At 50.9% G+C, this 140,137-nt stretch overlaps 2 protein-coding genes and 2 long non-coding RNA genes across 8 annotated transcripts; 2 read left to right on the top strand and 2 right to left on the bottom strand.

Annotated features, from left to right (window-relative positions):
- The first annotated feature begins 10,353 nt into the window (after nucleotides 1-10,353).
- On the top strand, nucleotides 10,354-20,268 carry LOC105488557 (PIF1 5'-to-3' DNA helicase). Of its 2 annotated transcripts, none has more exons than XM_071101202.1 (13): nucleotides 10,354-10,435; nucleotides 11,590-12,166; nucleotides 13,661-13,793; nucleotides 13,879-14,004; nucleotides 14,746-14,899; nucleotides 14,985-15,099; nucleotides 15,178-15,284; nucleotides 16,281-16,420; nucleotides 17,030-17,136; nucleotides 17,905-17,992; nucleotides 18,148-18,293; nucleotides 19,110-19,301; nucleotides 19,519-20,268. In XM_071101202.1, exons 2-13 carry the CDS (start codon nucleotides 11,609-11,611, stop codon nucleotides 19,576-19,578), a joined length of 1,926 nt encoding a protein of 641 aa, XP_070957303.1. In that variant the 5' UTR covers nucleotides 10,354-10,435; nucleotides 11,590-11,608; the 3' UTR covers nucleotides 19,579-20,268. The 2 variants fall into 2 exon arrangements, with proteins under 2 accessions (XP_070957303.1, XP_011751048.2); XM_011752746.3 differs by having other exon boundaries at nucleotides 10,380-10,435; nucleotides 11,563-12,166.
- On the bottom strand, nucleotides 19,296-28,798 carry LOC105488547 (uncharacterized). 3 transcript variants are annotated; one of them, XR_011626441.1, is made up of 4 exons: nucleotides 28,516-28,798; nucleotides 28,098-28,214; nucleotides 24,160-24,252; nucleotides 19,296-19,585 (listed from the first exon to the last, which is right to left on the bottom strand). It is a non-coding gene; the product is annotated as an uncharacterized lncRNA (long non-coding RNA). The 3 variants fall into 3 exon arrangements; XR_011626442.1 differs by lacking the exon at nucleotides 24,160-24,252 and having other exon boundaries at nucleotides 28,516-28,611; nucleotides 28,719-28,797; XR_011626440.1 differs by lacking the exon at nucleotides 24,160-24,252.
- Nucleotides 28,799-55,994: 27,196 nt separating this feature from the next.
- Nucleotides 55,995-67,521, bottom strand: LOC105488581 (uncharacterized). The gene is made up of 3 exons (XR_003019603.2): nucleotides 64,982-67,521; nucleotides 64,656-64,765; nucleotides 55,995-57,307 (listed from the first exon to the last, which is right to left on the bottom strand). It is a non-coding gene; the product is annotated as an uncharacterized lncRNA (long non-coding RNA).
- A 1,384-nt stretch (nucleotides 67,522-68,905) lies between these two features.
- LOC105488574 (RNA binding protein, mRNA processing factor 2) lies at nucleotides 68,906-108,963 on the top strand. 2 transcript variants are annotated; one of them, XM_011752783.3, is made up of 8 exons: nucleotides 68,906-69,263; nucleotides 95,047-95,124; nucleotides 96,296-96,334; nucleotides 97,185-97,247; nucleotides 97,524-97,674; nucleotides 98,105-98,253; nucleotides 107,610-107,679; nucleotides 107,851-108,963. In XM_011752783.3, the coding sequence occupies exons 1-7, from the start codon at nucleotides 69,177-69,179 to the stop codon at nucleotides 107,670-107,672; spliced, it is 630 nt and encodes a 209-aa protein (XP_011751085.1). In that variant the 5' UTR covers nucleotides 68,906-69,176; the 3' UTR covers nucleotides 107,673-107,679; nucleotides 107,851-108,963. The 2 variants fall into 2 exon arrangements, with proteins under 2 accessions (XP_011751085.1, XP_070955461.1); XM_071099360.1 differs by lacking the exon at nucleotides 68,906-69,263 and adding an exon at nucleotides 69,737-69,829.
- The last annotated feature ends 31,174 nt before the right edge of the window (nucleotides 108,964-140,137 follow it).

A 140,137-nucleotide genomic window follows, 5' to 3' on the forward strand; every position in this document is an offset into this window, starting at 1 on the left:
GCCTGTAATCCCAGCACTTTGGGAGGCCGAGACGGGCGGATCACGAGGCCAGGAGATCTAGACCATCCTGGCTAACACGGTGAAACCCCGTCTCTACTAAAAAAATACAAAAACCTAGCCGGGTGAGGTGGCGGGCGCCTGTAGTCCCAGCTACTCGGGAGGCTGAGGCAGGAGAATGGCGTAAACCTGGGAGGCGGAGCTTGCAGTGAGCTGAGATCCGGCCACTGCACCCCAGCCTGGGCGGCAGAGTAAGACTCCGTCTCAAAAAAAAAAAAAAAAAAAAAAAAAAAGTAAACATAAGGCTGTGTGCAATGGCTCATGCCTATAATCCCAGTACTTTGGGAGGTCCAGGCTAGAGGGTTGCTTGAGCCCAGGAGTTCCAGACCAGCTTGGGCAACATAGTGAGACCCTGTCTCTGCCTGGGACATAGAGGTTGCAGTGATCTGTGATTACACCACTGCACTCCAGCCTGGGAGACAGAGTAAGACTCTGCCTCAAAAAAAAAAAAAAAAAAAAAAAAAAAAAAGGCAGGGCTGGGCACAGTGGTTCACACCTGTAATCCCAGCACTTTGGGAGGGTGAGGCAGGTGGATCACTTAAAGTCAGGAGTTCAAGACCAGCCTAGCCAACATGGTGAAACCCTGACTCTACTAAAAATACAAAAAATTAGCCAGGTATGGTGGCGCGTGCCTATAATCCCAGCTACTTGAGAGGCTGAGGCACAAGAAAGGCTTGAAGAACCTGGGAGGCGGAGGCTGCAGTGAGCCAGTTGCAGTGAGCCACGATCGCAGCACTGCACTCCAGCTTGGGTGACAGAGCAAGATTCTGTCACACACACACACACACACACACAAAGTAGGCTGGCACAGTGGCTCACTCCTTTAATCCCAGTACTTTGGAAGGCTGAGGCGGGCAGATCACCTAATGTCAGGAGTTCAAGACCAGCTTGTCAACATGGTAAACCCCGTGTCTACTAAAAACACAAAAATTAGCTGGGCATGGGGGTGCACACCTGTAGTCCTAGCTGCTCCAGAGGCTGAGGCAGGAGAATCAGTTGAACCTAGGAGGTGAAGGCTGCAGTGAGCCAAGATCACCTACTGCACTCCAGCCTGGGTGACAGAGCAAGACTCCGTCTCAAAAAAAAAAAGGCCAGGAGCGGTGGCTCATGCCTGTAATCCCAGCACTTTGAGAGGCCGAGGTGGGTGGATCATGAGGTCAGGAGTTCGAGACCAGCCTGGTCAACATGGTGAAACCCCATCTCTACTAAAAATACAAAAATTAGCTGGGTGTGGTGGTGGGCGCCTGTAATCCCAGCAACTTGGGAGGCTGAGGCAGGAGAATGGTTTGAACATGGGAGGCCGAGATCGTGCCATTGCACTCCAGCCTGGGTGACAGGGTAAGACTCCGTCTCAAAAAAAAAGTAAACATAGCCAGGCATGCACCTGTTGCACCAGCTACTAGACAGGCTGAGTCCAAAGGATCACTTGAGCCCAAGTATTTGAGTCCAGCCTGGCGAACAGAGTGAGACTCTGTCTCTAAAAAGATTTTTAAATGTAATTCATTATTTTTTTTTATGAGACAGAGTCTTGCCGGGCGCGGTGGCTCACGCCTGTAATCCCAGCACTTTGGGAGGCCGAGGCGGGCGGATCACAAGGTCAGGAGATCGAGACCACGGTGAAACCCCGTCTCTACTAAAAATACAAAAAATTAGCCGGGCGCGGTTGTGGGCACCTGTAGTCCCAGCTACTCGGGAGGCTGAGGCAGGAGAATGGCGTGAACCCGGGAGGCGGAGCTTGCAGTGAGCTGAGATCGCGCCACTGCACTCCAGCCTGGGCGACAGAGAGAGACTCCGTCTCAAAAAAAAAAAAAAAAAAAAAAAAAAAGAGACAGAGTCTTGCTCTGTTGCCCAGGCTGAAGTGCAATGGTGTGATCACAGCTCACTGCAGCATTGGCCGCCTCAGTTCAAGTCATCCTCTAGCCTCAGCCTCCCAAGTAGCTGGGACCATAGGCATGTGCCACCACGTCTAGCTATTTTTTTTTTTTTTTTTTTTGTAGAGATGGGGGTCTCACCTGGATGCCCAGGCTGGTCAGGAACTCCTGGGCTCAAGTGCTCCTCCTGCCTTGACCTCCCAAAGTGATGGGATTACAGGCGTGTGCTACAACACCTGGCCTTTTTAATTTTAGAAAAAAAAAAAAAAAAAAAAAAAAAGCTGAGCATGGTGGCTCATGCCTGTAATCTCAGCACTTTGGGAGGTCGAGGTGGCAAGATCACCTGAGGTCAGGAGTTCAAGACCAGCCTAGCCAACAGGGTGAAACCTGGTCTCTACTAAAAATACAAGGGCTGGGCATGGTGGCTCACACCCGTAATCCCAGCACTTTGGGAGGCCAAGGCAGGTGGATCATGAGGTCAGGAGATCGAGATCATCTTGGCTAACACAGTGAAACTCCGTCTCTACTGAAAATACAAAAAATTAGCCGGGCATGGTGGCAGGCGCCTGTAGCCCCAGCTACTCGGGAGACTGAGGCAGGAGAATGGCTTGAACCTGGGAGGTGGAGTTTGCAGTGAGCCGAGATTGTGCCACTGCACTCTAGCTTGGGCAACAGAGCAAGACTCCATCTCAAAAAAAAAAAAAAAAAAACAAGAGCAAAACTGTCTCAAACAAACAAACAAAAAAATTTTTTTTTTTAGATGAAGTGTGCTTTGGTTCTGTCACCCAAGCTGGAGTGTGGTGGCGAGATCTCGGCTCACTGCATCCTCCGCCTCCTGGATTCAAGCGATTCTTCTGCCTCAGCCTCCCGACTACCTGGGATTACAGACGCATGCCACCACGCCTAGCTAATTTTTGTATTTATAGTACAGACAGGATTTCACCATATTGGCCAGGCTGGTCTTGAACTCCTGACCTCGTGATCTGTCTGCCTCAGCTTCCCAAAGTGCTGGGATTACAGGTGTGAGCCACCGCAGAGGGCACAAACAAAAAATTTTTTTAAAAAGGTAAACGGGCCGGGCGCGGTGGCTCAAGCCTGTAATCCCAGCACTTTGGGAGGCCGAGACGGGCGGATCACGAGGTCAGAGAGATCGAGACCATCCTGGGTAACACAGTGAAACCCCGTCTCTACTAAAAATACAAAAACTTAGCCGGGCGAGGTGGCGGGCGCCTGTAGTCCCAGCTACTTGGGAGGCTGAGGCAGGAGAATGGCGTGAACCCGGGAGGCGGAGCTTGCAGTGAGCTGAGATCTGGCCACTGCACTCCAGCCTGGGTGACAGAGCGAGACTCCGTCTCAAAAAAAAAAAAAAAAAAAAAAAAAAGGTAAACGTAAATTCTGGTTAATGCTATGTATGCTAAAGTGTTAGAAGTGAAATGTACTCGTCTCTATAACTTTGAAGTATATAACAAAGAGATGGATAGATGTATGGATGTGATAAAACAAATACCGTAAAATATTGTAGATTGGTGATGATTATATCAGTGTTCACTGTACAATTCATTCCATCTTTCTGTATATGCTTGGATTTTTTTTTTTTTTTTTTTTTTTGAGACAGAGTCTTGCTCTGTCACCAGGCTTGAGGGCAGTGGTGTGATCTCAACTCACTGCAACCTCCACTTCCTGGGTTCAAGAGATTCTCCTGTCTCAGCCTCTCGAGTAGCTGGGACTACAGGCGTGCACCACCACACCCAGTTAATTTTTGTATTTTTAGTAGAGACAGGGTTTCACCATGTTGGCCAGGATGGTCTCGATCTCTTGACCTCACAATCTGCCCGCCTTAGCCTCCCAAAGTGCTGGGATTACAGGCCTGAGCCACCGTGACTGGCCTGGATATTTTCATGACAAAATGAGAGAACTAAGGTGTGAGAGGAGGTAGGAATGATGAATTACTGCCTAATGGATGAAGTTTCATTTTTCTTTTCTTTGAGATGGAGTCTCGCTCTGTTGCCTAGGCTGGAGTGCAGTGGCGTGATCTCGGCTCACTGCAACCTCCATCTCCCGGGTTCAAGCGATTCTCCTGTCTCAGTCTCCCGAGTAGTTGGGATTATAGGCGCCTGCTACCATGCCCGGCTGATTTTTGTATTTTTAGTAGAGATGGGGTTTCACTTTGTTGGTCAGGCTGGCCTTGAACTCCTGACCTCAGGTAATCCACCCACCTTGGCCTCCCCAAATACTGGGATTATAGGTGTGAGCCACCACACCTGGACTGGATGAAGTTTCCACGTGAAATAATGAAAATGCTCAAAAATAAATTGTGGGGGGAAGTGAAAAAAAATAAATAAATTGTGGCCAGGTGCAGTGGCTCATGCCTATAATCCCAGCACTTTTGGAGGCTGAAGCAGGTGGATCGCCTGAGGTCAGGAGTTCGAGACCAGTCTGGCCAGTATAGTGAAACCCCGTCTCTACTAAAAATACAAAAATTAGCCGGGCATGGTGGCAGGTGCCTGTAGTCCCAGCTGCTCAGGAAGCTGAGGCAGGAAAATCGCTTGAACCCGGGAGGCAGAGGTTGCAGTGAGCCAAGATTGTGCCATTGCACTCCAGCCTGGACAGCAGAGCAAGACTCTGTCTCAAAATAAATAAATTAAATAAATTAATTAATAAATAAATAAATTGTGGTGATGGTTATACATTTGGAAGGTACTTAATGTCATGAATTATACACTTAAAAATAATTAAAATGCACTTTGGGAGGCCGAGGCGGGTGGATCACGAGGTCAGGAGATCGAGACCATCCTGGCTAACATGGTGAAACCCCGTCTCTACTAAAAATACAAAAAACTAGCCGGGCGTGGTGGCGGGCGCCTGTAGTCCCAGCTACTCGGAGGCTGAGGCAGGAGAATGGCGTGAACCTGGGAGGCGGAGCTTGCAGTGAGCCGAGATCGCGCCACTGCACTCCAGCCTGGGTGACACAGCGCGAGACTCCGTCTCAAAAAAAAAAAATAATAATAATAATAATAATAATTAAAATGATAAATATCATGTATATTTTTCCACAATTTTTTAAAAAAAGTTTGAAAGCCAAAGCAAAAAAAACATATTAAGAGAAAATCTGTTGGGACATTCTGTTGCCTTTCCTTGAAGCAGTCTGGGGTATTGCACACAGAAACAGGGTAAGAGATTTGACTTCCCCTGTGTGTAAGTGCGCTAGGCCTATTGTAAGCAGAGGGCAGTGGAAAGAGAGAGCACAGGCTTTAGAAACAGACCTGGGTTCATAATCCCAGCTCTCTCATTTTCTCTCTATGTGACTGTATTTGTTTCTTATTGCTGTGGCTGCTATAATAAATTATCATACATTTAGTGATTTCTTTTTTTTTTTTTTTTTTTTTTTTTTTTTTTTGAGACAGAGTCTCGCTCTGCCGCCCAGGCTGGAGTGCAGTGGCCCGATATCAGCTCACTGCAAGCTCCGCCTCCCGGGTTCACGCCATTCTCCTGCCTCAGCCTCCCGAGTAGCTGGGACTACAGGCGCCCGCCACCTCGCCCGGCTAGTTTTTTGTATTTTTAGTAGAGACGGGGTTTCACTGTGTTAGCCAAGATGGTCTCGATCTCCTGACCTCGTGATCCGCCCATCTCAGCCTCCCAAAGTGCTGGGATTACAGGCTTGAGCCACCGCGCCCGGCCCTAGTGATTTCAAACAACACAAATTTATTATCTTGTCATTCTGGAAACCAAGAGTCTGAAATGTGTCCTACTGTGCTAAAATCAAAAGCTGTTTTCCTTCTGGAGACTCCAGAAGAGAATCCATTTCCCTGCCCTTTCCAGCTTCTAGAGGCCTCCTGCCTTCCTTGTTTTAGTCTGTGGCCCTTGCCTCCATCCTCAAAGCCAGCAGTAACACCTTCATGTCTCCCTCTCTCAACTCTACTTCCTTTGTCATATCTTCTCTGATTCCTGTTTCCTTCTTTCCCCTGTGATTACATTGGGCCACTCACATAATCCAGATTAACGTCTTCATCTCAAAAAACTTAATCATGACTGGGCGTGGTGGCTCATGCCTATAATCCCAGCACTTTGGGAGGCCGAGGCGGGAGGATCACCTGAGGTAGGGAGTTCAAGACCAGCCTAACCAAACATGGAGAAACCCTGTCTCTACTAAAAATACAAAATTAGGCAGGTGTGGTGGCACATGACTATAATCCCAGCTACTAGGGAGGCTGAGGCAGGAGATTCGCTTGAACCCAGGAGGTGGAGGTTTCAAGATCGTGCCATTGCAGTCCAGCCTGGGCAACAAGAGCGAAACTCCATCTCAAAAAAAAGAAAAAAAAAAAAAAACTTAATCATACCTGCAAAGTCCCTTTTGCCAACATAAGATAATATTCACAAATTCTGGGGATTTGAACATGGACATTTTTGGGAAAGGGGGTCATTATTCTGCCTACCATAATGACCTTGAAAATTTTTCTCTCTTTTTTTTTTGAGATGGAGTCTTGTGCCGGGCGCGGTGGCTCACGCCTGTAATCCCAGCACTTTGGGAGGCCGAGGCGGGCGGATCACAAGGTCAGGAGATCGAGACCACGGTGAAACCCCGTCTCTACTAAAAATACAAAAAATTAGCCGGGCGCGGTTGTGGGCGCCTGTAGTCCCAGCTACTCAGGAGGCTGAGGCAGGAGAATGGCGGGAACCCGGGAGGCGGAGCTTGCAGTGAGCCGAGATCGCGCCACTGCACTCCAGCCTGGGCGACAGAGCGAGACTCCGTCTCAAAAAAAAAAAAAAAAGAGATGGAGTCTTGCTGTCGCCCAGGCTGGAGTGCAGTGGTACAATCTCGGCTCACTGCAACCTCTGTTTCCTGAGTTCAAGTGATTCTCTTGCCTCAGACTCCCGAGTAGCTGGGATTACAGGCACCTGCCACCACACCCGGCTAATTTTTGTATTTTTAGTAAAGATGGGGTTTCACCATCTTGGCCAGGATGGTCTTGAACTCCTGACCTCGTGATCCACCTGCCTCAGCTTCCCAAAGTGGTGGGATTACAGGCATGAGCCACCACACCCAGCCAAAAATTTTTCTTAACCTGCTCATTTACTCATATACAATGACGCATGCCACTGATATTCAATGTATGTCAAGACAACACTGAAGAAGAAAAATATCTCCCAAGATTTCTTTCCAGCCAGGTATGGTGGCACACGCCTGTAATCCCAGCACTCTGGGAGGCTGAGGCTGGCAGATCTCTTGAGCCCAGGAGTTTGAGACTAGCCTGGGCAACATGGTGAGACCCTAGTCTCTATAAAATATACAAAAATTTGCTAGGCATGGTGGCAGTCACCTGTAGTTTCAACCACTTGGGAAGCTGAGATGGGAGGATCGCTTGAGCAGGAAGGTCAAGGCTGCCATGAGCTGTGACTGTGCCACTGTACTCCAGCCTGGGTGGCAGAGTGACAACCTGTCTCAAAAAAAAAAAAGATTTCTAAAAGATTTATGGAGATATAATTCACATACCATACAATCTAAGCATTCAAAGCATTTGATTCAATGGCTTTTAGTATAGTCACGGGGTTGTGCAACTATCACCAATCAATTTTAGAATATTTTTATGTTTCTCCCATTTTGAGAAAACAGAGGCTTGAGACATGGAAACCTGCTTAGGGTAGCATCCACTGGAAAGGCATTGCAGTGGCTGTTATTAGCTGACATTCTAGTCCAAGTTATAGCTTTCATGAAGCTAGGCCAGTCACCTTGAGGCAGAAGAATAGGGTCTGAAGGCAGAGAACCCAAGGCTGCTTCACGCCGACTTCCTAGAACTAAATTAAAAGGAAAACCCGGCTGGGCACAGTGGCTCACGCCTGTAATCCCATCACTTTGGGAGGCCTAGGCAGGCAGATCATGAGGTCAAGAGATCGAGACCATCCAGGCCAACATGTTGAAACCCCGTCTCTATTAAATATACAAAAATTAGTTGGGTATGGTGGCATGCACCTGTAGTCCTAGCTACTTGGGAGGCTGAGGCAGGAGAATCACTTGAATGGGGGAGGCAGAGGTTGCAGTGAGCCAAGATAGCACCACTACACTCCAGCCTGGTGACAGATGGAGGCTCCATCTCAAAAAAAAAGAAAAGAAAAGAAAAGAAAAAGAATACCCTGGCTGGACATGGTGGCTCACGCCTGTAATTCCAGCACTTTGGGAGGCCGAGGCAGGTGGATCACGAGGTCAGGAGTTCAAGAGAACAGCCTGGCCAATATGGTGAAACCCCATCTCTACTAAATATACAAAAACTAAATGGGCTGGTGGCACACACCTGTAGTCCCAGCTACTTGGGAAGTTGAGGCAGAAAAATCGCTTGAACCCAGGAGGCAGAGGTTGCAGTGAGCCGAGATCCCGCCACTACACTCTGGCCTGGGTGACAGAGCACAGAGTGAGAGTCCATCTCTCAAAAAAAAAAAAAAAGGAAAACCCTAACTTTCCTTGCCTGAGTAACAAAAGGACCAAAGGCTACTCCCTTTGACCTTTCCTACATGGCAGATGGGAGATTGGCTGTCTGCAACAAATCATACTGAGTGTGGGTCCAGTCTTTGTTTGCAACTTTGTGACTTCACTCTGGCCTCTGAATGGTTGCTGTCTGCAACCAATCAGACTGATTGTGGCTACCACTTCAGTTACATGAAGTAAGCATAAAGTTGCCAATGGGAAACTTCCAGCGGGTATTTGAACCCAAGAAAATTCTGTATCTCAGGTCCCCTCCCACACTGTGGAGTGTACTTTCGTTTTTGATTTTTTGTTGTTGTTTGTTTTGAGACAAGTTCTCGCTCTGTCGCCCAGGCTGGAGTGCCGTGGCACGATCAAGGCTCACTGCAACTTCTGCCTCCTGGGTTCAAGTGATTCTCATGCCTCAGCCTTCCAAGCAGCTGGGATTATAGGTGCCCACCACGACACCCGGCAATTTTTGTATTTTTAGTAGAGACAGGGTTTCACCATGTTGGTGAGGGTGGTCTGGAACTGCTGACCTCAAGTGATCCCCCCATCTCGGCCTCTCAAAGTGCTGGGATTACAGGCGTGAGCCACCGCGCCTGGTGGTACTTTCGTTTTCAAAAAATCCCTGCTTTTGTTATTTTGTTGCTTCATTCTCTCTTTGCTTTGATGGGCATTTTGTCCAAATCTTTGTTCAAGACGCCAAGAACCTAGACAACTTTCAGTCACCACCCTGTACCGCTAACAGCCTGGGAGCAGTGTAGCGTATGTAGTAGCTAAGCCCCGTGGAGTGATTAAGCCAGCAGGTAATCTGGGTTCAATGTTTGGTTTTACTCTCTATATCAGCTATGTGACCTTCAGTAAAATCTCTGGGAGCCTTGCTTTTTCCTTATTTGAAATATGAAGTCCGGGTGCGGTGGCTCATTCCTGTAAACCTAGGACTTTGGGAGGACAAGGTGGGTGGATCGTTTGACCTCCGGAGTTCGAGATCAGCCTGGGAAACATGGTGACATCCTATATATATATATATATATATAGTAGCCGAGTGTGCATCTGTAGTTCCAGCTACTTGGGGGGGTGAGGCGGGAGGATCACCAGAGCCCAGGAGGCAGAGGGCAGTGAGTCACGACCGTGCCACGGCAGAGGTTGCAGTAAGCCGAGATTGCGCCACTGTACTCCACTACAGCCTGGGTGACAGAGTGAGCCCTAGAAAGGAAAAAGGAAAGGAGAGAGCAATTTAATCCTTGGTAGCTATCATTATCTGTAAAATGAGGTAGCCAGACTCACCTGTAAGATCCTTTCCAGCTATGTAATTCCAAGCTTCAATGACATAATAAAGATAATTAAAAGTAAATTCTTTCAACATCCTGTGCAAGAAGAGGGATAAAATTTCCCTGAAGACAGAGACTCTACTCGCTTCCGCTGTACCCTCTAGGACGTGGCACAGGTCTCAGAGTTTCTCACTCATGGGCTTCAGCTGGGTGGGAAAGCCAAAGCGTAAAATGCCCTTTAAAAAGGCAGAGAAGAATGTAGAGTTGGGGGCGGCGGAGGGACTGGGCAGGCCTTGGGGTGTTCTGCCCAGAACTGAACAATGGTACTGTGAGCGTAAACGGGAGTGTGAGGAACCACAGGCAGGTCCTTCCCAAGGCCAAGCCCAGCCTCTGTGTGCGGGCTAGAGGGGAAAGGGAGTGTGCTGGAAGGATGGTTCTGAAAATAATTCTTCGGAGTCGCTTAGGGTTTTCAAACCCGACACCACGCGCGGCCCAGTGGCTGCCGCCGCCGCGGCCTCCTCGCACCACACCCAGCAGTCCCCTGGATTTGGTCGCTCGGCCACCACCATAAACCTCCTTCCTCTGGCAGGCGATTGGTACAGCCCAAGCTCTGGGAGTAGAAACGCAGACACACCCATTGTTACGCCTCTACCTCTGATTGGCTGGAGAATTTAAAGATCCAGTCGGTGATTGGGTGATTTTCTGCCTCTAGCATTTGAAAAATTTCTAGTTTCGGAGCTTCGCCATAGATCTGCTTGTTCATATGAGTGTCGGCGCAAGTGAGTGTCTGCCCAAACCCAGAGGTGGGGAGCAAAGAGCCTGATTCATCTAGGGGTTCCCGCCGGGAGGTGCAGACAAGTGGGTCAGGCGGAGGGAGCATGGATTCCACGGTCCCAGGGTCCCCTGCGATTTCCCTAGCCGAGTATTTTCCACCTCGTCTCCACCTTGCTGGTGGGAAGCGTGAGGGCACTCTGACTTTGACTACCAGCCGCTGTGGCTTATGAAGGGCAAGTGAGTTTCCCTCTCCCAGCCTGTTTCCACGTCTGTACACGGGGGATAGTGAGACCTGCCCGCTGCATATAAGCCAGTGAATGTTACCTGCAAGGCAGAAGGCGCTTATTACACGGCAACCCTCTTTGCATCTCCCCACGGGCGATTCTGCTGCTTCCTGGGGAGAGGACTCTGAGGATTCCTATGCTGGCCCTGGGTCTCAGGGAAGGATTCTTTCTGCGCAGGGACCCCCTTCTAGTGAGGTCCTTGCAGGACACCTGAGGCTCCCTAATCCTGGGTGCCCATCCCCCGCTCTAGAAATTGTTGTATAGCAGGGTGCGTGTGTGTGTATATACAAATTGTATATATTGTTGTGTGTGTATATCTATATAGAAATTGTGTGTGTATATATATTGTATATATGGAAATAGAAATTGTGTAGCAGGGTGCGTGTGTGTGTATATATACACACACACATATGTATAATGTATGCATATATATGTCTTTATATGTATGTATGTTTTTTAATTCACTATGTTGCCCAGGATGGTCTCCAGCTCCTGGGCTCAAGCTATCTTCCTCAGCCTCCCAAAGTGCTCCCAAAGCGCCCGCCACCACACCCGGCTAATTTTTGTATTTTTAGTAGAGACGAGGTTTCACCGTGTTGGCCAAGCTGGTCTCAGAGCTCCTAACAAAGTGCTGGGATTACAAGCGTGAGCCACAGCGCCCGGCCCAGCGTACATTCTAAGAGTGGATTTTCGGTTAGCCCAAAGCCCTTTCTCCGTCTCTGTGACCTCCTCGTGTTACCAGTGACAGTCCTCGTGATCCTGTGTGGCCTTGACCTTGCGCCCTGTTGCGTCCTTTATAGCATCCATTACGTTCCCTATAGCATCCATTACGTCCCCTGAATCCTCAGGACCACTGTGCTCCGGTGTCTTCGCAGACCTGCAGAGACGGTGGCGATGCTGTCGGGCATGGAGACGGCGGCAGGGGAATACGAGGACTCGGAGCTGCGGTGCCGCGTGGCTGTGGAGGAGCTGAGCCCGGGCGGGCAGCCGCGAAGGCGCCAGGCCCTGCGCACCGCGGAGCTGAGCCTGGGTCGCAACGAGCGCCGCGAGTTGATGCTGCGACTACAAGCGCCAGGGCCCGCGGGGCGGCCGCGCTGCTTCCCTCTGCGCGCCGCGCGCCTCTTCACGCGTTTCGCCGGGGCCGGGCGCAGCACCCTGCGGCTCCCGGCCCACGGCGTCCCTGGGGCCGGCGCAGTGCAGCTGCTGCTCTCGGACTGCCCCCCAGACCGCCTGCGCCGCTTCCTGCGCACATTGCGCCTCAAGCTGGCTGCGGCCCCGGGTCCCGGGCCGGCCTCCGCCAGAGCGCAGCTGCTGGGCCCAAGGCCCCACGACTTCGTCACCATCAGCCCTGTGCAGCCCGAGGAACGGCGGCTCGGGGCGGCCACCCGGGTTCCGGACACTACGCTGGTGAAGCGGCCTGCGGAGCCCCAGACTGGGACCGAGCCTAGCACAGTGAGGACGGGAAAGAGGGGACACCTTTAGGAGTGGATGTGCCATTCTTTTAAGATATAAGAGACCTAGAGACCCAAGTTTGGGGGAAAACCTGTGTGGGTATTTGAGGGCGCTGCTGGTTATCTCAGATACGCATCTGACATCTGAGTATGACAGTGGTGTGGGAATTGTGCCTGTGGTCGTTATAGTATAACCCGAGATGGTGTAAGTCAAAACAGGAAATGGGACCTGGCTACATTAGAAGAGAAAGCAGAGGCCAGGCGTGGTGGCTCACGCCTGTAATCCCAACACTTTGGGAGGCTAAAGTGGGCGGATCACCAAAGGTTAGGAGTTCTGAGGCCAGCCTGGCCAACATAGTGAAACCTCGTCTCTACTAAAAATACAAAAATTAGCCAGGAGTGGTGGCGGGCGCCTGTAATCTCAGCTACTTGGGAGGCTGAGGCAGGAGAATAGCTTGAACCCGGGAGGCAGAGATTGCAATGAGCCTAGATCGCGCCACTGCACTCCAGCCTGGGCGACAGAGCAAGACTCTTCCTCAAAAACAAAACAAAACAGAAACAAAAACAAAAAAACAAGGCGGGCACGGTGGCTCAAGCCTGTAATCCCAGCACTTTGGGAGGCTGAGATGGGCAGATCACGAGGTCAGGAGATCGAGACCATCCTGGCTAACACGGTGAAACCCCGTCTCTACTAAAAAAATACAAAAAACTAGCTGGGCGAGGTGGCGGGCCCCTGTAGTCCCAGCTATTCGGGAGGCTGAGGCAGGAGAATGGCGTAAACCTGGGAGGCAGAGCTTGCAGTGAGCTGAGATCCGGCCACTGCACTCCGACCTGGGCGACAGAGCGAGACTCCGTCTCAAAAAAAAAAAAAGGGAGAGAGAGAGGAAAAAAAACAGAGAAGGCTTGGAAAGGAGACTCCAGAAGGAATGCTGGGAGAGGGTCCCTAGGCCCAGAGGAGAGGAGCTTATGGAGACAATGAAGTGGTCATTCGTGTCCTGGGCAGCCAACTGTTGAAGCAGATGAGGGGAGCAAAGTCTGGTGGGTTTGACAATTTTTGTGGGCTGGGGCAGGTGAATCATAGACCACCAGGGTTTGACACTAAGCTGGCAAGAGGACAGAGATAGGACAAGAAGGGGCCCTGGCTAGGCAGATTTTGCTTGGGTGTTTTGATGTGAGAAACAGGTTTGTGATAGGAAGAGAAACTTAGGTGACAGGATGAGAAGGATTAGGGAACCCAGAGGAAGGAGCTGAGGGAGGGTCTGGACCCCACTGGGGTGGTCTGTCCAGGACTAGACAATGGGGGTCTTCAGGGCACAAGGAGAGATAGAGACTCCAATAGTTGCTGGCAAGCTTTCCAGGGGAACCCAAGAGCTCCAAGGAATGAAGGCAGCAGAGGACAAAGGGTTACCAGGCCCAGCCCTGAATGTGGGCCAAGAAGGGTGGGGGCAATGGCTAGTGGGTGGGAGGATGTTCTGAGATAGCTCTATTCCCCCAGGAAGCCCCAAGGTGGCCCCTGCCTGTGAAGAGGCTGAGCTTGCCCTCCACCAAGCCACAGCTTTCTGAAGAACAAGCTGCTGTGCTGAGGGCCGTCCTGAAAGGCCAGAGCATCTTCTTCACTGGGAGTGCAGGTAGTGGGGGCAGAGAGGAGGTAGGGGGACAGTGGTGGGGTGGGATAGAGGAACAGGGAGACCTGTCTAACTTTGCCCCGTCCAGGAACAGGGAAGTCATATCTGCTGAAGCGAGTCCTGGGTTCACTGCCCCCCACAGGCACTGTGGCCACTGCCAGCACTGGGGTGGCAGCCTGCCACATCGGGGGCACCACCCTCCATGCCTTTGCAGGTAAGTGGGAACCCCTAGGGCTTGAGCTAAGAGCAAGCCCAGCTCCTGGGAAGGGAGAGAGGGGAAGTCTGCATTAAGAGGGGGTTTTGGGGGCTGGGCATGGTGGCTCATGCCTGTAATCCCAGAACTTCAAGAGGCCAAGGTGGGAGGATCGCTTGAGCCCAGGAGTTTGAGACCAGCCTGGCCAACAGAGTGAGACCCTGTCTCCACAAAATTTAAAAATTAGCGGCCGGGCGCAGTGGCTCATGCCTGTAATCCCAGCACTTTGGGAGGCCGAGGCGGGTGGATCACAAGGTCAGGAGATCGAGACCATCCTGGTTAACATGGTGAAACCCCATCTCTACTAAAAATACAAAAAAATTAGCCAGGCATGGTGGCAAGTGCCTGTAGTACAGCTACTCTGGAGGCTGAGGCAAGAGAATAGCGTGAACGCAGGAGGCAGAGCTTGCAGTGAGCCAAGATCGTGCCACTGCACTCGAGCCTGGGTGACAGAGTTACACTCTGTCTCAAAAAAAAAAAATTAGCTGAGCATGGTGGTGTGTGCCTGTAGCCCCAGCTGCTATGGAGGTTGAGGTGGGAGGATTGCTTGAGCCCATGAGGCCAAGGTTATAGTGAGCCAAGATCATGCCACTGCACTTCAGCCTGGGCAACAGAGAGAGACCTTCTCGCAAAAAAAAAAAAAAAAAAAAAAAAAGAGAGAGGGTTTGGGTATTAGCCCAGGCTAAATAGTGTCACTCACAGGCATCGGCTCAGGCCAGGCTCCTCTAGCCCAGTGTGTGGCCCTGGCCCAAAGGCCAGGCGTGCGGCAGGGCTGGCTGAACTGCCAGCGGTTGGTCATTGACGAGATCTCAATGGTGGAGGCAGACCTGTTTGACAAACTGGAGGCCGTGGCCAGGTCAGTATGTTCAGAGGGCAGCAGGTGAAAACTGGGACCTGGTGGTCTTCTGTGTGCCCCTAAAGCATCCCATGCTCCTCTCCAGAGCTGTCAGGCAGCAGAACAAGCCATTTGGAGGGATCCAGCTCATCATCTGTGGGGACTTTCTGCAGCTGCCACCTGTGACCAAGGGCTTCCAGCCCCCACGGTTCTGCTTCCAGGTACTACTCACCTCCTAGCTCTGCTCTCCTTAGGGGTCTGCTCTGCTCCTTGACCCACCCCCACCCTGCTCCCATCAGGCCAAGAGCTGGAAGAGGTGTGTGCCAGTGACCCTGGAGCTGACCAAGGTGTGGAGGCAGGCAGATCAGACCTTCATCTCTCTACTGCAGGCCGTGAGGCTGGGCAGGTGAGCTCTGCTGGATGGGGAAGGGGCTATGGGATGAGGATCCAGGCATGGGCCACAGTGGAACACAGGGAGGGACCCAGGGAAAGGGGAGAATGGTTACCCTGAGGAGCAAGCACTCCATGCAGGAAGAGCAGCCTTGGGCATGGCACTGGGCAACTCGGGATGGATTGTAGTCAAGACCTTCATGGCCCCATAGGAGATGGTCGCTCTGTAAGTGCCGGGACCCAGCCTCCCTCAGGGTTGGGTCTCCATCACCTAGCACAAGGCCTGGCATTAAGTAGGTGTCAGGGGGTGGGCGCAGTGGCTCACACCTGTAATCCTAGCACTTTGGGAGGCTGAGGCAGGTAGATCACGAGGTCAGGAGTTTGAGACCAACCTGGCCAACCTGGTGAAACCCAGTATCTACTAAAAATACAAAAATTAGCTGGGTGTGGTGGCACGCGCCTGTAGCCCCAGCTACTTGGGAGGCTGAGGCAGGAGAATCACTTAAACCCAGGAGGTGGAGGTTGCAGTGAGCTGAGATCACGCCACTGCACTGCAGTCTGGTGACAGAGCGAGACTCGTCTCAAAAAAAAAAAAAGAAGAAAGAAACATAAGCTAGATTTTTCACCCAAGGTAGCAGGCAAGTAGACAGAAGATTGTACCCTGGAGGCCAGTCTGGGTCCTGCAAATCTCCTGCCTGTGCTCACTCATCATAGCCAACTTCCTCAGGAGCATTATGGGGTAGGATGGTGGCCAGCTCTGACCTGGGGCAGCACAGGGAAGGGTGCCTACCTGTGATCAAAGCTCAGTACCCTGCCCCTGCTTATTCCCCATGTTTGGCGTCCAAGTTTGGAAGGGACAGGTTGGCCAGCTTGAGGGGGCAGCAACTATTCCCTGGTGCCCTCTTCCAGTCCCAAGGCCTGACCCATGGCCTGCTGCTTGAGACATCCTGCCCATGTTCCCACCTTCCCTGCTGCACAGGTGGGCTCTGCCCTGACAGTCCAGCCCCCACAGGTGTTCAGATGAGGTGACCCGCCAGCTCCAGGCCACAGCTTCCCACAAGGTAGGGAGAGATGGGATTGTGGCCACGAGGCTCTGCACCCACCAGGATGACGTGGCCCTCACCAACGAGAGGCGGCTTCAGGAGCTGCCAGGTGAGCAGGGAGCCTGGGCTGGGCAAGACCAGCTGGGAAGGGTTATAAGCAGATGTGGCCCCCAGGCAACCAGGGCCTCTGGGTCCTAGGCCCCCAACCTCTGTAGTCATAAAGATCCTTATATTTGCAAATGCAACTGTGACTTTGAGAGGTATGATGAACTAAATTCCACAGCCCCCCAGGCCTGAGCTGCCTCTACTCCTTACCCCTATGCTCTGGTCTAACAGTTTTTTTCGGGAGGCTGGGCACAGTGGCTCACACCTGTAATCCCAGCACTTTGGGAAGCCAAGGCAGGCAGATGACCTGAAGTCAGGTGTTCAAGACCAGCCTGCCCAACATGGAAAAACCCCGTCTCTACTAAAAATACAAAAACATTAGCTAGGTGTGTTAGTGGGCGCCTGTAATCCCAGCTACTCAGGAGGCTGAGGCAGGAGAATTGCTCGAACCCAGGAGGCAGAGGTTGCAGTAGGCCAAGATCGCGCGATTATACTCCAGCCTGGGCGACAGAGCGAAACTCCATCTCAAAAAAAAAAAAAAAAAAGTCTTTTTTGGGATACTGAGTCACAAGTCAGTGATTTGTGATCTGCTTGCGCAACTCTTTTTCTCCAGGTAAGGTACACAGATTTGAGGCTATAGACAGCAACCCTGAGCTGGCCAGTATCCTGGATGCCCAGTGTCCCGTTAGCCAGCTCCTTCAACTAAAGCTGGGGGCCCAGGTGAGTGGGAAGCAGGACCTAGCCCCTGGGAGCTTCGGCTGTCCCTCATGGGCTTTGCTGATCCCTACCCCTCTGCCCAGGCCACTCTACAGCCAGTGGGTCCAGCTTTGACCACACTGAAAACCTCCCTGCCTCCTGTTCCCACCCACCTTCCCATCTTCAGCTTTCTACTGTTTTTCTCTACCTACACCAGGAGGTCCTCCAAGCAGTATTGTTTTGGGCAAGTTTCTTTTTCCTGAAGCTCTGTCCCCTCATCCCTAAAACTGGGGAATGAAATACCTACCCCACACAGCTGTCTTCTGTAGTATACTTTATAAATAGGAGAGAGTCCTGATTCCTCCCCAGATGTTAGGGGTGGGCAGAAGATTTTCCTTAGGGCACCCAAGGGGAAAATACAGGCACAGTGTATCTGAGAGGGGTGGCAGGACCTAGAGGCCATCCCTCAAGATTTGTGGTCCACACATGTACCTATAACAGAGCCGATATTTTCAAAGCCCTGTAATAGAGGTTGCCTTACTGATCTCTTACCACCTCCTTCTGGGGCAAATGGAGCAAATATTATTCCTCTTTGACATAAAGGAAAACTGGGACCGAGGAAAATAAGGCAACTTGCCGCAGGGGTCACAGGCAGCCAGTGGCAGAGCTAAGGATTGGGATTCAGTGTCCCCACGGCAACTCCCTGCCCTCAGCCTCTGAGAACAGCAATGGCTAAGCTAAGACCAGGCATGGGTAGGGGGGCTGCTGTCCATTCCTCTCCCTCCCTTGCAGGTGATGCTGGTGAAAAACTTATCGGTGTCTCGGGGCCTGGTGAATGGCGCCCGAGGGGTGGTAGTCGGGTTCGAGGCAGAAGGGAGAGGTAAGTGTTGGGAGCAAACTACAGGGTTTGCAGCATGGCCCCCAGAATGGTGGGGGGAGAAAAAGACTAGGAAGGAAAGCTTCAAAGGCCCCCCTGCTCCTCACCTCAGAGCCCTGAAGCAGAGCTAAAGTTAGACTGCTTCATGCCCTCCTTAGGGCTACCCCAGGTGCGGTTCCTGTGTGGAGTCACTGAGGTCATCCGCGCTGACCGCTGGACGGTGCAGACCACCAGGAACCAGCTCCTCAGCCGGCAGCAGCTGCCCCTCCAGCTGGCCTGGGCGATGTCCATCCACAAGAGCCAAGTGAGCACCGGTGTGGGGGATGGGGACAGGGCAGGCAGAGGGAGGTCAGGCATGTTGGGGTCTATGTGTCTTTTTTTTTTTTTTTTTTTTGAGACGGAGTCTTGCTCTGTCGCCCAGGTTGGAGTGCAGTGGCGTGATCTTGGCTCACTGCAACCTCCACCTCCCGAGTTCAAGCGATTCTCCTGCCTCAGCTTCCTGAGTAGCTGGGACTACAGGCACGTACCACCATGCCTGACTAATTTTTGTATTTTTAGTAAAGATGAGGTTTCACCTTGTTAGCCAGGATGGTCTCGATCTCCTGACCTTGTGATCCGCCCGCCTCGGCCTCCCAAAGTGCTGGGATTATAGGCGTGAGCAACTGCACCCGGCCCTTTTTTTTTTCCCCCCACCATTTTCTAAGCCACTACTAGATACGTTAAATTGTATAAATTGTATACAACCATTGTATAAAGTATAGATATAATGAATAATCAATACTGTTTTGCACAGAAAAAAACCAGAACTCAGAGAGGTTAAGGAACATGTCCCATGTCACACAGTTAGTGAGTGGCAGCCTGGATTCAGCTCCACGCCTGTCTGACCCAGAGCCTGAGCTCTTTTCTTTCACTCCATCCCTCAACTCTTACCTGGATCTGTGTCCCCCAGTTCCCCTCCTACTCAGACCGCCACCTGCTGTCATGCTCTCTCTCTGTCTAGAGACTCTCTGGACTGGACAAGGAGATCCAGGGGCAGTAGCAGGGCTGGTAAAGAGTCAGGCCCTTCAGGGCAAGGGACTTCAGGCTGAGCTGGCTCCCTCTCTGTCCCTGCATCCCCCAGGGCATGACCCTGGATTGTGTGGAGATTTCTCTGGGCCGTGTGTTTGCCAGTGGCCAGGCCTACGTGGCCCTTTCCCGGGCCCATAGCCTGCAGGGCCTACGTGTGCTGGACTTTGACCCTGTGGCGGTTCGCTGTGACCCCCGAGTGCTGCACTTCTATGCCACCCTGCAGCGGGGCAGGGGCCTCAGTCTGGTGAGAGGGAGTCATCTAATGGTGGGCTGTGGCCATAGGTGGGGTGGGAGCTAGGACAGAGGGAGGGCCCAGTGGGACCTGGGGTGGGGGCAGGAGAGCCCTCTACTGGCTCCTTTGGGGGTGAGGGCAAGAGGAAAGAGATGAGATGCTGGCCCCCAGGTTATGGCCCTGGGGAACAGCACAAGCCCATGACTGGGCTTCTCTGGCTCTGATCCAGGAGTTCCCAGATGATGATGAGGCAGCCTCAGACCAGGAGAACGTGGACCCAAACCTCTGAGCCTCACCTGCAAAGAGAAGACAAAGGGTGGCCTCCCTGTCCTCCTGCTCCCTAGTGGGCCAGGGCCCCAGGGAATAACTGGAGGAGGCGGGCAGTGTCCCCTTCTGTATTTTTTAGGGGCTCTCAGCCTCCTGGCAGGGTTAAAGGGAGAGTGCTTTAAATCCATGTACCAGCTGTGCTTCAGTTTGCCCTGGGTGAGTTGCTTCAGGGTCAGAAGTAACCCTTTCTGTGCCAGTTGAGAAAGAGCCTGTGTGGTAGCTGGTGTTAGAGGACAAAGCTCCCTGCAAGGGCTGGACACAGAGCTGCAGAGTCGTGAACATCCCTCCTTTCGGGCTGCAGAAGGGAGCGGCAATGAAGACAGGTGCTCTGGAAGCAGCGTCAGGGCTTTCGGAGGGGACCTGGGGGGGACTCAGGCTGGGTACAGCCTCCAAACAGAGAACGGAACTTAGGTATGTCTCCACGGCTAGGCCCAGCCTAGCCCAGCCCAGAACAAACACCCTTCAGAGCCTAACTGAAGAACATAAGCTGCAAAATGTGCACCCATATTTTAAGCTGCTTTTTCAAGGGATAAATAGTGTTTGGGGACATTGAAATGGATGTTCTCAGGTTGTATTTATTTTGGACAAATAAACTAGAGAATTGTGTAAAAAGTGTGCCTCTTGCCTCCTCTCTCTCCGTCTCACTTGTACACGTGCACATAGGCATTTGCTTAGGCCACAGTGGCTGAAATCACACCCTTCTGTGGGGTGGTCTTAGTATCACTGGTCATTTGAAAAGCTGAGTTATCTGATGTTGGTGACTAGCAATAAAATGACATTGTCACTGGGCATGGTGGCTCACGCCTGTAATCCCAGCACTTTGGGAAGCTGAGGAGGATGGATCACCTGAGATCAGGAGTTCGAGACCAGCCTAACATGGAGAAACCCGTCTTTACTAAAAATAGAAAATTAGCCAGGCATGGAGGTGCATGCCTGTAATCTCAGCTACTCAGGAGGCTGAGGCAGGAGAATCTCTTGAACCCAGGAGGCGGAGGTTGCAGTGAGCCGAGATTGTGCCATTGCACTCCAGCCTGGGCAACAAGAGCGAAACTCTGTCTCAAAAATAAAAGAAATGACGTTGTCCTTTGGTGAGTTACTATCACCCAATAGTCAGACAAGGACATACTAGAGAATTCACGTGGTGGGAAACAAACAGGCCTGCTATATGTTGCTGCATTTGCTAGGATCCTTGGTTGAAATTTCTGTTTGAGCCTTGCTGATCTCCCCAGCTTGAACCTGATCATCAACAAATTAACTTCAGTTTTTCAAAAAGCCTGATAGAAACAGGGATCCTCATAGGTTAGCCAAAACTAAGATTCTCTGCTTGTGAGCAAAAAGGTATAAATTCTGGGTGGTAAACACAGGTTATGGTGGAGGCACACATTGGCAGCTACAGGTGTCAGATTCATAAAAAAGATGGTCAGGGCCGGGCGCAGTGGCTCACGCCTGTAATCCCAGCACTTTGGGAGGCCGAGGTGGGCGGATCACAAGGTCAGAGATCGAGACCATCGTGGATAACACGTGAAACCCTGTCTCTACTAAAAATACAAAAAAATTAGCCAGGCATGGTGGTGGGTGCCTTAGTCCCAGCTACCCTGGAGGCTGAGGCAGGAGAGTGGTGTGAACCCAGGAGGCGGAGCTTGCAGTGAGCTGAGATGGCGCCACTGCACTCCAGCCTGAGCAACAGAGAGAGACTCCGTCTCAAAAAAAAAAAAAAAAAAAAAAAAAAAAGATGGTCAGATACTGTGGCTCATGCCTGTAAGCCCAGCGTATTGGGAGGCCAAGGCAGGTGGATTGCTTGAGCCCAGGAGTTCGAGACCAGACTGGGCAACATCATGAAGCCCTCTACCAAAAAACAAAAATTTGCCAGGCACAGTGGTGCACCTGTAGTCCCTGTCCAGGAGGGACTCCAGAGGCTTGAGGTCAGGAGTTCAAGACCAGCCTGGCCAACATGGTGAAACCCTGTCTCTACAAAAATTAGCCAGGAATGGTGATGCTACCCTCCCTGACCTTGAGGAGTCATTTTTTTTTTTTTTTTTTTTGAGATGGAGTCTCGCTCTGTTGCCAGGCTGGAGTGCTGGAGTGCAGTGGCGCGATCTCAGCTCACCACAACCTCTGCCTCCTTGGTTCAAGCGATTCTCCTGCCTCAGCCTCCCGAGTAGCTGGGATTACAGGCACGTGCCACCACACCCAGCTAATTTTTGTATTTTTAGTAGAGGTGGGGTTTCACCATGTTGGCCAGGATGGTCTCGATCTCCTGACCTTGTGATCCACCCACCTTGACCTCCCAACATACCCGGCTGAGTCAATTGTTTTTCTGTGGCACAATCTCTTTTCTCTGTTCCAAACAGAAGACACTCTTAGGAGCAGAAAACAAGCCCACCAGAGTGACACCTCCTTCCCCTACCCCACAACAAGTGGGCAACCATGGGGGTCTTTAAATGTGGTGCCATTTATATTTCAGATGTTCCCAATTTCCCCATACAACACATCCCTTCTCCCAGGTCCATCTGTGAGCAGGTCACACTGGGGCCCTGCCCTCAGGGCAGTTATAATCTGGTTGCACTTTCTTCTTTCACTCTTTCCTTCACTGAACACACGGTTTGGGGACCACCCAGTTCAACCCAGATAGCACTATCTCGTATTCTCTAACAGCTCTGCCTCTTTGGAGTTCTTGGACAGAAAGAGGAGAAACTGACTCCGGATAATTGAAGCAGGAAAGGAAGATAATGACAGCTATCTCAAAGAACTGATACGAAGCCCAGAAAACTAGCCTTGGAAACAAACAGCAATCAGAAAGGCTAGAGCCACTGGCAGTAGAGCTGGGAGCAGTCAGGCCAGGAAGACCTTTGCAGCCACCACCAGACACCGAGCATAGCTGCCAGGGGCAGGACCTCTGCATTCTGCTACCTCCTCCCCCAACTCAGTCCAGACCTAAAGGTGGGCATGGGGCTGGTTGACCTTGGTCTCCCACGCAAGTCCTGTGGCCACTGGTAAGAGGCCGAATGTTTCATTAGGTTGCAAGAGGGCTTAGTGATTCTGCCCAGGATGACTCTCCCATCATCCCCCAAGGTGGGGTTGCTGAGGATGTCTGAGGGTCCGGTGATGTAGTTATCTTCTGCATCCTCACCTGGGACTCCTCTCTCTGACCCCACCCTCCACACATGACTGAGGCATCCCACTCACCCAGCCCCTTCCCCTTCCCCGGGAGCTGATCACAGCTTTTTCTGGTCTCATATGCATCTGTTCTGCTATATAAGATGTCTTTCTCATGAGACTACCTGGGCACCAGGAAGTCCTCTCCTTAGCAATCCCTTCTCATTGTGAAGATGCTCTCTAGAAGGGCCCCAGAAGCAGACAGGTGAGTTCCATATGGTGGGGGAGCTCCAGACATTCCTGACCTGCACACCAGATCACAATAGTGGGTTATTTTATGAGGTGTACAAGAAACCTGGTGGTTCTTTCTTTTCTTGACACCTAATTTAACTTAACTTTGAGCCTGTATCCCAAGGGGTGTAGGGAAACCCTATCTCAGTCAGACAGGGGCTCCTCAATCCCCAGGGTCCCATGAGAGTGAGGCTTATAGGAGCCACCCTCAACTTCAGGGCCTGCCCTGATCACCATCCGTAGGCAGTAACTCAGCCTGGGCCCTGGGATGGGGTGGGAGGCTTTCTGAGATTCTCCAGGTACCTCATGCCAGGCCCTGCAGGCCCCTGCCACCTCCCTGCGGTGCTCCCAGGGGACCCTTTGACCACTTGACCCTCCCCAGTCTACGGAACCCTCCTTCTCTCTGCCTCTCCTTCCCCTCAGCATCATCCTCTCAAGGAATTGGACCTGCAAAGCAAAGGCCAGGAAAGACTGTGTCCTCAGATAGCTTCAGGATTTGAGGCAAAGAAGCACAGGGAGGGCCATATACGGTGGCTCGCACCTGTAATCCCGGCACTTTGGGAGGCTGAGGTGGGCGAATCACTTGAAATCAGGAGTTCGAAACCAGCCTGGGCAACAGGGTGAGACCTATCTCTACCCAAAATACAAAAAACTAACCAGGCATGGTGGTGCGTGTCTGTGGTCCCAGGTACTCGAGAGGCTGAAGTTCGAAACCAGCCTGGGCAACAGGGTGAGACCTATCTCTACCCAAAATACAAAAAACTAACCAGGCATGGTGGTGCGTGTCTGTGGTCCCAGGTACTCGAGAGGCTGAAGTGGGAAGATTACTTGAGCCCCGGGGGGCAGAGGTTGCAGTGAGCGGAGATAGTGAGCAGAGAGCGTGCAGTGAGCGGAGATAGTGAGCAGAGAGCGTGCAGTGAGCGGAGATAGTGAGCAGAGAGCTTGCAGTGAGCGGAGAGCGTGAGTTTCAACCATGCCATTGAAACCCAAGCTGGGTAACAGAGTGAGACTCCAGCTCAAAACAAAACAAAACAGAAAAAACAACAGAGAGAGAGAGAGAGAGAGAGAGAGAGAGAGAGAGAGAGAGAGAGAGAAACCCAGCACATGGAAAGGGGCAAGGGAATGAATAAAGAAATGAGAAAAGTAGAGAGCTTACCCTTAGGCGACCAGGACTTGCTTCCTGCCCAAGAAACCTGCCCTCATATAGCAGGGTGTGGGTGGAAAAACTCCAACTGCTTTTTCCTGTTCTCTAAACAGCAACAATTAACACAGAGAGAAGACTTCTGTGACTAAATGCAGGGATTTCTCCCCATCAACAAACAAGCAATCAATTCTACATCGGACACTAGCTGGGTGTCCTCTAATTTAATTCTGAAGCTATCTACCTGGAGGCAGCCTCAGATCCCACAGGTTGAGGGCTCAGTCCCAAAACTGACAACCCCTTCAGACCGTCACAAGTCTGGGCCTCCGGAACTTCTGACCGACTGGCTTTAAGTTGGGGTTCCCAAGACCACCCTCTCTGGGTTTGATTAATTTGCTAAAGCGAGTTACAGAACTCAGGGAAACACTTTTATCACTCCCTTAGAAAAGGATATGTGGGGGAAGGGACATGGAGCTTCCCTCTCAGGGCAAGCCACCCCCCAGTGATCTCCACGTGCTCAGCTATCCGGAAGCTCTTAGAACCCTCTGCTTTTGGGCCTTTTATGGAGAATCCATTATGTAGGCATGATTGATTAACCATTGGCCATCAACTTAACTTTCAGCTCCCTCCCCTCCCCCGAGATCATAGGGTGGGGCTGAAACTCCCAACCCTCTAATCCCGCCCTGGTCTTTCTGATGACCAGCCCAATCCTGAAGCTGCCTAGGGGCAGACGGCCATCAGGCAATCATCAGCATACAAAAAGACACTTATCACTTTGGAGATTCCAAGGATTTTAGGAGTTGCTTGCCAGGAAATGGGGATGAAAACCAAATGTATATTTCACATTCTCACAGGCTGTGCCACTGATGGGGGCGGGGGGCACCCCTTGACTTCTGTTTCCTTCCTAGTTGCGGGGATTTCCCACTCTCCACTCTCCCACAGGAAGGTTGGAGTTGAGTTTGCCAGGTGAACGAGTTGGAGAAAGGCGTTTGGACAGAGGAATTACACAGTGCAAATGCGCAGAGATGTGAATTATCCCTGATGGACCTATGGTACACTTTAAAGGCCTTAATGCAAGACAAGGTGGTAGTGTGGGGAGGCTGGCCTGGCCCTGAGGGGGCTGAGCCCGGAGTAGGGAGCTCAGCCCAGGGCAATCCAGCCCCCAGCTGGCAGGCAGGCAGGGGGCCAGGCAAGAGGGGCCAGGTGATGGCCCTCAGAAAGATAATCCTATGACCTGACTTGTCACAGTTCCTGCCACTTCTCAAAGACATTCACCCTTGGAGGGGGAGTCCCACTTCCTGCTGTCCCTCCACTTGCCTCATGCTCCCTCCTCAGTGTCCCCTGGGATCTGCATCTGAGGGTGGTGAGCAATTTACAGGTCAGCCTCCCTGCTAGGATGAAGCAGATCCCTTGATCCCAAGAGACCCAGCTGAGACGTCTTTGTGTCCTCACAACCCTCAGCAGGATGACTTGAAAGCAGATGCTTTGTTAAATGTTTCATAAGTGAACAAAGGCTTGGACAGTGACCTGAGAGGTAAGGAATGTTTACTCCCATTCTGCAGAGGAGGTAGCTGAGGCCAGGAGAGGTTCTTAGTGGCAGAACTGGAACTAGAATAGAACCCTGTGCCCTGTGCGCACCTTCACCCTGTCTTCAGTGGGGTGCCAGCTAGGCCTGACCCCATCCTTTCTGAGGTCCTAGTGTATTTTTCCCAACCGCTCTGGGCCAATGATCTTACTCCACCCCCAATCCCAGAGCAGCCGGGCCCTCCCGGTCCCCATGCACCATTGACCACTAGGTGGCGCCAATTGGTCATTTAGTCCTTTCCCAGGGGCCCGCAGAGCCTTTGTCTCCCAATCTCTGGGCTTAGGTGGGGGGTGCATGGACACTTCAGGAGGTGGGGGCTGAGTTAGTGTAGAGCAGGGAAGTTTTAAATCATCTTCCATCAGATTATCTGCTCTGTGCTCATTAACCCTCTTGGTTTATTTTTGTTTTTGAGATAGGGTCTAGCTCTGTCACCCAGGTTGGAGTGCAGTGACACAGTTAGAGCTTGCTGCAGCCTCGAACTCCTGAGCTCAAGCAATCCTCCTGCCTCAGCCTTCCAAAGCATTGGGATCATAGGGGCGAGCCACCATGCCCGGCCTCATTAACCCTCTAGTTTGTTTTTCACAATAACCCTGAGAGGTTGGGACAATTGTCTCCATTTTATAAAGAGAGAAGCCTAATTTCTTTTTATTTTCTCTCTCTTTTTTTTTATTTTTGAGACAGAGTCTTGCTCTGTCACTCAGGTTGCAGTGCAGCGGTGTGATCTCAGCTCACTGCAACCTCTGCCTCACGGGTTCAAGCGATTATCCTGCCTCAACCTCCCGAGTAGCTGGGATTACAGCCGGCCAATTTTTGTATTTTTAGTAGAGATGGGGTTTCACTATGTTGACCAGGCTGGTCTCGAACTCCTGACCTCAGGCAATCTGCCCGCCTTGTTCTCCCAAAGTGCTGGGATTGCAGGCGTGAACTACTGCGCCTGGCTGAGAAACCTAACTTCTGAGAGGTTAGGTGACTTGGCCATGGACACATTGCAAGCTGTGTCTGGAACCCAAGTCGCAGATACAGGGTCCTGGGATTTTTTCAAAGTCAGCAGAGAGCCCTGAAGCCAGATTCCTGTGTTTAAACACTGGCTCCATCACTTCCCGACTGTGTGACCGTGGTTATTCTGCTTAAATGTGAGCTCTGGTTTCTTCGTTGGTGACATGGGGATAAAGCCAATCAACAATGGATGGAGTTAGGAAGACAGAAGAGCTGGAGTCAGGCCAGGGATGCAGCAAACCCTCAAAGTTAGCTCTTATTTATTTGTCTTGATTATTGTCACCTGAAGGGGCCACCCCTTCAACCACCCCATCAACCCCCTCTTGAGCAGCCTCTGGGGAATAACAAAGAAAATTCACAGCAGCCCAGAGTAAATGAATGCCGTCTTTCACAAAGCCTTCCTTCCTGTCTGGCCTCCAGGATGACCTGGGCTGTGCCCACCCACCATGGGGAAGGGGAGGATGAAATCTCCCCTCTCGGCCGGGCGCGGTGGCTCAAGCCTGTAATCCCTGCACTTTGGGAGGCCGAGACGGGTGGATCACGAGGTCGGGAGATCGAGACCATCCTGGCTAACACGGTGAAACCCCGTCTCTACTAAAAAGTACAAAAAAAAAAAAAACTAGCCGGGCGAGGTGGCGGGCGCCTGTAGTCCCAGCTACTCGGGAGGCTGAGGCAGGAGAATGGCGTGAACCCGGGAGGCGGAGCTTGCAGTGAGCTGAGATCCGGCCACTGCACTCCAGCCTGGGCGACAGAGCGAGACTCCGTCTCAAAAAAAAAAAAAAAAAAAAAAAAAAAAAAAAAAAAAGAAATCTCCCCTCTCTGCCTCCCGCAACACACATGAGGTCCGGGTCCTAGTCGGTTAGTGCACTTGGGCATAATCCCCCCTCTTCTCTCTTCCGCCCATCTTCTCATGAAATTGACCTCGACAACTCTACAGTGGAATTTTTTTTTTTTGAGACAGAGTTTCGCTCTTGTTGCCCAGGCTGGAGTGCAATGGCGCGATCTTGGCTCACTGCAACCTCCCCCTCCTGGGTTCAAGCAATTCTCCTGCCTCAGCCTCCTGAGTACCTGGGATTACAGGCGTGTGCCACCACACCCGGCTAATTTTGTATTTTTAGTAGAGACGGGGTTTCTCCACGTTGGTCAGGCTGGTCTTGAATTCCCAGCCTCAGGTGATCCACCCACCTCAGCCTCCCAAAGTGCTGGGATTACAGGTGTGGGCCACTGCGCCAGGTCTACAGTGGAATCTTTAGACCTAGTTTACAGAGGAAATCAAGGCTACAGAAGGTGGGTGGCTCTAGGTCATATGGCTGTAAATGGATGGGCATCCAGGATGGATCCAGGATGGGCATCCAGGTATCTGAGGCCTCACCTTAGTGTTCAGGGCCTTTGAATAAAGGACCAAACATGGGATGCTTCCTTTCCCCCATCTCTGTCCCCAAAACTCCACAGGCCAGACTCCATTTCCTTAAGATTCCAAAAGCATCACCTGCTGGGACATAAATGGCAGGGAGGGGCCCTTGAGTCCTTGGCCCAGGCAGACCAAGATGGGAGGGGTGGGGCTTGAAGGTTTAGAAGGTGACCCTGAATAGGGAATTGGAACCCCAAGTTCCTGAGGAGTCCTGGGACGGGGGCTGTGAATGAGACAGCCAGCCCATCTCCCACTCTTCCCCCGCAGCTCCAGCTCCCGCCTTCAGCCTCAGCCTCCAGGCAGATGCCTGCCCCAGGGGTGCCCCCTCAATCCCCGCCCCCAGCGGGTGTTGGGTTCAGTAAGCAGAGCCCCAGCTCACCTGGGAAGGTGCAGAGTGAGGAGGGCGTCCAGTTACAAGCTGGGGCTGGGAGGACAGGCAGGGGCAGCCCGGGGGCAGGGGCCAAAGGTCTGGAAACTGATGGTGGGGGCAGGTGTCAGGAGAGGTCTCAAGACAGCCCCCCTCCCTGCAGACCTTATCCCCTTGCCTCCCAGAAAACCTTCCCAGTCCTGGCATCTGAAGACCTGGGCATCTCCCCACAGACTGGGCCTGTGCCTGGTAAACTGTGAAGGGCTCTGCACACTCCTGGGAGGTTGTTCTCTCTTTCAGCTCCACTCCTTTCTCCCCTCCACACAGATGGCCTCCTCTCCCGCCCCCCAACTGGGCCCTGGCACAGCACTCCATGCCTATTTAAGGCAAATCTCCTGATCTCCTTTTAAATAACATTCGCTCCTTGTTGCGGAGAAAGCAAGCAGGGCCTGAGCTCAAGGAAAGGGGAGGAGACTCAAATATCCCATGGGGTGGGTCGTGGGGGAGCATGGATGGGGGAAGCAGGTATGTACTCCCCCTCCCAAAGTGAGCCTTGAGAAGGTCCTTTCCCCCATCCCCCCAGTCCTGCTGGTCCCTCATTGCATAGGCCCTGGATTGGCTCGAACCCCTTCAGAGGGGCTGGGGCACTCCCAGAAGGCTGGGACAGGCAGCTCTTGCAGGAGTTGGGGGAGGGGCATGGGGGGATATATGCTTTGGCTAAAGGAGGGGCATACCCAGGAAGACCGGCAAGGGCCTTGGAGGGTCTGGGGTTGGATGGACATCTGACCTTACAGCCCACCCAGTGTGAATGATGCACCAAAACTGCTCTTTGTTAGAACATGAGGCTCAGAGAGGCCAAAAAACCTGCCTAGGGTCACACAGCCCGAGTAGAAGGGTCTGAAATCCATGCTGGCAGGCTCTAGATTTAACGCTTTCTCCTCTGCCAGGTCTCCTTGTGCCAGGGACTGTATGTGACACATGACTTCTAGGCCCTTTTCAGGCATCATTCAAAGCCCTGAGCACACACCCTTCCTCCGCCTGCCTCCCTCTCTTCTGCCTCCTCTCCAGACCCACCAGAGCTGCCTTTCCCAAGTCTTGGATCCCTGACTCAGGCCTGCCCCACTCCTACTTCCTTCTCTCCCCCTTCCCCTCTTCCTAGTCTTTCCCCCAGGTGGCTGCCTCCCTGGCCTCCCTTCTAAGCATCACTAATCCCCCTGTGGTCCTCACATGACTGAAATGCCCTCTCCAGGGTTCAAAAAGATGGTCAGGGATCTTTTACAGATCATGTTGCCTGCTCGGGACCAGGCGCTCACTCCTCAGGCATGTGAGCCCCAGCAGGCTGGCCCCACCCCTGTCAGGCTGGACTGGGGGCTGGGGGACCAGAGAGAGGAAGAAGCCCTAGCCTGGCCTTCCTCTGCTCACTGAGAGCTGAAAAAGCCATAGTGGTCAGTTGGTCCAGTGGCCTTATGTCACAGACGAGCAAACTGTGGCCCAGGGAATGGGAAGGCAGGCCCCGAGGTCCCCACAGTGAAACAGAAGCTGAGCTGGGTCTGACTGGAGCCCGTAATAACTTAAGGTGGGGGCTTCATCCTGGGAAAAGAGTCTATTATAGGAGGAAATTCAGCCACTGTCACTGTCACAGTGTTAGCATGCTTGTTGGGTGGGGTGGCAGTGGGGGCGCCTGGAGGTGGGAGTATGTGGGGGTGAACTTTGGGTTTAATGGGGGTGTACTTGATCTTCTCAGGGTCTTTCTAGCCTGGCTCTACCATTAACCTCTTATGTGCCATTGTGGCAAGCCCCTTTCCCTCTTTGGGCCCAGTTTCCTCCTGTAAAATGAGTTGGAGAGATCTTTGACATCCCTTCCAGCCCAGACCTCATGCATTTCCCATCAGCCCAGCCTCATCTGCCCACCTGCTTCCAGGCTCCTGCCCTGGCTGAGGCTTGTCTCATAGCCTGCTGAGGCTCCCATAACCTCTCTCAGAATGGTCTCTTTCAGCTGGGCGCAGCAGCTTACGCCTGTAATCCCAACAATTTTGGGAGTTCAAGTCCAGCCCAGACAACATGGTGAGATCTTGTTTCTACAAAAAAATTAAAAAAAAAAAACATTAACTGGGTGTGGTGATGCATACCTGTAGTCCCAACTACTCAGGAGGCTGAGGCAGGAGGATTGCTTGAGCCCAAGAGGTCAAGGCTGCATTGAGCTGATCGTGCCACTGCACTCCAGCCTGAAGGACAGAGCAAGATCCTGTCTCAAAAAAAAAAAAAAAAGGGCCGGGCGCGGTGGCTCAAGCCTGTAATCCCAGCACTTCGGGAGGCCGAGACGGGCGGATCACGAGGTCGGGAGATCGAGACCATCCTGGCTAACACGGTGAAACCCCGTCTCTACTAAAAAAATACAAAAAACTAGCCGGGCGAGGTGGTGGGCGCCTGTAGTCCCAGCTACTCAGGAGGCTGAGGCAGGAGAATGGCGTGAACCCGGGAGGCGGAGCTTGCAGTGAGCTGAGATCCGGCCACTGCACTCCAGCCTGGGCGACAGAGCGAGACTCCGTCTCAAAAAAAAAAAAAAAAAAAAAAAAAGGGGAAAGAAAGAAAGAAAAGAAAGGACTGGGCAGTGGCTCACACCTGTAATCCCAGCATTTTGGTAGGCCGAGGCAGATGGATCACTTGAGGTCAGGAGTTCAAGACCAGCCTGGCCAACATGGTGAAACCCTGTCTCTACTAAAAATACAAAAATTAGCCAGGCGTGGTGATGCAAGCCTGTAGAGGTTGCAGTGAGCCAAGATTGCACCACTGTACTCCATTCTGGGTGACAGTGAGACTCCATCTCGAAAAAAAAGAAAAGAAAAGGAAAGAAAAATTAGCCCAGTTTGGTAGCACACTGGTAGCACACACCTGTGGTCCCAGCTACTTGGGAGGCTGAGGTGGGAGGACTGCTTGAGCCTGGGAGGTCAAGGCTGCAGTGAGCCAAGATTGTGCCACTGCACTCCAACCTGGGTTACAGAGCAAGCCTTGTCTCCAATAAATAAATAAATAAAATAAAATAAAAGAATGGTCCCCCTCCCCTCATTACATGCATTCAGCACATCCCTCCTGCAGTCTTGGACCCTGGCTGAGTTTCCTCATCTGCCATGCAGCAATGACAACCCTCCCTTGGAGGGTCTGTGGTGTGAACACCCAGTGGAACACACTCGTGGGGCTTGGGAAATGCTGATGGCTTGACCAGCAGTCCCAGCTTTTCTGCACTGGACAGAAAGTCTGCTCGTCCCACCCCACTCTTCTTCATCAAAGTTGACCAGGTCCTCCATGTTTGGTTCAAATCTTCTTTTCCTCCGAAAAGGCCAGTTCAGTTCCCCTCTGTGAACTGGAGCTCCTACAGGGCTGGACTTCCACTTGCCTGCCTCCATCTGCAGCTCCTACCATCCTGCGGGAACACAGAGCTAGGGGCTCCTGGAGACCAGGACACTTGATGAAGAAGTGGCTGGGTCTGTGGGCTCATTCCCACAGAACATGACTCCTCCTGCTCCAGAGCTGTTTTTGACACGGGATTATCTTTGACCCTCAGAAACATCCTTGCTGCCAACTCTAAAAAAGCTCAGAGTTGGCCAGGTGCGGTGGCTCATGCTTGTAATTTCAGCACTTTGGGAGGCTGAGGCAGGTGGATCAGGAGGTCAAGAGATTGAGACCATCCCTGGCCAACATGGTGAAATCCCATCTCTACTAAAAATACAAAAAAATTAGCTGGGTGTGGTGGCATGCACCTGTAGTCCCAGCTACTTGGTAGGCTAAGGCGGAAGAATTGCTTGAACCCAGGAGGCAGAGGTTGCAGTGAGCTGAGATTGTGCCACTGCACTCCAGTCTGGCGACAGAGCAACACTCTGTCTCAGGGAAAAAACGTGATAAAAAACCCAGAGTTGGGCACCAGGGCATACATTCTGCTGGAGGTTTTAGACCCCATCTTACCCTGTTTCAGTGATTGACCAAATGAACGTTCAGGAACAAATGACCTTCCCCAAAGGCACAGGAAGGTATACCTGGCAGGAAATACAAGCTGTTAGAAGATACCACTAAGGGAAGAGAAGCCAGAACCTACAAATTTGGTAACTTCCTACTCTGGGGTCTGAACTCCATCAGCCACTTACTTCAAGCCTCAGTTTTCTCATCAGTAAAATGGGAATAATGATACCGATTTCATCCTACATGAGAATTAAACGATATATGCAAAGTGCTTTGCTTTGCATATATCAGATAGAGCCCCTGTTTCAATAAGAACTGTAGCTACTATTTTGTTTTTGTTTTTGTTTTTTTTTTGAGACGGAGTCTCGCTCTGTCGCCCAGGCTGGAGTGCAGTGGCCGGATCTCAGCTCACTGCAGGCTCTGCCTCCCGGGTTTATGCCATTCTCCTGCCTCAGCCTCCCGAGTAGCTGGGACTACAGGCACCCGCCACCTCGCCCAGCTAGTTTTTTGTATTTTTTTTAGTAGAGACGGGGTTTCACCGTGTTAGCCAGGATGGTCTCGATCTCCTGACTTCGTGATCCGCCCATCTCGGCCTCCCAAAGTGCTGGGATTACAGGCTTGAGACACCGCACCCGGCCTATTTTTTGTTCTTTTTATTTTGATTTTTATTTATTTTTTGAGACTGAGTCTCGCTCTGTCATCCAGGCTGGAGTGTAATGGCGCGATCTCCGCTCACTGCAACCTCTGCCTCCTGGGTTCACACCATTCTCCTGCCTCAGCCTGCTGAGTAGCTGGGACTACAGGCGACCGCCATCATGCCCGGCTAATTTTTGTATTTTTAGTAGAGACGGGGTTTCACCGTGTTAGCCAGGATGGTCTCGATCTCCTGACCTCGTGATCTGCCCACTTTGGCCTCCCAAAGTGCTGGGATTACAGGCATGAGCCGCCGTGCCTGGCCTGTTCTTTTTTTTTTTTTTTTTGGAGACGGAGTCTTGCTCTGTCACCCAGGCAAGAGTATGGTTGGCACGATCTCGGCTCGCTGCAACCTCCTGCCCCCGGGTTCAAGTGATTCTCCTGCCTCACTGCCTCAGCCTCCAAGTAGTTGGGACTACAAGCACATGCCACCATGTCTGGCTTCTTTTTTTTTTTTTGAGGCGGAGTTTCACTCTTGTCGTCCAGGCTGGAGTACAATGGCACGATCTCAGCTCACGCAACCTCTGCCTCCCGGGTTCAAGCGATTCTTCTGCCTCAGCCTCCCGAGTAGTTGGGATTACAGGCGCCTGCCACTGCACCCGGCTAATTTTTGTATTTTTAGTAGAGATGGGGTTACATCATATTGATCAGGCTGGTCTCGAACTCCTGACCTCAAGTGATCCGCCTGCCTCAGCCTCCCAAAGTGCTGGGATTACAGGCATCAGCTACCGTGCCCAGCCTCGGCCTAATTTTTTGTATTTTTAGTAGAGTCAGGGGTTTCACCATGTTGGCCAGGCTGGTCTCAAACTCCTGACCTCAGGTGATCCACCCGCCTCGACCTCCCAAAATCCTGGGATTACAGATGTGAGCCACTGCACCTGCCCGGCCCATTTTTTGTTCATTTATGAAATGCCAGGCCTTGAGCTAAGCACTTTGCATATATTATTATGAAGTGACGTAAATGAACAAAAAATTCATTGACAAAGTGGGAGGGGAGTGTGTGGAAGTAGAGAGGCACAAAGGCAGAGGTTGCTTAGCTAGAGGTGGGCAGGCAGTAAATAGCTAGAGTAAAATCACAATGTCCCAAGTATGGTGCTAAGCAATCGACATACATGATTTCATTTATTCGTTTATTTTTATTTTATTTATTTATTTATTTATTTATTTATTTATTTATTTTGAGGCTGAGGCTTGCTCTCTTGCCCAGGCTGAAGTACAGTGGCATGATTTCGGCTCATTGCAACCTCTGCCTCCCAGGTACAAGTGATTCTTCTGCCTCAGCCTCCCCAGTAGCTGGGACTACAGGCATGCAGCCCCACATCCGGCTCATTTTTGTATTTTTAGTAGAGACAGGGTTTTGCCAAGTTGCTCAGGCTAGTATCGAACTCATGAACTCTCAAGTGATCCGCCCACCTGGGCATCCCAAAGTGTTGGTATTACAGGCGTGAGCCACTGCACCCAGCCCATTATTTCATTTAAATCTCAGCTTCTTCCTCTGTCACAAGTAGCGGTTTTGAACAGAAGCTTCCCAAGTCCTTTCTAGTTTAGTGAGTACTTACAGAATGTTTTAAATCTACAAAGTATTTTTCACTTTATAGAGCCGATCACTATTTAGTTCTGTGTTCTAATAGTTGTTAGTGGCCGCACAAGTAGATGTGGAACTAGAACAAGGGAGGATGGCTCGATTTTTCCCCAGAGCCCAGTGGCAGGCGGCTCAGAGCCGGGTGGGCAAGAGATGAAGGCCCACAGGGGCTAGAGAGGGCACGCCCCTTGAAGGCAACGACGTCATGGAAGCTTGGCTCTGGCTTCCAGCCAGCATCCGGTTCTATCTGGTTGTGCTGGGGCCCAGAGGACTGGGCCTGGAACTCATCAGCCCCACCTGTCAGCCCTCCCCTGGCCGGCAAGCAGGGGCCTTTGGTTATCACTAAGGAGAGTAAGGCTGAGGGTGAGCTGAACATGGCTGCAATCCAGAGGCCCAATATCCTCTCCCTGCTGGGCACCTCAGGGGAGGGAGCTGTGTTCCTCAGCCAGGCACCCGCAATTTGACCGAGCTCTGTTATGTGACAGGCACCATGAAATATGCAAAGACCTCATTTATTCATTCAGTAAATATTTATTGAACACTTAACAGTGTGCCTGGCCCTGAGCTACTTCCAGGAAATCACAAAAATTCCTGCCTGGCCAGGCGTGGTGGCTCACGCCTGTAATCCCAGCACTTTGGGAGGCCTAGATGGGAGGATCCCTTGAGCCTAAGACTGTGAGCCCAGCCTAGACAACAAAGTGAGATCCCATCTCTAAATTTTTTTTTTTTTTTTTTTTTTTTTTTTTTTTTTTTGAGACACAGTCTCACTCTGTCTCCAGGCTGGAGTGCAGTGGTGCTTAGTAGAGACAGGGTTTCACCATGTTGGCCTGGATGGTCTCGATCTCTTGACCTCATGATCCACCCACCTCGGCCTCCCAAAGTGCTGGGATTACAAGCGTGAAAAAAAAAATTTTTTTAAGGTTAAAAAAGTAAAAAAAAAAAAAAAAAAAAAAATCGGGCTCTATTCTAGTAGAAGACGCTATAAAGTAAAGCAGAAACGTGATGGGAAATTAAAAAGAGAGTGATTCACTTCACATAGAGTAGTCAGAGAAGGCCCCTTTGAGCTGACGGAGGAAAGTAGAACTAGAAAGACCATTCTAGCCGGGCGCGGTGGCTCACGCCTGTAATCCCAGCACTTTGGGAGGCCGAGATGGGCGGATCACGAGGTCAGGAGATCGAGACCATCCTGGCTAACACGGTGAAACCCCGTCTCTACTAAAAAATACAAAAAACTAGCCGGGCGAGGTGGCGGGCGCCTATAGTCCCAGCTACTGGGGAGGCTGAGGCAGGAGAATGGCGTGAACCCGGGAGGCGGAGCTTGCAGTGAGCTGAGATCCGGCCACTGCACTCCAGCCTGGGTGACAGAGCGAGACTCCGTCTCAAAAAAAAAAAAAAAAAAAAAATAGAAAGACCATTCTAGACAAAGGAAAAATTATGCAAAGGCCCCAAGGCAGGAAAATTTGGAGTGTTTGGAGAGTTGCAAGACCAGCAGTGGGCACACGCACACACTAAGCTCTTCCTCAATAAATGCCCGCTAAAGAAATTAACGAATGAGGCCCGGCGCGGTGGCTCAAGCCTGTAATCCCAGCACTTTGGGAGGCCGAGACGGGCGGATCACGAGGTCAGGAGATCGAGACCATCCTGGCTAACACGGTGAAACCCCGTCTCTACTAAAAAATACAAAAAACTAGCCGGGCGAGGTGGCGGGCACCTGTGGTCCCAGCTACTCCGGAGGCTGAGGCAGGAGAATGGCGTAAACCCGGGAGGCGGAGCTTGCAGTGAGCTGAGATCCGGCCACTGCACTCCAGCCTGGGCGACAGAGCCAGACTCAGTCTCAAAAAAAAAAAAAAAAAAAAAAAAAAAAAAAAAAAGAAATTAACGAATGATTGTAAGGATTTCTGCTTCCAGGCAAGATGATTTACATTCCCATCTAAAAACAATTAAAATACTCCCCAAAGTATGTGAAACATGGTTCTCAAAGCATTGAAGCCCAGAAGATGAAAAATAGTGATTCCAGAGAGTCAGCAAACAAATGAGGAGAACCCTACAAATGCCCCACCTGGCTGCCTAAAGAAAATTTCCAGGGCCGGGCACCTCGACTCATACTTGTAATCCCAGCACTTTCAGAGGCCAGGGTGGAAGGATCATCTGAGACCAGCCCGGGCAGCATAGTGAGACCCTGTGTCTGCAAAAACAAATGTAAAACAGCCAGGCATGGTGGCAAGTGCCTGAAGTCCCAGCTATTTAGGAGGCTGAGGCAGAAGGATCACTTGAGCCCAGGAGGTCAAGGCTACAGTGAGCTATGACAATGCCACTGCACTCCAGCCTGGGTAACAGAGCAAGACCCTGTCTCCAAAACATGATGTTAATAATTAATTTGGCCAGGCATGGTGGCTCCTGCCTGTAATCCCAGCACTTTGGGAGGCCAAGGCGGACAAATCACCTTAGTTCAGGAGTTCGAGACCAGACTGGCCAATATGGTGAAATCCCATCTCTACTAAAAATACAAAAATTAGCCGGGCATGGTGGTGTGTGCCTGTAGTCTCAGCTGCTCAGGAGGCTGAGGCAGGAGAATCGCTTGAACCTGGGAGGCGGAGGTTGCTGTGAGCTGAGATCGCGCCACTGCACTCCAGCCTGGGCAACAGAGCGAGACTTCGTCTCAAAAAAAAAAAAAAAAAAAGGCCGGGCGCGGTGGCTCAAGCCTGTAATCCCAGCACTTTGGGAGGCCGAGACGGGGGGATCACGAGGTCAGGAGTTCGAGACCATCTTGGCTAACACGGTGAAACCCCGTCTCTACTAAAAAATACAAAAAACTAGCCGGGCGAGGTGGTGGGAGCCTGTAGTCCCGGCTACTCGGGAGGCTGAGGCAGGAGAATGGCGTAAAAACCCGGGAGGCGGAGCTTGCAGTGAGCTGAGATCCGGCCACTGCACTCCACCCTGGGCGACATAGCGAGACTCCGTCTCAAAAAAAAAAAAAAAAAAAAAAAAAAAAAAAAAAAATCCATTCGATAGGAGAGTATTACAAGAAATTAAACACAAAAATTTTAAATAAATAAAGAAAAGAAAAAAATCCAGTACCTAACAAAGTAAAATTGGCAATGTCTGACATCCAACAGAAATTAGCATATATACAAAGAGACAGGAAAACATGACCCTTAAGAAAAAAAAAAATCAATTTAAATCTACTCAAGGTGAAGCATGGTGGCCCATGCCTGTAATCCAGCACTTTGGGACTTGAGGTCACAAGTTCGAGACCAGCTTGGCCAACATGATGAAATCCCATCTGTACTAAAAACACAAAAAAATTAGCAGGACATGGTGACCCACCTGTCATCTCAGCTACTGGGGAGGCTGAGGCAGGAGAATCTTTTGTACCTGGGAGGTGGAGGTTACAGTGAACTAACATTGTGCCACTGCACTCCAGCCTGGGCAACACAGCGAGACTTCATCTCAAAGAAAACTATAGACTAATACCTCTTATTAATATGGATGCAAAAATCCTCAGCAAAATACCAGGAAAGTGGCCAGGTTCAGTGGCTCACACCTGTAATCCCAGTGCCTTGGGAGGCTGAGGTGGGAGGACTGCTTGAGCCCAGGGGTTCAAGACCAGCCTGGGCAACAGATTTTGTGTCTAGAAAAAAAATTTTTTTTAATTAGCTGGGCATGGTAGCACATACCTGTAGTTCCAGCTACTTGGGAGGCTGAGGCAGGAAGGATTGCTTGAGCCCAGGAGTTCAAAGCTGCAGTGAGCTATGATCACACCACTGCACTTCAGCCTGAACAACAGAGAGAGACCGTGTATCAAACAACAACGAAACACTAGCAAACCAATTCCAGCAACATATACAAAAAATTATACCATGACTTGCCGGGCGCGGTGGCTCAAGCCTGTAATCCCAGCACTTTGGGAGACCAAGACGGGCGGATCACGAGGTCAGGAGTTCGAGACCATCCTGGCTAACACGGTGAAACCCCATCTCTACTAAAAAATACAAAAAACTAGCCGGGCGAGGTGGCGGGCGCCTGTAGTCCCGGCTACTCGGGAGGCTGAGGCAGGAGAATGGCGTAAAAACCCGGGAGGCAGAGCTTGCAGTGAGCTGAGATCCGGCCACTGCACTCCAGCCTGGGCGACACAGCGAGACTCCGTCTCAAAAAAAAAAAAAAAAAAAAAAAAAAAAAAAAAAAAATTATACCATGACCAAGTGGAATTTATTCCAAAAATGCAAGGTTGGTTTAACATCCAAGTATCAATCAATGTAATATACTTTACTAATAGAATAAAAAAAAACATGATTATCTCAAAAGACATAAAGAAAGCATCTGATGAAATACAAAACCCATTCATGATTTAAAAAAAAAAAAAAAAAACAATAAAATACTTGGCTGGGCTTGGTGGCTCACACCTGTAATCTCAGCACTTTGGGAGGCTGAGGCAGGTGGATTGCTTGAGCCCAGAAGTTTGAGACCAACCTCGGCAACAGAATGAGACCCCATCTCTATTAAAAAAGAAAAGAGGGCGGGGCCCAGTGGCTCATGCCTGTAATCCCAGCACTTTGGGAGGCCAAGGCAGGAAGATCACAAGGTCAGGAGTTTGAGACTAGCCTAGCCAATATGGTGAAACCCTGTCGCTGCTAAAAATATTTAAAAATTAGGTGGGTGTGGTGGTGCGCGCCTGTAGTCCCAGCTACTGGGGAGGCTGAGGCAGAAGAATTGCTTGAACCCAAGAGGCAGAGGTTGCAGTGAGTCAAGATCTTGCCACTGCACTCCAGCGTAGGCGACAGAGTGAGAACTTTGTCTCAAAAAAAAAAAAAAAAGGCCCTGTGCAGTGGCTCACACCGGTAATCCCAGCACTTTAGGAGGATGAGGTGGGTGGATTACGAGGTCAGGAGTTCAAGACTGGCCTGGTCAAGATGGTGAAACCCCATGTCTACTAAAACTACAAAAATTAGCCAGGCCCAATGGCAAGCACCTGTAATCACAGCTACTCGGGAGGCTGAGGCAGGAGAATCGCTTGAACCCAGGCAGCAGAGTTTGCAGTGAGCTGAGATTGAGCCACTGTATTCCAGCCTGGATGACAGAGTGAGACTCCATCTCAAAAAAAAAAAAAAAGGAAAGAAAAGAAAAGAAGTCCCGGCATGATGGCTTATGCCAGTCATCCCAGCACTTTGGGAGTCCAAGGCGGGTGGATCACCTGAGGTTGGGAGTTCAAGAGAGCCTGACCAATGTGGAGAAACCATGTCTATACTAAAAATACAAAAAAAATAGCCAGGCGTGGTGGCAGGCAAGCACCTATAATCCCAGCTACTCAGGAGGCTGAGGCAGAAGAATGGCGTAAACCCGGGAGGCAGAGCTTGCAGTGAGCTGAGATCCGGCCACTGCACTCCAGCCTGGGCGACAGAGCAAGACTCTGTCTCAAAAAAAAAAAAAAAAGGTTAAAAAGGACGGGCACGGTGGCTCATGCCTGTAATCCCAGCACTTTGGGAGGCCGAGGTGGGCGGATCATGAGGTCAGGAGATCGAGACCATCCTGGCTAACATGGTGAAACCCCATCTCTACTAAAAAATACAAAAAAATTAGTTGGTCGTGGTGGCAGGCATCTGTAGTCCCAGCTACTCGGGTGGCTGAGGCAGGAGAATGGCATGAAGCTGGGAGGCGGAGCTTGCAGTAAGCTGAGATCGCGCCACTGCACTCCAGACTAGGCAACAGAGTGAGACTCCCTCTCAAAAATAAAACAAAACAAAACAAACAAATAAACAAAGGGCCGGGTGCGGGTGGCTTATGCCTGTAATCCCAGCACTTTGGGAGGCTGAGGTGGGCGGATCACCTGAGGTTGGGAGTTCGAGACCAGCCTGACCAACATGGAGAAACCCTGTCTCTACTAAAAATACAAAACTAGCCGGGCATGGTGGCACATGCCTGTAATCCTAGCTACTAGGGAGGCTGAGGCGGGAGAATCCCTTGAACCTGGGAGGTGGAGGTTGAGGTGAGCCGAGATCACGCCATTGCACTCCAGCCTGGGCAACAAGAGTGAAACTCCGTTTCAAAAAAAAAAAAGAAAAAAATCACAATTCCGTTTACAATAGCATCAAAAAGGATAAAATACTTAGGAATAAATTTAGCAGTAGAAGTATAAAACTTATACCTTGAAAACAACAAACAGGCCGGGCGCGGTGGCTCACGCCTGTAATCCCAGCACTTTGGGAGGCCGAGACGGGCGGATCACGAGGTCAGGAGATCGAGACCATCCTGGCTAACACGGTGAAACCCCGTCTCTACTAAAAAATACAAAAAACTAGCCGGGCGAGGTGGCGGGCGCCTATAGTCCCAGCTACTCGGGAGGCTGAGGCAGGAGAATGGCGTAAACCCGGGAGGCGGAGCTTGCAGTGAGCTGAGATCCGGCCACTGCACTCCAGCCTGGGTGACAGAGCGAGACTCCGTCTCAAAAAAAAAAAAAAAAAAAAGAAAACAACAAACAACATTAAAAGAAATTTTAAAAGACATAAATAAATAGAAAAAAATGCCATGTTAATGGATTCAGATACTTTTTTTTTTTTTTAATGGAATCTTGCTCTGTTGCCCAGGCTGGAGTGCACTGGTATAACCTTGGCTCATTGCAACCTCCGCTTCCCAGGTTCAAACGATTCTCCTGTCTCCACCTCCTGAGTGGCTGGGAAGACAGGCACACGCCACCATGCCTGGCTAATGTTTGTATTTTTAGTAGAGACAAGGTTTCACCATGTTCACCAGGTCAGGCTGGTCTTGAACTCCTGACCTTAGGTGATCCACCCACCTTGGCTTTCCAAAATGCTGGGATTACAGGCATGAGCCACCATGCCCGACCAGGATTCAGAGACTATTTGTTAGGATAGTAATAGTCCCCAGATTGATCTACAGATTCAATGCAATCTCTTTTTTTTTTTGGTTTTTTTTTTTTGTTTGTTTGTTTGTTTTTTGAGACGGAGTCTCGCTCTGTCGCCCAGGCTGGAGTGCAGTGGCGCCATCTCGGCTCACTGCAAGCTCCGCCTCCCGGGTTTACGCCATTCTCCTGCCTCAGCCTCCTGAGTAGCTGGGACTACAGGCGCCCGCCACCGCGCCCGGCTAATTTTTTGTATTTTTAGTAGAGACGGGGTTTCACCATGGTCTCGATCTCCTGACCTTGTGATCCGCCCGCCTCGGCCTCCCAAAGTGCTGGGATTACAGGCGTGAGCCACCGCGCCCGGCCTCAATGCAATCTCTTATACAATCCTAGCTGACTTCCTTATATAAATGGACAAGCTAATATTGAAATTTATATGGAATTGCAAAGGACCCAGGATAGCCAAAACAACATTGAAAGGGAAGAAAAAGTTGGGCAACCTACACTTCTGATTTCAAAACTTATTACAAAACAACTAATAGTAATCAAGATTATTTAATACTGGCATAAGGATAGACATATAACTCGATGGAATAGAGTTCAGGCAGGAGAATCTCTCAAACCCAGGAGGTGGAGGTTGCAGTGAGCCGAGACTGTGCCACTGCACTCCAGCTTGGGCGACAGAGGCTAGAAACAAATTCTTGTCAATTGATTTTCTTTTTAAAATTTTAATATTATTTTTAATATTTATTAATTTAATTAAGATGGGATCTCGCTTATGTTGTCCAGGTTGGTCTCCACCTCCTGGCCTCAAGTGATCCTCCTCCCTTGGCCTCCCAAAGTCCTGGGATTACAAGTGTGAGCCATGTGCCAGCCAACTCAATTGATTTTCAATAATGGTGCTCAGGTCAGGCGCAGTGGCTCATGGCTATAATCCCAGCACTTTAGGAGGCAGAGGTGGACAGATCACTTGAAGTCAGGTGTTTGAGACCAGACTGGCCAACATGGCAAAGCCTTATCTCTATTAAAATTGAAAATTTTTAGCCGGGCATGGTGGTGCACATCTGTAATCCCAGCTACTCGGGAGTCTCAGGCAGGAGAATTGCTTGAACCGGGAGTCAGAGGTTGCAGGGAACCAGGATCACAGCACTGCACTCCAGCCTGGGTGACAGAGTGAGACTCTGTCTCAAAAAATTAATTAATTAATTAAAAGTGTAAGTGCCCTATATATGTGTACTATTTATTATCTTGTATAAGTGCCCTATATAGGTTTACCATTTATTATCTTGTATGCTGTTTGTTTGTTTTTTTCTTCTTTTTTTTTTGAGATGGAGTCTCGTTCTGTCACCCAGGCTGGAGTGCAGTGGAGTAATCTCAGTTCACTGCAACCTCCACCTCCTGGGTTTGAGAGATTCTCCTGCCTCAGCCTCCCGAGTAGCTGAAACTACAGGCATACAGGCATGTGCCACCATACCCAGCTAATTTTTGTATTTTTAGTAGAGACAGGATTTCACCATGTTGTTCAGGCTGGTCTTGAACTCCTGACCTCAGGTGATCTGCCTGCCTCGGCCTCCCAAAATGCTGGGATTATAGGCATGAGCCACAGTGCTGAGCCTGTATGCTGTATTTTATTTTATTTTTTTTTGAGATGGAGTCTCACTCTGTCGCCCAGGCTGGAGTGCAGTGGCACAGTCTCGGCTCACTGCAACTTCCACCTCCTGGGTTTGAGCAATTCTCCTGCCTCAGCTTCCTGAGTAGCTGGGACTACAGGCACGCACCACCACACCCGGCTAATTTTTTTTATTTTTAGTAGAGACGGAGTTTCACCATGTTGTCCAGGCTGGTCTCGAACTCCTCACCTTAGGTGATCCGCCTGCCTCAGCCTCCCAAAATGCTGGGATTATAGGCCTGAGCCATAGTGCCGAGGCCTGTATGCTGTATTTTATTTTATTATTTATTCATTTTTTTTTTTTAGATGGAGTCTCGCTCTGTCGCCCAGGCTGGAGTGCAGTGGCATGATCTGAGCTCACTGCAACCTCCACCTCCCAAGTTCAAGCTATTCTTCTGCCTCAGCCTCCTGAGTAGCTGGGACTACAGGCACGCACCACAACACCCAGCTAATTTTTTGTATTTTTAGTACAGATGGGGTTTCACCATATTGGCCAGGCTGGTCTTGAACTCCTGACCTTGTGATCCGCCTGCCTCACCTCCTAAAGTGCTAGGATTACAGGCATTGAGCCACCGTGCCTTGCCCTGTATGCTATATTTTTATGGTATTTTTTTCTATGTTTAGATACACAAATACTTACTATTGTGTTACAATTGCCTACAGTATACGGTAACATTGTTTGTAGGCTACGGTTTGTAGCCTAGAAGCAACAGGCTATTTCATATAGCCTAGATGTGTAGTAATGAGCTATACCATCTAGGTTTGTGTAAATACTCTTTGTGATGTTTGCACAACAAAATCGCCTAATGATGCATTTCTCAGAACACATCCCCATCGTTAAGCAACATGTGACGATACTATGGTCAGGGAGTGGACCACATACTATGAACCTGGCTGGTCATGCATCCTACAGATGGAGGACAAGTGCTAGGAAAGTAGTGAGTGTACAGGCCACAAGATGACCGCCACACAGCAGGATGTCAGGAGATACTACAAAGATGCTGGCTGGAATTCAGGTCACCTGTCCTGTGTGGTACTCAAACTTGTGCCTTTTTTTTTTTTTTCCAGACACTGTCTCACTGTTTCCCAGGCTGGAGTGCAGTGGCACGATCATGGCTCACTGCAGCCTCAAACTCCTGGACTCAAGGGATCCTCCTGCCTCAGCCTCCTGAGGAGCTGGGACTAAAGGTGTGCGCCACCACACCTAGCTAATTTTTTTTTTTTTTTTTTTTTTTTGAGATGGAGTCTCGCTCTGTCGCCCAGGCTGGAGTGCAGTGGCCAGATCTCAGCTCACTGCAAGCTCCGCCTCCCGGGTTCACGCCATTCTCCTGCCTCAGCCTCCCGAGTAGCTGGGACCACAGGCGCCGCCACCTCGCCCGGCTAATTTTTTGTGTTTTTAGTAGAGACGGGGTTTCGCCGTGTTAGCCAGGATGGTCTCGATCTCCTGACCTTGTGATCCGCCCGTCTTGGCCTCCCAAAGTGCTGGGATTACAGGCTTGAGCCACCGCGCCCGGCCTTTTTTTCTTTTTTCTTTTTTTTTTTTTGTAGAGACAGGGGTTTCACTGTACTGTCCAGGTTGTATTGAACCCTTGGGATTAAGCGATCTGCCTACCTCGGCCTCCCAAAGTGCTGGGATTACAGGCATGAGACACTACACCTAGCCTTCTTGTGCCTCTTGATTGGGGCAGCAGGTGTATATAAGGTTCAGGTGAGCAGCAGTGGGAGATCAGTGGGATAAGAAATCACCCCCGGCGGGGCAGTCTGGGAAGGCTTCATGGAAGAGATGCTTTTTGTATCCGGCCTGTGAGGGAAGTTATGTCCTGTATTTACATGGCCTGTAAAGTTTACTAAATGCTTTTCATCCTGTCAATTTCTCTGTAATTAGCATAATGATACCCTCCTTTGCACTCGTGGGGAAACTGCAGAGTGGAGACACTGCATGACTTGACCACATTCATGTAGCTTGGCAGGGCAAGACGTGAACTTCAGCGTTTTGACTCTGGAGCCCTGACTTGTTTCCTGTCCAAGTCTGACACCAAGAGGGGAAGGTTCATTGGTGAGTGTTGAGCAGGATTGAAAGGGAAGGGAAGGAGCTTAGGTGGTATCTCTGGGCCCCTCTGCATTCCATGTCCCCCAGAAGATGCCCACTCTCCAGCCTGATTCCAGATACCCAGAGACCACCTGTGAGCTGTGCCACGGACCTCTCTCTTGACCTCCAGTCCTGCAGATCCAGCAGCGGGCAGGATCTCAGACTCAAACTGTGAATTTACCAGAGTCCTGCAGAATGTCGAAGAAACCTCAGGACCCACCTCAACAACCTAAAGATAACAATAACCATAAAAACCACGATCACATATATGGGCCGGCCGTGGTGGCTCATGTCTGTAATCCCAGCACTTTGGGAGGCCGAGGTGGGCGGATCACCTGAGGTCAGGAGTTTGAGACCAGCCTGGACAATATGGTAAAACCCCGTCTCTATAAAAATAGAAAAATTAGCTGGGCATGATGGTGGGTGCCTGTAGTTCCAGCTATTCAGGAGGCTGAAGGAGGAGAATCACTTGAACCCAGGAGGCAGAGGTTGCAGTGAGCTGAGATTGCACCACTTCTCTCCAGCCTGACTTCTCTCTAGCCTGGGTGACAGAGCGAGACTTTGTCTCAAAAAAAAAAAAAAAAAAAAAAAAAAATCATGTATATGGCTGCTATATCATACACAGTACTGAGGCCTCGAGTTTTGTGGAATATGTAGCACAGCATTTCCTCTTCACACACGCTGTAAGGTGTAGATACTATTACATCCCCACTTTACAATTTGGGGAAACTGAGGTTCGGATGTTTACTTATTGTCCAAGTCACATAGCTGTTTTTTTGTTTTGTTTTGTTTGTTTGTTTTAAAGAGACAGAGTAGTTCTCTGTTGCCTGGGCTGGAGTGCAATGGCATGATCAAAGGTCACTGCAACCTCGAATTCCTGTGCTCAAGTGGTCCACCTGACTCAGCCTCCCAAGTAGCTGGAACTAGAAGGGCATGCCACTACACCCAGCTAATTTTTTATTTTATTCTTGTGTAGAGACAGAGTGTCACTATGTTGTCCAGGCTGGTCTTGAACTCCTAGCCTCAAGTGATCCTCCTGCCTCGGCCTCCCAAACCACTGGGGTTACAGGCATGAGCCACCATTCCCAGCTTCCACTTCGGGCAGTCTTCTCTGCCCTAATCTCTCTACTGCGCCAGGTTCCTATTTCCATCTGCCCGAGAGAGATTTCCTACCACATCCGGCCAACTAGCTGGTCCCAAGTGACTGCCTCCACATTCCTCTGGGTCCTGTCCCCAGGGCCCTCTGTCCAGGCCCCTCCCACTTGCCTCCTGCAAGGCTCTCCGAGACCCAGTGCTTCCTCCTCCCTCCACCTTTATGGCCCTGCAGTTGTTATGCCCTGATGACTCTTGGTCTAGCTTCCACCCAGGCCTCGATCCAATTCTTGCCTTGTTCATGAGAATGCCTCTCTGTTCACCTGACACTCCAACTACACCAGGCCCTGTGTACCCAGACTTTTCTTACTCATGTCCTTCCCTCTGTCCAGAGTACTACCCATCTTCAGGTTCCATCCCAAGCAGTGGTCTTCCAGGATCCTTCCCAGCTGGCTAGCTGAAAGATGCAAGTGGGCTCTCCTTCCCCTTGGGTGTAGTTCTCTGTGCTCAAGGCAGGTTCATCAGTGGCGGGGTCTGATGTAGTCCTTGGTGCACAGCAGATGTCCCTTCAATATGTGTAGTTGGAAAGAGTGGTGAGTCTCATCCAACTCCCCCATCTTACAGTGGAGACACAGAGCAGAAGGGATGTGCTTGTTCTACTATCACCAGCCAGGAGACAGGGCCTAGGATGGGATTCCCCCATAGGGCTCCTCCCCGAGCTAGGCTTTTTCTGCCACTCACTTTGAGAAGGAATTCCTCCAGGGAGAAAAGAGGTCAGGTGGTGGCCTTCTGCCAGCCAGCCCTCAGTCATTGTCCCAGACTGCAACCGTCTACTCCAGGAAGTTGCTGGTTCCTGCCGTATCTCTCAGAGCCTTCCTAGTGGCCATCCCACAGTTCCCAGCATCTCTAGCAACTGGTCACTGTCGAGGCAGAAAGGCCCTTGGGGATTATCCATCCATAGGGTTCACAAAGTCCTCAGGTTTTCAAACTCTGCCCTCTCTGGCTGTGCTCAAAACTCGTTTTTTTTTTTTTTTTTTTTTTTGAGACGGAGTCTCACGCTGTTGCCCAGGCTGGAGTGCAGTGGTGCGATCTCGGCTCACTGCAAGCTCCGCCTCCCGGGTTCCCGCCATTCTCCTGCCTCAGCCTCCTGAGTAGCTGGGACTACAGGCGCCCGCCACCGCACCCGGCTAATTTTTTGTATTTTTAGTAGAGACGGGGTTTCACTGTGGTCTCGATCTCCTGACCTTGTGATCCGCCCGCCTCGGCCTCCCAAAGTGCTGGGATTACAGGCTTGAGCCACCGCGCCCGGCCTAAAACTCTTTTTTTTTTTTTTAAATTTTTTTTAGGCAGAGTTTCGCTCTTATTGCCTAGGCTGGAGTGCAGTGGCGCAATCTCAGCTCACTGAAACGTCCGCCTCCCAGGTTCAAGCAATTCTCCTGCCTCAGCATCCTGAGTGGCTGGGATTACAGGCGCCCGCTGCCACGTCTGGCTAGTTTTTTTGTATTTTTAGTAGAGACGGGGTTTTGCCATGTTGGCCAGGCTGGTCTTGAACTTCTGACCTCAGGTGATCGCCCATCTCAGCCTCCCAAAGTGCTGGGACTACAGGCGTGAGCCACCGCGCTGGGCCGCTCACAACTCGTGTGTGTGTGTGTGTACATTTTGGGAGCAGGCATGCAGATAATGCAGGGCAGATGAGTCCCAAACTGGGGCTTAGCATGGGAGGGTTCTAGACTTTGCACAGAAAAGAATTCAAGGTGGGCCAGTAGTAGAAGAAAACAGCTTTATTGAGCAGCATGTTACAGCTCTGGCAGTGTTACAGCTCCGTGCCTGCTCCTGCAGAGCAGGGCTACCCCATAGGCAGTGTGCTGACAGTAGCAGCTCTGGGCAGTTTTGTGGTCATATCTACATCCACTTTTTTTTTTTTTTTAAGACGGAGTCTCTCATTGTCACCTGGGCTGGAGTGCAGTGGCACAATCTCGGTTCACTGCAACCTTTGCCTCCCAGGTTCAAGAGATTCTCCTGCCTCAGCCACCCAAGTAGCTGGGATTACAGGCGCCCACCACCATGCCAGGCTAATTTTTTGTATTTTTAGTAGAGATGGGATTTCACCATGTCGGCCAGGCTGGTCTCGAACTTCTGACCCCAAATGATCTGCCCACCTCGGTCTCACAAAAATCTCACAAAGTGCTGGGATTACAGGCGTGAACCACCACGCCTGGCCTATACCCACTTTTAATTACACATAAATTAAGGGGAAATTTACACAGAAATTTCTAGAGAAAGGGTGGTAACTTCTGGGTGTTGCCATGGCAATGGCAAACTGACATGGAACACTGGTGGGCATGCCTTATGGAAAGCTGCTTTCACCCTTTCCCTGTTTTAGCTAGTCCTCAATTTGGTCCACTGTTCAAGCCCTGCCTCTGAAGTCAAGTCCTGCCTCCTACCTCACAGAGAGGCCACCTAAATCTCAATGGGGGTCTAAGACCTGAATGAGGTGAAGGATAATTGATCTGTTCAGCTCCTCATTATAAAGGTATAATACATATACTTTAAGTGCTCTCTGAGGCATGGGTTGCTCCTATAGCCTGGTTTTGTAAATAAAATCTTACTGGAACACAGCCATACCCACTTCTTTTTGTATCATCTGAGTGCTTTCCTACGATACAGCTACAAGGGCAATGTTGAAGACTTGCAACACAGATCCAACTGTGGGGCTTGCAGAATTCTCTAACTGTTGGCTGCCATTAAAATGATGACCATACAGATTGTTCACAGAATTTTTTTTTTTTGAGACAAGAGTCTTGCTCTGTCGCCCAGGCTGGAATGCAGTGGCATGATCTTGGCTCACTGAAATTATGTGCCTTCGGGGTTCAAGCAAGCACATCTGGCTAATTTTTGTATTTTTAGTAGAGACTGGGGTTTCACAATGTTGGGCAGGCTGGTCTCAAACTCCTGACCTCAAGTGATCTGCCTTCCTCAGCCTCCCAAAGTGCTAGGATTACAGGTGTAAGCCACCATGCCTGGCCTGTTCAAGGATTTTGTAATGCCCCTCTGCCTCTCTTTTTTATTCCTTTTTTGAATTTTTTTATATTTTAAATTATTATTATTTTTCAGACAGAGCCTCAATTTGTTATCCAGGCTGGAATGCAGTGGTGCAATCACAGTTCACTGCAGCCTCCATCTCCGTGGCTCAAGCAATCGCTCTGCCTCCGCCTCCCGGGTAGTTCAAACTACATGTGTGCACCACCATCGCTGGCTAATTAAAAAAAGAAATTTTTTTTTATTTGAGACGGAGTTTCACTTTAATGCCCAGGCTGGAGTGCAATGGCACGATCTTCGCCCACTGCAACCTCTGCCTCCCGGTTTCACGCGATTCTCCTGCCTCAGCCTCCCAAGTAGCTGGGATTACAGGCATGCGACACCACAGGCATGCGACACCACACCCAGCTAATTTTGTATTTTTAGTAGAGATGGGGTTTCACTATGTTCGTCAGGCTGGTCTCGAACTCCTGACCTCAGGTGATCCACCCACCTCAGCCTCCCAAAGTGCTAGGATTATACTGCACCTGGGGAAAAAAATATTTTTTGAGACAGAGTCTCATTCTGTCACCCAGGCTGGAGTGCAGGGACAAAATCTCAGCTCACCGCAGTCTCTGCTTCCCAGGCTCGAGATTCTCCTGCCTCAGCCTCTTAAGTAGCTGGGATTACAGGCACCTGCCACAACGTCCAGCTAATTAATTTTTTTATTTTTATTTCTTTTAGGAGAGCCGGGGTTTCACCATGTTAGCCAGACTGGTCTTGAATTCCTGACCTCAAGTGATCTGCCTATCTCGGCCTCCCAAAATGCTGGGATTACAGGGGTTAGCCACTGCGCCGGGCCAAATTTTTTTTTTTTGTAGAGATGAGGTCTCACTATGTTGCCCAGGCTGGTATGAAACTTCTGGGCTCAAGAGATTCTCCCACCTCAGTCTCCTAAAGTCCTGGGATTATAAGTTTGAGCCACTGTGCCTGGCTATTTTTTTTTTTTCTTTTTTTTTTTTTTGAGACAAAGTCTCACTCTTGTCCCCCAGGCTGGAACGCAATGGCACAATCTCAGCTCACTGCAACCTCCGCCTCCCGGGTTCAAGCGATTCTTCTGTCTCAGCCTCCCAAGTAGCTGGGATTACAGCTGCCTGCCCCCACGCCTGGCTAATTTTTGTATTTTCAGTAAAGACGGGGTTTCACCATGTTGGCCAGGCTGAGTCTTGAACTCCTGACCTCAAGTGATCCGCCCACCTCGGCCTCCCAAAGTGTTGGGATTACAGGCGTGAGTCACCACGCCTGGCCTGTGACTGGCTATTTATATAAACATATATATATATATGTGTGTTTATTTATATTTATTTTATCATTAATATTATTTGAGACAGAGTCTTGCTCTGTTGCCCAGGCTGGAGCGCCTGCCACCATGCCTGGCTAATTTTTTGTATTTTTAGTAGAGACAGGGTTTCACCTTGTTAGCCAGGATGGTCTCGATCTCCTGACCTCGTGAGCCACCTGCATCGGCCTCCCAAAGTGCCGGGATTACAGGCGTGAGCCACCGCGCCCAGCCCCCTTTTTTTTTTTTTTCCCCAAGAGACAGGGTCTTGCTCTGCTGCCCACATTGGAGTGCAGTGGTCCAATCATAGTTCATTGGAGCCTCAAACTCCTGGGCTCAACTGATCCTCTGGTCTCAGCCTCCCAAGCAGCTGGGACTACAGGTGTGCACCACAGTGTAGAAATGTTAAAAAGAACACAGCAGACTGATCACGGGCTAATTTTTTTATTTTTGTAGAGATAAGGTCTTGCTATGTTGCTCAGGCTGGTTTTGAATTCCTGCCCTTATGTAACCCTCTTGTCTTGGATTCTCGAAGCACTAGGATTACAGGCATGAGCCGCCGTGGCAGGCTGACTTTATGGCTTTGCAGCACAGTATCACTCTGCCTCCAGGGCCTTAAATGATCAGCTTTGTGTACCTTTGTTGCGGCATCTCCCTCATTTGCTCCCGTCCTTCTTTTGCCTGTCAAGTAAAAATTTTCTTCCTACCTCAGGACCTCTGCATATGCTGGTTTAGCTGGTTCTTTCTAGTCATGCAAGTCCCAGCTCAGATATCCAACACCCATTAAGATTATTGGACCTGGCTAGGCACAGTGGCTCATGCCTGTAATCCCAGCACTTTGGGAGGTCGAGGTGTGAGGACTGCTTGAGTCCAAGAGTTCAAGATCATCTTGGGCAACAAAGCAAGACCCTATCTCTCTTTTATTTTTGAGACAGAGTCTCACTCTGTCGCTCAGACTGTAGTGTAGTGGCACGATCTCAGCTCACTGCAAGCTCCGCCTCCCAGGTTCACACCATTCTCCTGCTTCAGCCTCCCGACTAGCTGGGACTACAGGCGCCCGCCACCACGCCCGGCTAATTTCTTGTATTTTTAGTGGAGATGGGGTTTCACTGTGTTAGCCAGGATGGTCTCGATCTCCTGACCTCATGATCCGCCCACCTCGGCCTCCCAAAGTGCTGAGATTACAGACGTGAGCCACGATGCCCTGCCGTAAGACCCTATCTCTTTAAAAAATGAAAAAATTAGCCAGGCATGATGGTGGGCACTTGTAGTCACAGCTAATTGGGAGACTGAGGTGGGAGGATAGCTTGAGCCTGGGAGGCAGAGGTTGCAGTGAGCTAAAATCACACTGCTGTATTCCAGCCTGGGAAACAGTGAGACCCTGTCTCAAAAGAAGAAAAAAAAAGGCCGGACATAGCTGGCTCATGCCTGTAATCCCAGCACTCTGGGAGGCCGAGGCGGGTGGATCACCAGAGGTCAGGAATTCGAGACTAGCCTGACCAACATGAAGAAATCCCGTCTCTACTAAAAATACAAAATTAGCTGGGTGTGATGGCGCATGCCTGTAATCCCAGCTACTCGGGAGGCTGAGGCAGGAGAATTGCTTGAACCCAGGAGGCAGAGGTTGTGGTGAGCCAAGATCGTGCCACTGTACTCCAGCCTGGGCTATAACAGCGAAACTCCATCTCAAAAAAAAAAAAAAAAAAGATTGCTGAGCCCAAGTTACTCCTGGGCCTAACCCCGCTTCACATAGTACTTACTATTAATATAATGTGAAATATTTTGTTTGCTTTCTTTTTTTTTTTTTGAGACGGAGTCTTGCTCTGTTGCCCAGGCTGGAGTGCAGTGGTGTGATCTCAGCTCACTGCAACCTCTACCTCCCGGATTCAAGTGATTCTCCTACCTCAGCCTCCAGAGTAGCTGGGACTGCAGGCGCCTGCCACCATGCCCAGCTAATTTTTTGTATTTTTAGTAGAGATGGGGTTTCACTGTGTTGGCCAGGGTAGTCTCGATCTCCTGACTTTGTGGTCAGCCCGCCTCAGCCTCCCAAAGTGCCAGGATTACAGGCATGAGCCACCGCACTCGGCCTGTGTTTGCTTTTTTGTTGTTGGTCTCTCTGAATATAATGTGGGCTCCAGGAAGACAAGCGTTTCTGTCTCATTCACCGCTGGAGCCCAGTGCCTATACCAGTGTCTGGTGTAGTAGGCAGTCATGGCACCCCACCCAATAACTTTTTTTTTTTTTTTTTGAGACAAATTCTTGCTCCATTGCCCAGACTGGAGTGCAATGGTGTAATCAATGGTTCCCTGCAGCCTTGAATTCCTGCGCTCAAGGGATACTCCTACCTCAGCCTCCCAAGTAGCTGGGACTACAAGTGCCTACCATCATCCCCGGCTAATTTTTCTTCTTTTTTTTTTTTTTTTTTTTTGAGATGGAGTCTCGCTCTGTCGCCCAGGCTGGAGTGCAGTGGCTGGATCTCAGCTCACTGCAAGCTCCGCCTCCCCGGTTCACGCTGTTCTCCTGCCTCAGCCTTTCGAGTAGCTGGGACTACAGGCACCCGCCACCTCGCCCGGCTAGTTTTTTGTATTTTTTAGTAGAGACGGGGTTTCACCATGTTAGCCAGGATGGTCTCGATCTCCTGACCTCGTGATCCGCCCGTCTCGGCCTCCCAAAGTGCTGGGATTACAGGCTTGAGCCACTGCGCCCGCCTCTGGCTAATTTTTCAATTTTCTGTAGCAATGGGGTCTCACTATGTTGCCCATGCTGATCTCAAACTCTGGGGCTCAAGGAATCCTCCTGCCTCAGCTTCCCCAACTGCTGGGATTACAGGTGTGAGCCACTGCATGGCCCCAGTAACCATTTATTAAATGAATGAAATGATCCCTGGTCAGGGTGTCGAGAGATGTGGCTTCTCTTTCCGGCTCTGTTAACCCACTCACTGAGCCACAATTCTCTTCTGTGGGCCTCAGTTGCCTTCTATGTAAATTGGAGCTTGAGAATTGGATGAGATGCCCCTAACCTTTTCGTTTGAACATTCTGTTTTGGAAGCACTTGCTGGGGATCTGCCATTGCTAGGTCTGGTGGTAATAGTTTATATTTGCCCTGGCGCGGTGGCTCAAGCCTGTAATCCCAGCACTTTGGGAGGCCGAGACGGGCGGATCACAAGGTCAGGAGATCGAGACCAGCCTGCCTAATACGGTGAAACCCCGTCTCTACTAAAAAATACAAAAAACTAGGCGGGTGAGGTGGCGGGCACCTGTAGTCCCAGCTACTCGGGAGGCTGAGGCAGGAGAATGGCGTAGACCCGGGAGGTGGAGCTTGCAGTGAGCTGAGATCCGGCCACTGCACTCCAGCCTGGGCGACAGAGCGAGACTCCGTCTCAAAAAAAAAAAAAAAAAAAAAAAAAAAAAGTTTATATTTGACTGTGGGCCTCAGGCCCAGTGCAGGCCCTGGGGATAGGCGAGAATGTCTCTACTGAGGGATGAGGGAAGAAATGGGTGGGGAAGTAGGACGAGAGACTCAGAATCAGGCTGCAGGGCCAGGCAGAGCTGGGCAGGTAGGAAAGGCTCCTGCAGACGTGAGAGCTGTAGGCCAGGGGCCAGGGAGGAAGAGAGAGGAAACTCTGCTGTTGAGGATAGGATTAGGGTGGTGGGGAGGGCTCTTTTACTTTTAGCCTATAAGCCTCAGAGTTGTTTGAAATTTGTGTAAAAAGCGTGTATTATATTTGCAAGTGGAAAAATTAAACGGCACTTTTTTTTTTTTTTTTTTTTTGAGACAGAGTCTTGCTCTGTCACCCAGACTGGCGTGCAATGGTGCAATCTCGGCTCACCACAGCCTCCACCTCCCTGCAACCTCCGCCACCCAGGTTCAAGCAATTCTCCTGCCTCAGCCTCCTGAGTATCTGGGATTACAGGCATGTGCCACCACCCCCAGCTAATTTTGTATTTTTAGTAGAGACGGGGTTTCTCCATGTTGGTCAGGCTGGTCTCGAACTCCTGACCTCAGGTGATCCTCCCGTCTCAGCCTCCTAAAGTACTGGGATTACAGGCATGAGCCACCTCACCCAGCCTTGCACATACTCTTTGACTCAGCAATTACACTTCTAGAAATTTCCCCATAGATAGAAGCATGAGTGAAGTGATCTGCATACAAAGCTATTCACAGCAGCCTTGTTTAAAATAGCAAAAGAGGTTGGATGTGGTGATTCATGCCTGTAAACCCAGCACTTTGGGAGGCCACAGCAGGTGGATCACTTGAGCTTAGGAGTTCAAGATCAGCCTTAGCAATATGTCGAAACCCCACCTCTACAAAAATAAATTTTAAAAAATGGCTGGGTGCAGTGGCTCACAACTGTAATCCCAGCACTTTGGGAGGCGGAGTCAGGTGGATCACCTGAGGTCAGGAGTTCAAGACCAGCCTGGCCAACATGGGGAATCCCTGTCTCTAACAAAAAAATACAAAAATTAGCCGGGTGTGGTGGCACACGCCTGTAATCCCAGCTACTCGGGAGGCTGAGGCAGTAAAATTGCATGAACCCAGGAGGTGGAGGTTGCAGTAAGCCAAGATCGTGCCACTGCACTCCAGCTTGGGTAACAGAGCAAGACTCTGTCTCAAAATAATAATAATAAATAAAATTTAAAAATAAATTAGCCAGGTGTGGTGGCACATGCCCGTAATTCCAGGTACCAGAGAAGCTGAGGTGGGAGGACTGCTTGAGCCCTGGATGTTGAGGCTGCAGTGAGCCAAGGTCGCACCACTGCACTCCAGCCTAAGACACAGAATAAGCCTTGTCTCAAAAATAAAAATAAAATATCAAAATAGTAGAAACAATCTAAATGTCCATCAGTAGGTGCAAGCTGGATAAACCAGACATATTCATGAAATGGACCAATGTGGGGATGTTAAAGAGAACATGGGCCGGAGGCAGTGGCTCACACCTGTAATCCCAGCACTTTGGAAGGCCGAGGCAAGCGGATCACCTGAGGTTCGAGACCAGCCTGACCGACAGGAAGAAACCTCGTCTCTACTAAAAATACAAAATTAGCTGGGCATGGTGGTGCATGCCTGTAATCCCAGCTACTCAGGAGGCTGAGGCAGGAGAATCGCTTGAACCTGGGAGGCGGAGGTTGTGGTGAGCCGAGATTGCACCATTGCACTCCAGCCTGGGCAACAAGAGCGAAACTCCGTCTCAAAAAAAAAAAAAAAAAAAAAAGAGAGAGAGAGAACATAGCAGGCTGGGTGCAGTGGCTCGTACTTGTAAGCCCAGCAGTTTTGGCGGCCAAGACAGGAGGATCCCTTAAATCCAGGAATTCAAGATCAGCCTGGGCAACGTAGTGAGACCTTGTCTCTAAAACAAAGAAGAAAGAACATAGCAAATCTATAAGCACAGATGTAGAAATATCTCCAAGATCTTTACTAAGTAAAAGAAACAATGTATGCAGGATGTTACCATTTATATGAAAAATGACACACACGAGCCAGGCATGGTGGCTCATGCCTTTACCTAATCCCAGCACTTTGGGAGGCCTAGGCAGGAGAATCACTTGAGCCCAGGAGTTCAAGACTAGCCTGGGCAATATAGGGAGACCCCGTCTCTACAAATAAAAAAAACAATTAGCCAGGTATGGTGGCATACACCTGTAGTCCCAGCTACTCAGGAGGCTGAAGTGGGAGGATTGTTCCAGCAGGGGAGATCAAGGCTGCAGTGAGCTGAGCTCATACTACTGCACTCCAGCCTGGGGAACAGAGTGAGACCCTGTCTCAATTAATAAATAAATGAATAAAATAAAAAATAAAAAAAATGTTTATCTTGATAATTCTTGGAAGAAAGCTGCATTTTATTTTGTTTTTTATTTTTCTTAAAAAATAAAAAAATAAGGCCAGGCGTGGTGGCTCATGCCCGTAATCCCAGCCGAGGTGGGCGGATCACCTGAGGTTGGGAATTCAAGGCCAGCCTGACCAACATGGAGAAACCCCATCTCTACTAAAAATACAAAATTAGCCGGGTGTGGTGGCACACGCCTGTAATCCCAGCTACTTGGGAGGCTGAGGCAGGAGAATCACTTGAACTCTGGAGGTGGAGGTTGCGGTGAGCTGAGATCACGCCATTGCACTCCAGCCTGGGAAACAAGAGCAAAGAAAGAAATAAAAATAAAAAATAAAATAAAATGCACATATAAAATATATGATATATATAACATATATAACATATATATTAATAATAAATATACATTAATAATTTTTTTTTTAGCCATGGGGGTCTATGTTAGGCCAGGCTGGTCTTGAACTCCAGGTTTCTAGCAATCCTTCTGCTTCGGCCTCCCAAAGCGCTGGGACTAAAGGCGTGAGCCACAGTGCCTAGCTTAAAACTGCATTTTAGACTCTAGACCTCAATTCAAACTTAACTCCTTTGTTATGTTCTTGTACCAGAAGTTGGGAGAGTCCTGGGTTCCGATTCCAATCCTATCAGTTATAGCTGTACATCACAGTCCAGGTTACTTAACCTCTGTGCACTGGAAATATAAAATAAGGAAAAATCATTTCATGGAGCAGCCAGGAGAGATAAATGAACTCAGGGATGAGACATGCCTAACTTTGTGCCCAGCACATAGCTGGCCTTAGCGGCCTTACATCATCAGGGTGCAGGGGCCATTATCCTCTTCTCTACTGAGATCACCAATCTCTACAGCCTTTCCATATAAGTTGTTGGTTTCCTACATCTTCAAGGTACTCCTAGAGGCCTGGCCTACTGGGCAAAATCCCCTTCCCAAAATATTTCACCACCCTCATTGCCAAACAGTCTGGAAGAGGGCTCAACCAAGGTTTGAGGTGACAGGAATCAGAGTCTGGCGCTAGGAATGGGTTGGATGTCTGCCAAGGCTGCTCTAGGACAGGGAACATGGGTGTGCTCTATGGGATTGTAGAACCCAGGGCTGTTATATATAGAGGAGTTGGGTGGAGGCACAGGGAGAGAGATTTGGGTTTAACTAATTTTTTTTTTTTTGAGACAGAGTCTTGCTCTGTCATCCAGGCTGGAGTGCAGTGGCACGATCTCGGCTCATTGCAACCTCTGCCTCCTGGGTTCAAGTGAGCACGCTTGATTAATTTTTGCTTTTTTTTGTTTTTTTTGAGATGGAGTTTCACTCATTGCCCAGGCTGGAGTGCAATGGCGCAATTTTGGCTCACTGCAACATCCGCCTCCCGGGTTCAAGCGATTCTCCTGCCTCAGCCTCCCGAGTAGCTGGGATTACAGGCATGTGCCAACATGCCTGGCTAATTTTGTATTTTTAGTAGAGATGGGGTTTCTCTATGTTGGTCAGGCTGGTCTCAAACTCCCAACCTTAGGTGATCTGCCCGCCTTGGCCTCCCAAAGTGCTGGGATTACAGGCGTGAGCTACCGTGGCCAGCCTAACTTTTCTTATTTTTAGTAGAGATGGGGTTTCACCATGTTGGCCAGGCTGGTCTCAAACTCCTGACATTAAGTGATCTGTCACCTTGGCCTCCCAAAGTGCTGGGATTACAGGTGTGAGCTGCCACACCTGGCTGGCTTAACTGAATTATGTGTGTGTGTGTATATGTGTATACATACATACATATATACACACATACATATGTATACACATATATATACATACATATACATATATATATATTTTTTTTTTTTTGAGACGGAGTTTTGCTCTCGTTACCCAGGCTGGAGTGCAATGGCGTGATCTTGGCTCACCGCAACCTCCACCTCCCGGGTTCAAGCAATTCTTCTGCCTCAGCCTCCCAAGAAGCTGGGACTACAGGTGCGTGCCACCACGCCCAGCTAATTTTTGTATATTTAGTAGAGACGGGATTTCACCATTTTGGCCAGGATGGTTTCAATCTCTTGACCTTGAGATTCGCCTGCCTCGGCCTCCCAAAGTGCTGGGATTACAGGTGTGAGCCACCATGCCAGGCCTTTTTTTTTTTTTTTTTTTTTGAGACAGAGTCTCGCTCTGTTGCCCAGGCTGGAGTGCAGTGGTGCAATCTCGGTTCCCTGCAACCTCTGCCTCCTGGGTTCAAGTGATTCTTTTGCCTCAGCCTCCCAAGTAGCTGGGATTACAGGCGTGCACCACCACACCTGACCTGAATTATATATTTGAGAGGACATTATGCCAGGCACTATGCCAAGGACTTCCTATATGTCATCTCATTTGATTGCACACAAACCTTATGAGATAGGTACTATCCCCATTTTACAGATAAAGAAACCAAGGCTCAGAGTCCCTGATCACTTGTCCAAAGTCACAGAAACAAATATAAAATGTATCAAAGTTTGGCCGGGCGCGGTGGCTCAAGCCTGTAATCCCAGCACTTTGGGAGGCCGAGACGGGTGGATCACGAGGTCAGGAGATCGAGACCATCCTGGCTAACACGGTGAAACCCCGTCTCTACTAAAAATACAAAAAAAAAACTAGCCGGGCGAGGTGGCGGGTGCCTGTAGTCCTAGCTACTCGGGAGGCTGAGGCAGGAGAATGGCGTGAACCCGGGAGGCGGAGCTTGCAGTGAGCTGAGATCCGGCCACTGCACTTCAGCCTGGGCGACGGAGCAAGACTCCGTCTCAAAAAAAAAAAAAAAAAAAAAAAAAAGAAGTCAGGGCCGGCCGGGCGCGGTGGCTCACGCCTGTAATCCTAGCACTTTGGGAGGCCAAGACGGGCGGATCACGAGCTCAGGAGATCGAGACCATCCTGGCTAACACGGTGAAACCCCGTCTCTACTAAAAAAATACAAAAAAAAACTAGCCGGGCGAGTTGGCGGGCGCCTGTAGTCCCAGCTACTCGGGAGGCTGAGGCAGGAGAATGGCGTGAACCCGGGAGGCGCAGCTTGCAGTGAGCCGAGATCCGGTCACTGCACTCCAGCCTGGGCGACAGAGCGAGACTCCGTCTCAAAAAAAAAAAAAAAAAAAAAAAAAAAAGAAGTCAGGGCCGGGCGCGGTGGCTCACTCCTGTAATCCCAGCACTTTGGGAGGCCAAGACGGGCAGATCACGAGGTCAGGAGATCCAGACCATCTGGCTAACACGCCCAAACCCCGTCTCTACTAAAAATACAAAAAAAATTAGCTGGGTGTGGTGGTGGGTGCCTGTAGTCCCAGCTACTCGGGAGGCTGAGGCAGGAGAATGGCATGAACCCGGGAGGTGGAGCTTGCAGTGAGCCGAGATCACACCACTGCACTCCAGCCTGGGTAATAGAGCAAGACTCGGTCTCAAAAAAAAAAAAAAAAAAAAAAAAGGCAATTCCAGACTGCAGCCAAGTGTGGATTCCACTGGCTTGGTTGACCTCCAGAGATCTTTTACGTTTTACAGGCTGAAGTGCAATGGTAGTATCACAGCTCTCTATAGCCTCCACCTTCAGGACGAAAGTAATTCTACCTCAGCCTCCTGAGTAGCTGGGACCACAGGCACACACCACCATGCCCGGCTAGTTTTTGTGGTTTTTTTTTGAGACATTGTCTTGCTCTGTCGCCAGGCTGGATTGCAGTGGTACGATCTTGGCTTACTGCAAGCTCTGCCTCCTGGGTTCAAGTGATTCTCGTGCCTCAGCCTCCTGAGTAGCTGGGATTACAGGCACACACCACACACCCAGCTAATTTTGTATTTTTAGTAGAGATGGGATTTCATCATGTTGGCCAGGATAGTCTCGATCTCCTGACCTCATGAACCGCCTGCCTCAGCCTCCCAAAGTACTGGGGTTACAGGTGTGAGTCACTGTGCCCAGCCTAGTTGTTGTTGTTGTTGTTTTTCTTTATAGAGATAGGGTTTTGCTATGTTGCCTAGGTTGGTCTCAATCCTTTAGCCTCGAGGGATCGTCCTGCCTTAGCCTCCCAAAGTGCTGGGATTACAGGTGTGAGTCACCGTGCCTGGCCCTAAGCCCCTTCTGCATAGGTTCTATGACCTGTGGTGCCCTAACACAGCACTGGGAAGTATTCCTTTGGGTTAGGCATTGCCCTCTCCCCCTACTGCCTCCTTAAATTTCTAAGGCCTTAGAGAGGATGAGTGTACCCTTCCCCTCATGGGCAATAGACTCTTCTGGATGGTAAAAAAGGCAGTAGAGGCGGGCATAGGCTCACACTGCCACCTTCAGTGGTGAGGGTAGAGACAGCTCATCTTCCCTCCTCACCCTATCCCACCTCATTCCATGTGGAGCCCCTGTCCCTGAGACTGTCAGTTGCCCTACTGGACTCTAGTCAAGTGTAACAATTCCTACTTTAAATCCCTTAGAAAAGTAGCCCGGTAGAGCCAGCCTCCCGAGAATGCTGGGCAATTCTGCAGTTGGTTTGGCCCAGAAGGCCCTCTCACAAGCTCTGGGAGGCCAGGGACTCAGGCAGGGAAGCAGGCCAGAGAGGCTTTCAGTGACCTTTGGTTCCCTGGGAAGGACTCAAAACCAGTAAAAGTTTAGCAAGTGTCATTAAATTGTTGCCAGAACTTAAAACTCATTTTTAAAAATGCACACACACACACACTTTCTAGAGGATAAAAGATCATTTGGGGGGGTATGTATGAAAATATCTTTGATTAGGTTTGATTTTCTTTTTCTTAGAAAGAAAGCCTTTAAGCTACCTGCTTTTGAAATTAAACAAAGTATTAAGTGAATTCAGTACTTTGCTGTGTAACTTCAAGCTAGTTGATTTTGGCCGCTGAACCTCAGTTTCCCCATCAGCAAAGGCTGTGGTTTCATAGGAACTGGCAGTGAAGCAGGGCGTGGGCCCTGTGGTTTCATAGGCCCTGGGTGCTGAGAGGGAGGTATGAGCAGGGAGCTCAGGGTTCAGACAGAAACCTTTGGCCTGCCCAGACATCCCTTTGGGGCTTCTCTTTGTTTTTCAATCCTGGGTCCTCTCCTCATTCAGGTTCCTGGCATCTCACTTTCCCCCCCATCTTGGAAGAGAGGAAAAGCAGCCATTGACATGTTAGTGTAAAAATACTGTAGGGTAGGGCGTGGTGGCTCACGCCTGTAATCCCAGCACTTTGGGAGCCCGAGGCAGGCGGATCACAAGGTCAGGAGTTTGAGACCAGCTTGATGAACATGGTGAAACCCTGTCTCTACTAAAAATACAAAAATTAGCCAGGCATGGTGGCGAGTGCCTGTAATACCAGATACTCTGGAGGATGAGACAAGAAAATTTCTTGAACCCAGGAGGAGGAGGTTGCAGTGGGCCAAGCTTGCACCACTGCACTCCAGCCTGGGCAACAAAGCAAGACTCCGCCTCAAAACAAAACAAAACAAAAAAACTGCTGTCAGAGGTATTTCCTTAGCAACCCTAGCCTTTCAATCATTCAATATTCATTACTGAAGCCCCTCTGCCAGGACCTGAGCTGGGCTTCCAGGATTTGATTCAAAGATGAAGAGATGCTATCCCTGTCCTCAGGTGGTCCCCCGCTAATTTTCAGCTATGTGGTGGGGACAGAAGAAATAATGTCTTTGGGAGAGGGTGTGCAGGGAGGAGACACCACCTCTCAGGAAGGCTGGATCTGAAGTGAAGTTCTTGTGTTGTTCCTTTGCTGACTTTACAATCCCTCCTGTTGTCTGTCCTGGGGCTTTGAGGACTTCAAAGAACTTTCAGCATCAGGATCTCATTTAATTCTTACAGAAGCCTGGGGAACACTCATGAGAGCCTGAAAGGTGTCTCTAGTTCTCTAGTTTTACCTTGAGAAAACAAAGCCTTGGAGAGATTAAACTATCTGCGTATAGTCACACGGGTTGCCATGGTGACCTGGACGCAGATCCTGGTCTTCTGGCACAGCTACTTTGGAAATACTGTTTGTCTTAGATTGGAACCTGGGATCCAGGTTCACGATGTGGCCCAGAGGAAGGCAAGGAGAGAAAGGGAGAGCTCAGGGATTTGGGGCTGAAATTAAGTGGCTGCCTGGGCTCGGTGGCTCATGCTTGTAATCCCAGTACTTTGGGAGGCTGAGGTTGGGCAGATCACCTGAGGTCAGGAGTTCGAGACCAGCCTGGCCAACATGGTGAAATCCTGTCTCTACAAAAATACAAAAATTAACCAGGCATGATGGTGGGTGCCTGTAATCCCAGCTACTGGGAAGTCTGAGGCGGGAGAATCACTTGAACCTGGAAGGCAGAGATTGCAGTGAGCCGAGATCGCACCATTGCACTCCAGCCTGGGTGACAGAGCGAGACTCCATCTCAAAGGAAAAAAAAAAGAAATTACTCAGTCTATGACCTTGATGTGCAAACTAGCAGTGGACCCAGGGCAATAATCACAACCTCCAAGAGCTCTTATCTTACTTAACACATTCCCTGCAATTATGCACTAGTATTCCCATTTTACAGATGAACTGACTGATACTAACTGGCGACTTGCCCAAGGTTACAGAATCAGAATCCTATCACAGGGCTATGTCATGCTTTTCCCACCATCCATTCCATCTACCAGTGGCTAGTGAAGCTCCCCTAATCCTATAACTAGGGTTAGCAGGAACAATAGAAAGATTATATTAACTGCTTGGGGCAGCAGCCTGTCCCCTTTCCCTCCAGAGACCAGTTGCACTCATGTGGAGCTTAAACCTATAAACACTGGGCGGGTGTGGTGGCTCACACCTATAATCTCAGCACTTTGAGAGGCTGAGGCAGGCAGATCACTTGAGGTCAGGAGTTCGTGACCAGCCTGGCCAACATGGTAAAACCCCATCTCTACTAAAAATACAAAAATTAGCTGGGCATGGTGGTGCACACCTGTAATCCCAGCTACTCAGGAGGCTGAGGCAGGCAGGAGAATCGATTGAACCTGGGTGATAGAGGTTGTGGTGAGCTGAGATCGCGCCACTGTATTCCAGCCTGGACAACAGAACGAGACTCTGTCTCAAAATAAATAAACAAAAACCTAGAAGCACCAAGAAAATATACCTCAGATGGCTGGGTGTGGTGGCTCACACATATAATCTCAGCACTTTGGGAGGCCAAGGCAGGCGGATCACTTGAGGCCAGGAGTTTGAGACCAGCCCAGGCAATGTGGCAAAACCCATCTCTACCAAAATACAAAAATTATGGCCAGGCACGGTGGCTAACGCCTGTAACCTTAGCACTTTGGGAGGCTGAGGCAGGCGGATCACTTGAGGTCAGGAGTTCGAAACCAGCCTGGCCAACTTGGCGAAACCCTGTCTCTACTAGGGAAAGTTAGCCGGGCGTGGTGGTGGGATCCTGTATTCCCAGCTACTTGGGAGGCTTGACCCGAAAGGCGAAGGTTGCAGTGAGCCAAGATTGTGCTACTACATTCCAGCCTGGGTGACAGGGCAAGGCCCTGACCCCCACTCCCCCAAAAAAATGAAGAAAAAGAAAATATAACTTAGACACATCTCAGCCTTTAAGCTTCAAGGTCATCCTTTCTACCTGTCTTTCTTCTTTTCCTTTTAAATAAAGAGGGGATCTTGCTATGTAGCCCCGTCTAGACTTGAGTCTGGCCTCAATTAACCCTCCCAGCTCAGCCTCCCAAGTGGCAGGGACTACAGGCACACATCACCAAGCCCAGCTTCTACCTGCCTTCTTATTGCCTAGGCTTTCCTGGTGGTGGGAAACTTGGGGTCAGAATGGGGGCCTGCCCTGAAGTAGTCAGGTACACTCTCAGGAGTTGAGTTCCAAGGCAGTGTTTCCCAGGAGTGAGGCCATCTCTTTTCCCTACCCTAAGGATGAAATATTGAAGGGTGATGTATGTACAGTACATCAAAGAGAAAGGGCCATTGGCTTCAGATAGCCCAGAAGCTCCAGGAATAGCCCAGTATTGGTTCAGCAAAGGTTTATTGAACAACTACTACTGAAAATCCCACCATTATCTGCTCCTTGCTGGAGGCCAGGGGGCTGCAGAGGTTAAGGAGTTCTACTTACTCACTCAGTAGCGTTTACGGCCACTCCTTCGAGTCAGAAAGCTTCCCATGTGGTAGGTGAGACTTCAAGACAAGGTATTCCCAGGCTCAACAGGACACAGAGAAGGAACTCTGAGAGCACAGGGGAAGAAGAATGGGTACTGGGAAAGGTCTGGAAGCTGGGGGTGGAGAGTGAGGATGGGAGGATTCCAGATAAAAGGAATAGAAATTCCAGAAGCTCAGAGGTGATATGGAGCACAGCAGTGGGGGAGGCCTGGGGCACTGAAGAGATTACTAGAGGCTGCACTACTAGGTCATAGCTGGGGACACAGAAATATAAGTTCCTACCCGTCAGATGTCTGGAAGAGCTGTACACCCCTAAATCCTCTCTCCAGCCTCCTTCTTCAGATCAGCTTCCAGGTCAGCACCGATGGGTACGCATGATTACTCATGAAGGTGCCGGATGGGTGGGAGCTTTGTGTTTATATAATCTCCAAATCCACGTGGGATTGGAGATTCTGCCATTTCAGGGTCTGTAGGGGTCCACAGAGAGGGAAAAGACAGTTGTTGCCTCCAAAGGGCTTAAGGGCTGGTCATATACAGGAAATTTTCTGAGGCATTAAGAATGCTCATATAAGAGGCCAGGCTCATGCCTGTAATCTCAGCACTTTGAGAGGCTGAGGTGGGCAGATCACTTGAGGCCAGGAGTTCAAGACCAGCCTGACCAACATGGTGAAATCTTGTCCCTACTAAAAATCCAAAAATTAGTCAGGTGTGATAGTAGGTGTGGTGGCAGGCACCTATAATCCCAGCTACTCAGGAGGCTGAGGCATGAGAAATGCTTGAACCTGGGAGATGGAGTATGCACTGCACTCAAGCCTGGGTGACACAGCGAGACTTCGTCTCAAAGAAAAAGAAAAAAAAATAATCCTCATATAAAGTTTGCCTATGAAGGCAAAAGAGAAAAAAAACTAGAAATAATACAAATATCTAACAAGAGACAGGTTAAATAAGTAATAACAATCTAATAAGGGTTAAGCAATTATTACAAATTATGAAGAACTTAAGAAATGCAGGCTGGGTATGGTGGCTCACGCCTATAATACCAGCACTTTAGGAGGCCAAGGCGGGAGGATCACTTGAGCCTGGGAGTTCAAGACCAGCTTGGAACAACATAATGAGAGGCCAGTCTGGGGAAAAAAAAAAAAAAAAAAAAAAATTAGCTGGGCGTGGTGTTGCACCTGTAATCATTGCTACTTGGGAGGCTGAGGTAGAAGGATCACTTGAGCCCAGGAGTTCAAGGCTGGAGTGAACTGTGATAGTGCCACTGCACTCCAGCTTGAGTGACAGAGCAAGATCTTGTCTCTAAAACAAGAAAAGAAGGCCGGGCGCGGTGGCTCACACCTGTAATCTCAGCACTTTGGGAGGCCGAGGTGGGCGGATTACAAGGTCAAGAGATCAAGATCATCCTGGCCAATATGGTGAAACCGTCTCTACTAAAAATACAAAAGTTAGCTGGGCATGGTGGCGCGTTCTTGTAGTCCCAGCTACTCAGGAGGCTGAGGCAGGAGAATCGCTTGAAACCAGGAAGTGGAGGTTGCAGTGAGCCGAGATCACGCCACTGCACTCCAGCCTGGAGACAGTGCAAGACTGCATCTCAAGAAAAGCCCCAAAAGCCAAAAAAAAAAAAAAAAAGAAAAGAAAAGAAATGTAGTGATGGGGGTCAGTTGTGGCCCCTGTGTCATTTGTCACCTTTTTGGGCCTTAGCTCTCCTATCTATGGAGAAAATGGAGACCAGAATGGAGAAGAATGGTGACCAGAATTAAGATGAGATGTTCTTCTTTAAAAAATTCAAATTAACCATATAATGGCTGAGTTCAGAAATCTGGCCAGGCTCCTTCTCCTGGAAAAAGCATGGGAAAAGCAGGATCTTGAGGGAAGGGAAGATTTGGATTGATTAGGGGGAGCAGGGGAGGAAGGGGAGGAGGAAGAGTATTCCTGGGCCAAAGTTAGAGATAAACCTGATAGGAAGACCTATTCTAGGGGAGGGGGTGGTGATCAAGCCTACAGCCAGATTGGACTGAGGCCTGTGGAGGATGGTAGGGGTATCTGAGGATTCCCAAGGTTGGTTCTACCTGGAGATGCCAAAGGCTGGAAGCACCTTAAAAACTCTGGGTAAAGGTCTGGCTCCTGCAGGCAGCAGTTCCCCCTTCCCAGGGCCTAAGCCAAGTGTTGGCAACAGGGCTGATGGGAAACCAGGGTGCTCCTGGCCTTGCCACCAGCAGAAAATGGTCCCCGGCCCACAGTAGGTGCTCAATAATTATTTACTAAAGAAATGAATATGTCATTGGAAAGACATTGCTCATCTCTAGGCCTCAATTTATCTGTGAGATGGCAGGTCAGGATGGAGATTACAATTTACTGGGGAGACTAAACCACAGCACAGTGATCCTGTGGTGCTAGCCCTAATTCAGGAGGTCTACACACAGGGTTCTGAGGGTTCAGGCACTTGTCCACGGTCTGGGATCCTAACCAGTCCGTGACTGCAAATCCAGCTTTTCTTTTCTTTTTTCTTTCTTTTTTTTTTTTTTGAGACGGAGTTTTGCTCTTGTTGCCCTGGCTGGAGTGCAATGGCACAATCTCGGGTCACCCCAACCTCCGCTTCCCGGGTTCAAGCAATTCTCCTGCCTCAGCCTCCCGAGTAACTGGGATTACAGGCATGTGCCACCATGCCCGGCTAATTTTTTGTATTTTTAATAGAGATGGGGTTTCACCATGTTGGCCAGGATGGTCTCTATCTCCCGACCTCAGGTGATCTCCCCACCTTGGCCTTCCAAAGTGTTGGGATTACAGGAGTGAGCCACTCGCCCGGCCCAAATCCAGCTTTTCTGAGTGCGTCGCTTCCATACTAAAACCTAGCTGCTAAGACCTAGCTTGGCGGGTTAAGCCAGGACAGAAACTAGGCGTCGGGCGGTAGATTACACTAGGTGATGCCCGACCCGGGCCAGGGTCCCGCGGGATTCCCCTCACTTCTCGCCAGTGGCTTCTAAGGCCGGATGGCGCCCCTGGCAGGGACCCCCGGGGTCGCAGCACGAGTCCAGGAGAAGGGGCACTGAGGAGGGACCCAGTTCTTCCACGGCTCAGCCGGCTGCGGCGCTTCCAGCGCTCCCCGAGGTGGGTGCGGGTTTCTAGGGCGGCTGCAGGGCCGGCCCCTATCGGCTGGGTTTTCAAATACAAAGGAAAACCGACCCAGAGGCCGAGCCCTGACCTGCGCGGGGGTGGGGTGTGGAGTCACGATGACCCCGCCCGAGCCTCCAGGCTGCTACATCCGTCCTTAGCCTTCGGGCTCGCAATAGGAGGTAGGGAAAGGTGTGAGGGGCACTGAGGTCAGGGGACGAGCGAGAAGACCCGAAAGCCAGGCGTGCTGAGGGCAAGGTGGGCAACAGAACCTTCTTGGTCATTCGAGGCACCCCTATCTAATGACCATTAGGGTCCCAACACTCGACTCCCCACCTAAGTCCTATTCAGATAGTGACTGGGAGGGGAAGGGAGTTTGAGATCCTAAGTCCCACCCTCTGGGCTGGGAGCCTGAGGCCAGAGAGGGGAAGTGATTTCCTCAAGGTCACTCAGCAAAACAGCGCCCAGCCCCGGCCAAAGCCCAGGTGTCTCCCAACCCCCTCCCCCGGCCATCATCCGCAGAACCCGGCTCCCTGGAGCTGATGTCTGGGCGACTGGATTTGGGGGCAAAATGAGTGCGTTGGACACCCCAAAACCGCAGGTCAAGATACAAGGGGAGTCGACGGCCCGGAAACCTCGCTGCGGGCGTCCCAAGCGCTAGGCCGCCAGGGCAGGGCCGTCCAGAGACTGGGGCGCTGGGTGCCGGGCACTGGGCTCCACCTCCTGCGGGCTGGGGCGCGCAGCGCGCGGCCCCTTTAAGAAAGTTCGCTGGGCGAGTTCATCAAAGTTTAAAAACTTGCCGTGGAGAAGGGAGCAGGGGAAGAGGAGAGAGTGAGAGCGCTGACCCAGGCAAGAGAGAGGGGAAAGGCCCGGCCGGAGGCCGGCGCGCCGCGGCCGGGACCGGGGCGAGCCCGTGGTGGGCGGTGGGGATTGGCTGCGCGTTCCCCCGGAGACCGTGCGGCAGGCGGGGGAGGGGGCTGGCCGGGCCCCAGCTGAGGCCGGTTCCGGCCCCCGCCCCCCGCCACCGCCCGGCGCCCGCCCCCTCCCCTGGCGCCCGCCCCCCGCCGCCGCCGCCGCCGCCGCCGCCGCCGCGGGCGCACTCGCCGGTCGCAGTGAAAAGGCGGAGGCGGCGGCCGCTCCAGCTCCCACTGCCTCCCCCGCCGCACCCCCTCCTCACCTCCTGCACCCGCCAAACTTAATGTGACCCTGGCCCGACGCGGCTGCTGCCCCTCTCACCGCCCCGCGGGTCCCCCGCCACCCGCTCCGCACCCGCGAGCGCACCTCTCCCCGCGCCCCTTCCCACTCCCCGCGGGGCCGGCGCCGCGCTCGCCCTCGCGTTCCTTCCCGCCGCCCCCTCCCCCGCACCATGAGCAACCTGAAGCCGGACGGCGAGCACGGCGGCAGCACCAGCACCGGCTCCAGCGCGGGCTCCGGCGGCGCCCTGGAGGAGGAGGTGGGTCGGTGGCCCCGGGACTTGCCGGGTGAAGCGCACGCGAGGCGGGCTCTGGAGAGGGCGAGCGGGGCCGGGGTGGCTATCGCTCCCAGCGCCTTCCCGCCGCTGCCTCTCGCCCGGGGAGGAGCGGCCCGTGTCCGCGGGCGGGGGCGTGCGGCCTGGACTGCCCCGCCGGACAGGCATTGTCTCCCCGCCCTCTCGGGCTTGAGGCGGGCCGCGCGCGCCGGCCGCCGTCCGGGCGTCCCGCAGTGGGCGAGAGGCGCCGCGTCCGTTCCACGCCTGCCGCCCGCGCGCCCCTGGCTCCCCACCCCGGACCTGCTCGCCGCCCTCCTCCGAGGACGCACCTCCCGCGTGGCCAGGACCGCGCCTCGGCGGCACGGAGCTGAGCGGGATTAGCACGGCCCGAGGGCAGCACCCTCACTCCACTGCCTTTTCCACCCTGACCCCCTCCCCGTGACCTTGGAGGCTTGGGCCGGCCGACTGGCCGGCTTCTCGGTTCACGCGAGCTGTTGTCATGGGGGTGGGCGGGCTTTCTTCACAGCCCCAGAACCTGGGCTTTAGCAGAGGTGAGCCCACAGTTTAATTAGTTTGGAAGGAGATGACTAAAGACACTCAGTTCCTCCTTCTCTTCTCTCTGGGTTTGTCCTGGCAGCCAAGCCAGGACCCCAAAGCTGGCCTGGGTGGGATCCTGCCAGGAGGGGCGAGATCATGTCGTCCACCGGCCATGTGCGAAAGGGAGGGAGTGTGAGGCGGCTCCGTGGAACTGCCAGCAGCTGGGTGGTTAATGGATGGTAGGGAGGATGTGTGTGCGGGGTGGGGTGCTGGATAAAAGCCTCAAAGCTATCAGTGAATAGGGACGAGGAGCTAGGCTGCCGGAGACAAGAACTGGAGTGAAAGGGGACAGGCTTCGCAGGGCCTCTGGCCTCTGCTGCGTCATTCCAGGGGTGAGAGACCCTTCCTGCCCCTGCCCTGGCGTGTTCTCGCCCAGGAAACCAAAGGCTGGTTATCCACCTTGGGCGTCCTTCCCCTTGGCCTGGGGGAAAAACCGCAGAGCTCCTGGTGTGGACTGGTGTTGCCTCCTCCCCTTGTGCTGAGGGGTTGGTGCAGAATGGCGCCGGTGGTCCTCGGCTGGGCTGGGCTAAGCGCCGCCGGCTCCCACTCGGCAATTCAGAGACCTTCAGCTAGCCCCAGTCGATGAGAATCTAGGTCTGGATCCCCACTTTTTGGCGGAAGGGGAAGGGAAGAATATACAGCTGTGACATCTGTCCGCTAATGGTTTGAGTGTGGTGGGTTTGTTTGGGCTCCACCTTGCCCTCCTTGTACCTTGATGCCAACCGGCCCTTGGCTTTGGGGATCTTGCCCCCATCCTGACTCTACCTGGCTGTTCAGAATCTCCCTTGACAGTTGAGGAGGGTGACAGGGTTGCTAGTATACTTGGAGTCTCTGCTTGGCCCCCTGCCATGGACTGAAACTGGGGGAGAGCATGTCTCTTATGAAGCTGGGTGGGGACCCAGAACCCCACTTCTGCTAAAGGGTCGACTTCAGTGGGGACTTCACACTGCCCAAGAGGCAGTAACTGGACAAACTCTCAGACCCACTGCTGTTGGGTGAGAAGGGTGACCCATGTGGCCATTCTAAAGTCTTGAAAAAAGCGTTTGAGGTTTTAGCCACTCCTTTCTAAGTACCTTTTCTGGGAAAGAGGGCAGGATCTTCAAAAAGTGAAATCCCTACCATTTCTCCTTGGGGATTGAGATGGCCTGCGGCCCTATGGTGGTTTAAAGTGAATGCACTTGCGAAAGGGCATGGTGGGCTCGCATTTAGCAGAGGTCCAAAACGAAGGGTTCTGAGGGTCTCCTGGAGCCCAGTGTCTGTCTGGTCTGGTAAGGGAAAGGGTTGTCGCCCAAGCCCTGGCCTAGTCTTCTGAATAGTGGGCCATGAGCTCCTCTGCTGGTGGCTCCATCTTGGATTGGTGGTGTAGGCTGGAACTGGAATCCTCCCTGTAGTTTAGATGCTCCCTAGGCAGTCAGTTCTGCAACCCCTAAGAGCCACCATCTGGAGAATCAATGTTAGCAGTGGTGGTTTACTCCCATGGCTGACTCAGGCAGGCTCTTCCCAGTCAACTATTGGAGACTAGCGAGAGCAAGCCCAGGAAACCAAGGAATGCTGCTGCACACCATAAGACCTCAATTCCTAGAGGTGCTGGGTCACTGGAGAAGGGAGTGTATTTTCATGGTTCTGGGAGTTATCAGTGGGGCTGCCTGTCCTGAACTGCTTTGGATAGCCTTAACTCTGCCTGCTTGCCTGCCTTACCTATAGGCTTTATCCATGTCATACCCATTAAGTTCTCTTTCTGGACCCAGGGGTTAAGGATACAAGGGAATAATTCTCAGCCTAGGAGGTGAGAAGGACTTGCCAGGAAGTGGTGGTATGTGAAATGCAATGGTAGATAAAATAAAGGCATATCAGCACATGGTACCATGGTGCTCCTGAGAGATTAGAGGTCAGTCTTCACAGACATGTGAGTGAGTAGGAGGAGCCAGGTTAGACCTGGGGGGGTGGAAAAGGCATTCCAAGAGGAGGGGGTCGCATGTGTAAGTGAGGGGGTAGGTTTGTGTAACCACATGGCTTGTTTGGGTGACTACCTGGAGTTTGCTATATTGCAGCAATATCAGGCAATGCAGCCATAATGAGAGTTTGGGTTTAGGGCAGTAATGACTGTGGGATTATGGGAAAATTGGCATTTTCCTGCCACTTGGGAAGATGTGTTCAGAGCTTTGATACCCTTTGAAAGCTAAGGAGGGCAGTAGGGAATTAAGGGGAGGAGCTGAATATCCCTCCCAATCTAGACGCTCCGCTGTCCTGCAGGTAAGTCTTGGCTGGAGCTGGAGACCACGTGAGGTAATACAGTACATGAACCTGCCCAGGGCAGGCTGTGTCAGTGCTGCCAAACTTCCGACCTAAACATGTCCTGTCTTAGTGATTCTCAAGGGATAACTGGGCAGTTACCGTGTCTCTGAGGAGGGGTAAATGTGATTTTTATTTTGAAAGTGGAGACCTTGCTTCCTGTTTGCCTTCCGTATCTATGAGTTCCCCATCCACAAATCCAGTTGTAGATAAAAAATACAATAATCAAAAATAATACAGGCCGGGCACGGTGGCTCCAGCCTGTAATCCCAGCACTTTGGGAGGCCGAGACGGGCGGATTACGAGGTCAGGAGATCGAGACCATCCTGGCTAACACGGTGAAACCCCGTCTCTACTAAAAAATACAAAAAACTAGCCGGGCGCGGTGGCGGGCGCCTGTAGTCCCAACTACTCGGGAGGCTGAGGCAGGAGAATGGTGTGAACCCGGGAGGCGGAGCTTGCAGTGAGCTGAGATCCGGCCACTGCACTCCAGCCTGGGCGACAGAGCGAGACTCCGTCTCAAAAAAAAAAAAAAAATACAAATAAATATAACAACTATTTACATAGCATTCACATTGTATTAGGTATTGTGAGTAATCTAGAGATGAGTTAAAGTATCCAGAAAATGTGCATAGATTTTTCTTTTTTTAAATTTTTTTGAAGGGGAGTTTCACTTGTCACCCAGGCTGGAGTGCAATGGCGCGATAGCTCACTGCAACCTCCGCCTCCCAGGTTCAAGAAATTCTCCTGCCTCAGCCTCCCTAGTAGCTGGGATTCCAGGCGCCCGCCACCATACCTGGGTAATTTTTGTTTTTTTAATAGAGACGGAATTTTACCATGTTGGCCAGGCTGGTCTTGAACTCCTGACCTCAGGTGATCTGCCCACCTCAGCCTCCCAAAGTTCTGGGATTACAGGCCTGAGCCACCGTGCCCATCCTTTTTTTGTTTTTGAGACAGACTCTGTTGCCCAGGTTGGAGTGCAGTGGTACGATCTCGGCTCACTGCAACCTCCTCCTCCCAGGTTCAAGTGATTCTCCTGCCTCAGCCTCCAGGATTGCAAGTGCACACCACCATGCCTGGCTAATTTTTGTATTTTTAGTAGAGATGGGGTTTCACCATGTTGGCCAGGCTGGTCTTCGACTCCTGACCTCAGGTGGTACACCCAGCTTGGCCTCCCAAAGTGCTGAGATTACAGACATGAGCCACTGTGCCCGGCCTGTGCATAGGTTATATACATGTTTTATATAAGGGACTTGAACATCGGGAGATTTTGATATCCAAGGGGGAACCCTGGAACCAGTCTCCCTCAAATATCGAGGGACAACTAACGGTACAAGGTGATATTAAGTTATAGTAATTTTTTTTTCTTTTTTTGAGATGGAGTCTTGCTCTGTCGCCCAGGCTAGAGTACAGTGGCGCGATCGCCGCTCACTGCAAGCTCCGCTACCTCCCAGGTTCACGCCATTCTCCTGCCTCAGCCTCCCGAGATGCTCCGCTACCTCCCAGGTTCACGCCATTCTCCTGCCTCAGCCTCCCGAGATGCTGGGGCTACAGGTGCCCGCCACCACGCCCGGCTAATTTTTTTGTATTTTTAGTAGAGACGAGGTTTCATCGTGTTAGCCAGGATGGTCTCCATCTCCTGACCTCGTGATCCGCCCGCCTCGGCCTCCCAAAGTGTTGGAATTACAGGCGTGAGCCACCGCGCCTGGCCAAGTTATAGTAATTTTTAAAAACCGCTTTTTTGAGGTATGATTAGCATATATAAGGCTGTATGTTTAGTGTATACAACTTGATGAGTTTGGAGACTGTTAGAGTAATTTTTAACTAGGAGGCACCCTGGAAGAGGGAGAGTGGTATTTATACTATTGGGTTGAGGGAGGATATAAGTTTCTAAGAGTTAAAAAAGTTTTTGCCAGCTTAACGGTAAGCTATAGAAAGGCAGGGGTTAATGGCAGCTAAGGGGACTACAGTTTGACCTGAGGGGCTTGGCCCTTCCCTCCACCTCATCCCAGTGTGTCTGGGACAGGCCTGCTTCTTACAGGCCTGGTACCCTAGAGCCCATCATGTGTCCTCAGAGGGGTGTCAGGCAGCAGCCAGGGCCCTGGGACCATTGGGTGCCTTGAAGTCAGCCCTCCCTGAGATGTGGGTGAACAGGTGCTTAGACTTGTGTGGATGGAACAGGGAGGGGGGCGTGGGAGGTGGGGGAAAGGCACTCTAGATGATTGCGAGGTAATTCCTAGATCCAGTGTGCTATTTGGGCACCTCCCTTTTCTTTAACATCAATAGCATTTGAAAGCGTCTGAGACATCTTGGTCTGCGGCTTTTTTTGAATATGAGGGAAGCGAGGCTTCTCTGTTTCTGGACACTCACCTAGAAGAAGGGCCAGGCAGATAGCAGTAGGAGGTCAGGTTCCCCTCCTCCCTGGGAGTTATCATGGATGTGTCCCCTCTGCCTAAGTAATCTAAGGGAGAGGCTGTACTAATAATAGTGAACCTGTATATTGTATTTATGCCAGGCATTGTTATATGTCCTGCACCATTTTAACTCTTAATTTAATCTTTGTAAGAGTATTATGAAGTACTTACATTATTATCACCATTTCATAAATGAGGAAAGTGAGGCACAGAGAGGTTAAATAACTTTCTTGTAGCTATTAAGTGGGGAGGTTGGGATTTGAACCCAACCTGGTTCAAAGAGTTTACTCTTAACCATCCAGTATACCTGCTATTGTGTTTTATATTAGGGATTTTGGTGAGACTTGAAGGTGGGGGAGAAAAGGTATCTGCAATTTTCTTTTTTTTTGAGATGGAGTCTTGCCCTGTCACCCAGGCTGGAATGCAGTGGTGCGATCTGGGCTCTCTGCAACCTCCGCCTCCCGGTTCAAGCGATTCTCCTGCCCCAGCCTCCTGAGTAGCTGGGATTATAGTCGTGCACCACTACACCCAGCTAATTTTTGTATTTTTAGTAGAAATGGGAAATGGGGTTTCACTGTGTTGGTCAGGCTGGTCTCGAACTCTTGACCTCATGATTGGTCCACGTCGGCCTTCCAAAGTGCTGGGATTACAGGTGTGAGCCACCACGCCCAGCCAGGTATCTGCAACTAAAGTTTCTAACAGCTGAGTTTTGGGTGATGCCAACCAGAAACCCAGAGACTGACTCCGGACTAGTTTCCTTTGGGTTGTTGGTGGCATCCCAAGACGGGTGATGGGGGGTGTCAGCCCCTGCTAGGAGGAGCCTTTTATCACAGATACTCTTTTTTTTTTTTTTTTTTTGAGACGGAGTCTCACTCTGTAGCCCAGGCTGGAGTGCAGTGGCCGGATCTCAGCTCACTGCAAGCTCCGCCTCCCGGGTTCACGCCATTCTCCGGCCTCAGCCTCCCGAGTAGCTGGGACTACAGGCGCCTGCCACCTCGCCCGGCTAGTTTTTTGTATTTCTTAGTAGAGATGGGGTTTCACCGTGTTAGCCAGGATGGCACAGATACTCTTTAGAGTTGTCGTTGCACGAAGATAATAAACCAAGCCAGTTTTATTTTATTTTTTATTTTTATTATTTATTTATTTTTTGAGATGGAATCTCGCTCTGTCTCCCAGGCTGGAGTGCAGTGGTGCGATCTCAGCTCACTGCAAGCTCCGCCTCCCAGGTTCATGCCATTCTCCTGCCTCAGCCTCCCTAGTAGCTGGGACTATAGGTGCCCGCTGCTACGCCTGGCTAATTGTTTGTATTTTTTTTTTTTGAGACGGAGTCTTGCTCTGTCACCCAGGCTGGAGTGCAGTGGCGCGATCTCGGCTCACTGCAAGCTCCGCCTCCCGGGTTCACACCATTCTCCTGCCTCAGCCTCCCAAGTAGCTGGGACTACAGGCGCCCACCACCACGCCCGGCTAATTTTTTGCATTTTTAGTAGAGACGAGGTTTCACCGTGTTAGCCAGAATGGTCTCGATCTCCTGACCTCGTGATCCGCCCGTCTCGGCCTCCCAAAGTGCTGGGATTACAGGTGTGAGCCACTGCGCCTGGCCTGTTTGTATTTTTTAGTAGAGACGTGGTTTCATCATGTTAGCCAGGATGAGTATTTTTTTTTTTGAGCAGAGGCAGGGTTTCACCACGTTGGTCAGGCTGGTCTCAAACTCCTGACCTCGTGATCCACCCTCCTTGGTCTCCCAAAGTGCTGGGATTACAGACATGATCCACGGCACCCGGCCTTAAATTCTTTTTTTAGTAAATGGGGTCTCGGCCAGTCGCAGTGGCTCATGCCTGTAATCCCAGCACTTTGGGAGGCCAAGGCGGGTGGATCACGAAGTCAAGAGGTCCAGACCATCCTGGCTAACACGGTGAAACCCCGTCTCTACTAAAAATACAAAAAAAGAAATTAGCCGGGCGTGGTGGCGGGTGCCTGTAGTCCCAGCTACTCTGGAGGCTGAGGCGGGAGAATGGCGTGAACCCGGGAAGCGGAGCTTGAAGTGAGCCAAACTCGCGCCACTGCACTCCAGCCTGGGCAACAGAGCGAGACTCCGTCTCAAAAAAATAAATAAATAGCTGGGCGCGGTGGCTCAAGCCTGTAATCCCAGCACTTTGGGAGGCCGAGGCGGGTGGATCACAAGGTCAGGAGATCGAGACTATCCTGGCTAACATGGTGAAACCCCGTCTCTACTAAAAATACAAAAAACTAGCCGGGCGTGGTGGCGGGCGCCTGTAGTCTCAGCTACTCGGGAGGCTGAGGCGGGAGAATGGCGTGAACCCGGGAGGCGGAGCTTGCAGTGAGCCGAGATCACGCCACTGCACTCCAGCCTGGGAGACACAGCGAGACTCCGTCTCAAAAAAAAAAAAAAATAAAATAAAATAAAATAAATGGGGTCTCATTGTCGCCCAGGCTGGAGTGCGGTGGCATGATCATAGCTCACTGCAGCCTCGATCTCCTGGGTTCAAATGATCTTCCCACCTCAGCCTCCCTAGTAGGTGGGACTACAAGCACCATGCCCGGCTAATTTTTTTTTTCCCCCCGAGATAGAGTCTTGCTTCGTTGCCCAGGCTGGAGTGCAGTGGCACGATCTCAGCTCACTGCAATCTCCGCCTCTTGGGTTCAAGTGATTCTCCTGCCTCATACTCCCGAATAGCTGGGATTATAGGCACCTGCCACCACACCCGTCTAAGTTTTGTATTTTTAGTAGAGATGAGGTTTCACCATGTTGGCAGGCTGGTCTCGAACTCCTGACCTTAGGTGATCCGTCTTCCTTGGCCTTCTAAAGTGTTGTGTTATAGGTGTGAGTCACTGCACCTGGCCCCTTTTAATTTTTTATAAAGACAGTGTCGGCTTTGCTGCCCAGGCTGGTCTCGAACTTGTGGCCTCAAGTGATTGTCCTGCCTTGCCTTCCAAACTGCTGGAAATACAGATGTGAGTTGCCAAGCCCAAGCAGTTTTATTTTAAATTCTCTACAAATGGCACGCTTCCTTATTTCCTGTACCTGGGGGTGACTGCTTTCACATAGTCCTCCACTACCCTTTGCTTTGGGCATTTTAACTAAAGAAATGATTCTTGCTCTAAAGAGCCATTTGGCTGATATTCTGGGGGGCATTCTTTTGTGTCTCCTTGTCTCTTTCTTTTCCACATATGGGCAGCCTGTTTAGTCTGCCCCAGAGAGAACCGGCTTGTATCCCACTCACGGAGGCCAGCCAGGTACTTTGACTCATGCCTGTAATCCCCTGCATTTTAAGAGGCCAAGGCAGGAGGATCACTTGAGCCCAGGAGTTCAAGACCAGCTTGGGCAACGTGATTAAACCCCGTCCTTACAAAAACAAAAAATTAGCTGGGTGTGGTGGTGCATGCCTGTAGTCCCAGCTACTCAGGAGGCTGAGGTGGGAGAATGGCTTGAACCTGGGAGGCAGGGGTTGCGGTGAGCTGAGATTATGCCACACTGCACTCCAGCCTGGGTGACAGAGCGAGACCTTGTCTCAAAAGAAAAAAAAAAATCCCACTCAAGGCTGGGACATGCTGGCTTCCTCTCCTCCCCATGTCCAGGGTGGGACTGACAAGTGCTGTAAGTAGAGGAAGCCATGGCTTGTGGATGCTGAGCCTTTGCTTGGCTCTCATGCTCTCAACCCTTTTATCCCACGGGTCCTCAGGACACTCCTGAGAACTGGAGGCAGAGTGAGTCCCGCCTGCCCTGAGTGCTGAGCTCCTGGTCCAAGATTACCCAGAACTGAACTACAGAGCTGGGTACTGGATCTGCTCTGGCATTGGTTATGGGTAGCAGCATCTGGTGTCATGTCACTTCCTCTGTCATCCGCCCATGGCTGCCCCAGAAGGATCCACATGCCTCTGGCAAAATAATGAGGCAGTGGGGCAGAACCTGTCCCCTACACTTCAGAAACGATGCTGCCTAGCTGGGCATGTTGGCACATGCCTGTAGTCTCAGCCTCTCAGGAGGCTGAGGTGGGAGGATCGCTTGAGCCCGGGAAGTCGAGGCTGCAATGAGCCACTATCCCACCACTGCACTTGAGCCTGGATGATAGAGCGAGAGACCCTGTCTTAAACAAACAAACAAAAAAAGTAAAAAACAAAAAAAACATGGTGGCTCACGCCTGTAATTCCAGCACTTTAGGAGACTGAGATGGGCAGATCACTTGAGCCCAGGAGTTCGAGACCAGCCTGGGCAATGTGGTGAAACCCTGTCCCTATTAAAAATACAAAAATTAGCCGGGTATGGTGGTGCACACCTGTAATCCCAGCTACTCAGGAGACCGAGGCAGGAGAATTGCTTAAACTTGGGAGGCGGAGGTTGCAGTGAGCTGAGAGGCGACAGAGTGAGACTTGGTCTCAAAAAACAAAAACAGGCCAGGCACAGTGGCTCACACCTGTAATCCCAGAACTTTGGGAGGCTGAAGTGGGTGGATCACGAGGTCAGGAGATCAAGATCATCTTGGCTAACATGGTGAAACTCCATCTTTACTAAAAATACGAAAAAAAGAAAAAAAAAAATTAGCCGGGCATGGTGACAGGTGCCTGTAGTCCCAGCTACTTGGGAAGCTGAGGCAGGAGAATGGAGGGAACTCAGGAGGCGGAGTTTGCAGTGAGCTGAGATTGTGCCACTGCACTCCAGCCTGGGCAACAGAGTGAGACTCCATCTCAAAAAAAAAAAAAAAAATGCCACCATTAAGTGGGAACTGTGGGCAACCCATGAGGCTTCATATGCCAGAACCCGTCCACTGCCTGCCCAGGCACCGGCTTGGCCTCCTTGTATTCTGCTTCTTCCTGCATTCCACCCTTTGATGGAGAGAGTATGGTTACCTCTGATACGTGCCAACACTAGACAGGTGGCAGGATTGTTGGGCCTTCCCTTCCTGAAGAGTGCACTGGTGGCTGTATCAGCGTTGGAGGCCTCTGGAGTGCAGCAGAGCCTGGGCGTGGTGGGAGCGTTTGCCTAGGCCCATCTGCCTTGGCTGTCAATCACTCACGGCCAACTGAGCAGAGGCTCTTGACTGTCACAAGCTATCAAGGCCGCCTCCAACCTCCAGGGAGGACGGGCAGGGCCTGACTTGGACCAGGCCATGGCAGAAGTCTGGAGTACTTAGCCCTTCTTTGTGGTTAACTGACCTCCCCCTCCCCAACTATCTTACGCTTTTAGTGCAGGTGGGGGCGGGGAACTAGGAGAGGATACTGGCATAGGAGCTGAGACCATTTCTTTTTTGTTTTTTGAGACGGAGTCTTGTTCTGTTGCCAGGCTGGAGTGCAGTAGCTCAGTCTTAGCTCACTGCAACCTCTGCCTCCCGGGTTCAAGCGATTCTCCTGCTTCAGCCTCCTGAGTAGCTGGGATTACAGGCACCTACCACCACACCCAGCTAATTTTTCACACTTAATCTTAGCCAAAAGGCAGAGAAACGATCTGGCTAATTTTTTGTGTTTTTAGTAGAGATAGAATTTTGCCATGTTGGCTAGGCTGGTCTTGAACTCCTGACCTAGTAATCCACCCACCTCGGCCTCCCAGAGCGCTGAGATTACAGGCGTGAGCCCCTGCGCCTGGCCCATTTTTGAAGAACTGTTGATGAAAAGGCTCTGCACCTTCCAACTTTTGCCTAGACTGGTCCTTTTTTTCTTTTTCCTGACACAGGATCTTGCTTCATTGTCCAGGCTGGAGTGTAGTGGCATGATTATGGCTCAATGTAGCCTCGAGTCCTGGGCTCAAGCAGTCCCCTAGCTTCAGCATCCTGAGTAGCTGAGATCACTGGTACACGCCACATGCCTGGCTAATTGTTTTTTTTTTTTTTTTTGAGATGGAGTCTTGTTCTGTCACCAGGCTGGAGTGCAGTGGTGTGATCTCGTCTCACTACAACCTCCACCTCCTGGGTTCAAGGGATTTTACAGTAGCTGGGACTACAGGTGCACACCAACACGCCTGGCTAATTTTTGTATTTTTCTTTTTTTTTTTTTGAGACGGAATCTTGCTCTGTTGCCTAGGCTGGAGTGCAGTGGCGCAATCTCAGCTCACTGCAACCTCCCCCTTTGTAAGTTCATGCCATTCTCCTGCCTCAGCCTCCCGAGTAGCTGGGACTACAGGCGCCCGCCACCACGCCCAGCTAATTTTTTAAAATTTTTAGTAGAGATGGGGTTTCACCATGTTAGCCGGGATGGTCTCAATCTCCTGACCTCGTGATCCTCCCATCTTGGCCTCCCAAAGTGCTGGGATTACAGGCGTGAGCCACCGCCCCTGGCCAATTTTTGTATTTTTAGTAGAGACAGGGTTTCCGCATGTTGACCAGGATGGTCTTGATTTCCTGACCTCCTGATCTGCCCGCCTCGGCCTCCCAAAGCGCTGGGATTACAGGAGTGAGCCACCATGCCCGGCCCCTGGCTAATGTTTTGACTTTTTGTAGAGATGAGGTCTCACTGTGTTGCCCATGCTGATCTTGAACTCCTAGGCTCAAGTGATCCTTCCCACCTCAGCCTCCCAAGGTGCTAGGCCTATATGCGTGAGCCACTGCTCCCAGCCTGGTTCTTGTTCTTTTTTTTTTTTTTTTTTTAAGATGGAGTCTCCCTCTGTCACCCAGGCTGGAGTGTAGTGGCCCGATCTCGGCTCACTGCAACCTCCACCTCCCTGCTTCAAGCAATTCTCCTGCTTCAGCCTCCCGAGTATCTGTGATTACAGGCGCACGTCACCATGCCTGGCTAATTTTTTTTATTTTTAGTAGAGACGGGGTTTCACCATGTTGGCCAGGCTGGTCTCAAACTCCTGTCCTCAGGCGATCCACCCACCTTGGCCTCCCAAAGTGCTGGGATTACAGGCGTGAGCCACTGCACCTGGCCAGTTCTTGTTTTTTTTTTTTTTTTTTTTTTTTTTTTTTTGAGATGGAGTCTCGCTTTGTTACCCAGGCTGGAGTGCAGTAGCACCGTCTCAGCTCACTGTCAGCTCCACCTCCCGGGTTGACGCCGTTCTCCTGCCTCAGCCTCCCGAGTAGCTGGGACTATAGGTGCCCGCCACCACGCCCAGCTAATTTTTTATATTTTTTTAGTAGAGACGGGGTTTCACTGTGTTAGCCAGGATGGTCTTGATCTCTTGACCTCGTGATCCGCCCGCTTCGGCCTCCCAAAGTGTTGGGATTACAGGCGTGAGCCACCGCGCCCGGCCTCTTGTTCTTGATGTATAGTCATGGCCATATCCAGGCACAGCTTGCGATGGAGGGTCCTACTATGTTTGTGGCAGGGAGCTGCAAACCAGAATGCAGGTTGCAGAAGCAGCTTCTACCTCTGAACAGAAACATTCTCCTGACAGGAGCATCATGTTAGGAAACATCTCTCCTGTCAGGTTTCATTTGCCTTTGTCAAGTGATGGGCTAGGTGTGGTGGGCTCGGGGCCGTGTGTTCATGCCAGCATAGCATCATGTGCTTTTTTTGGAGGTATTGATTTAGGAGCTGGCAGTGAGGGGTGTAGGAGTCCTCTAGCCCAATGCCTTGAATCTAGTCCCTTCTGTGAGGTATTGTATGGCAGTGGTGGCAACTGCAACCCTTGCCAGGCACACAGGCAGGCAGTAGATCCGTGTTAGCTGGCCACACAACACCAAGAAGGCTGCAGGAGGTGGGTGGGCCTGGGAGGCTTCCATGCCGGGGTGCCCAGTGAACTTTGCCTCCGAAAGCCAAGTCCTGGCCCCTGGCTCTGTCTGAAGCCTGATGGAAAGCTTGCTTCAGCCAGCCTGCCCTGACACCAAGTTTGCAAGCACAGCTCATTCTCTGTTTGGTCTAGTTCCCTAAATGAGGTGTAGGTGAAGTGCACACGACAGGCTTTGACCAGGTGTGTTCCTGCGACATTAAGCCTTCTCTTCCTGGGGCTGGAAGTGGCTTGGAGAATGAGGTCTGAAGCCGCCTTAAAGATGCCCAGCCCTGTCCCTCCTTTGAGAGAACTTTTCACCCTGGCTCAGTTCCCCCTAGTCTCTGTTTCCCCAGCCCCTACACACACACACAGTTGGAAGTCTAGGACACATCACACATTATGGGGAAGAGCCCCAAACTTTTCAGACAACTTGGACTTGAGCCTCAGCTCTGCCACTGGCCAGCCAGGCACCTGATCCCTGAACTAATCTCTGCATCTGTAAAATGGGGACCCCATACGTGTTCTACCTGTTGCTCAAAGGACTGTGAGCTTTGCCTGCTGATGGTTTGTGTAAAGGAATGAAACTACAAGGTGCAGCCCAGGATGGGGCCTTATAGGCAAGCCCTGATAACATGGAATTTGGGGCAAGAGTTAGGATAGCAGGGGCAGGCAGAACACCAGATCCCACCTGAACCTGGGACTTGTCCTTACTATACTAGGTCAGGCTGTGGTGACACTGGTAAACTCCAGGGCCAAGTATCCTCTAGATGGGGGCTTCTTGGAAGGGGATCTGGGCATGGTCCTTGCCTGGGTAGCTGAGCCACCTCAGAGCTCCTTGCAGGAAGCATGGGAAACATGTTGTGAAGTGTGTGGATCTAGGTTCACATCCAGTGTTTGGCTGTGTGCTGCTTGCTGTCTTCCCCTGTGTCGTTATTCAGAGCCTTATAAGTCCTGGGTCTGCGGGCCATGTCGCCACATTCCATCCACCTCACGTCAAGTGGCCATACTCAGAGGGCCTTCTTTCCTGTGGGAGGCGTAAGAGCAACCTGCTGGTGCCAAGCCTAAGCGCGGGACCCAGGCAGGACCCAATTCCCCAAAACACTCCCACCCCACCCCACACCCACCATGGCGACCAAGACCACACCAAGGGTGTGACTGCCCTGAGGTTTCTGTTCAGCAGCCCTAACATTGGCTCTGCAGAGACGCCCCTCAAGCTCCCAGGCCCAGCTTGGTCTAGGGCCCCGAGCTGGCTCCTGACTTCCAGCTCTGTCCCCTTCTCTTTGTTCACACCACTTCTTTGCCTTCTTGTGGGCAGAAGGAGTCACTGAAGCTCTGAGCAGATGGAGGACAGTGACTGAGTCTTATCCGAGACTCGGTCATGTTCTTCTACTGCCCTTTAAAATGCCCGGTGTCATGGAGTGTCAGTGTGTGACGGGACCTGAGGCAAGTCTCCTCTCCTGTAGCTGAGGCTGACGAGAGAAGGCCACAAAGCCACCTGCCATGGCCGGTGACAGGGCTGGGTCTTCAACCTGGGTTTCCTGACGTTGTTTTGAGGTTCTTTGTGTTTTGTTTGAAGTCTTGTCAGCGGGTGTCTTCTGAGCTGGACCCTGAGTGCAGTGTCCTGGTTCTCAATGGGGTCTCTTTCCCTTGGGGAAGCCAGATCGGATCTGGGTGTGACGATGATGGCAGCAAATTCTAAAAACCTGTTCAGTGTCTTTATAACAGGAAAGCCGTAAACTTAGAAATGTAGGCTGCAGCTCATGTGCTCTGTGGTCTGGGCTGGTAGGGATGGCTGGGCCCTGCTCCAGCCACCCACCCCCAACCTCCCTGCAGCTAGTGGGGCACAAGGCCACTCACACTCAGCTGTGGGAGTTGGCAGTCTGTCATTCAGTCTTGTCGTTGGCCTGTAACCATGAAGGACTCACCATGGCATCATCCAGTGGGACCACCCCCCACTCCCCTGCCACCGCCACCATCACACCTACCCCAACCTTTTGCAAGATACTGTGTCTGTCCTCTGTGCTCATGAGCCGAAGACCAGGCCAGGTGCAGTGACTCACGCCTGTAATCCCAGCACTTTGGGACTATAGGCATGAGTCACTTTGGGATTGCAGGAGGGTCGCTTGAGCCCAAGAATTCGAGATCAGCTTGGGCAACATGGTGAGACCCCAACTCTACACGAACTTAAAAAATTAGCCGGGGGCTGGGCACAGAGGCTCATGCTTGTAATCCCAGCACTTTTGGAGGCTGAGGCGAATGGATCACTTGAGGTCAGCAGTTTGAGGCCAGCTTGGCCAACATGGTGGAACCCCATCTCTACTAAAACTACAAAAATTAGTTGGGCATGGTGGTGGGTGCCTGTAATCCCAGCTATTTGGGAGGCTGAGGCAGGAGAATCACTTGAACCCAGGAGGCGGAGGCGGAGGTTGCAGTGAGCCAAGATCATGCCATTGCACTGCAGCCTGGGCGACAGAGTGAGACTCTGTCTCAAAAAAAAAAAAAAAAATTAGCTGGGCTTTGTGGTATGCACCTGTGGTCCCAGTTCCTCAGGAGATTGAGGCAAGAGGATCGCTTGAGTCCAGGAGATCAAGGCTGCAGTGAGCCATGTTTGTGCCACTGCACTCCAGCCTGAACAAACAGAGCAAGACCCTGTCTCAAAAAAAAAAAAAAAAAAAAAAAAAAGCTGAAGGTCACTTGTTCCTGGGTAGCTTGGGCTGGCGCCACTGGGTCTGAGTGGGTTGGTGTGAGATCAAGGTCTGCAAAAGAGGATTCACTCGTGAGCTGGGCACTTGGGGACACAGGCTGTTTCTGACATGCTCGGTAACTGCGAGCAACTGGCTCGACCCCTAGGCCCTGGTTTCCTTGTCTAAAAATAAGGTTTCTTCCAGCTCAGATGTTCTGTATTTGGGTTGCTGCTGAGGGCTGGGAGTTGGGGAAGGATGTGGGAGGGGCTTATAAGAGGCTCATTTTTCCCTTTTTGGATTTCCCTCCTCTTCTGACCCCCTTCCCAAAGTAGTGTTTTCCATCCAGATGACTCCAGGAGAGCTCACTCAAAGCAGTGGGTAGGGGACTTCTGAAGCACGCGCATTCGTTACTTGAACGTTGTGAGTGGGCAGTTGAAACAATTCTTCCTTTCCAGATTGAATTCTAACTTTTAGAGATCCTAAAGGGTTGCTGCAAAAGTCTTTTTTTTTTTTTTTTGTAGGATATTTCTATTGCCTGTAGTGAGATTTTCCTGGGGTGTCTTCTATCCAAGTCCCAATACTGTGAGGCAGGAAATTACAGAAGGCCAGAGATGGCCTCGAGGGGTGACAGTTCCTGGTGGGTTGGTGGGTTGTCTGTAGGTGGGGAAGATTGGGGAGTGGTTCCAGTGGTTTCTTGCCTCAGTGTCCTTGGTGGAGAAGGGTCTGTTTTCTTTCTTTTTTTTTTGAAATGGAGTTTACTCTTTTTGCCCAAGCTGGAGGTCAGTGGTGTGCTCTCGGCTCACTGCAACCTCCGTCTCCTGGGTTCAAGTGATTGTCCTGCCTCAACTTCCCGAGTAGCTGGGATTACAGGCGTGCGCTACCATGCCCGGCTGATTTTTGTATTTTTAGTGGGAACGGGGTTTCACCACGTTGGCCAGGCTGGTCTAGAATTCCTGACCTCAGGTGATCCGGAGAAGGATCTGTTTTTTAGGTGGTGGTTCCTGGTGTCTGTGGTCCTTTCGTGGCTATTCTAAGGCTGGGATTTGTCCCCTAGACTTAAAGCATAAGAGACTTTAATATCCCTGAGCCTACCACTGTTTTTGAAAACAGTGTTTGCCTTTTCCTTTTACATTGCTAATAAAAGCCAGCACTTATGGAGCTTGTCCTCATGGTCACAGTATCTGAGAAGCTGGATCCCTCAGCGTCGGGCTTGTCCTTCCCCTTGCAGAGGGGGACGTGCTTCTGGTGAGCGGCCAGGCCGCAGCCACTTCTCACCAAGTGTGGGGTCCCCATGGTCGTGACTCCTGGCCAACCCGGCGTCCCAGTCCTGCTCTTCATGGAGGCTTTGCTCAGCTGCTTTGGCCCCTCCTTCTCCCCCACCAGCCTGTTCCCTATTCCTGCAGGACCCCCGTGTGAGCTGGGCCCTGTGTGTGCCCTGGGAGGACGGACCCTAAGCATCTGCTGTCCGGGTCACTGGCCTTTTGTGGCAGCAGCTTGAATGCCAGGTCTGCCTATGGCAGTGTCCAGGGCCAAGAGAGACAACTACCTGAGCTGATAGAAACAGGCCGAGTAGGCCAGGCGTGGTGGCTCACGCCTGTAATCCCAGCACTTTGGGAGGCCAAGGTGGGCGGATCACTTGAGGTCAGGAGTTCAAGACCATCCTGGCCAACATGGCAAAAACCCGTCTCTACTAAAAATGCAAAAATTGGCCAGGCGTGGTGGCACAATCCTGTAGTCATAGCTACTCGGGAGGCTGAGGCAGGAGAGTCGCTTGAACACGGGAAGTAGAGGTTGCAGTGAGCTGAGATGGTGCCACTGCACTCCAGCCTGGGTGACAGCAAGACTCCATCTCAAAAAAATTCTAAAATAATTAAAAAAAGAAAAAAGAAACAGGCTGAGTCCCTTTCCACACAAGCCTGCATTTGTGCTGGTGTCTTGGGTGCTTCTGATACTTTGCTCCTGAAGGGTTGTTTAATTTGGTCTTTTCTGAAGATACTGAAACAAATGTCAGTTTGTATGAAGGAAGAACATCACCGACATGTAGATGGGAATGGGTTTGTTGGAGCCCCGTCTTCCTACTTCTCTTCTCTAAAAAATGACCCCTTAACCTCTGGGCTGGAGAGGGCTGTGGAGGAAGAACATATGGATGTCAGTTTGCAGCTCACACCTTCCTGAAGGAGAGGGCTGGGTGACCTGCGCAGCCTGGGCAGGCTCCTCCGTCGTGGTGGGATTAGACAGCATGGTCCAGAAGCTCCTTCTAGACCTATTGCTACTGGAAGGGGATTCCCCATTCCAGGGGCCTCCAGAAACAAGGCTGAGGATGGGGAGCTCTACTTCTTGTGCCACCCAGGTGCTGCTCTCCCCTTCCCCAGGACCCAGGACTGAGTTATGATGCTGGAGCTGAGAGTGAGACTGAGGGGCCTCCCAGACTGTGGGGAGAGGTCAAGAGGTGGCTCAGGATGGGTGAGGTGGCTCACACCTATAATTCCAGCACTTTGGGAGGCTGAGGCGGGAGGATCACTTGAGCCCAGGAGTTCAAGACCAGCCCAGACCACACAGTGATGCTCCATCTCAAAAAAAATAAATAAATAAAAATAAAAATAAACGTTTAATTTTTATTTAAAAATAAATATAGGTAGCTCCTAGGCACCCTAGGTCTAGCACTGGCTGGAGGGAAAGAGCTCAAGAACACAACACACAGGCCCTTCTCCCCAAAGGAGTCAGGCTTATAAACAATTGGCAACAAAGACCTAGAGGACTCCAGGAAGTGCCAGTGAGTGAGAGCCCACTCACTGGCACTTCCTGTGACTCTAGAGGGAAGATAAGCAGCAAGACTTGCTTCAGAAAAGAGCAGCTCTGGGTGCCCCCAAAGCTTTGCTGGGCAGATACACAGTTGTGCCAAAAGTTGGTCAGTTCCCCTAGGTAGGCCTGGCACTGACTGGGACGTCCAGCAGGGCTGGGTCTGCTCCGGTGGGTCATGAGAGCCACACAGCCACGTGTGTGGTATTCTGTATGGGTACTCAACCCTGGCCACGTTCTTTGCCTATATTGTTGCTTGCAGCAGGTTCCACCAGAAGGATTGTTCCTCAACAAGTATCTTTGACTGAGTTCTCAGGATCATCCTCCATCCGTTCCCCAGGTCTCCCCTATACCTGCTCCATCTGACTACAGGCGTACCTTCCAGCTGTGCTGAGGACCTGACTGTGCTCCCAGCATTTCTGCTCTTACTTCCCATAAGGGTGATTTTTTGGAAGGGCCATGGTTGCTCTTCACATTTTGAGTTGCTGGATGCTTCTGCAGAAGGGATGAGAGTATGGAAGGAGAAGGGCCCACATGAATGTGTTTGGTGCCTTCCAGCAGCCTGAGATTGTGAGAACCACCCCATGCACTCTTCAAATGCTTTAAAACATTTTGTATATGTGTTGAATTCTTGTAATAAACCCATGAGTTTACTATGAGTTAAACCCAATAGGCAGGACATGAGTTCTTTGGTTGAGCTTTGCTTCTTGTCATCAACTAGCTGTTGGTGCCTGAATTCTTGGCTGCATCTAACCTTTTATTTTAGTTTTTATTTTTATTTTTTAGAGGTAGAGTCTTGCTCTGTTGCCTAGGCTGGAATGCAAGTGTTGTGATCATGACTCACTGCAGCTGCGAATTCCTGGGCTCAAGGGATGCTCCCACTCCTGAGCCTCCCGAGTTGCTCAGACTTCAGGTGCCTTCCAGCACGCCTGGCTGATTTTTTTGGGGGGATAGAGCCTTACTATATTGCCCAGGTTGGAGCATCCAGCCTGTTTTCCTGAATGTCAGGCCCTGTTACCCTGACATAGGTACCACGGTGGTCCCCAGTACTGGCCTGAGACACAAGACTAGTTGGCTGGACCTTGGAGAAGTAACTGCATGTCTCTGTTCCTGCCATTGCTGAAGGATCCTGGCTGTGCCGTCAGCTTGCCTTGTCACCTTGTTCTTGGCTTCAGTTTCCCCATCTATAAAACGAAGGGGTTGAACTAGCTGATCTCCGTGATGTGTCTTGTATTTCGGACATTACCTCCCCTGGGGAAGAGAAAAACTAAAGACTCTAGTGACCACCTTAGGACATCTCACCCACATTCCCAGCTTCAGTCTGACCTGGACCCAATCCAGCTTCAGTGGACAACCTTAATAAGTGACTCATGGCACTTGATGAGGGAGGTCCTTGTGCAGGTAAATGCAGGAGCCCTAAATGAAGCCAGCATTTTATTGCTCTCACAAGTAATGGAGAGAGTAAGGTGAGCTCTCAGTCTTGGAGGTAGATGGTGTTTGTGTTGTGAAGATAAACTGAGGCCAGGCATGGTGGCTCATACCTGTAATCCCAACACTTTTGGTGAGGCCGGAGCAGAAGGATTCCCTAAGCCCAGGAGTTCAAAACCAGCCCAGGCAACATAGTGAGATCTCATCTCTACAAAAATGGAAAAGCTAGCCAGGCATTATGGTGCACACCTATAGTCCCAGATACTCTGGAGGCGGAGGCAGGAAGATCTCTTGAGCCTAGAAGTTTGATGCTGCAGTGAGCTATGATAGCACCACTGTACTCTAGCCTGGGGGACAGACTGAGACTCCATTTCCAAAAAAAAAAAAAAAAAAAAAGAGGCCAGACATGGTGGCTCACACCTATAAATAATCCCAGTACTTTGGGAGGCCAAGGTCAGGAGTTCCTGACCTCAAGGAACTCCTTGAGGTGAGGTGAGACCAGCCTGACCTTAAGGAACTCCTTGAGGTGAGGAGACCAGCCTGGCCAACATGGTGAAACCCTGTCTCTACTAAAAAAAAAAAAAAAGAAATAGCTAGGCATGGTGACAGGCACCTGTAATCCCAGTTACTTGGGAGGCTGAGGCAGGAGAATCACTTGAACCCAGAGGGCGGAGGTTGCAGTGAGCAGAGTTTGTACCACTGCACTCCAGCCTGGGCGACAGAGTGAGACTCCATCTCAAAAAAAAAAAATAAATAAAATAAATAAATAAAAATAAGAAACTGAGATTCGGAAAGATGAAGTGGCTTCCTCAGGCCAAGCATGAAGCTAGGAAGCAAACTCCAGTGTAACTGAGGTCTGTTCTCTTTGCCATTTTTTTTTTCTTTTGAGACAGGGTCTTGCTCTGCTGCCCAGGCTGGAGTACAATGGCGTGATCTTGGCTCACTGCAACCTCCACCTCCCGGGTTCAAGGGATTCTCGTGCCTCAGCCTCCCAAGTAGCTGGGACTACAGGTGTGCACCACCACACCCAGCTAACTTCATATTTTTAGTAGAGATGGGGTTTCATCATGTTGGCCAGGCTGGTCTCAAGCTCCTGACCACAAGTGATCTGCCCTCCTCGGCCTCCCAAAGTGCTGGGATTACAGGCGTGAGCCACCGTGCCAGGCCCTCTCTGCCATTTATGGTATCGTTCTGCTATGCTGGATCACGTCGGGTCTCTGGCTGTGAGTTTCTTCTCTGCAGGAACTGAGGTGTGTAGAGATGGGGGAGGTCTCCAGTGCTTAGACCTGACTCTAGGGACATTGGGAGATGGAAATGTTTTGAGGCTTGGTTCCTGCCCTAGCTTTCTGAAGTCAAGGTGAGGGATACCTCAGACTGCTGGGAACTATAAGGCGAGGGGTCCTAATGGCCACTGTGGGACTTCAGAGGAAGGAAAGGGGAGCTGAGGACGCCAGAAAGACCTGAAGGCTGGATACCTTTAGTTAAGGAGTGAGGAAGGGGTGAGCCGAGGGGGCAGTGCAGGCAGCTTTGTGGATGCTTGTCAGGGCCCTGGAGTGGACGGGCTGGGCAGGCTTGATGGAAGCAGTTGTTGGGCGGCTTTGGAACCTCTTGTCCTCCCCACGTGTGGCTGGTCAGCCTGCAGAGCCCACGCTTTCCCTGCTCCTGGTTTGCCAGTTTCCCCTTTTTCTGCCCTCCTCACTCTGGTGTGGCTGTCATCCTAAACAAGTGTCATACTGAGTGGACGGATGGCAGCACTTACCCACCCATGAGGCTGATGAGGCTGCCCTGTGCCGCTCCCCGTGCCCTCACAAACAGCAGAGTCAGGGTGCCTGGTCTCAGGAGCCCTGCTCCTCCGTGAACTTAGCTGTGTGCCATTGACAAATTACTGAGTCTTTCTGGGTCTCAGTTTCCCTGTCTGTACAAGGGGGTGGGCTTTGAGATGTCATCTGCTGGGGTGGCTGGAATCGAGTAGGAACCAAGGCAGGTGTTTGGGGGTCACACTTGCTGTGACTTAGCCTCCCAGACTGCTCCCCACAGAGCATCTGTGCTCAGGCAGACAGGGGCCCACCAGCTCATCCGTGACTGCCTTGATCACCTGAGAGGTGACCAGGGACAGGATGGGAGCTGTGGGGTAGCCTTTTGGACTCTATAGAACCTGAAAGATGGAACCCTGAGGAAAAGGGTCATCGGGCCCAGAGGGAATCCTGGAAACGAGTCTTGAGCCGGGAAACAGCCCCTACACTCACCCCACCCCACCTCAAGCAGGAAACTCTGTGCTGAGAACTTGCTATTTAAGAGGCCTCTGGGGAGGTCTGGCCAGAAGGGAGGCATTTGAGGGAGGGTTTAAAATTAGCCCGGGTGAAATGTGTGACCCCTGGGGAGAGCTGAAGCAGAGGTTTCTGTGGGTCTGCTCTGGTCTGGGTCTTTGACCCAAATCATGTCCTGCTTTCCTGGGGAGGAAGGGGAGGAGAGAAGGGTGCTGATCTAGGTCCCTCCATCAGGGCACTGGCGGCTGCACTCTTGGCCCATCCTCTGGGGGTGAGGTGTTGCGGGCCGACCCTGAGCCATCCAGAGGGCTTGGTGCTCAGGTCCTGTCATCCTTTCCCCGCACCCATCACCTCTGCCAGGCTGGGCGTGTAGTAGGAAGACTTGGTTTTGGTTTTTTGTTTTTTTTTTTTTTGAGATGGAGTTTTGCTCTTGTTGCCCAGGCTGGAGAGCAGTCGTACGATCTCGGCTCACTGTAACCTTCGCCTTCTGGGTTCAAGGAGTTCTCCTACCTCAGCCTCCCTTGTAGCTGGGATTATAGGCATGTGCCACCACATCCGGCTATTTTTGTATTTTTTAGTAGACACGGGTTTCTCCAAGTTGGTCAGACTGGTCTTGAACTCCCAACCTCTGGTGATCCGCCTACCTCGGCCTCCCAAAGTGCTGGGATTACAGGTGTAAGCCACCATGCCCAGCCTTTTTTTTTTTTTTTTTTGAGATGGAATCTCACTCTGTTTCCCAGGCTGGAGTGCAGTGGCATGATCTTGGCTCACTGCAAACTCTGCCTCCTGGGTTCTAGTGATTCTCTTGTCTCAGCCTCCCAAGTAGCTGGGACTGCAGGGATGGGCCACCACACGTGGCTAATTTTTTGCATTTTTAGTAGAGATGGGGTTTTACCATGTCAGCCAGGCTGGTCTCAAACTCTTGACCTCAAGTGATCCGGCCGCCCCAGGCTCCCAAAGTGCTAGGATTACAGGCATGAGCCACTGCACCTGGCCGAGGCCTGGGTTTTGAGTTCCAGGTCTGCTGCCTTTAAAGAATAAGCCATGTGACCTTGGGCAAGTCACTTCCGCTTGAGGATTCACACGCACAACTCGAGGCCCTTACATCAAAGGCAGAGAGGCCTGCTGGGCTCGGATTGGGAGCTCGGTTTGGCCCATCCTGGAGCCTCGGCTGTCCGGACCTCCAAATACTGCCAACAACAAGGCAGGATAATAGTGGTGTCTCCCTGGGACATGAGCTGCCAGGGCTGTGAGGTGTGAGGTGCCATCACCCCAAGCCCAGGCACAGAGGCTGGTATAGTGGTGCCTCTGCTGAGGGAAAGACGTGTCCCAGGGGATAAGAAGCATCCCAAGCGGCCTGAGATTCTGCTGGATGGGCTTGGCAAAAGCTCACATGAGGGAAGAAGTTTCTCTTCACCATGGCTGAGAGTCATTCTTGTGTGGGTGGGAGTGGTGACACCAGTAACCGGCAGCTATCCTGGCTGGTTTCCTTTGACATTCTTGGCTCTGTTGAGTTCTCTGGGTGCATTGGGTGCAGTTTGGCCTAACACTGCTCCAGCTCCCTGATACAAGCCACTGATAGAAGCCATCGTCTCAGAAAGGCTGCTGTCTGGGGTCAGCGGGCCATCACTAGAGCACGGAGCAAGTTCTTTGGTACTCTCAAGAAGGAGATGTGACCCACTGTAGGGCAACTAAATGCTTTCAAGAATGGCTGCATGATGGGGTGAGACATGTGAACTTCTAAAATCTGCAGTGGCCAGTTCAGAAGACCTGTGCTTGGCTTCGCAGGAGGAGATGTGGCCCAGAGCAGAAGTCAAGCGTGTAGGGATGCTCTGCTTGTTCACATTTTTCATTATTCAGGAAGCCACAGTTTCAAAAAATGTTTTTAATGGATCTAAGCTATGGAAAATCTCCCCTCCCCCATCACAATTTTTGGCTGATCAGGGCTTGCTAGTTTAGCATCCAGTGCCAGCAGCATTTAAATAGCAGCAGTGGCTACAGCCACAGGATGGACACCTGGTGTTTAGACCTGGCTTGTAACTATGTTGGGGGCAGTGCTCAAAACTCACAGCATCTGCTGGGCGTGGTGGCTCACTCCTGTCATCTCAGCACTTTGGGAGGTCGAGCTGGGTGGATCACTTGAGGTCAGGAGTTCGAGACCAGCGTGGCCAACATGGTGAAACCCTGTCTCTACTAAAAATACAAAGAATTAGCTGGGCATGGTGGTGCGTGCGTGTAATCCCAGCTACATGGGAGGCTGAGGCAGGAGAATTGCTTGAACCCAGGAGGCAGAGGTTGCAGTGAGCTGAGATGGCACAACTGCACTCCAGTCCGGGTGACAGAGTGAAACGCCATCTCAAAAAAACAAAAAAAACCTCACAGCATCAAATGCTTCAACTGAAGCTGGCAAGATCTTGGCGTGTTCTTCAAAACTCAGCGTAATGGTTTTGACTCTTTACCCATTACCCTGTTCAGTCAACATTTAGTACCATCACCATGCTAAGAGCAGGGAGAGAGACAGGAGTATAAGGTGTTTCTTGACATTGAAGGCCCCACATCTTGTGTAGGAGCAGGAGATGGATGAGAAAGTGCCAGGACCTCTGCCGAAATCACTGCGGGGCATAGTGGGCATGGGACTCTGTTTCCTTTACATCTTCGCTCCTCCCCTCAACTAGACTGGAGCCTCTCTACCAGAAGGCCAGGGGTATCATCTAGAAAATAGATACTTTTTTGTCTGAGGGGCCAGTGGTGCAATGGATTAAAAAAAAAGATACATTTTTACATGTACATTTTTTGGGGGTCAGGCACTGCAGCTTTCTTCAGGTTTTTTTTGTTTTTTTTTTTTTGAGACGGAGTCTCGCTCTGTCGCCCAGGCTGGAGTGCAGTGGCGCGATCTCGGTTCACTGCAAGCTCCGCCTCCCGGGTTCACGCCATTCTCCTGCCTCAGCTTCCCGAGTAGCTGGGACTACAGGCGCCCGCCGCCACGCCCGGCTAATTTTTTGCATTTTTTAGTAGAGATGGGGTTTCACCGTGTTAGCCAGGATGGTCTCGATCTCCTGACCTCGTGATCCGCCCGTCTCGGCCTCCCAAAGTGCTGGGTCTTCAGATTCTTAGAGGAGGCTTTGGTTTGAAAAGGCATACTGATTAGCATGGTGTGGTGGTGTACCCCTGTAATCCCAGCTACTCAGGAGGCTGAGGCAGGAGAATCTCTTGAACCCAGGAGGTGGAGGTTGTAGTGAGCTGCGATCATGCCACTGCCGTTTAGCCTGGGCGACAGAGTAAGATTCCGTCTCAAAAAAGAAAAAAGGGCATGCTGGGCTGGATTTGTACCTTTATCGAACAGGGCTTTCTTTTTGCCTCTGTTCACCAGCAGACTCAGTCTGTGTGCAGAGGCATCTGGCAGACTCTGCATGATGCCTCTGGGATGTACCCAGAGAAAGAAAAGGGCTTTGGGAAATTCAGTGCTGTGAAATAATGTTAATTTGCCTTGGGTGTCCAAAGAGGCCCAGGAAAGGCTGAATTCCTCTAAACTCTAGAAGAATTCCAGTGGCCGGCCTGAAGGAAGAGCTGTTGTCATCCCTGTCCGTCTTGGGCAGCCTGGCCCTGATCACTGGTCTCTGTCCCCAGGTCCGGACACTGTTTGTCAGCGGCCTCCCTGTGGACATTAAACCTAGAGAACTCTACTTGCTCTTCCGGCCGTTCAAGGTGAGTCAGGACCTGGCCACCCCCAGGTGGAGCCTGGCACCCTGGAGAAGCAACAGGGTCGGGCTAGGCAGCAGGGTGATGTGGGAAGGTGTGGCAGAAGCTGTGGGGGCAGGTCCAGCCCTCTGTCCTGGTTCTGCGAATTCACATGCTGCCTTCTGAGCCTGTTTGCTCGCCAGTTAAATGGAGACAGTAAAAATTTTTTTTTTCCCTTGAGACAGAGTCTTGCTGTGTTGCCCAGGCTAGGGTGCAGTGGCGTGATCTCAGCTCACTGCAACCTCTGCCTCCTGGGTTCAAGCAGTTCTCCTGCCTCAGCCTCCCGAGCTGGGATTACAGGCACGCACCATTATGCCCGGCTAATGTTTGTGTTTTTAGTAGAGATGGGGTTTCACCATGTTGGTCAGGCTGGTCTTGAACTCCTGACCTCTTGATCCACCCGCCTCAGCCTCCCAAATTGCTGGGATTACAGACGTGAGCCACGGGGCTTGGCCTTTTTTGTTTTGTTTTGTTTTGAGACAGAGTCTCGCTCCGTCGCCCAAGCTGGAGTGCAGTGGCGTGATCTTGGCTCACTGCAACCTCCGCCTCCCGGGTTCAAGCGATTCTCCTGCCTCTGCCTCCCGAGTAGCTGGGACTACAGGCACCCTCCACCATGCCTAGCTAGTTTTTGTATGTTTAGTAGAGATGAGGTTTCACCATGTTGGCCATGATGGTTTGGATCTCTTGACCTTGTGATCTGCCGCCTCGGCCTCCCAAAGTGCTGGGATTACAGGCGTGAGCCATGGTGCCCAGCTAACAGTAAGAATCTTTAAATATATGTGGTTATATAAAGAATCTTTGAGATTCAATGTAGCCTTTTCAGTTTGCAGATGAGAAAACTTAAAAGGTAAGGTCTGTGCTCTCGGGTTACTAGTTAATGGAGCAAATGGGAATTTCTGCCTGAAGTGATGAGTGCTGCCGCCTTATGCCCACCCCATGTGCCAGATCGTGTTCAGAATGCAGGGCGGTGGACGCTTGGTAGTGGTGGAGGTCAGGGTGGGTTGATGTTGACAGGGAGAAGGGTGTGAGAATGATTCAGGGGAGCCCTGGGGAAAGTGGGGGCTGATGAGGTGGCAGCGCTGGGTTAGCACAACACACGCTTCTGACCTTCCGCGGTAACAGCCACCTCTCTCTGCAGGGGTATGAAGGGTCCCTGATCAAGCTCACCGCGAGACAGGTAATTTCTCTCCTAGGGTTTTCTTCCTCCCAGCCCAGACTGATTGCTGAGCTTCGAACAGGGGCCTGTTAACCTTTCCCTAATCTAGAGGCATCTGGCGGTAGAGACTTGCTCCATGTTGTCCCGTTTCTCACAGAGCAGCCTCTGTAGGTCCCACTGTCCCTTTACTGGCCATCTGAGCCCAGCCAGCTCCTGGTCCTCCCTGTCTGTTTCTTAGGAATCTGGGAACCCGGCTGGCTGAGGATAGTAGAGCAGTTAGCTGAGCTCTGGTTTTTTTTTTTGTTTTGAGACGGAGTTTTGCTTTTGTTGCCCAGGCTGGAGTGCAATGGCGTGATTGAGCTCTAGCCTTTGATACAAGGAGGCCAGGGCCTGCTAGCCTTCGGGGGTTGTTTGGGGTCTAGACTGATTCTTGGGAAAATGAAGTTGGAGCAGTTTTCAACCTATTGCTCCTTGATAGAACCGGAGTCTTCCCATGCCCTTGATACATTGATGTCTCCTTTCTTGCTGGGGAAAACACTGGGACTGACTTTTAGTTATCTGCATGCATTAAAAACAATACTTTTACTAAAAGGGCAATGTTTAATTCAGTGGAATTAAGCTCCGTTGGCATCATTTCCCACAGGGTATTCCTGGGGAGGGAGACTTGACTTTTGGTGCACGTTAAGCTGCTGTTCCACTGAACATAGGGAGGACGTGGGCTGGAGTTTTGTGGGGGCTTTTTTTCCTTTTGTATTCTCATCAGCAGGGCAAATACTGTTTCCACATAGGTGATACTCTTTTTTGTTGTTATTTTGGAGGGAGAGGTGGAATGCTGGGAGAGATATAAGGTGTTCTCTTTTTTTCCTACTAGCCTGTTGGTTTTGTGATCTTTGACAGCCGGGCAGGAGCAGAAGCGGCCAAGAATGCGCTGAACGTGAGTAGGTGGAGAATGGGTCTTCTCTGACCCACAGCCCTCTTAGGCAGTGGGTGTGCAGATGTATCTTATTTCCCAGCCATCCCTGGGCAGAGTCCTTGGCGAAACTGTGCCAAAGGCCATTACTCAAGGCCTGAGCTGCCTTTCCTCTGCCTCAGCCACTGTGTGGGCAAGTCTTCCAGGTGAGCTTGTTTACGGGGCTCTTCTCTACTGTCTGCCATTAACACTCTGGGTCCTCCAGAGTAAGCCTTTCTCTTCTTTTCTCTATCCATGTAGGGTATTCGTTTTGATCCCGAGAATCCACAGACCCTGAGGCTAGAGTTTGCCAAAGCCAACACCAAGATGGCCAAGAGCAAGCTAATGGCAACCCCAAATCCCAGCAACGTGCACCCCACCCTAGGAGCACACTTCGTCGCACGAGACCCCTGTGAGTGGCACTCTGAGCTGACAGGCCCTCATGGGGTTGTATTCGGGGCAGACTTACAGACTCTTGCAGAGGGAAGCCCCTTTTCCAGGAGGCTTTTTGTGTCCATGGCCAACCATTTTTGAAACACCTGGTTTTCCTCCCTCCCCTGCAGCCTTCCTAGAGCTTCTGAGCTGCCAGGGCTTCCAGCTTCCCTGAAACCTTCTTTGATTTTTCATTTAAGATGGGCTGAGGCCTGCCTGAAAGCAGGAGGATGCACACCATGACAGGCCAATTTAATGTGGCTTCCTTGCCTGGTCTCGGGTTCCTTGGTGGTTGGGGGTGGTCTGGCCTCAGTGTGGGGCATATGGCTCAACCATAGTGCTGGGTCGCCTTCTCTGTTTGGAAGGGGAGCGAGTGTTCTGATGGTGGAGGCCGTTGTCTCCTGTTGTAGATGACCTGATGGGGGCTGCTCTGATCCCTGCATCCCCAGAGGCCTGGGCCCCCTACCCTTTGTACACCACAGAGCTGGCCCCAGCCATCTCCCACGCTGCGTTCACCTATCCAGCTGCCACTGCCGCTGCTGCCGCCCTCCACGCTCAGGTAAGCCCCTTCAGGTTGGGGAGGGCGAAGAACGAGGGCTCTTAGCTGGCCAGACTTTGCATGTGCCTGGCCACTTGGCCGCTGCTGTCCCAGAGCTGCAGCAGAACTCTTGTCTTCCTTGATGGTTTGAAAGCCCAGACCTATTTGTCCCTGCCCTTGGGTTTAGGATCTGATGGGGAGGGACAAGATAACCCACGAGTTCCCGTGGAGGATGCCAGGCAGCCCAGCTGCGGTTCCCCAGCCCTGAGCACTCCTGCCCAGCCACCGACTGTGTTCTCCCATGGTGATGGGACTATGACTCCAGTCCTAACCTGGGTATGATCTCTGGAGCCAGACCATCTGCCTCTGCCCTTTCCTGTCTCTTTCATCAAGCTCTTACAGATTGCTGTGCCTCAAATCTTTTTTGTTTTTTGTTTTTAGTCATGTGAAAAATGGGAATGCTTGGATAATCTGCCTTAGGGTTGTTAATGAAAGTTAGATGTCAAGACGAAGTGACTAGTGAGTGCTAGGATGTAACCTGGAGCACCCTGAGAGCTCACTGAGTGTTGGCTCTCGCTTCCATGAAGTCTGGCCACTGTTCACTGTGAACCTGTGCTGGGCAGGAAACAGGGAGTGAATGCTTCTGGGGAGAGTCGGGGCTATTAGAGCAGGGCTAGGAAGGCTCTGTGTGGGGTGCTGGGCTGGGTGCCCAATGGGCAGGCAGGGGGTCAGGCTCTCTCCCCTGGCCATGCAGGCACTTCCTCTCGTCTGATTTGGCCACAAGTGCAGGTCACTGGAGCACACTGCAGGGGAGGTCTCTTCCCACTGTGTGTGTCGGGGAGCAGGGGGGTGCCTCACAGTGGCAATGACAGGATGTGGCCAGGCAGCCACAGGAAGGGGCTGGGGGGTAATTTTGAGCCCATCTCAACCTCTGACCAGCCAGCTGATGAGCGCTGATCCCCAGGAAGAGCTGCCTGGCCAGGGTGTGCTGTGTTGCTGCGAAGGAGAGAATCCAGGTTGCTGGGACCTGGCTGGGGAGCAGGAGGGGATGAGGAAGGAAAGCAGGAGAAGCCAGAAAGGAGGGTTCACAGGAGCCAGAGCTGAGGCGGGAAGAGTCGGGTGCTCTGCCCGAGAGCTGTGTGCACGTCCATTTTCAGGCTCTTCCAGGGGCTTAGTGACACCTGGGTTTGTCTAGTTCCAAAGCAGAAAGGGGCCGCTACCCTAGCAAACTGTTTTCCCCAGCAGGGGAGTGCTCCCTGGCTCCACAACGTTCAGTTGTACTGAGGGGAGAATTGTGGTTAACCTTGGCACTCTTCCCCAGCTGAGCACCACAAATAGCTCAAAAATTGATCAGAGAATAAGGAAGGTGGTAAAGACCTTCCCCTGGAGGGAATTGTTGGGTATTTACTGCAAACTGGGTTCTGTGGCTGGAAGAGAGCGGGCAGCAGGGAAGCCTATCCTGTCTACCCTGACCTAGGCAGTGACTTGATGCTTCAGGTCAAGAGGATGTTTAACTATAAGGCCCTGGGAGTCACTGAAAGGAATCACAGGCTCCCACCTCACTGGGCTCCTCACCTCTGATCCCAGCTTTGGCACCAGTTAGCTACGTGATCCTCACCTCTGGGCCTCTGTGTCCCCATCTGTAAAATGAGAGGGATAGACCAGATCAGGTGGAGAGGTTCTGCCCCATCCTCTGAGTTGCTAGGCTGTGACAGAGGTTGGGAGCCAGGGACAATGAGTTTGTCAAATGAATCAGAGAGGGCACCTCTTCCCAGCCAACTGGGGGTGGCACTGCTCTCTCGCCCTGAGCTCCATACCATAGGGCTTCCTTCCTCCTGTTGGCTTCCCTCCCAGTTTTCTCCCACCCCGTCCACACTCTGCAGCTGTCCAACTCTGGCCTAAATCCTGGTTCTCAACAGCTGTGGGACGTAGGGCACGTTACCCACCGTCTCTGTTTCTGTAAAATGGTGATGATAATGCCTACTTGATAGGTGTGTTGTTCACATGATGGCGTGGAGTCACATGATGGCATGGAGGGAGTGCTGTGCAAGTGCAGATGGTCATCATTGTTATTTAATATCATTATTGTCTGGGTCCCCTTGGGTCCTCTTGGAGGCTGGAGGCCTCTTTGTGCCTGAGTTCCTGCCTTCTGGCCTTCCTTGGACAGGGACTGGGATACAGGCCACCCACCCCAAAGGACAGTGGCATTTTTGGGGAGGCGGGCTAATGGGAAGAGATTAGACCAGGGAGTCATTAGTTCTGTCCTTGCTACTCAGACTCTCTGGGCAGCCATTTCCTCAGTAGTAAAACGGGTTGTTTTACTGTTTGCCGACTAAGAACATTTTATTATTTTCCTTCCAACAGGCCCACTGCTTGCCCCCTGACAGTGCTGCCCCAGAGATGGGGGATAATAGTGTCTAAATAAAGGAAATATGGGCTGGGCGCGGTGGCTCGTGCCTGTAATCCCAGCACTTTGGGAGGCCGAGGAGGGCGGATCACGAGGTCAGGAGATCGAGACCATCCTGGCTAACACGGTGAAACCCCGTCTCTACTAAAAATACAAAAAATTAGCCAGGGCCGGGCGCGGTGGCTCAAGCCTGTAATCCCAGCACTTTGGGAGGCCGAGACGGGTGGATCACGAGGTCAGGAGATCGAGACCATCCTGGCTAACACGGTGAAACCCCGTCTCTACTAAAAAATGCAGAAAACTAGCCGGGCGAGGTGGTGGGCGCCTGTAGTCCCAGCTACTCGGGAGGCTGAGGCCGGAGAATGGCGTGAACCCGGGAGGCGGAGCTTGCAGTGAGCTGAGATTCGGCCACTGCACTCCAGCCTGGGCGACAGAGCGAGACTCCATCTCAAAAAAAAAAAAAAAAAAAAAAATTAGCCGGGCGTGGTGGCGGGCGCCTATAGTCCCAGCTACTCAGGAGGCTGAGGCAGGAGAATGGCGTGAACCTGGGAGGTGGAGCTTGCAGTGAGCTGAGATGGTGCCACTGCACTCCAGCCTGGGCGACAGAGTGAGACTCCATCTCAAAAAAAATGAATAAATAAAAATAAAAATAAATAACTAAATAAAGGAAGTATGGGCACTGTTGATCTTTAGTGGATTGTTCTGAACCCAAAAGACCAATAGGACTGAGTTTTTCTGTGCCTGGGGGCAAGGAGGTGACTTCAGGAGAAGGCAGCAGCTAAAAGACAAGGGGATGAGAACAAGTACCTCTGTTATCTACCCCAGCTGCATGCCCTTTGCCATTAGCCCAGCCTGAGCCCACAGCTACGTGGCTGCGGAGACCAGACCTGCAGGAGGGGTCCTGGAGGTTGTTTGGTCCTGCTCTGTCTTGGCAGGAGGCCACCTTGCCTGGCCTTCTAACCCTCTTGATGGAATCTTCCCCTTTAAGAGGGTGAGGCACAAAAGCAACTGTGGATGGCAGGCCCAGTGGGGTTCAGCATAGAAAGATGGTGGCCTAAAAAAGCAGGGGTTCTCAGTGCATCCCAGGGTCCTCCCAGACTGGATTTTATTTTCCATTCCAAACTGAGGATATGTGGGTCTTCCATGGCTTTTTCTCCCCCTTAAACTGGTTCATCCATTTACCAGTGACCTTAAGGTTACATAAACTCCCTTGCCTCTATTTTCTTATCTGTATAATGGAGATGATAATAGCATCTACTTCATAGGGTTTTTATGAGGATTAAATGAACTTAGTATATGATATCTACCTAGAACAGCATCGGTCACAGTGGAAGTGCTTCATGAGCAATAGCTATTATTGTATTAGCATATCTGCATTTATGGAAAAAAAAAGGCAGTTTTGTTCTCTTCCCTTTGGCTTATCATCCAATCCCCAGAAAACCTGTACTTTTAATTCTTCAATTTGGTAGGTAGTTTGGAGCAGGTGTGTAAGTAAATCTATAGGTATGAATCTTAGAAAAACTATAATACATATTTAATCTTTTAAAAACTTAAATATTAGCGTCAGGCACAGTGGCTCACACCTGGAATCCCAGTACTTTGGGAGGCTGAGGTGGGCAGATCACCTGAGGTCAGGAGGTCAAGACCAGCCTGGCCAACAAGGTGAAACCCTGTCTCTACAAAAATACAAATATTAGCTGGGCGTGGTGGCGGGCACCTGTAATCCTAGCTACTCGGGAGGCTGAGGCAGAAGAATCGCTTGAACCCAGGAGGCAGCGGTTGCAGTGAGCCAAGATAGTGCCACTGCACTCCAGCCTAGGTGACAGAGCAAGACTCTGTTTCAAAAAACAACAACAACAACAAAAAAACAACTTAAATATTAGGACTTAAAAAAAATATTAGTAAGTGTAGCTCTGCATTTTGGATGCCTGGCTAGTATACCATTGTACGAATGTGTGCACCTCCCTGTAGATGGTAAGTTGGTTTGTTTGTACAGTTTTTGCTTACTGATAGCTATACAACAATGGATATCCTTGTGCGTACTTCTCGGGGCACCTCTTCTGTTTTGTTTTCTTTTTTTTCTTTTTCTTTTTCTTTTTTTTTTTTTTTGAGATGGAGTCTCACTCTGCCGCCCAGGCTGGAGTGCAATGGCCGGATCTCAGCTCACTGCAAGCTCCGCCTCCCGGGTTCACGCCATTCTCCTGCCTCAGCCTCCCGAGTAGCTGGGACTACAGGCGCCCGCCACCGTGCCTGGCTAGTTTTTTGTATTTTTAAGTAGAGACGGGGTTTCACCGTGTTAGCCAGGATGGTCTCGATCTCCTGACCTCGTGATCCACCCGTCTCGGCCTCCCAAAGTGCTGGGATTACAGGCTTGAGCCACCGCGCCCGGCCTTTTTTTTCTTTTTTTTGAGACGGAGTTTCACTCTTGTTGCCCAGGTTAGAGTGCAATGGCACTATCTCGACTCACCGCAACCTTTGCCTCCCAGGTTCAAGCAATTCTCCTGCCTCCGCCTCCCTAGTAGCTGGGATTACAGGCATGTGCCACCACACCCGGCTAATTTTGTAGTTTTAGTAGGGACGGAGTTTCTCCATGTTGATCAGGCTGGTCTTGAACTCCCAATCTCAGGTGATCTGCCCGCCTCGGCCTCCCAAAGTGCTGGGATTACAGGCATGAGCCACCGTGCCCGGCCGTTGTTTTGTTTTCTTTATGATAAATTCCTAGAACTATGACAAGGTCAAAGTGTAGACTTACCAATCTGGGTTAAATATTGTTTTAATTTCGGATGAGTGAGGCTTCCATAGTTTTGGTTGTTTATATCTTTTTTTTCTTTTTCTTTTTTTAGTTATTTTTATTTTTTTGAGACAGGTTCTCACTCCATTGCCCAGGCTAGAGTGCAGTGGCATGATCTTCGCTCTTTGCAACCTCTGCCTCCTGGGCTCAAGCATGATCCTCCTGCCTCAGCCTCCTGAATTGCTGGGATTATAGGTGTGTGCTACTAAGCCCAGCTAATTCTTGTATTTTTTGCAGAGACGGGGTTTTGTCATATTGGCCATGCTGGTCTCAAGGCTCAAGAGATCCGCCCACCTCTGCCTCCTAGAGTGCTGGGATTACAGGCATGAGCCGTCGCGCCTGGCCTTATATTTATTCTTATGTAGGTTCATCCTGTTTCTTGCTTTCTGGTGCATCTTCTCAACTGGTCAGTCCCAGGATCTGAGAGAGGGCTGAATTTGCATCCTCCACTCTTTGTTTTGAAGCAGCCCTCTCGGAGCCTGTGGGGTGGACTCTCAGTAGCCGCCTCTCCCCCTGGGCACAACTGGAGGCCCTGAAAGGACACTGTGGGCGCCCTGTCTTGCTGGCATGGTCCCCCGCAGGTCTCCTGTTCGGAGCTGGAGCAGAAAGAAGAGCTCTAGGAAGGGACTGTGTGGCTTCTAGAGGACCCAGGCCACTGGTCTGTGGAAAAGGAAGTGGAAAAGCAGCCCTTCTAAATGCATTCTGTCTGCTTCAGTGGCACAGCTGTCCCAGGCCCAAATATGGGAGCTTTCCTCTACTTTTTCCCCAAGGAGTCCCTCAAGCTGGAGGGAAAGTCGCTGCTTGGGAAGTAGGAGTCCGAGCACCTTGTAGCGAGAGTGTAGGGCAGGATCCAGCAGATTTGCTGAGGGCGGCCTTAAGCAGTCATTCAGAGGCCTCTGCTTCCCAGTGGTGAAAGCAGGTGGGTTGCAGGCCTCCTGAGCTCTTTCCACTCTGTCATCCATGTTCTCCCCTTGTCCGGCCCTGTGGGACACCCAGCCCATCAGAGACTTCCTTGCTGTAGGGCTGTGCCAGCTGGAGGCTACATGAAGGGCGGTGGTCAGGGCCCACTAAGAGGCTCCCTGAGCTGGTGCCAGCCGCCGGCTTCTCTGGTAGCAGCATTGCTGGTTTCCTCGTGTGTCCTTCTCTTGTGGAATAAGTGCTAGTGTCCAGCCAGGCGTCTTAACTTCCTGCCGAGCTCCTGGGAGGATGTGGTGGCTGGAATTCTGCGGTGTACAAAACGGCACCTAGAATTTGGCGGGGATAGGACAGGTTCTTAGGAAGCTTCCATCAGCCCCCAGATGGCCTGGCATGGCTTACCCAGGAAGCAGGAGTTCCCAGCAGCCAAGTGGGTAACTGGGTCTGCCTGCTCCAACCTTAAGGGAGCTGTCTGCAGACCCAGCTTCTACTCCTTTCCTACCACACGCTCATGTGCTGCCCCTTCCCTTCCTGAGGGGACTCCAGCTCCCCTCCCTGGATGCTCATCCCCCAACCCCAACTGAAGGTCCTGTGTTGTCCTGTCCCCCCACCCCCACCTCCTTCTCCCTGTCCTGGGTCAGGCTGGGACAGACATGCTTCACCGTGCATAACTGGGGCAGGCGGCCTTCCCTGCGGTCTTGGCAGTCAGCATACTTGCCTTCCAGATGACTGGCCCACGGGGAGGAGGGAACGTGTCATTTTCTTGGCCAGTCTCTGGGAACCCAGCTTTGGAGCTACTTGCTCTGTGGGGCCTTCTGGCAAGTGCCGGGGTTTAGGCAGCTTCCAGGCACTGGTGAGGATGAGCTCAGATAGCTGCCACCCGCCTGACATAGACCTCTAGACTTAGAGGCTTGTGATGGAGGGCATGGCACAGCAGGGGCAAAGCTCAAAATAGGGGAGCCTCAGCGGGTCTCATCCATGGCTTCTCAGAAGAATCAGGACAGATGGACAGATGTTAGAGAGTCCTTACCCCTTGGGGTCCACACGGACGTTGGGTTTTTTTTTTTTGTTTTTTTTGTTTTTTTTGTTTTTTTTTGGAGACTGAGTCTGGCTCTGTCACCCAGGCTGGAGTGCAGTGGCTGGATCTCAGCTCACTGCAAGCTCCGCCTCCCGGGTTTACGCCATTCTCCTGCCTCAGCCTCCGGAGTAGCTGGGACCACAGGCGCCCGCCACCTCGCCCGGCTAGTTTTTTGTATTTTTTTAGTAGAGACGGGGTTTCACCGTGTTAGCCAGGATGGTCTCGATCTCCTGACCTTGTGATCCGCCCGTCTCAGCCTCCCAAAGTGCTGGGATTACAGGCTTGAGCCACCGTGCCCGGCTTTTTTTTTTTTTTTGAGACGGAGTTTTGCCCTTATTGCCCAGGCGGGAGTGCAATGGTGTGATCTCGGCTCGCCGCAACCTCTGCCTCCCAGATTCAAGCGATTGTCCTGCCTCAGCCTCCCGAGTAGCTGGGATTACAGGCATGCACCACCATGCCCGGCTAATTTTGTATTTGTTGTTGTTGTTGTTGTTGTTGTTTTCTTTTTTTTTTTTTTTTTGAGGCGGAATCTCGCTCTGTCGCCCAGGCTGGAGTGCAGTGGTGCGATCTCGGCTCACTGCAAGCTCCGCCTCCCAGGTTCCCGCCATTCTCCTGCCTCAGCCTCCCGAGTAGCTGGGACTACAGGCGCCGCCACCACGCCCGGCTAATTTTTTTGTATTTTTTTTTTTTGTATTTTTTTTTTTTTTTGAGACGGAGTCTCGTTGTGTCTCCCAGGCTGGAGTGCAGTGGCGTGATCTCGGCTCACTGCAAGCTCCGCCTCCCGGGTTCACGCCATTCTCCTGCCTCAGCCTCCCAAGTAGCTGAGACTACAGGCGCCCGCCACCACGCCCGGCTAGTTTTTTGTATTTTTAGTAGAGACGGGGTTTCACCATGTTAGCCAGGATAGTCTCGATCTCCTGACCTCGTGATCCACCCGCCTCGGCCTCCCAAAGTGCTGGGATTACAGGCTTGAGCCACCGCGCCCGGCCTAATTTTTTTGTATTTTTAGTGGAGACGGGGTTTCATTGTGTTAGCCAGGATGGTCTCGATCTCCTGACCTTGTGATCCACCCGTCTCGGCCTCCCAAAGTGCTGGGATTACAGGCTTGAGCCACCGCGCCCGGCCTGTTGTTGTTTTTCGAGACGGAGCCTTACTCTGTCGCCCAGGCTGGAGTGCAGTGGTGCAATCTCAGCTTGCTACAACCTCCATGTCCCGGGTTCACGCCATTCTCCTACCTCAGCCTTCCAAATAGCTGGGACTTCAGGCGCCCACCACCACGCCTGGCTAATTGTTTTGTATTTTTAGTAGAGACGGGGTTTCACTGTGTTATCCAGGGTGGTCTTGATCTCCTGACCTCATGATCCGCCCACCTCAGCCTCCCGAAGTGCTGGGATTACAGGCGTGAACCACTGCGCCTGGCCTGATTTTGTATTTTTAGTAGAGACTGGGTTTCTCCATATTGGTCAGGCTGGTCTCGAACTCCTGACCTCAGGTGGTCTGCCTGCCTTGGCCTCCCAAAGTGCTGGGATTACAGGCATGAGCCACCGCGCCTGGCCTTGTTTTAATAGTGACAGTGTCTCACTACGTTGCCCAGGCTGGTCTTGAACTCCTGAGCCCATGTGATCCTCCCACCTCAGCTTCCCAAAGTGTTGGGATTACAAGTGTGTGCCACTGCACCTGGCCTTACTGTATCTTTGCATCCTGTCTTACCTGATCCTCACAACCACCCGTGTCTTCATCATTTCTGTCCTATAGCTAGATGAGGACACTGAGACCCAAAGAAGTTAAACAAAAATGTACGAGGCTCATTCTCTTCCTCCTCCTCCGTGGAATTAGTAATTCCGTGCTGTGTCAGTAAAGGGGAAGGGCGGGTTGCTGACACCACTGCCCTCAGCTGCCAGGGCTCCTGCCAGTATAGTGGCCCATTTGGATTGGGCTTATTGGGGTATGAGACGCCTGCGTGACCTTCTTTCGCTGGAACCTGTGTCCTGCAGAGGAGGCACATCAGGCAATGCACTCCCCGGATAGAGAAACTGATGCTTAAAGGTGAGTAACTGGCCTGATGTCTGCCAGCCAGTCAGTGACAGAACCAGGACTCCAACAGAGATACCGACAGCCATGGTTACCGGGCTTCCTGTTGAGGGAAGGGATGCACAGCTGGCTCCTGACACTGGCTTCTCTTGCAGGTGCGCTGGTACCCTTCCTCTGACACCACCCAGCAAGGATGGAAGTACCGTCAGTTCTGTTAGTTCTTCAGTAAGTGTTGGCCCCAGAGGCCCAGGACAAGTGTCCTAGACTCCGGCTCCCTGCAGGGCCGTGGTTCCTCCCTCTGCCCGGGTCTCAAGAGCTTAGCCGAGCCCAGAGCAGGCCTGGCTTTAGCTCTAGTCCCACGCCTCTGCTCACGGCCGCCTCTCTCCCTCCCTCCAGGTCTGGTCACCAGGGAGGTGGTTCTGGGAATCTGGTGGTGCCGGGACAGGCACCCTGAGTTCCCACTGCCCCTGGGCGGCCTGTGCAGAGCTGCTGCTGCCCTCCAGAGACTGTGAATCCTAAGCCTGACTCAGTGGACTGCTTCCTGTTCCCCTCCCTCCTTTTCCTCATCTTGTTCTGCACCCTCAAGCCTTTCTCCAATGCCTCCCAGGAGGATTTGGGGACCTTCTCGCTGGGGCACCCAGATCCAGCTCGGAGACCTCACTGGGACCTGGCCAGGCCTGACCTCCCGCCCAAACTTGCTTCTGTAGCTCCCCCTTGAGGAAGCGAGGCATTTAATTTTGCATGTTTTCTGGCATGAATTAAGACACTTCCACTTGTGTATATGTGAGTGTACAGTTTGTTCTCACACTGTCACCATAGCGACAGGTCCTGGCTCCCAGTGGTTCATCCTGCCTGGCCCCTCTCTCCTCACCCCACCCCTACACCCACCCTGCTTCAGGGAGGCCCAAGCCCCGTGGCCCCACATGCTTCCAGGCTCGGCTCCCACCTCCACCCAACAGATAGATGGGGTTTGCTTTTTCATTTCACACTGGGCTCCTCCGCTCCTGTCTTCTCGGATGGGCCAACAGTTGTAAGAAAGCCCTCTCTGCCCGTTCTGTTCACCTCTCCACAGCGCACCCGGCCTGCCACTGCTCCTCATTCTTTCTAAACCTCGAAACAACCAAAACGTGAGAAGTATTTTTGTACCCTGTGTAACAAAATATTTATGCATCATAAAGGATTTTTCATGTGTGTACCATTAATTATTAAAGCGACCTCGTTCGCCCTGTCAGATAAGTTTAATGTTTAGTTTGAGGCATGAAGAAGAAAAGGGTTTCCATTCTTCAGCAGTACGCCTTTGCGTCAGGCATTTGTTTAAGAAAATGAAATGAAGGAAACACTGTGCAATGTTTTTTGTTTTGAGCATATCAGTGCTTTACTGTCAGCCGCAGCTGTGACCGTCTGGCCATTTCAGACTTGGGAGATGAGGCGGCTGTTGTCATTGCTGATCCTGTGAGAATGTGAAACTGGATAATATATGAAATGCAAAATAAAACAAAATCAAAATGACTGCTCTCTGGCCTTTGCTTCCCCCTTCCGTGGACGCAGACTGCCATTGGGAAGGCAGAGCCAGAGAGACGTGGAGTCGGGGGAAGGAAGTGAAGTGGGCCTGGCCTGCTGGCAGCTGGCTTGTGACTGTAAAGGTGGCGGGGGAGGACCTTGGAGCTCCCTTAGCCTCTTTGGCCTCCCTGTTTGTAAGCTGGAGAAACAAAGTCCTAGGGAAAGTGACTTGCCTCAGGGCCTGGCAGCTGTGGCTTCACTTCCTCAGTTTCCAGGCTGTCAGGGTAGGGAGAGACTCCCTGCACCCAGAGCAGGCTCCCAGGTGGGACCTTCCTTTTCTGGGGCACAGTGATCTACTTGGCTTAACCATTTACGGCCTGTGGTCTTTTCGAGCCTTGCTCTAGTAGAAGAGGACTGAGGTTTGGGCTGTTGGGCTCTGCCAGGTGGTATCTGTCCTTGGCTTGCCTCTTGTGAGGCTGTGCTGGCGGGAAGGCTAGGACGTGGAATCTTGCCCAGAAGGGGTTAACCTTATCCACCCTGTAGTCTATGGGCTGCAACTCTGATTCCTGGAGCAGGAGCAAATGGGTGTGAGGCTCAGGGAAACTGTGCAGTGCTAAGAGCCCAGGCTGGCCTGGGCCAGGTGTCAGGAATGCCTGCCATGGCCCTCAGGCTTCCCTTTTGTGACTTAGGGTCTTCGGTTCCTTGTCTGTGAAGAGGTGGCTTGAAATGCTTTCCAGCTCTTACTGGAGGGCTGGTGCACTGAACTCAGGGTTTAACTGTTTGTTTTTTCATGCACTCCTGGAAGAGCTGCCCTGCACCCCACCCCACCTCAGACCCAAAGCCGTGCCTGGACAGGGAGGACAGCAGGGGCCCTGGAACCCCCCTCCCAATAGGTGTTGCTCCAGCCTTGCTCTGAGCAAAACTAAAGTGGCTGTGGCTGGCTGTGGTCACTTCCTCACTTGCTGGTCGGGTGACCGCTCCCTGCCTTACTCCCCTATCTTGAATCGCAGTCCTGCACCACGGGTTGGCTTGGGTCTGAGATGTCACTGCTGGCGATCCAGGTGCTGTGAGGGAGGAGGAGGAGGAGCCTGGCCAGGACCAGGCCCTGCAGGTAACCCTGGGTGGCTGTGGGTGTTACCTGGACCTCAGAGGGTGGCTGTGTTCATGCCTGGAGGAGTCTGGGGTTACTCGTCTGCCACGCTGTGCCCCTTGCCTCGCTGCAGTATCGGACCAGCTGGCAAGGCTGCCCAGCCTTCAGCCCCTGCCTGTGCCAGTGGGGAAGCTGCTCTGAGCCCTGCGGCCCCCACCCAGGGCCACCCAGGGCTGACCTACTTCATCTGTGTCAAGAACCAGTGGGTCTTCCTGAGGTGGTGAATTATTTAGTGAAGGTGCCTGAGCCTTTCTGAGAGGGGCTAAGAAAGCTGCTCTATAATTTACAGGCCCCTGTGCCTGCGGCTTCCCTGGGGGGCCTCCTTCACGCTTTAGCCAGCAGGGCCCAGGCCTGGGTCTGAGAGGAGGAGGAGCCGGGGAAGGAGGAGCCCTGCAGCCATTCCAGAGGGCGCTCTCAGCCGGACTGGGGGCTTTTCTCAGCGTAGGGCCTCTGCAGAAAGGACTTAGTGGACAGTCACGTTTAGACTGAACTTGGGTTGAGGAGCCGTCAGTAGATCAGGGCTTCCTGGCTGAGGTCAGAAGCATCTGTGTCCTGATTCCCTGTCCTGCTCTTTCCAGAAAGCAGCTCGTTTCCCCCAGAGGTGTTGAGTCCTGATCGCAGTTGAAAGTGTTCCTTCCCATCTGAAAGGCAGTTGGGCATCTGGGAACCACCAGGTTTCTTCCCCCCGCCTCTCCCACCCATGGATGATGGAGTCTCACTGTCGCCCAGGCTGGAGTGCAGTGGCGCGATCTCGGCCCACTGCAACGTCTGCTTCCCGGGTTCAAGCCATGCTCCTCCCTCAGCCTCCCGAGTAGCTGGGATTACAGGCATGCACCACCACACTCGGCTAATTTTTGTATTTTTGGTAGAGATGGGGTTTCACCATGTTGGCCTGGCTGGTCTTGAACTCCTGACCTCATGATCTGCCTGCCTTGGCCTCCCAAAGTGCTGGGGTTACAGGCGTGAGCCACTGTGCCCAGCCTCCACCAGGGTTCTTTTGGTGTGGGGTCCCTTCCCAGCAGTGATGAAATCCCCCCTTCATTGGCAGGAGAGGCTGTCTTTCCATCTAACCCCCACCCCCTCCCTGTAAGCACACAAGTGAGGCCAGTACTAAACAGATGCTTGTGAGCCACTGGGAAGCCCCTGTTCCCCCCATGCCCTGGCCAGAGCCAGCTCTCCTTGCAACAGAGATGGTGCTTGTCATCCTGACTGGGCCATCCTTGGGTGCTGCTGCCTAGCCAGCATTTTTCTTTTTCTTTCTTTTTTTTTTTTTTTTGGAGACAGGGTCTCTCTGTCACCCACGCTGGAGTGTGGTGGTATGATCATGGTTCACTGCAACCTCTGCCTCCTGGGCTCAGTTAAACCTCCCACCTTAGCCTCCAGAGTAGTAGCTGGGACCACAGGCACACACCACCGTGCCTGGTTAATTTTTGTATTTTTTGTATTGACCCAGGGGTTTCACCATGTTGGCCAGGCTGGTCTCAAACTTCTGGGCTCAAGTGATCCACCTGCCTCGGCCTCCCAAAGTGCTGGGATTACAGGCATGAGCCACCATGCCCAGCCCTGGCCAGTGTTTTTAAGGGATGTGACTTATCTTGGAGCTTTCCCAGGCAGGTTCCTAGGTTCCAGGCTGTGTGGCCTGACATGATGTCCCTGGGGATCAGTGCAAGGTAAGAGTGCAGGCTGCATGGGGTCCAGAGTTCTGGGACAGGGGCGGGGGTCGGGGGGTTCCTCCCTCGTGCCCACCGTTCCACCCCACCCTGCCCTACCCTCATGTGCCTCCAGAGCTCCATTTTCCGAGGTCTGGAATAAAGCCTCTGGATCTTGAGTTCTTTGTCAGAGGGTGGATATCCCTGAGAAACCAGGCTAAGTCCCTCAGAGGAGGGAAGTAGGGAAAGTGCCAGAAGGGGACAACCAAAGGGAAAGGTGGAAAATGGGAGGATAAAGACTCCTGCAAAGGTATCAGGAGGAGGGAGCAGAGCCACCCCACTCAGCTGCAGGCCTGCCCTGCCTCACATCCTCTGCCAGCCTCCACCCAGGTGGAGCTGCAGGAGTGCAGGCCCCACCCCAACACCTGCTCTCAGGCAGAGGAGGGGCTCGGAGAGCAAGGCTGGACGGGATCACTGCCCTGACAACTTTCCAGCACAGCCGGGAGAGGGACATGTGCTCCTGGTCCATTCTATACCCCCTCCCTCACCTCCTTGACCGTCATCCCCCAGCTCCCTGGCCTCTGGTTGGGGTGAGGGAGCGGGAGCCTCTGCGAGAGTTTGGAGGGAGGTGAGGTGCCCTTGGCCATTGTCTTCATGACCTTCCAGCCATCCCCTTAAATCTGTTCTTCTGAGGGGCCCTTCAAGTGACCCCAGGAAACCAGGATCGGACATTGGCATTGAGGATTGAGTCCACCCAACTCTCCCATTCACGATGGAGAATGTGAAGTGCAGAGGTGAGTGGTTTGCCCTAAAGCAAGCCCTTTGTTGTTATGGAGACAGTGGCCAATGCATGCTCCACTGGTGTCTCCTGTCTTCCAGCCAGTCCAGCACCCCACACGGCAGGCAGGCAGCAGACACCTCACCCCACAGGCTTGGAAGCCTCTCCCTGCAGTGCTAGAGCCGTGGTTACAGCTCAGAGATGCTGGCTGCAGACCTCTTCTTGGCATGCCATACTTTCTTGTCTTCTGTCTTGGTCTAAATATGACCCCATCTTTCCCTAGGGCACTGGGTCTTACTCCCTGATTAAGGGACAAAGAGAAGCCCTCTGTGACCCATCTAGCCTCAACCTAGCCTTGTGTAGTCTCTGGCCTTTAACCCAGTGATTAGGGTTGTTGGACATGCAGGATCCATCTGGCTATCAGCTCGTGTAAGAACCAAGACAGTGTATCTCCATTTCTGCCTGTAGTAGAGAAAATGCAGTGGTTTAGTAGGAGGAGCCTAAGAGATAGGAATGGCTGTCTCATCCCAGAAAAGCCCGTGCCTTCTCTTGGAGTGTGTGTTTCTTTGTGACTCTGTTTCCTTCCCTCACAAGGTTTTGAGTTTTAATGATGACACAATAATGTGCCTAACACATAGTAGGTACTCCCTAAATGTTTCCTATGCTTATCTTTTTTTTTTTTTTTTTTTTTGAGATGGAGTCTTGCTGTGTCGCCCAGGCTGGAGTACAGTGGTGCAATCTTGGCTCACTGCAACCTCCGCCTCCCAGGTTCAAGCGATTCTCCCTGATTTTTAGTAGAGATGGGGTTCGCCATGTTGGCCAGGCTGGTCTCGAACTCCTGGACTCAAGTGATCCATCTGCCTCGGCCTTCCAAAGTGCTGGGATTACAGGTGTGAACCACCATGCCTGGCCTGCGGTTATGTTAAAAAGATAATATTTCTTTCATCCTTAACAAGCACTGAAATTGAGTCGATTCCAATTGACGTACTCCTTGACTGTTTTTTCAATGGATCAGTAGTCATTGAAAGATTTTTAACCCCATGTTCTACCTGGGAGGGAGGTGAAAGAAGGACAGGGTGGGGCCCAGGAATCTAGAACACACATAAAACCCTGGAGCTAGTAGTTTTTGGCACTGACTCTAACTGTAGCTTTTTTTTTTTTTTTTTTTTTGAGACAGTCTTACTCTGTTCCCCAGGCTGGAGTGCAGGGCATCATCTCAGCTCACTGCAATCTCTACCTCAGCCGAGTATGGTGGCACATGTCTGTAGTCCCAGCTACTTGGGAGGCGGAGGCAGGAGAATCACTTGAAACTGGGAGGCAGAGGTTGCAGTGAGCCTGAGTAGCTACAATTATAGGTGTGTGCCACCATGCCCGGCTGATTTTTGTATTTTCAGTAGAGACAGGGTTTCGCCATCTTGGCTGGGCTGGTCTTGAACTCCTAACCTCAAGTGATCAACCAGCCTCAGCCTCCCAAAGTGCTGGAATTATAGGTGGACTTCTAGCCTTTTTATCAAGCCATTTAGGGCTTCAGAGTTCTGACAGTAGTTGTATTCATATGCTGCTTCAGAGTTTACTATACATACATTCGCTATCTCCCATGATTGCCATAAAAAGCCTGCTGACGTACATAAAAAAGGTGTTTGCCAGGGCGGTGGCTCACGCCTATAATACCAGCACTTTGGGAGGCCAAGGTGGGCGGGTCACCTGAGGTCAGGAGTGCACAATCAACCTGGCCAACATGGTGAAACCTCCTCTCTACTAAAAATACAAGAAGTAGCCAGGCGTGGTAGCATGTGCCTGTAATTGCAGATATTTAGGGAGGTTGAGGCAGGATAATCACTTGAACCTGGGAGGCGGAGGTTGCAGTGAGCTGAGACCATGCCACTGCACTCCAGCCTGGGCAACAGAGCAAGACTCAGTCTCAAAAAAAGGAAAGTTTACTCCACCCTGCCGCCCAGGCTGGAGTGCAGTGACCCGATCCCAGGCCGCTGTACCCTCAGCCTCCCAAGTAGCTGGGACTACAGGCATGTACCACCACACCTGGCTAATTTTTGTATATTTTGTGGAGCTGGGGTTTCTCCATATTGCCCAAGCTGGTCTTGAATGAGCTCAAGCAATCTGTCCTCCTCAACCTACCAAAATGCTGGGATTATAGGTGTGAGCCACCATGCCTGTCAATCATCTACTTTTATTGCTGTGGAAACTAGAGTAAAAAAGGCTTCACCATGGCTGGGTATGTGGCTTACCCCTATAATCCCAGCACTTAGGGAGGCCGAGGCGGAGGATCACCTGACCTGAGGTCAGAGTTCAAGACCAACCTGGCCAACATGATGAAACACAATCTCTACTAAAAATACAAAAATTAGCCGGGTGTGGTGGCACTTGTCTGTAGTCCCAGCTACTTGGGAGGCAGGAGAATCGCTTGAAACTGGGAGGGAGAGGTAGCAGTGAGCCGAGATCATGCCACTGCACTCCAGCCTGAGTGAGAGAGAGACTCCTTCTGAAAAATAGATAGATAAATAAATAATAAAAACCATCAAATAGTAGCCTGGTTAAGAAATAGGCCGAAAATGGCCAGGCATGGTGGCTCACGCCTGTAATTGCACCATTTTGGGAGGTCGAGGCAGGTGGATCATGAGGTCAGGAGACCAGCCTGGCCAAGATGGTGAAACCCCGTCTCTACTAAAAAATACAAAAATTAGCCGGGTGCGGTGGTGGGCACCTATAATTCCAGCTACTCAGGTGGCTGAGGCAGGAGAATCGCTTGAACCCAGGAGGTGGAGTTTGCAGTGAGCCGAGATCTGCCACTGCACTCCAGCCTGGGTGACAGAGCAAGACTCCGTCTCACAAGAAAAAAAAAAAAGAAAAGAAATAGGCCGAAAACAAAAATAAAAACCATTAAACAGAAAAACCCTCCAACCACTTGAATATGTGAGGGGAAAAAGCTTTTAAAAACCCAGACAAGGGTGGGCAGATCCTAGACATCTCTCAAGGTAAACTTGCTTCCTAATTTGGCCAAACTAGATTATACATGTGCCAGTATCAGCTACCTATATCTGAATTTGTTTATCACTTCGGAGTTTGTGAGCAACTACATCTTCACAATGCTGCCTGAATGAGTCGTTTTTATTCATCAAGGTGAACTGAGTTTGTTCTCCATCACTTAACATTACCAAGTGGGATAAGAGAGAAGGAAAGAGCTAAGTCCATAGGCTGCTACAAGGTAGTCCTGCTCTGATCCTCGAAGCTGTCCTGGGAAGGCTGTTTGGGAAGGATCACCTCCATCCCATGGACAGGAAGTTCAAGTTCAGAAAGGTGCCAAGGTCATGTCTGATCATGATGAACTGAGCCAGAGCCCTGAGCTCTGGGCTCCTGCATTCAAGGGGGAAGGACCACGCTGACTGACCTTTGCATCCTCTCTCGTCCAGTCATTCTTTCCAGCAAACATTTGTCGTGCACCTGCCCTTCGCTGAGCCTGTGTTTGGTGCTAAGGTGGAGGATAAGGCACAGTTTCTGTTCTCAGGTGAGGCACAGCCTGCAGTGTGGGAGGCTGGGCTGTGGAGCTACTCAAGCAGGGAAAGCTGGGGGTTATTGGTTCTAAACCTCTGCTTCCCTCTTTCCCTGGAGGCTGGGCTGCTGCCCGCCTTACCCCACAGGTCCAGAGTACTGCTCTGGGTCCCATAGTGTCATGGTTCTGTGCTTGGCCTCTCAGAACTGCCTGGGTGGCGTAAGAGCTGTGCACAGAGGGACATGCCCCATCTCCCACCTCAGCGTGACTGCAGCTTCTGCAGCAGGATACCCTCAGGCTCTGTCCCCTGCTGAAGGTGGTCTCTTAGATTAGAGGCTTCTCAGATGGGCCTGTGTCTCTCTCAGACCCAGGTTCTCATTCCTGAAAGCAGGAGTGTGCTTCCTAAAAACTAACTTGTGTCTCCAGAAAGACATGGAGGGAGAGGGGCTGGGAGGGTGGGGGTGGGAGGAGCAAAAGCCACCCCCTTTTGGAGCAGTGGCCTCTGCCAGGGTTCTCCCCAAAGGCCACACTCCTGAGTATCCATTCATGTGCGCTTCCCCAGGGCCTACGTTCTGAAATTTCTCCTGTCTGTGGCTGCCAGGTGAATCATGCCAAGACGCCACTTTCACAGGTTAGAAGAACTTCATTCCATGGTTCTGTACTGCATATGTGCTGATGGCCAGTGTCACACATTCAGGACACACCCGCACCTGGCTTCTGGCCCCTTCTTCTCTGTGATTGGAGACATTTGCTAACCACCGTCGGCTTCCTTGTACTGCAGAGCAGCTTTTCCCTTTCTACTAGATCGGCCATTGCCTTCATCTTCAGGTAATGGGAGACTGACCCCACCTGGGTCTCGTTCTGTGTCCTGATGTATCTGTAGGCATGCTCTGTGGCCCCAGCAAGTCCCTTTGGCCCCTCCCTCTCCTATGCCCACCTTTATTTACATCTCAGGCCCCTTGACTTGGCCCAGTGGTGACCAAGGTGAAATTTCTGCTCACCTAAGACTTAGCTCTAGGCAGGTACCTCTGGCACAGCCGCCTTCCTCTGGGAGCTGGCAGGGCTGTGTGATCCTAGGGCGCCCTCTCATGGTTGAAGATGCTCACAAGCCTCATCTATATTTTTTCCCTTTGGCTCTTCCAAATTAACCTTTTCCTGGGGTCATTTATTCTGGACTCTGTGGGTGCCTCTGTTCCCAGAGGCAGAGTCAGGCAGTTGGTCACAAACAAACACAAACACTCATGGAGTGCCTCCTGCATTTGTGCATACTTACATGCTAGTAGTCACTCTGCTGGCACTGGGGATACAGAAGTGAATATTGGGCCCAGAGAGATTTTGATCCAATCACCTCGGTTCACAGATGGAGAAGCTTCAGCCTTCAGAAGCAGAGAGATGTGCCAAGCTCATTTGGTTGTGTGGGCTTGACACAAAACTCAGGTGTCCCAACTATCACAGGAAATCAAGTCAGTTTCCATCTCACTGATGAAACCCCTGGATGTTGGCCGGGCGCGGTGGCTCATGCCTGTAGTCCCAGCACTTGGGAGGCCAAGGCGGGCGAATCATGAGGTCAGGAGATTGAGACCATCCTGGCTAACACGGTGAAACCCTGTCTCTACTAAAAAAATACAAAAAATTAGCCGGGTGTGGTGGCGGCCACCTGTAGTCCCAGCTACTCCTGAGGCTGAGGCAGGAGAATGGCGTGAACCTGGGAGGTGGAGCTTGCAGTGAGCCAAGATCGCGCCACTGCACTCCAGCCTGGGCAACAGAGACTCCATCTAAAAAAAAAAAACAAAACCCTGGATATCATAGTAACAAAGCTTAGACCTCACTATTGATATTTTCAGGAATTGCATTCCTAATTTCTCATGTCTGGGAGACTTTAGCTATTGGAATGGGTAAAATCCAGGGGATAGACCCCCCTGGAAACTCAAATTTGGGCTGTTCTCTGTCAGTGTGCTGTTCTTAGGGGTCACTCCGTTGTCAGCACTGCCAGGCATTGTCTTGTCTACAAACCTTGCTCGTGCCTGCACAGACTGGACATTCTTTCAGGGCATAGGTCATGCCATTGTCACTCACCAGCACAGTCCAGGGCCTTTGGTGATACCTAACACGTGACTGAGAAAGGCTACTTCACTTTTTTTTTTTTTTTGAGACAGGGTCTTACTCTGTCACCCAGGCTGGAGTGCAGCAGCACAGTCAGCTCACTGCAGCCTCCATCCTGGGCTCAGGTGATCTCCTGCCTCAGTCTCCCAAGTAGCTGGGACTACAGGTGTGCACCACCACGCCTGGCTAAATTTTTTTCCTTTTTTTCTTGAGACGGAGTTTTGCTTTTGTTGCTCAGGCTGGAGTTCAATGGTGCTATCTCGGCTCAACGCAACCTCCGCCTCTCGGGTTCAAGTGATTCTCCTGCCTCAGCCTCCCGAATAGCTGGGATCACAGGCACCTGCCATTACACCCGGCTGATTTTTGTATTTTTAGTAGAGATAGGGTTTCTCCATGTTGGTCAGGCTGGTCTTAAACTCCCGATCTCAGATGATCCTCCCGCTTCGGCCTCCCAAAGTGCTGGGATTACAGGCTTGAACCACCATGCCCGGCCACACCTGTCTAATATTTTAAAACATTTTTTGTAGAGACAAGGTCTCGCTATGGTGCCCAGGCTGGTCTCAAACTCCTGGGCTCAAGTGATCTGCCTCCCTCATCCTCCCACAGTGCTGGGATTACAGGCAGGCAGTGACTTTCCTGTCCCTGCTGGTCTTTGAGTATATGCTGGCGATGCTTAGTGGTGGTACTCGGGAAGCAATTCAAGCACTAGATGCCTGGTGGACCGCTGTCCTGATACATATATATAATATTATCTATAATGTATATAATATACATATATAATATATAAGTAGCTGGGATTATAAGTGCATATCACCATGCCTGACTGATTTTTGTATCAGTAGAGTCGGGGTTTCACCATGTCGGCCAGGCTGGTCTTGAACTCCTGACCTCAGGTGATCCCCCCAAACTCGGCTTCCCAAAGTGCTGGGATTACAGGCATGAGCCACTGCGCTGGGCGCTGTCCTGATATTTTTTGACCCTGCTCTCCATCATAAAGTGCTGGACTTAGTCAAGAGTTGGAGGCCGGGCGCGGTGGCTCAAGCCTGTAATCCCAGCACTTTGGGAGGCCGAGACGGGCGGATCACAAGGTCAGGAGATCGAGACCATCCTGGCTAACACGGTGAAACCCCGTCTCTACTAAAAATACAAAAAACTAGCCGGGCGAGGTGGTGGGCGCCTGTAGTCCCAGCTACTTGGGAGGCTGAGGCAGGAGAATGGCGTAAACCCGGGAGGCGGAGCTTGCAGTGAGCTGAGATCCGGCCACTGCACTCCAGCCTGGGCGACAGAGCGAGACTCTGTCTAAAAAAAAAAAAAAGAGTTGGAAACTTGAACTCTGCAGGAAGTGAGGAGTCTGAGGGAAGCGTGCTGGGTGACTGGGTGAAAGGAGAAGGGGGCAGTGGCTGCCCCTCAGCCCTGGCCAGCTGCTGCTCAGCAAGGTGGGAACTCCATGTGGCTTCATGTTTTGATTTTTCAGCAGAAACTGGACATTCAGATTTTAATGTGAAAAGTCCTGATTTTGGATGCTGGTAACTAACCAAATCATATAAAGCCATTTGGTGGGCTATGCTACCACCCATGTGCTTGTTACTTTGCAACTTCAGGTCAAAGATTCCTAGTTTTCACTCTGTGCAGTAACTCTAGGAACAAAAACTGCCAAGGGCACAGTTACGCCCAACCCATAGGTATGACCCCTTCCTTCTCCCTCTTTTGTTTTCTTCTTTATTTGGTGGGCCGGGGGTCAGAGTCTTGCTCTGTCGCCTAGGCTGGAGTGCAGTGGTGCGACCTCGGCTCACTGCAAGCTCCGCCTCCTGGGTTTACGCCATTCTTGTGCCTCAGCCTTCCGAGTAGCTGGGACCACTAGCACCCGCCACCACGCCCGGCTAATTTTTTTGTATTTTCAGTAGAGACGGGGTTTCACCGTGTTAGCCAGGATGGTCTCGATCCCCTGACCTCGTGGTCTGCCCACCTCGGCCTCCCAAAGTGCTGGGATTACAGGCCTGAGCCACCTGCGCTTGGCCGTTTCCTTCTTTTTATTTTTACGCCATCGAAGAGCTGGGCTACCTGAGCACCTTGCCCTTCCCCACATCCATACCATCTCCCCTGAGGAAGAACCAGCGCTGGGCTTCCTTAGAACGCTGTATCTGCAATGCTTCCAGAGGCCACCAGAGGGCAGGGTGGAATGCCGAAAACTATCGGTTTGGGCTAGTGAGGGGGTGGGGGTTGTGATCTCAGTCTGGCATCCAGGTTTGAGGGTTCAGGAAGGCATCTAGGGTTGCTCCCTGAGGGTGCAGTGTGGCTCACCATTCCCAGACACACCTCCCAGTGGATGCCTATCACCTCGTTTCTGGACCATAGGAGCAACTTACTTTCTTAAAAAAAAAAAAAGAAAAAAAAGCCACCCAGGCTGGAGTGCAATAGCACTAGCCACCACCACCAGCTAATTAAAATAAAATTTTGTAGAGATGGGGGTCTCACTTTGTTGCCCAGGCTGGTCCCAAACTCCTGGGTTCGAGCAATCCTACTGCCCTCAGCCTTTGAAAGTACTGGATTAGAGGCATGAGCCACTGTGCCTGGCCCATAGGAGTAATTTTCTATCGGTACTTTCTATCCTTAGCTGTTTTCCCCTAACACACACTGTCCTTCATGCCCCCCAACCACCCAGCAGTCACTGATATCAGCTTGGTCTGCCCCAGACCCACTCGCTACAGACCTTGTCAAGAGCCTTCAGTAGCTCCTTGTTACATGAAGCTGGACCATCCAGTTTCTCAGAAGTGGAGCATCGAGATGCTGATCCCAGTTAGGTGAGTGGGAGTGAGCTGGAGAGGCTCTTATTTCCTTCATCTCAGTGTAATTGTAAGGGCAGGCCTTGCTGTTCCAACTTCATACATGAAGAGATGAAGCACGCGGAGAAAAGTGTCTGCCATCAAACTGAACTCAAGTATTTTCTGAGTGTCCGTGCTTGATTGTGTAGGGGATACAAAAAAACCTCCCACGTTTAAGAGATTCTCCTCAGGCCGGGCGCGGTGGCTCAAGCCTGTAATCCCAGCACTTTGGGAGGCCGAGACGGGCGGATCACAAGGTCAGGAGATCGAGACCATCCTGGCTAACACGGTGAAACCCCGTCTCTACTAAAAAATACAAAAACCTAGCCGGGCGAGGTGGCGGGCGTCTGTAGTCCCAGCTACTCGGGAGGCTGAGGCAGGAGAATGGCGTGAACCCGGGAGGCGGAGCTTGCAGTGAGCTGAGATCTGGCCACTGCACTCCAGTCTGGGTGACAAAGCGAGACTCTGTCTCAACAAAAAAAAAAAAAAAAAAAAGAGATTCTCCTCAGCCTCTCTTGTAGCTGGGATTACAGGCATACAACTCCATGTCCAGCTAATTTTTGTATTTTTATTTTTATTTTATTTATTTGTTTTTTGAGGCAGAGTTTTTGCTCTGTCACCTGGGCTGGAGTGCAGTGGCACAATCTTGGCTCACTGCAAGCTCCACCTCCCGGGTTCAAGCAATTCTCCTGCCTCAACCTCCTGAGTAGCTGGGATTACAGGTGTGCACTACCATGCCCCACTAATTTTTGTATTTTTAGTAGAGATGGGGTTTTGCCATGTTGGCCAGGTTGGTCTCAAACTCCTGACCTCAGGTGATCCACCTGCCTCAGCCTCCCGAAGTGCTGGGATTACAGGTGTGAGCTACTGGGCCGAAGCCAAATTTTTAAATTTTATTATTATTTTAAAAATTTATTTATTGAGACAGAATCTTGCCAGGCTGGAGTGTAGTGGCACGACTTCAGCTCACTGCAACCTCTGCTTCCCGGGTTTAAACAATTCTTGTGCCTCAGCCTTCCCAGTAGCTGGGATTACAGGTGCACAACACCATGCCTGGCTAATTTTTTTTTTTTTTTTAAGATGGAGTTTTACTCTTGTTGGCCAGGCTGGAGTGCAGAGGTGCAATCTCGGCTCACTGCAACCTTCACCTCCTGGGTTCAAGCAATTCTCTGCCTCAGCCTCCCAAGTAGCTGAGATTACAGACATGTGCCACCACGCCTGGCTAATTTTGTATTTTTAGTAGAGACAGGGCTTCACCATGTTGGTCAGGCTGGTCTCGAACTCCTGACCTTAGGTGATCCACCCCCATCGGCCTCCCAAAGTGCTGGGATTACAGGCATGAGCCACCTCGCCCAGCCTTAAGTTTTGTATTTTTAGTAGAGACGGGGTTTCACCATGTTGACCAGACTGGTTTTGAACTCTGGGTCTCAAGTGATCCTCTCTCCTTGGCCTCCCAAAGTGTTGGGATTACAGGTGTGAGCCACTGTGCCTGGCTACAAAAAGAATTTTCTAAGGGTAGGTAGGGTTATGTTTAAGGGAATCAATTTCCAAAAAGTCTTTTTTTTTTCTTTTTCTTTTCTTTCCTTTTTGTTTTTTAGAGACGGAGTCTTGCTCTGTCGCCCAGGCTGGAGTGCAGTGGCACAATCTCAGCTCACTGCAAGCTCCGCCTCCTGGGTTCACGCCATTCTCCTGCCTCAACCTCCTGAGTAGCTGGGACTACAGGCGCCCGCCACCACGCCAGGCTAATTTTTTGTATTTTTAGTAGAGACGGGGTTTCACCGTGTTAGCCAGAATGGTCTTGATCTCCTGACCTTGTGATCCTCCCGCCTCAGCCTCCCAAAGTACTGGGATTACAGGCGTGAGCCACTGCACCCGGCTTTTTTTTTTTTTTTTTTTTTGGCAGGGTCTCACTCTGTCACCCAGGCTGGAGTACAGTGGCTCGATTTTGGTTCACTGCAGCCTTGACTTCCCTGGCTCAGGCACTTCTCCCACCTCAGCCTTCCAAGTAGCTGGGACCATAGGCACGTGCCATCACACCTGACTAATTTTGTTTATTTTTTGCAGAGGCAGGGTCTCACTTGTTGCCCAGGCTGGTCTCAAACTCCTGGACTACCAAGGCTGATGTGACTTGTTTTGGCCAGTGAACTATGAGCAAAAATGTCTCTTCTGGGTAGAAGCATTTAAGAGCCAGTGTATGATTCTCCTTCTTACCTTCTCTCTGCCATGGTGACTGACATTTTAGCTGATAGAGTCTGGATCCCTGAGTGATGATGGCATGGATCAGAACCCCAACCAGCTTGTGATGGACATAGAGTTTTGGTGGGGAAGATGGGGAGGAACCTTTGTTGGTTTAAGCAACATAGATTTTTATGTTGGTTGTTATTACAGCATAATTTAGTGGATATGCTACAGAGGACAAATATGTCTCACCCATCCTAAATGTTTTTTTATTTGAGACAGAGTCTTGCTCTGTCACCCAGGCTGGAGTGCAATGACGCGATCTTGGCTCACTGCAACCTCTGCCTCCCAGGTTCAAGCGATTCTCCTGCCTCAGCCTCCTGAGTAGCTACAATTACAGGCGTGTGCCACCATGCCTGGCTAATTTTTGCATTTTTAGTAGAGATGGAGTTCCGACATGTTGGCCAGGCTGGTCTTGAACTCCGGACCTCAGGTGATCCACCCACCTTGGCCTCCCAAAGTGCTGGGATTACAGGCTTTTTTTTGTTTTGTTTTGTTTTTTGAGACAAGGTCTCACCCTATTGCCCAGACTGGAGTGCAGTGGTGAGATCACGGCTCACTGAAGCCTCAGCCTCTCAGGCTTAAGTGATCCTCCCACCTCAACCACCTGAATAGCTGGGATTACAGGCATGTGCCATCACATCTGCCTAATTTTTGTATTTGTATTTTTATTTATTTGTTTATTTTTTTGAGAGAGTCACGCTCTGTCACCCAGGCTGAAGTGCAGTGGCACGATCTCGGCTCACTGCAACCCCTGCCTCCTGGGTTCCAGCGATTCTCCTGCCTCAGTCTCCCGAGTAGTTGGGATTACAGGTGCACGCCACCACACCTGGCTAATTTTTTTTTTTTTTTTGAGACGGAGTCTTGCTCTGTTGCCCAGGCTGGAGTGCGGTGGCTTGATCTTGGCTCACGGCAACCTCCGCCTCCCGGGTTCAAGTGATTCTCCTGCCTTGTCCTCCTGAGTAGCTGGGACTACAGGCGCATGCCACCATGCCCAGATAATTTTTGTATTTTCAGTAGAGATGGGGTTTCACCATGTTGGTCAGGCTGTTCTCGAACTCCTGACCTTGTGATCCACCCACCTTGGTTTCCCAAAGTGCTGGGATTACAGGCGTGAACCACTGCGCCCGGCCTAATTTTTTGTATTTTTATAGAGATGGGGTTTCGCCATGTTGGCCAGGCTGGTCTTGGACCCATTGCCTCAAGTGATCCTCCTGCATGGTCATGCACACCTGTATTCCTGTCTACATAGGAGGCTGAGGCAGGAGAGTGCCTGAGCCCAAGAGGTTGAGGCTGCAGTGAACCATGTTTGCACCACTGCCCTCCAGCCTAGGCAACAGAGCAAGACTCTGTCTCAGCAAAACAACCAACCAGCCAACAAAAACATTGATGCTTATCACTGTCTCACTCTAGCATGAGAACATCTATCTCAATATAAGTTGTATTTCCTATACAATTTTATGTCTTATATTTAAGAATTCTTGGCCAGGTGAGGTTGCTCACGCCTGTAATCCTCTTTGGGAGGCCAAGACGGGCGGATCACCTGAGGTCAGGAATTCGAGACTAGCTTGACCAACATGGAGAAACCCCATCTCTACTAAAAATACAAAAAGTGGCTGGGCGCGGTGGCTCTCGCCTGTGATCCCAGCACTTTGGGAGGCTGAGGCGGGCGGATCACGAGGTCAGGAGATTGAGACCATCCTGGCTAACATGGTGAAACCCCGTCTCTACTAAAAATACAAAAAAATTAGCTGGGCGTGGTGGTGGGCACCTGTAGTCCCAGCTACTTGGGAGGCTGAGGCAGGAGAATGGCGTGAACCCAGGAGGCAGAGCTTGCAGTGAGACGAGATTGCACCACTGCATTTCAGCCTGGGAGACAGGACGAGACTCCATCTCAAAAAAAAAAAAAAAAAAAAAAAAAAAAAATTAAAAATACAAAAAGTAAGCCAGGTGTGGTGGTCATGCCTGTAATCCCAACTACTCAGGAGCCTGAGGCAGGCAAATCGCTGGAACCTGGGAGGCGGAGGTTGCAGTGAGCTGGTATCATTGCACTCCATCCTGGGCAACAAAAGCGAAACTCCATCTCGGGGCAGTGGGGGGATGGGGAGGGGGGAGTGCTGGGCGCCGTGACTCACACCTGTTAAGTCCAGTACTTTGGGAGGCTGAGGTGGGTGGATCACCTGAGGTCAGATGTTCGAGACCTGCCCGGCCAACATGTGAAACCCTGTCTCTGCTCAAAGTACAAAAATTAGCTGGGCATGGTGGCAGGCGCCTGTAATCGCAGCTACTCGGGAGGCTGAGGCAGGAGAATCATCTGAACCCAGGAGGCAGGGATTTCTGTAAGCTGAGATCGCGCCATTGCACTCCAGCCTGGGCTGGGCAATAGAGCAAGACTCCATCTCAAAAAAAAAAAAAAAAAAAAAAAAGAATAAAGTACATATTACATTAGGAAAGCATTATGTGCGAGAAGTAAAAAGAAAATACAAGTTTAAGGAGAAAAAGGAGTGATGTAAAATTTCCTATGCTAAAGAACTGCTTTCCTTTTCTTTTTCTTTATTTTTTTTATTTTTTATTTTCTTATTTTTATTTTTATTTTTTTTTGAGACGGAGTCTTGCTCTGTGCCCCAGGCTGGAGTGCAGTGGCGTGATCTCGGCTCACTGCAAGCTCCGCCTCCCGGGTTCACGCCATTCTCCTGCCTCAGCCTCCCGAGTAGCTGGGACTACAGGCGCCCGCCACCTCGCCCAGCTAATTTTCTTGTATTTTTAGTAGAGATGGGGTTTCACCGTGTTAGCCAGGATGGTCTCAATCTCCTGACCTCGTGATCCGCCCGTCTCGGCCTCCCAAAGTGCTGTGATTACAGGCTTGAGCCACCGCGCCCGGCTATTTTTTTTATTATTATTATTTTTTTGAGACGGAGTCTCACTCTGTCACCCAGGCTGGAGTGCAGTGGCACGATCTCCACTCATTGCAAGCTTTGCCTCCTAGGTTCATGCCCTCTCCTGCCTCAGCCTCCCGTGTAGCTGGGACTACAGGTGCCCACCACCGCGCCCGGCTAATTTTTTAATTTTTAGTAGAGACGGGTTTTCACCGTGTTAGCCAGGATGGTCTCAATCTCCTGACCTCAAGATCCGCCCGTCTCGGCCTCCCAAAGTGCTGGGATTACAGGCGTGAGCCACCGCACCTGGCCTTCTTTCTTTTTTTTTTTTTTTGAGAGGGAGTCTCACACTGTCGCCCAGGCTGGAGTGCAGTGGCACGATCTTGGCTCACTGCAACCTCCGCCACCTGGGTTCAAGCAATTCTCCTACCTTAGCCTCCCGAGCAGCTGGGATTACATGCACGAACCACCATGCCCGGCTATTTTTTGTATTTTTAGTAGAGACAGGGTTTCACCATGTTGGCCAGGCTGGTCTCAAAACTCCTGACCTCAAGTGATCCGCCCGCCTCTGCCTCCCAAAGTGCTGGGATTACAGGCGTGAGCCACTGCACTTAGCCTCTTTTTCTTTTCTTTCTTTTTTTTTTTTTTTTTTGAGACAGAATCTTACTCTGTCACCCAGGCTGGAGTGCACTGGGGTGATCTCAACTCACTGCAACCTCTGCCTCCTGGGTTTAAGCGCTTCTAATGCTTCAGCCTCCCGAGTTGTTGGGATTACAGGTACGCATCAGTGTGCCCAGCTAATTTTTGTACTTTTAGTAGAGATGGGGTTTTGCTTTGTTGGCCAGGCTGGACTTGAACTCCTGGCCTCAAGCAATCTGCCCGCCACCTCGGCCTCCCAAAGTGCTGGGATTACAGGCGTGAGCCACTGCATCCAGTTTTAGTATTTCTTTTTTTTTTTCTTTTTTTTTTTCTGTTTTTTTGAGACGGAGTCTCGCTCAGTCGCCCAGGCTGGAGTGCAGTGGCCGGATCTCAGCTCACTGCAAGCTCCGCCTCCCGGGTTTACGCCATTCTCCTGCCTCAGCCTCCGGAGTAGTTGGGACTACAGGAGCCCACCACCTCGTCCGGCTAGTTTTTTTGTATTTTTTAGGAGAGACGGGGTTTCACTGGGTTAGCCAGGATGGTCTCGATCTCCTGACTTCGTGATCCGCCCGTCTCGGCCTCCCAAAGTGCTGGGATTACAGGCTTGAGCCACCGCGCCCGGCCCAGTTTTAGTATTTCTAATAGAAAAAAATAGTTGCAAAGAAATCACATCCTTTGGAACTATCTTTATATTTTTGTGTGGAGACAGGGTCTCAGTCTACTCAGGCTGGAATGCAGTGGTATGATCATTCCTCACTGTAATTTGAATACTTGGCCTCAAGCAATCCTCCTACCATAGCCTCCCAAAGTTCTGGGATTACAGATATGTCCCACTGTGCCCAGCCTTTTGCAACTATTTAAACATGGTTAAACTTTTTTTAAATCAAATTTTAAAATTTCTTTTTTTTTTTTTTTTTTTTTGAGACAGAGTGTTGCTCTTATCTCCCAGGCTGGAGTGCAATGGTGTGACCTCGGCTTACTGCAACCTCTACCCCCCAGGTTCAAGCGATTCTTCTGCCTCACCCTCCCGAGTAGCTGGGATTACAGGCAACCGCCACCATGCCCAGCTAATTTTTGTATTTTTAGTAGAGACAGGGTTTCGCCGTGTTGTCCAGGCTCATCTTGAACTCCTGACCTCAGGTAATTCACCCACCTTGGCCTCCCGAAGTGTTGGGATTACAGGTGTGAACCACCACGCCCGGCCTAAAAATTTCACTTTTAAAACAAGCTTTATTGAAGGGGTACATAATTTAAAAAAATGTTTAGGGTATGCATGAGCTAAATTATTGAAAGACTACAGTCTTGAGAGATGAGCTAGAGGTTGCTTGGCAAAGGAGGAGGAGAAAGAGATTCTTTGTTGGAGAAAGAGAGGGTTCTGCGAGTGGACTTGTTCACGGAAGGGAGTAATCTGAGATAAGCTGGAAATGTATCCATCCTGGGCAACAGAGGGATACCCTATCTCTACAAAAAATACAAAAAGTAGCTGGGCATGGTGGCATGTACCTGTAGTCCCAGCTACTTGGGAGGCTAAGGCAGGGGCTATCGCCTGAGCCCAGGAGGTGGAGGTTGCAGTGAGCTGAGATCACGCTATTGCATTCCAGCCTGGGCACTGGAGTGAGACCATATCTTAAAAAAAAAAAAAAAAAGCTGGAAATGTAAGTTGCGGTCAGACTAACAGGAAGTAGGCTGAGGCATTTCTGTTTATTATTAATTTTAATTATGTAAGTTATGCATGATTACAATCTCCTTGTAAAAAACCGAAGCTTTATGAATAGCCTAGGACTGTCACTTCCATTTCTGGTCTCCAGAGGTGACCTTGGTTTTCAGTTGGTGTAAGTTCATCTGGCACATGCCACAGGTCTCTACGTGGCAGAATGTCCAAGCTAAGGAGTTTTAGCTTCGTTACAGGGTCATTGGCAACCGGGGGCTGGAGTAGAGCTGGGAATTTCTACAGGACTTACTACTCCTTTGTGTTTTGCACCTGGGGTTTGCTCGCTTGGATAATAAGAGTTGTGATTTGGGAGTGAGGGAAGGAGTTGGGGGTAATCTTGGTGCAAGGCCTGTGACACTGTATTGTCAGCAGCTGTCATTAAGCACTGTGCCACTGGAAGGTAGAAGGTAGGGTGCAGAAAAGCAGATGGGAGGACATGAAATCCCATCTTTATTTGCTTATGAATAGGCCTGACTGGGTAGAAATGTGCTCTTTACAAACAGGTGGCCCTCTTAGTTTCTTTTGTGTCCCCACTTTTTTTTTTTTTTTAAAACATCGTGTTACTCTGTTGCCCAGGCCTGGAGTGCAGTGGTGCAATCTTGGCTCACTACAACCTCCAACTCCTGGGCTCAAGCGATCCTCCCACCTCAGCCTCCCGAGTAGCTGAGACCACATGTGCACGCCACCACATGCGGCTAATTTTTTGTATTTTTAGTAGAGATGGGGTTTCTCCATGTTGCCCAGTTTGGTCTTGAACGCCTGGGCTCAAGTGATCCACCTGCCTCGGCCTCCCGAAGTGCTGGGATTACAGGCGTGAGCCACCACACCTGGCCATGTCCCCACTTTTGAATGAGATGAGGGTACAGAAAACTGTAATAACCATTCAAGTGTGATGAGCAACAGCAACTGATACTCGGCCTCAGTGCTGGAGACAATGCAGAGTGGTGTGGACAGTGGCAAAATGGACGGCCCAAGGTCTTTCTAAAGGGTGGTCATTATTCAGCCCCATCAACTGTGGTCCTGGGGCCATATGCATCAATGTTAGTCGCATCATCTGATTTTTCAAGAGACTGTAGAAATTGGGATTTTTTTTTTTCTTTTTTTGAGATGGATTCTCACTCTGTCACCCAGGCTGGAGTGCAGTGGTGCGATCTCAGCTCACAGTAAACTCTGCCCCCCCAGGTTCAAGCGATTCTCCTGCCTCAGCCTCCCAAGTAGCTGGGACTGCAGGCATGGGTCACCACACCCGGCTAATTCTTGTATTTTTAGTAGAGGCAGGGTTTTGTCATGTTGGCCAGGCTGGTCTCGAACTCCTGACCTCAGGTGATCCACCTGCCTCAGCCTACCAAAGTGCTAGGATTACAGGCGTAAGGCACCTCACCCAGCCTTGGCTCAAACATTTCTTAAATGCTGTGTTGACCAAATAAGCCATGTGCCTGCGGGCTGCATTTGGCTTCTGGGCTGTTAGTGTTCTCTGTTTCAGAGTTTCTTGTCTTTGTATATCATCCCCAGCGTGCCACTGGCTCTATGATCTACATGACTGTGGAGGATCCTGGCCTTCTTAGGTAGATGCTGTGAGAATGGTTGACTTCACTCCCCATGTCTAGTTTGCACCCATATTCTGATATCCAGCTAGTAATAGAGCTCTGCCAAGAAGCTGGGGGCCTAGCAGAAGGTTCCAGAAGCATCCCAGGGAAGTCAGCCAATCTAGATTCATTAGACGCCAAGACCCCTCCAGGGAGTTGGTCCTGAGGCCTTCAGAGTCTTTCTCTCAGGCATCAGGGCGGGTTCTTGTGCCTCTCCCAGGACAGAGCCCAGTGGGAACACAGGCTGGTGACTATTTCTCAAAGGGCTTTGTCCTGTGACTGAAGCCAAGCCAGGGAGTCAGACACATGAAAACACACACAAACACACACACACCATCCCCCACACTTCCCAGACCTTTTCCCACACAGTCCCAGGACGGCCAGAAGGGCAGCTGGTCGTGGGAATGAACCGCAGCCTCCTCCCCCAGTGGCAGCTCCACCCTGCTCCATCTACTCCTGGCCGTGCCGTCCCACCCCCAACCCCCTTATTACTTCCAGAGAAGGAAGTAGCAGAACAATGTGGCACATCAGAGAATGGGCACAGAGCCCAGAGCCCCGTGCCCAGGATGGGTCCTCAGCAGGCTGTGGGCTCTGACCCCTGGCTGCCCTGCTCCCACTCAGGCGGCTTCCCCAAGGTGACTTCCTAGGGCCTTCTCTCCACCCCTGGAAGCTCGGCCTGGCAGCCACTCTTCTGCCTTTCCGAGGTTGGCCTCTTCCCCGTTGTGCGGTGGCTAGCGTGTGACCTATTTCCTTCCGTCCTTCCTTACCCACACTCCCACACTCCATTTGGGTAGAGTTCCCAGTCTGAAGGGCTGAAGCCAGGCTTTGATGGAGATTTTGGCCAGCGGGAGCAGGTGGGAAGAAAGCATGATTTTTTTCTAAAGTTTTTCTCCAGAGGTCAGGCAAGGCAAGTTGTGAGAACAGAGAGGGGGTTGGCGCAAGGGCGCCAGGGCCCCGAGGTCTCATTCTCGCTTCTGGATGGGGCCGTCTCTGCCTTGGCAGACAAGTGGAAGTGCTCACAGGCCAGAGGAACAGAAAAAAAAAAAAAATCACTAGTCATGCCCAGCTTCCTGGAGCTGGGAAGTTGGTGGGAACCACTACTTTTGTTTTTCCTGTTGGTCTAAAATAATGTTTTGCCTGGGACCGGAACCCTACACCCCAGGCAGGACTACCCCTTGCTCACTCCCAACTCTAGTGCTTTCAACTGCTTCACCTTCCGCCAGGCGCTTCCTGCCCTGTGAGCCAAGGGGCAGGGTTCCTTGCAAGTACTTTGCTGCCTCTAGAAGCCAGTTCCTCCCCCTGCCCCCAACCACGATCCTGACTCAAGGGTTGGTAGCGGGATCCAAGCTAGACCCTATGAGGTGGCTCAAGTAACCACTTGGAAAAGTCTTTATCGTGGAAAAGAACCCTAAGAGTCTACTCCCAACCTCAAATTTTAGCCGAGAAACAGGTACAAAGAGCACGTGTGCCTTGCCAGGATCAGCAGGCAGGAAAAGGGGGAGAACCAGGACTCGCAGGTTTTCTGACTCTTTGGTGATGTCTTTTAGGAACACCGTGCAATGTTGAAAGGCAGCTTTGGGAGGGAGCAGAAGAAAAACGCCAGGCTCTTGACATCCTGATCTTGCTTGGGCCTCGGAGAACCTTTATTTTTAATCTCCTTTTTCACCTCGAAAAAGTGGCGTTTCAGTTGTCTTTGTTCTCCGCAGAGAGCTAACACCCATTCATCTCAGCACCTCCTGCACTCGCGGGCTGAGCGGCCCACTTCTGCACTGATGCTGCCGTCTTCTCGTGCTTCTGCCTTGTTTCAGATACGTAAGTTACATCTCTCCAACTCTGCTGTAAGCTTTCATGCTTTACATTTCTTCACTGAATTTTACCAGACACAAAAGTATTCACTGAGCACCTAATGTGGCCCAGGCTTTTCACTTCTCACCCACATGGAGCTTTCAGTCCAACACGAGTGTCACACAGTGAACACAGAAGCAGCAGATGAATGCATTACAGATATGGCCATTGCCATGAGAGAATACACAGGGAACAGGGATGCTGCCAAAGGCTGTGTGAGGATGGGGAGCCAGCCCTGCCTCAGGAGGATCTGGGGAAGGGTGGTCCAGGTCAGGGGATAGTAAGAGGCTGGTCCTTTTTGAGGTCCTGAGAAGAAGCCAGGGTTGCTCCACCAAAGAGAAGAGCACAGGATGAGGCTGGAGGGGCAGGAGGGCTTAGATCCTCTACGACTTTTTGTTTTGTTTTGTTTTTAGAGACAGGGTCTCCCCCTGCTGCCCAGAGGTCTCACTCTGCTAGAGTACAGTGGTGCAGTCATACATAGCTCAATTGCAGCCTCAAATTCCTGGGCTTATGTGATCCTCCCACCTCAGCCTCCTAAGAGTAGCTGGGACTACAGGTGTGTACCACCATGCCTGGCTAATTATTAACTTTTTTTGTAAAGACAGGCTTTCCCTATGTTGCCCAGGCTGGTCTCAAACTCCTGGGCTCAAATGATCCTCCCACCTCAGCCTCCTGAATAGCTAGGACTACATGTATGCACCACAACACTTGGCCAGCTTTTTTTTTTTCTTTTTTTTCTTGAGACTGAGCCTTAGTCCGTTGCCCAGGCTGGAGTACAGTGGCGCGATTGCAGCTCACTGCAACCTCCCGGGTTCAAGAGAGTCTCCTGCCTCAGTCTTCCGAGTAGCTGGGACCACAGATGCGCACCACCACGCCTGGCTAATTTTTGTACTTTTAGGAGAGATGGAGGTCTCAAACTCCTGACCTCAAGTGATCCGCCCACCTCAGCCTCCCAGAGTGCTGGGATTATAGGTGTGAGCCACTGTGGCTGGCCTAATTTTATTTTTTGTAGAAACAAAGTCTCACTATGTTGCCCAGGCTACTCTTGAACTCCTGGGCTGAAGTGATCCTCCTGCCTTGACCTCCCAAAGTGTTAGGATTACAGAAGTAAGCCTCTGGGCTCAGCTCACATTTTTGAATACATTTTATTACATTTACATGTATGGTTTTACCTACATGCAAACTTTGCACATTTTATATATATATATATATATATATATATATATATATATATTTTTTTTTTTTTTTTTTTTTTTTTTTTTTTTTTGAGTCTTGCTCTGTTACCCAGGCTGGAGTACAGTGGTGTTGATCTCAGCTCACTGCAACCTCCATCTTCCAGGGTCAAGTGATTTTCCCACCTCAGCCTCTCAAGTAGCTGGGACTACAGGTGCATGCCACCACGCCTGGCTAATTTTTGGTGGACTCAGTGTTTCACCATGTTGGCCAGGCTGGTCTCAAACTCCTGGCCTCAAGTGATCTGCCCCCCTTGGCCTCCCAAAGTGCTGAGATTACAGGCGTGAGCCACTATGCCCCGCCAATAAAATGTTTAATTTAAAAAACTGAGAGGTCGGGCGCGGTGGCTCACGCCTGTAATCCTAGCACTTTGGGAGGCCAAGGCGGGCGGATCACAAGGTCAGGAGATCAAGACCATCCTGGCTAACACGGTGAAACCCCGTCTCTACTAAAAATACAAAAAATTAGCCGGGCATGGTGGCGGACGCTTGTAGTCCCAGCTACTCAGGAGGCTGAGGCAGGAGAATGGCGTGAACCCGGGAGGTGGAGCTTGCAGTGAGCCGAGATTGTGCCACCACAGTCCAGCCTGGGTGACAGAGCAAGACTCCATCTCAAAAAAAACAAAAACCAAAAAAACCAAAAAACTGGCCGGGCGTAGTGGCTCACACCTGTAATCCCAGCACTTTGGGAGGCTGAGGCGGGCGGATCATGAGGTCAGAAGATTGAGACCATCCTGGCTAACACAGTGAAACCCTGTGTATACTAAAAATACAAAAAATTAGCTGGGCATGGTGGCAGGCACCTGTAGTCCCAGCTACTTGGGAGGCTGAGACAGGAGAATGGCGTGAACCTGGGAGGCGGAGCTTGTAGTGAGCCGAGATTGCACCACTGTACTCCAGCCTGGGCGACAGAGAGAGACTCCATCTCAAAAAAAAAAAAAAAAACCCAAAACCTATATAGCCTGGCCATCGTGGCAAAACCCCATCTCTACTAAAAATACAAAAATTGGCAGGGCACAGTGGCTCACGCCTGTAATTCCAGTATTTTGGGAGGCTGAGGCGGGCGAATCACCTGAGGTTCAGAGTTCGAGACCAGCCTGGCCATCGTGGTAAAACCTGGTCTTTACTATTAATGCAAAAATTAGCTGGGAGTGATGGTGCATGCCTGTAATCACAGCTACTTGGGAGGCTGAGGCAGGATAATCGCTTGAACCTGGGGGGCAGAGGTTGCAGTGAGCCGAGATTGCGCCATTGCGCTCTAGCCTGGGCAACAAGAGCAAAACTGTCTCAAAAAAAAAAAGGAGTTGGGCGGCCGGGCGCGGTGGCTCAAGCCTGTAATCCCAGCACTTTGGGAGGCCGAGATGGGCGGATCACAAGGTCAGGAGATCGAGACCATCCTGGCTAAAATGGTGAAACCCCGTCTCTACTAAAAAAAATACAAAAAACTAGCCGGGTGAGGCGGCGGGCGCCTGTAGTCCCAGCTACTCGGGAGGCTGAGGCAGGAGAATGGCCTGAACCCGGGAGGCAGAGCTTGCAGTGAGCTGAGATCCGGCCACTGCACTCCAGCCTGGGCAACAGAGCAAGACTCCGTCTCCAAAAAAAAAAAAAAAAAAAAAAAAAGGAGTTGGGCGTAGTGGCGTACACCTGTAATCCCAGCTACCCAGGAGGCTAAGGCACAAGAATTGCTTGAACCCGGGAGGCTTCAAGAATTGCAGTGAGCTGAGATGGTGCCACTGTACTCCAGCATGGGCAACACAGCAAGGCTCTGCCTGAAAAAAAAGAAGAAAAGGCCGGGCGTGGTGGCTCACGCCTGTAATACCAGCACTTTGGGAGGCTGAGGTGGGCAGATCACGAGGTCAGGAGATTGAGACCATTTCTACTAAAAATACAAAAAAATTAGCCGGGCGTGGTGGTGGACACCTGTAGTCCCAGCTACTCGGAAGGCTAAGGCAGGAGAATGGTGTGAACCTGGAAGGCGGAGCTTGCAGTGAGCCAAGATTGCGCCACTGCCCTCCAGCCTGGGTGACAGAGTGAGACTCCATCTCAAAAAGAAAAAGAAAAACGCTTTATTGAGGTAATTGTAGACTTACATGCAGTAAGGAATTATAGTGAGAGATCCCTTACACACTTTTCCCAGTTACCCCAGTGGTAACATTCTACAAAACTATGACACACTATCATAACCAGGATATCGACATTGATAACATCCACCAAACTTATTCAGATGTCCCCAGCTTTATTTGTGCTCGTGTGTGTGAGTGTGTGTGTATGTGCATGGGTGTGTAGTTCAGTACAATTTCACACACATGTAGGTTCGTATATCCTCCACCGCTGAACGGTTCCAATACCACCAAGATCCCTCAGGGTTGCCCTTTGATATCCACACCTATTTCCCTCCTGACTCCTCCCAGCCCCCATTCCAAACTCCTGGCAACCTTCATTTTGAAAATGTTGTCATCTTTTTTTTGAGGGGACGGAATTTCGCTTTTGTTGCCCAGGCTGGAAGCAATGGAGCAATCTCAGTTTGCTGCAACCTCCGCCTCCCAGGTTCAAGAGATTCTTCTGCCTCAGCCTTCCGAGTAACTGGGGTTACAGGTGCCCGCCACCACAGTGACTAATTTTTTTTTGTATTTTTAGTAGCAATGGGGTTTTGGCATATTGGCCAGGCTGGTCTCGAACTCCTGGCCTCAGGTGATCTTCCTATCTCGGCCTTCCACAGTGCTGGGATTACAGGCGTGAGCTACCATGCCCGGACAAAAATTTTGTCATTTCAAAAACTGTTATATAAGGCCGGGTGCGGTGGCTCACATATGTAATCTCAGCACTTTGGGAGGCCGAGGCGGGCCAATCACCTGAGGCCAGGAGTTTGAGACCAGCCTGGCCAACATAGTGAAACCTCATCTCTCCTAAAAATAAAAAAATTAGCCAGGCATGGTGGTGCACACCTGTAATCCCAGCTACTCAGGAGGCTGAGGCAGGAGAATTGCTTGAACCCAGGAGGCGAAGGCTGCAGTGGACGAGATTGCGCCACTGCACTCCAACCTGGGTGATAGAGTGAGACCCTGTCTCAAAAAACAAAAAAAACAGGCCAGTGCGGTGACTCATGCTTGTAATCCCAGCACTTTGGGAGGCTGAGGCAGGCGGATCACAAGGTCAGGAGATCAAGACCATCCTGGCTAACATGGTAAAACCTGGTCTCTACTAAAAATACAAAAAATTAGCCGGGTGTGGTGGCAGGCGCCTGTAGTCCCAGCTACAGGAGGGAGGCTGAGGCAGGAGAATGGCATGAACCTGGAAGGCGGAGCTTGCAGTGAGCCAAGATTGCACTACTGCTCTCCAGCCTGGGCTACAGAGCGAGACTCTGTCTCAAAAAAACAAACCAAAAAAAAAACCAACACCAAAACTATTGTATAAATAGAATCATACAGTATGTAACCTTTTTAAAATCAGGGCCAGGCTCGTTGGCTCGTGTTTGTAATCCCAGCACTTTGGGAGGCTGAGGCAGGAGGATTGCTTGATTCTGGGAGTTTGAGACCAGCCTGGGCAACATAGTGAGATCCCATCTCTACAAAAAATTTAAAAATTAGCCTCATGTGGTGGTGCACACTTACAGTCCCAGCTACTTGGGAGGCTGAAGTGGGAGGATCACTTGAGATTGGAAGTTCAAGGCGAGGCTTCAGTGAACTGTGATCATGCCACTGCATGCCAGTCTGGGTGATAGAGTGAGACAATGTCTCAAAACAACAACAACAAATAACCAGCATAATTCCTTGGAGAGTCATCCAAGTTGCTGTGTGTTGATAGTTCATTCCTGTTTGTTGCTGAGCAATATTCCGTGGTGTGGATGCACCATGGTTTCTTTAACCATTCACCTACTGAAGGATACCTGAGCTAATTTTAAGTTTTTGCTATTATTATGGGTAAAGCTGCTATGAACATATGTGTACCGGTTTTTGTGTGAACATAAGTCTTCATTTCTCTGAGATAAATGCCCAGGCATGCAATTTCTGGGTCATGTGGTAGCTGCACGTTTAGTTTTCGAAGAAAATGCCAAACTGTTTTCCAGAGTGACTGTGTTACTATTTTTTTTTTTTTTTTTTTTTTGAGACGGAGTCTCACTCTGTTGCCCAGGCTGGAATGCAATGGAGTGATCTTGGCTCACTGCAACCTCCACCTCCTGGGTTCAAGCGATTCTCTTGCCTCAGCCTCCTGAGTAGCTGGGACTACAGGTGTGCGCCACCACGCCTGGCTAATTTTTGTATTTTTAGTAGAGACAGGGTTTCACCATATTGGTCAGGCTTGTCTTGAACTCCTGACCTTGTGATCTGCCCACGTGGCCTCCCAAAGTGCTGGGATTACCGGCGTGAGCCACTGCACCCAGCCTGTGTTACTATTTTTTAAAGACTAGAGAGCATGTTTGTGTGCTGAAGGGGAAGATTTAGATTTTAGGAACCAGGTCCTTGAAGATGGGAGAGAGGAAGTTTCTATAGGTTTTGCAGAGGGATTGGCTAGTTTTTGTTTTTTTTTTTTTTTTTTTTTTTTTTTGAGGCGGAGTCTCGCTCTGTCACCCAGGCTGGAGTGCAGTGGCGTGATCTCGGCTCACTGCAAGCTCCGCCTCCCGGGTTCCCGCCATTCTCCTGCCTCAGCCTCCCGAGTAGCTGGGACTACAGGCGCCGCCACCACGCCCGGCTAATTTTTTTGTATTTTTAGTGGAGACGGGGTTTCATTGTGTTAGCCAGGATGGTCTCGATCTCCTGACCTCGTGATCCGCCCGTCTCGGCCTCCCAAAGTGCTGGGATTACAGGCTTGAGCCACCGCGCCCAGCCTAGTTTTTTTTTTTTTTTTTTTTGCTTTTTTTTTTTTTTTAGACAGGGTCATCCGGGCTGGAGTGCAGTGGCATGATCACAGCTCACTGTAGCCTCGACCTCCTGGGCCCAAGCTATCCTCCTACCTCAGCCTCCCAAGTAGCTGGGACTGCAGGGGTGTATCAGCATGCCTGGCTAATTTTTTATTACTAGCCAATGTAGAGATGGGGGTCTCTCTACATTGCCCAGGCTGGTCTCAAACTCCTGGGCTCAAGCAATCCGCCTGCCTTGGCCTCCCAAACTCCTGGGATTATAGGTGTAAGCCACCATGCCTGGCCAGGATTGGCTAGTCTTTAGTAAAGGGACATCCATTGGGCGACAGAGTGAGACTCCATCTCAAAATAAAAAACAAAAAACAACAAAAACATTAAGAATAGAACTACTGTATGATCCAGGAATCCTACTACTGGGTATATATCCAAAGGAACTGAAATCAGCATGTCAAAGAGGTTTGTATTCCCGTGTTCACTGCAGCATTATTCACAACAGCCAACACATGGAAACCACCACACTGCCCAACAACACACGAATGGATAAAGAAAAATGTACATATGGACAATGGGGTACTATTCAGCCTTAAAAAAAGAAGGAAACTATCATTTGCGACAACATGGATGAACCTGAGAGATGTTATGTTATGTGACACAAACCAGGCACAAAACAAGAAATACTGCATGATTTCACTTACATGTAGAGTGTGAAAAAATCAAACTCAGACCAAGAATGGTGGCTCAGACCTGTAATCCCATCCATTGCTTTGGGAGGCTAAGACAGGAGGATCCCTTGAGACCAGGAGTTTGAGACCAACCTGGGCAACACAGGGAAACAAAAGAGTAAAAAACAATTAGCTAGGCATGGTGGCATGTGCCTGTGGTCCTAGCTAGTCGGGAGACTGAGGATCCTTTTGGGCCAGGAATTTGAGGCTCCAGTGAGCTATACTGGTTCCACTGCACTCCAGCCTAGGCAAAAGAATGAAACCCTGTGTCAAAAAAAACAAAAACTCAAAAAGTCAAACTCATAGAAATAGAGAGTAAAATGATGGTCACCAGAGGCCGGGGGCGGGTAGAGGAATTGGAAAAGTGTTGGTCAAAGGACACAAATTTTCAGTTAGACAAGAGGAGTAAGTTCAAGAGATCTATGTTACATCATGACGGCTAGAGTTAATAACAACATAGTGTATATTTGCAAAAAATGATAAGGATGTAAGATAATAAATATGTTAAAAAGCTTGATTTGGCTGGGTGCAGTGGCTCACGCCTGTAATCCCAGCACTTTGGGAGGCTGAGGCATGTGGATCACTTGAGGTCAGGAGTTCGAGACCAGCTTGGCCAACATGGTAAAAGCCCGTCTCTACTAAAAATACGAAAATTAGCCTGGCATGGTGGCGCACGCCTGTAATCCCAGCTACTTAGGAGGCTGAGGCAGGAGTATCGCTTGAACCCAGGAGGTGAAGGTTGCAGTGAGCCGAGATTATGCCACTGCATTCCAGCCTGGGCAACAGAGCGAGACTCCGTCTCAAAAAACAAAAACAAAAACAAAAAACAAAACACTTTATTTAATCATTGATTAACTCTTCTACAATGTATACATATATGAAACATGATGTATGCCATAAATATATACAATCTCAGTTAAAATTTTAAAAATATGCATAAAGACATAATGATTTTTGTGGGAAATATTTTAACATAATTTTACACTTATGGTGCACGACTACTTTTATAATAAACTATTATCTCTCTTTGCCAAGAGAAACTGAGAAAAAAAAAATATCATTAGCTGGCAGTGGACTCAAATAGGAGAGTTTCAGTTATTCCAAATTTTTTGGCTTACTGTATAATTCAGTCCTATGTAAAAATCTGTAATTGGTAACAATGACTACTGAGTTTGGACCCAAGTATTTGCACTAAAGCTTTGACACATTAGGCAGTAGTGCAATCACAGCTCACTGCAGCCTTGACCTCCCGGGCTCAAGTGATCCTCCTGCCACAGCCTCCTGAGTAGCTGGAACCACAGGTGTGTGTCACCATGCTGGCTATTTTTTTTTTTTTTTTAATTTTTATAGGGTCTCCTCATTACCCACAGCTAGTCTTAAACTCCTGGGCTCAAGTGATCCTCCCACCTGGACCTCTCAAAGTATTGAGATTGTAGGAATGAGCTGCCATGCTCAGTCATAGACAG

This window comes from Macaca nemestrina, chromosome 7 (genome assembly GCF_043159975.1).
Source record: "Macaca nemestrina isolate mMacNem1 chromosome 7, mMacNem.hap1, whole genome shotgun sequence".
In the NCBI taxonomy this organism is placed as follows: Eukaryota; Metazoa; Chordata; class Mammalia; order Primates; family Cercopithecidae; genus Macaca; species Macaca nemestrina.

What these genes read in the sequence shown, in the direction of transcription:
- LOC105488557 (XM_071101202.1), top strand. Translation starts at nt 11,609, where the DNA reads ATGCTGTCGGGCATGGAGACGGCGGCAGGGGAATACGAGGACTCGGAG. An exon ending in GCGGCTTCAGGAGCTGCCAG is followed by an intron (nt 16,421 to 17,029) that starts GTGAGCAGGGAG and finishes CTTTTTCTCCAG; the next exon opens with GTAAGGTACACAGATTTGAG. An exon ending in TGTCCATCCACAAGAGCCAA is followed by an intron (nt 18,294 to 19,109) that starts GTGAGCACCGGT and finishes TGCATCCCCCAG; the next exon opens with GGCATGACCCTGGATTGTGT.
- LOC105488574 (XM_011752783.3), top strand. Translation starts at nt 69,177, where the DNA reads ATGAGCAACCTGAAGCCGGACGGCGAGCACGGCGGCAGCACCAGCACC. An exon ending in GCGGCGCCCTGGAGGAGGAG is followed by an intron (nt 69,264 to 95,046) that starts GTGGGTCGGTGG and finishes CTCTGTCCCCAG; the next exon opens with GTCCGGACACTGTTTGTCAG. An exon ending in CTGCCGCCCTCCACGCTCAG is followed by an intron (nt 98,254 to 107,609) that starts GTAAGCCCCTTC and finishes CTTCTCTTGCAG; the next exon opens with GTGCGCTGGTACCCTTCCTC.